Below are 130,994 nucleotides of genomic sequence, written 5' to 3' on the forward strand. Positions count from 1 at the left end.
AGCGTAAGTTACTGCGGCAACTCAGCCTGTGCTTTTGCCCAGACGATTTGGCGGTTGGTGCTGGGCGCAGCCTGGGTCCTCTGCTTCGCCCCCTGAGCTGCGTGTCTGTTTCCTCGCCGGTGCCACCCTGTCTTGGTGACTGTTCTTTACAATGAATCTCGAGGTCAGGTATTGCAAACCGTCCAGGTCGGTTCTTTTCCAGAAACATTTTGGCTGTTGTATGGATAGTTTGTCTGATTTGCAGTATAAATTTTAGGACTGGCTTATTGATTTGTATTAAGAAAAGATTCTGCTGCGTTTTTATTGGGACTGCACGGAGTTGGCAGGAAGCACACCTTTGCAGTAAGTATAGCAGCGGGCTCTCTCATCCGGAACAGGCCCCCCTGACGGTTTATTCAGGCTTTCTTCGATTTTTATCGTCACTGTGTGATCGTTTGCAGCACACAGGTACTGCACGGGTGCTTTAGAGTCATACCAAAGTGCCCCAGGGTTCCGGATGCTATCGCGAACAGTATTCTTTTTAAAATTTGGGTTTGCGGCCTTTGTTGCAATGATATAGAAATACAGTTGGTGTTTCTAGATTGGCCTTGCGTCTTAAACGCACTCATGCTTTTCAGTAGCTGTTTCCTGGTTGGGAGACCCGTGGGGATGTTTCTCGCGGACGACCGTGCTGTCGGTGAATACCGTCTCATCGCTCGCGTTCCAGTCTGCACGCCAGTTCCCCGTCCCCTTCGCAGGGCCAGAAGCCCCGTGCGACGCTGAGGGAGGCCCCTGTGAGCGCCCCTTCTTGCCCGTTTCTGGTCCCACACGACCGACCCCGGGGCTGCGGTGTCTTCCGGATGCCGTTTCTGGAGACGAGCGATACCTGTTCTCGTCCTAACTTGCCGAGGATTTTTGTCATACACGGATGTTGAACTTTGTCCAGTTCTCTTACTGTGCTAATGGTCATGATTGCATGCTTTTTCTTCATTGTCCTGCTGATATTGTGGCTTCTGGTGACTTTCAGACACGGAGTCCCCCTGTGTTCCTGTGCAGACCTCGTGCGGTGCTGTCTGACTCTCTACAGTGGTGCATTCGATTTTGCTGGTATTTTGTTCAGGGTTCTGTGGCTGGACTGTTTTCTTCCGTTCCCTTTTATGGGCTGTCTCTGTCTGGGTTTGGTGTCGGGGTAAAGCCAGCTTCATAAAACGCCACGTGGGGTGTCCTCTCCTGTTCTGCTTCCCGGAAGCGACCGTAAATTCCGTGCTCACCCTCCGTTCGGCGCTTTGAATTTTCTGACGAAACCCTCTGAGTCTGGAGATGTTTTTCCAGAAGCTTTTAAATTGCAAATTAAGTCTGATAGTGTGAGGACTATTTTATCTTGAGCCAGTTTTGGTACGTTGTGACTTTTGACGAATTGCTTCGTTTTTATCTGGCTTGCCAACTCTGCGGGAAGCACGTTCCTGCGGCCCGTTCGCCTTTTCATGGCCGCACGGTCTGCGATGCTGTCCCCGCGTTTCGTGTCTGTGCTCGGTGGCGGGTTCCTGTTGTCTCTTGTTTCTCGGTCCACCTGCCGTAAGGATTTTATCAGGGCTTCAGAGAACCAGCTTCCCGTTTTCGTTTATTGTTCTCTGTTATTTTACTGGTTCCGTTTTTATCGGTTTCTGCTCCACCGTTTCCTGTTGCGGCTTTGGGCTCTTTCTTCTCCCCTTCGGTGTCTTCACGTGGAGACTTAGAGCAACTTCTGAGATGTTTCCTCTTTCCCAGTAAAAGCGTCCGAGGCTACACACCTTCCTGCAGATGCCGTCTCAGCGCCAACCCGCGGCTTTCCGTTCACTCAGCTCACAGCTGCTTTCCCTGCGCCTTCGTCTGACCTGCACGCTCCTCGGATGTTCGCCGTCCGCTTTTGGGATCTTGGAGGGTTTTTCCCGACACCTTCCTGGTTTTGACTTCTAGTTTAGCTCCGTTGGGTCAGAGAAACGTACCTTGTGGGATTTTAATCCCACATTTACATTGTTATTTCTTTCTGCTCCAGAATAGGGTCTATCTTGCTAAATAAATCTGTGGTTTTGAAAAGAGCGTCGTGCTGCTGTAGGGTCTGGGAGCCCCGGAGACGTCGGCGAGGGCGCCTGGTGGGCGGGGCCGTCCAAAGTCTATGTTCCCGCTGGGTTCCCTTCTCTCTCTGTGTGTTCCTTCCCTACCGAGATCTGGGGGAGCGGTGGCCTCAAATGATAGGAAATACCCTGGAATCACGGATGTTTCTGTTTCTTCCTGTGGTTCTGTGACTTTCTGTCCCACGCATTTTGAAGTCCTGTTCTCGGCTGCACAGGCATTCAGAACTCATTATTTTGAATTCCAGGCAGATCGACTCTCTTATAAACATTTTTTCCATTGCATCGTCGGTTATTTGCCATTTCCCTCGCATCTTTATTGAGACGTAACTGACCCGTGACAGTGCGTCAGTTGTGGGCGTACGACATCATGACTCGACATGTGTGTGCGTGGCGATGTGGTTGCAGTGAGCCGGCTTCGTCACCCCCCCGGGGTCACGGAGCTTCTCCTTTCTTGCGATGAAGGACTTTTGGGAGCTACTCTAGGGTGACTCGACGTTGGGGGGTGGGCACGCAGCTCAGTGCACGGACAACACAGCGTAGAAATGCACGCTTGAAACCTGCGTGATCCTGCCCGCCGAGATCGCCCCGATGAGTTCAGTGGGAAACCCCGTTTCACACACGCGGCACTGTGGTATTAACTATCAACCCGGTGCCGCACGTGACGCCCCCCACGTCCACGTAGCCATTTCCGTTGTTCCGCGGCGTGGGTGCCTTCCCCTCCCCTTTTGTATTCCACCAGCCACGGTCTCCATGCTTCCAGGGTGTCTGTGGTGGACACTCACCAACGTTCTGTGTGTCCTAGTCGGCGTGGCGAGGGAAGTCACTTGTCACACGGTTTCGTACGTGGCTGGGCTAGAATACACCCTTTTCCCGGTTGTGTGCTGATTGTTCTCCTTGGCCATCACGCCTCCCCTTCTTGGTATGGTTTTCGGCTAATGGACTGTTGTTTATAATTGTGTTTTGTCTCCGCCGTTGGGCCATTATTTACACTGTGAAGGAGTCGCTGTGGTGGCCGCCCTGGGGCCCGCAGGAATTAATCACAATGTGATTTCCAACAATACCACCCTGTCAAGGCCCCCCCCCCCGCAAGAACCGCCCCGCAGCGCATTCCGACGCCTTAATAAAAATTCCTTTTTTTTATTAACGTCATTTATTTCACGTTTACACGTGCTACTAACCCACACTATATTGCTATTATTTTTGGCTTTACACAGTCAATTATGTTCCGTTTAGAGCCACGGAAAATAAGGAAGAAATGGACTTTACATCTGCCTGCATTTCAGCCACGGGCAGGCCTGGTTTCCTTGCCTGTGCCCAGGTTCCTGCCTGGGGACACATCCTTCCTGCCCTGGGGACCCTCCTTCCACACGTCTGGTCTCAGAGGTCTGGTGGCCGTGCCTCAGCAGACGGCCCTCCCTGTCCCCCAGTCTGAAGGGTCTCGGGGGAGATGGGGTTCCCAGCCGCCCATGTCTGTCCTGTCCTGTGGGAGCTGCTAATGAGAAAGACACACAGACGCCCGAGAGACCACCCCAGCTGTTGTGCGAGGGGATGGGAGCCCTGGCCTCTCTCCCTGTCCCCACTCGCCCTCCAGTGGCTTTCATCTGCCCAGCCCACCCTGACCCTCGCAGACCTGGGGGCCCGGGCAGGGCGCCTGCAGGGGCCGTGCACCCACAAAGCGGAACCGAGCAGGACCATCAAAAATGCCCCACTGGGTGGCACCCGCCCGTCTCTGGAGACGCCCAGGCCACCACGTCAGCAGAGCTGATTTTATGACCGACTGCGGTGGGCAGTGCCCCCACCGAGCTTCCAAGTTGCCGTCCAGAAAGGCCAGGCCAGGGGGTGGATGGAGAGCTCGGGGTGTGAGCCCAGCCGGTGCGGGGTGGGGGGCTTTCAAAGTGGGGACCACGTGGTGGGTGAGTGAGGGGCTTGGGGGGACTCCCGGTGCGCTTGCTTTCAAAGTGAGCGCCGCTCCTGGGCAAGCTGTCGGTGTTCCGGAAACCAGGCTCTGTGCCCCGCGCAGCAAGACCCCCCCCCTTTGCATGAATCCGTTTCCAGAAGTTTCTGGAAGCAAACAGTAGAGTTACGGATTGTTTCACGGCCCTATCTTCCCGGGCAGGGACTTCCCGGAGCAGATTTCGAAGCCGCTCTGATACTGACGGGCTCTGTTTTCTGTCCGGTGGACAAGGTTCTGTGGATGCCGGTGGTCTCCGTTCTCAGGGCAAAAGTGGCCAAAACTGGCCCAGCCTGCCCCTTCGAGGCAGGGGTCGAAGGCAAACCTGCTCAGATGTGCACGGGGCGGGGTTGGGGGGAGGCTCCTGGGAAGATGTTAGAACAGCGTGGCCCGAGTGCTCCCAGGAGAGACCGCCACCTCTGTGCGGGTGACTGGTGACCTCCCTGCAGAGGTCACCGCTCCGCAGGGAGGCTGCCAGACAGGACTTCAAGCCGCAGCTGCCTCTGCGCACGCACACGTGTGTTCTCGTACCTGCAGTTAAGCAGGCAGAGTCTGGCTGCTATTCCCAAGTCGCGGTGCCTGCTGTTTTGACCGAGTCTGTGTGCCGGGCAGGGACTCGGCTCAGGGTGCGCGGCTGCTAAAGGGGCGCCCCATGACGTCACCTGTCCTTGGCGTTTAGGGATGTTTCTCAGCTGAACCAATGGGGGTGCATGCCTCCCCTGCTCTGTCCACAGGGGCCTCGTGGGGTCAGCGTTGGTTGGTCGGCTGGACCCGGGGCTCTGACTCTGCTCCAGAGTGACACCGGTAGTTTCCTGTTGTCCCCTGCCCCCAAGGTCAGAGGAGGAGGTTTCTTTGTGAAGTGGCGCCTCCGTCTGGCGCCGGGCAGGGGACTCACCCTCACTGCAGGGGACGCAAGCCGGGTTTGCACCTTCCGCCTCCATCCCCAGCTGTCCCAGGGGCTTCTTGCTCCTCCCCCTGCATCAGTCCGTATAGGAGCTGGCTGAGCCCACCCCTGGTGCCAGACGTGGGTGCCGTCACCACGGCACCTCCACCTGAGGGCTCGAGCGTCAGGCCCTGGTCCACTTCCAGTAACAGCCAGGCAGACCCATGACGTGTGGTGAAAACCTTGCAAGAGATAATATCACATTTCATGGGGATTCCTAGCAGTGGGGACGATACCACTTGGAGCTGAGGGGACAATAACAAGGCCAGCACAGACACAGAGAGAAGGCGTGCAGGATGGATTATGTGAGGCTTGATCCAGCCATGCCTGAAGCTGTAGCTTTATTCCTGAGCCACTCAGTTCCACAAGCCAATAAAGTCTCTTCTTTCTCTTACGTGGATTTGACTTCAGTTTGTCTTGTTGGCTGTTGAAAAAGTCCTAAGACACTTGTGAAAGGCATAGTGACAGCCATGAGAAGTGACAGCCACCGCAGTCCCCAGCCGTTGTTGCCACTGGCCCTCAGACAGGCCTCCGCAACAGAGGGCTGATGCTGCGTTGGAAATAACAGCGTGTTCGCTCTTCCCTTGGGCTTGGCTAGCATCGCGAGAACACTGCGAGTCCTCGTTCTCGCTGGCGGGATTTAGCGACAAGGAGGCAGAGACCTGTCCTTGGAGTGTCCTTGGACTTGCTGACTGACTCCCTTCCCGGTCCTTCAGCAGCGAAGATTCACACAGACCCCAGGGGGCCCCGCGTCTGTCGATTTGCTCACAGTCTTCCTTGTTTGCCTTGTTTCTGGGGCTAAGAGGTGAGCAGTTGGGGACCAGGGACTGCGTGTCAGGTCACTTGAAAGGAGTCCCCCCGTTGGGCAGCACGCAGGAGCACATGGCCCCCGAATGCTCTCCGAGCTCTTGTACGTAATGAGTGAGGGGGTGGATGGCGTGCTTAATGCTGACTAAATTGGAAATCTCCAGGCTGGATTAACGACGAGGCGGCTGGCAGGTCCGGCGTGGCCCGTGGACACGCTGCGCCGGATCAATGGGCTGTGGCCGCTTTCTTAATTGCAGCGTCAACATTTTCAAATCAGGAGCAGGAACATGCACTTGGATTTCCGGTGTCGGCTGAGATGAGGACACTCTGGCCGGGCCCCTTTTCCTGTGGCCCCTCCTCTGTGGGGCTCCTTCTGGGGGTGAGCCCCACCCCCGACCCTGCCTGCCTCCTTGGGTTTGGCCTCTGTCCCGCCCCTGAGCTGTAGCCCAGGCCATCAGGCAGCAAGGTGGCCGTGCCTGTCCTCTGAGCTGTGCCCGCTGGACGCCCCCCCTTTAATGCTGGTCTTAACGTCAGCTGTCAAGGCCTTCCTTCATGAGCTTGGGACAGCGCTGGCTTCCTCATGGTTTGAGTCGCACTAAAAGGAAAGAGACAGGCCCTGGCTGGTGTGGCTTAGTGGATTGAATGCTGGCCTGTGAACCAAAGGGTCACTGGTTCGATTCCCACTCAGGGCACGTGCCTGGGTTGCAGGCCAGGTCCCCAGTGGGGGGAGGTATAAGAGGAAACCACACAATGAATAAAAATAAATAAATAAATGAAAGGGGGTGGATGAGCAGGGGTGAAAGCGGAAATGCCCAGAGCACCCACATTTTGGCACGAGCCTTACATGTGCATTTGATGCATTACAGCTTCACACGTGTGCACACACACGATGACCCTCTGCACCCTGACACCTGAGGGCATCATGATAAGGGGGTTCCCCCCAGAGTCCAGTGGTGCCTGCGCCCTGGTCTCCGACCTGCAGCCTCCAAACCCGGTGAGAAATAGTTACATTGTGTAGGAGCCACGCCTCCGATACTTTGTTACAGCAGCGGGGCCAGGGGAGACCGGGGCTGAAGGCTCTGGGGGGCCCGCCTGGGACCGCCGCTCTCTGGGGGTCCAGCGAGCGTGCTCAGTGGAGCTGGGAGAGCCTGGTGGCCAAGGCCGTGACAGGCCAGCCTTCCTGGGAAGGGTCTGCGGTCTCTGGGGACCACGCAGTCCCTGTCGCTGTAACTCCGCTTCGTCCTTCCAGGGGGAGAGCAGGCCGAGGAGCTCCAGACGGTGTGCCGACAGTCTCCCGGCCTCTGTGCCGGTGAACTTCATTCACTCACACCCTCGGTCGCTGGAACTTCCCGTGCTTTCCGCACGCTGTGGAGGGTCTTTTTTACTTCTCTGGGAGCCATTTAAAAACATGGAAGCCAGGGTCACTCTGTGGGCTACATGAAAACAGATGGCGGCCTGGCTTTGACCCCCGCTGGGGGCCGGTCAAGGGGAGAGGGGTGGAGCAGGTGAGGAGCGGACGGCAGAAACAGCTCGCGTGGGTGAGTCTGTGACAAGAGGGGGGGGGTTAGAAAACAGAGGAATCCAATTTACATTTAAAAAAAATTCACCGTCTTGACTCTCAGTTTGGCTGCATTGCTTTCCTCCTGCAAACTATGAAATTTGCCCCCAGAAAGAGCCCATATTTTCCCTTCCGGCAGAAATGAAAACCAAGCGTGCGTGGTGGCTGTTACTAGTTTCGGTTCCGGTGGATGCGAGTTTGTAGTTTATGTGCTTCTTCGTCCTCTTCGTTGGGGAGGTGACTTCAGACCTGCTCGGGCGGGGTCTGGAGGAGCAGGGTCTTCTCGGGCACAGAGGAGCCGGGCCCTCGAATCCCGCTGCTGAGACTTCCCGCCGCTTCTGACAGATCGGCCCAAATCCCCGCTGTTTGTTTCTGGAGCAGCGCAGGCAACGGCAGGCTGGGTCTGTGGTCATCGCCTTCGCTCCAGCCGCCCCTGGAGCGGCGGCCAATCCGTGGACGAGTGCCCGCGGCCATCTGGGCAGCCTCTCCCCTCTGGCGTGCGCGCCAGCCCCCTCTCCGTTCTGCGAGCCCCAGGCAGAGCAAGGCGTCTCCCCCAGGCCCCCGCTCCGCCTGATCTCAGGTGGGGAGACAAAGCTCTGAAGAGACACCTCGGCCTTTGCTGCCTACCTGGGATGCGGTGAATTAAAGCGCAATAACCGACTGAGCTATTCAGTCCACGGAGTGTCTCATCCCCGACAATTACGGCTCGGGGGTTTCTCGGCGTCGCCCCCCCACCCCCCCGCCGCCCCTTCTTGTCAGGATAGAGCTATCAGACACCAGACAGGAGACTCACTTAGGGTCTTTTAACGAGACAAGAATGCGGTTTCGGTTTTCACTGGAGAGCTGCCTGCTTAGCTCTTTGTGAGCACAGCAACGCTTGCCACAGTGGGGTTACGCTTTCTGATGTTTACAAAGAGGCCCCGTGTCTCTCTTTATCTGTATTGTGTGAAGTTCAAACTCTGTGATTTCCAAGTACATGTTCAGCTCCAGCTTATTCGAATCTCGCACCGAGTGTACCTTTTATTGGTGGGTTGGTCGGCATGGTAGAAACTGCTTTCCCCAGCCAGGCGTACACAGTCAACATCCTGTTCAGCATTTCATCCAGAAATTTCTGTCTGAGGTCACACCTCGCAGACGCACGGGTGTGCGAGGGGGACTCGCTGAGCGCTCACAGGCTTCGCTCCGAGAACTGAGGGCGTTCGGCTTTTGTCGGACACGCGGCATGCTTCCCAGTGCCCTTGTATGTGTCTTCTCCTCGGCGGGGTGGGGGTGGGGGGCAGGCAATTAGACCTTCCAGGCTTTCAGATGGGGAGGAGGGCAGGTTCTGAAGTTATTCTGCTGTCAGATAAAAAGTGCTTTTGGCCCTGGCTGGTGTGGCTCAGTGGATTGAGTGCTGCCTTGTGAAACAAAAAGTCCCCGGTTTGATTCCCAGTCAGGGCTCATGCCTGGGCTGCGGGGCAGGTCCCCAGTAGGGGGTGCACAAGAGGCAACCACATGTTGATGTTTCTCTGCCTCTCTTTCTCCCTCCTTTCTCCTCTCTCTAAAAAAAACTGTTTTTGAACAGCACATGCTGAGGAGGTCTCATAGCCACCAGGTACTGGGAGGCAGAGCTTCCCAGCAGAACGGGCAGAACGAGCTGGACGTCCAGAAGGTAGTGTGGTCACAGTCCTCGTCTGGGGGCCGGACCTGCTTCCTTCTCCCACTGCTGGTGCAGCTGGGTTAGGAGCCCCTGCGTGCCTGCTGTTCCCTGCAGAGAGACCCTCCAGGCCCAGAGGAGAGCCCGGCCCTCACCAGCTCTGCTCCGCCTCCCCCTCCAGCTCACAGAGGACCTAACCCTGTCGCTGTGACTGGCCGGGGACACCCCGAGGTCACTGAGCTGGAAGTGATCTGGTGTTGGTTCTGGATGGCTGTGGTTGGAGGGCGCCTGTCAGGAGGTGTCCAGGGGCCCCAAAGAAGGTGATAACGTCAGGGGCCCGTATCTCTGAGTCCAGCCTGGAAATAGAGGGAGGCGGATGCTGGGCACGTGGACCCGCATGCGTGTGGGCAGAGAGGCCCCTCCAGCTCCTGTTGGGGCTGCAAAGGCAGAGGCCACACCGGAACAGAAGGCCGGGGCTCAGAGACTGCTGAGTGCAGAGCGGCCGGAGAATGCACGCTGGGGAGAGCAGCTGGCCCCTCGGGCTTTGGACACACCAGCTGGGCTTCGCTTGAATCACCTGGGGCACAGCTGCTATCTGCTGCGGCAGTGCGGGGCTCAGGGGTGGCAGGGGGTGGGTCAGCCCAGGCACTTTGTCTCCCTGACACCCTGCATGGGTGGGGCTGTCCTAGAACTGGGCCGAGGAAGGAGCCTGCAGATCTTCTGGGAGATTCCGCCGGGGGCTGTCAGATGGCTTTCCACTGCGTGTAGAGGGTTCGCTGACAGGAATCCAAACAGGAACTATCGTCAGAGGCAAACGCAGAATTTTCGAAACCTCCAAATCCATTGTCTCGAGATAGAATGAAACGCACTGGGTTTAAGTGTGGAGTTAGTGATTTTTGGACAAGCGTGTACAGGCCACCATTTCCATCACCCCCAACACCACCCTCTGCCCGTTTGCCCCCCACATCACCGCCGTTTATCACTATCCCAAGTGTTGCCTTGAACACAGGTTTTTAGCCCCAGGTGTGCAGGATGGACCCGTGGCTTTGTGGGGAGACAGCCCGGCCCCCGAGCTGCGAGTCAGCGGGAAGCAGCCCGAGGCTCCTGCAGAGCTGCCTGTGGGCGTGGGCTCCACGCTTGTGTTGGTTACCAGTTCCGTGCAACACACAACCCCCGGCTGACGGTGACTCAGCACAACGTAGCCATCGCTTCCTGCCTTCCGTAGGACGGGGATTCAGAGAGGGCCCTGGGGGTGGGGCTTGTCTCTGCTCCCTGCTGTCTGGGGTCTCGGCTGGGAGACTTGAAGCCCGGCTGGTCTGGCCTTACGGTGGCTCAGTCCCAAGCTGGCAGGTCGGCTTTGGTTCCTGTCCCTCTGGGCCACTTATCGGGACTGTTGGCATCTGTGGTCAGGTGGTGCTGGTCTCGCCCAGGGAGAGGCACCTGGAGGGGCATCGAGGGGAGAGCAGTGTCCCTCTGTGGGACCTCCGTGGAGTCATCTCCCCCAGGTGCCGCTCCTCGGAAGCAAACAGCGGTCCCAGCCAGCACGGGGGGGGGTTGGCTGTTGGGTCCTTGGTCCCCACGCCAAGGGGATGAGTGATCTGGGAACTCGCAGACATGGTTCAGACCCACCGCAGCCCTGAACACTCGTTGCCAGAGGCCGGACTCTGTCGATGGACGCGTCCCCAGGGCACTGTGCCCAGGGAAGGACAGAAAACACTGTTACGCCGCCCCCGTCCACCACCTCCCGCAAACACAGTCAGCTGCCACCCCCCGCACGTCATGCTGGGGACGTAGGAGACCCTTTGTCTTCCGTGGGGAGGGCCAGCGGTTTCACGCCAGGCCTGGCCTTTCTGAATCCCCGTTTTCCATCGGCTCTCAGGACACCAGCGTCGCACCGCAGGTGCACCAGCCAGGCTCCCGCCATCCGCCTCAGAGAACTCTGCAGAACAGCGGCAACGAACCCTTCACGGTCCTGGGGGGACGTTACGAAGGGTGGAACAGGATCCTTCACTTTGCAAAAGAGCGGACGAGCAGGTCGCACCCTGGACTCCGAGCTGCACCGCGGAACGCCCCCTGCCCCGCACCTGCTCTCCGCACAGGCGGGCGGCGTGCTCGGCGAGTCCCGTGGGAGGAGTGCCGCTTTGCCCCTGGGTGCCCGCTGGCTTCTGTCCCCCTGTGCTGGTCCCCTCACGATGGTGCAAGTCCAGTCCCCTGCTGTGGGGCCCACAGTGTCCCTGCTGGCCTGGCCCCTTGGGAACCAGATCCTCGCAGACCCAGCTCCTGAGACAGGCTTAGTGGCCTGTCACTGGTACTCGAGGCCAAGCTGAGATGGACAGTGGCTTTCAAACCGGGGACACGGCCCGTGTTTGTCTGATGACCGGCTGGTTTCCCGGGCCAAGGCCAAGCTCCTCCCTGACTTTCGAGGCCTCGGTGCCCACTGTCCCCTGTCCCACCTCCCCCCAGTGCTGGGAAGTGGCTCTGGGTCGGCTCCCTCTCTTCCCATCAGGATGCGAGGCGTGTAGGGGTGCGCTCTGTTCTGTCTGCTTGGTGACTCAGCTGCTCTGACTTTACCTTGTTTCTTTCTTTCTTTTTTTAACTAAGCTCATCTTGCTGTGTCTGGAAGCATCCAGCCCTTGGCCCGGGCTGTGTCACCTTTCACGGGTGTTTGGGGTGGTCACAGGGGGACAGCCACACGCCACGCCTGGGCACGTGGCTTGGCAGGAGCTTTCGCAGCTCCATTCTCTGGTTCTCCTCGCGTCCCCACCTCATGGAATCCAGATAAACAATTCTCTGGCGTGAAAGGCCCCTATTAGGTTTATTTCTAAATTCTTATAAGGGTGTCAGCGGGTCGCCCCCAGGATGTGACAGGCAAGGCAGAGCTGGTCGGCCATGAATCCGCTGCGCCTGTTGGAAATGGACGTGCAGCGCGGAGGGGAAGGATGGAGCCCAGGCTCGGAGGGAGAGGCAGGGCCCCACGGGGACACCGAGCGGTGCAAGCGGGACATGGTGGGTGCGGCTGCTTCGGGCAGAGTCTGTTTGCTACGAAATCGCCAGATGCCGAGATCCCCTCGAGTCCCGGGCGAGGATGAATACATCACACTGGCTACTGAACTGGAAATACCCGCCTGATTTGGGGCTTGGCGTGTGGGGACGAAAGCACCTGGGTTGGTGGCTTCCCCAGCCTTTGAAAACCAGCCAGAGAACGTGCCTCTGGCAGAGTTGCAGCTGTGTCCAAGTATCATTGTCCAGAAGGTGATACATTCTATAAAGTGAAAAGCTTCCCAGAGTAACTGTGTTCTCTCCAGGTGAGAAACACGGTGTAACCAAGTAGTAACGGGGTTGTTCTGTTGTCGAGGGGACGGCGCTGGTGCAGCTGGACGTGGGTGACTATGAGACACTCGGAGACACACATTTTCCCGTGAAATGGCAGGCAGAACCGGCTGAGGCCATGCTCTGAGGCTTCCCTTCCCCGCGAGACGGGGGCACTTGCATCTCGCCTGGACAGATGCTGTTTGTGGCACATTGGTGTCCACGGGTCACCGTCTGTATGTACAGAGTCGGGCCCTCGTTGGTGCCAAGTCTGCCATAGCTTCCGGTCCCCAGAGGCTCCCGGGACATTTCGGGGACTTATTCAGTGTCTGAGCAGGACTTTGAAAGGGCAGGCGGTAATCTTTTTGGCTTGTTTCCAAATGGCGCATGATTTTTCTAAATAGGTTTGTTCTTTATGACTCTTGGAGGCAGCTGGGGGGTGGAACTGAGGAGTCAGCAGAATAGGGCATGGTGACCTGGGTGACCTGGGCCACGGGGCCACGGAAGGGCGGAAAGGGTGGCTGCCAGGGCACCTGCTTGCAGACCTTCTTCCGGTCTGTCTCGGTGGTTCAGGAGTCTGACTGTTGGAGCGTCATCCCGATACACCAAGGTGGTGGGTTTGATCCCCGGTCAGGGCACATGCAAGAAGCAACCAGCGAGTGCAGAGATGAGGGTTGTGGGGACCTAAGAACCCAGCCAGCCGTCTCTCGTCAGCCTGAATGGAGGCCCGTGCTGGTGACGTGGACTACAGGTTGAATTTCAGATTTGATGTTTATTACAGCGTGAACTAGTTGAACTTTCAACTGTCCAACTCAGCCTCCGGGCTCGGCCTTTGGGAAGCTCAGAGAATATTCACAAGGGTGGACCCTGGCTGACCGCAGAACCTTCTCTTGGAACTCTTTCCGTCATCAAAAATAATATCCAGCGAAAAGTCCATGAAACAAAAATGACACATTGATGAGTGACCGTAAAGCATGCCCCTGTGTCACCACCATTTGGGACAACAGACAAACCCTCATCCCTTCCCACCCTGCAGCACCGTCCTCACCCCGGCCCCTCTCCACCCCCAGAGCCACCGCCATACGCACCCCAGGACACCCCGCCGACCTCAGTGTGCGCCTGACTGCAGGCTCACGGTTACGGCCTCGGAAAGGAGTCGGTTGTGTGTTTCTACTGAGGGAAACAGACACACTCAGCAAGCAAAGGAGAACTGGCTGACTCCTCATCAGGACCCCCCACCCCACCCCTGGCCCTAAAATCACAGCTATTGCAGCCATTTCAGACTCTGCTCACACATTTGCACCAGGTTTCTGCGTCCGGCAGAGTCTGACTCCTGGTACAAAGCACCTTCAGTCACCGGGCAGGGACGGCTTCCCCTGGTGACCCTCTGGTAGGTCAGGTCAGCTCTCCGGGGCTCGGGGACCAAGGTCAGTTCCCCCAGCCACCTGTCTTTGTGTAGCTTGTGAGCAAAAAACAGTCTTTACATTTGTCAGTGGTTTAAAACATTTTAAAAAGTCCTGGCTGGTGAGGCTCAGTGAGTTGAGCACCAGCCTGCGAATGGAAAGGTAGGTTGCTGGTTCGATTCCCAGTCAGGGCACATGCTTGGGTTGTGGGCCAGGTCCCCAGTAGGGGGCGCGTGAGAGGCAACCACACATGGATGTCTCTCTCCCTTTCCTTCTCCTACCCTTCCCCTCTCTCTAAAAACAAACAAACAAACAAAAAAATAAATATTTCATGACATGTGACAATTATATGAGGTTCCGGTTTCAGTGTCCAAGTTGAGACTGTGTTGGACCACAGCCAGGCTCAACCAGCAGCGTCTTTGGCTGCTGTTTGCCCCTGCGTCAGGGTTGGGTGGTTCTGGCCTTGAGCCCTGGGCTCCCGAGGCCCCAGACATTCACTCACTGCGCAGAGACGGGCGCTGGCCCCTGACGCCGACTGCGAGGTGTGCCCCGGAGTTTGAGGTGTGCAGTGTGCGCCCCTCTGCCGAAGCCGCTCGGTGAACACCCACAGGTATTTCACAACCCAGAGCTGCTCTCCGGCTGTCATGGGCTTTATCACTGGTGACATTTCTGGTGCCACTAAACGTTTCACTGTTGCGAAGAACGCTGCGCCAGCCATCCCAGCGCTGGCTTGCGTGAGCCAGTCTCCACCGAGGGCGGTGCAAACGCTGGTGTGGGTACAAGGTAACCTGCAACACAGCGGCTGGTGGTAAACGGACAATGTTTCCACTTAGCGTCCACGAAGGCCTCAGAGAAGAAAGCCTGGTTGGGCAAAATAAAACAGTCTTCGATGAGCCAGGAGGTTTTAAATCTTAGGTGTGAAAAGCGAGTCATCCGATTTCCAAATCATTGGGAAGCCATTCAGCACGGAGACAATGGCGCTTTTCACGTGGTCCAGCGAGCTCTCCCTGCAGACTCGGTCATGACTCACTCCCAGAGGCCACCTCCTCTGCGGATGCCAGCGGGTGCCTGCGCCAGACTGGGGAGCGCGGCGGCGTTCGCCAGGCGGGCTGCGGTTTCCGAGCTGAGTCGGCGTGTGCCCTCGTATTGTGCCCCTGGAGCAAACTTTGACCTCTAGTTCCACTGGGTCCCAGCGCTATCTGGTGGTGGGGGTGGGGGTTCCATCGTGGAAGAATCATCTAGAGTGAGTCAGAGGGTCCGGCTGCTGTTTACTGAGCTGTTTTCTTTAGAGGACTCTAATTTAAAAAAGCGTTTATTTTGTTTCTTCATGTGGATTGTCCTCGATCTCTGGGGCACCACATTCGTAACTCCCGGTCTATGACTATGATGTGTTCTGAGGATACAGCCCTGTCCCTTGAAGACCCAGGACATCAGCAGAAGGTTTCCCTCCATGGAGTGACACCAGTTCCTGACCTGCCAGGTGGTTTGCTCAGTCTTGGAAAGCATTCTGGAAAACATCCTGGTTCCTCCAGAGAACAGGTTGTCAGGTGTCCTGTTTACACCTGGACCCCTACGCGGGCGCAGGAATCACGTCTTAACCGCAGCCCTGAGCTCCCTGCTCCAGCCCCGTGCGTGTTTGCCTCAGGTTTACAAGGGTCTCGGTGTCGCCTTTGGCTGACATTTCTGCCAACTCGTGGTTCCCGCCTGCACGGTGAGTTTTCCCACAGATGCCTGGGTGGAAAGGGCCTGACCCCTTTAAAAGGCACACGGACCGACGGGTTCGGAGCTGAGTGGTTATTTAGGGCGCCGTGGGGCGTGGCCTGCCCCGCCCGGGTGGAGAGAGCTCAGCGGGACCCCTCTGTCCTCTGTTGGTGAGTCACATCTGTCCCGTCCATGGCCCTGCCGAAATCAACGGGAGCCCCGAGGAGGCCCACCACCACCGCCGGACCTGACATTGAGAAACTCCAGATGGTAACTCAGGGACCGTAGTTGTCAAAGGTCAGATCTACTGATATGCGGGAGTGGCACACACTCTTCCCAAACAGAAGGCCATTTCGACAGGCACGAGCATCGCTCTCTGGCTGCGACGGACGCTCAACATCCCTATTAGATAAGGCAGGCGGCGGGGTTGGTGGGGCCCGGTGCACAGTCCGGGGGTTGGTTCGAATGGGCGTCCAGCGGCAAGGTAAAACGAACGCTCTGCTTTCTCAGCTGTTCGAGCTGGACATTCTCTGATTCAACTCCCGTATCTGCACAGAGGGCGCACTAAGGCTACAGCCCCAGCAGTGTTGCGAGTTTCAAGAGAGAGAGCGCGTGGGGCCTGGCAAGAAGGCGTCAGTTCCTTCCTGCTGTTGACCCGGAGGTGGACTCTGCTCCTTGGGGCTGATGCGCTGAAAGTCACAGCCCGCGTCCAGCAGCTGTTTCCAATGGAGGCCTCTCGCCCACTCTGCGGGGCCGGCAGAGCCCCGGACTGGGCTCCCGGTCACCTTTATAAAGGGAGCTCCTGGAATCGTAGTGCGACCAATAGGCTGATACCTGCCCTGTCCAATGGGAGCTGTGCAGCTCTACCCTCATTTGCATCCTTACGGACCAATCAGAGAGGCTCCATAGCAACCAGCCAGGATCTTGCAGTTTGGACCACTCAGACTATGCCAACTGGGATTCTTCATTTTCGTCAAACAGAACCAATCAGGGACCAGGACGACCACTTCCTCTAGAAAGCCCCGCCTCCCCCTTGTCTCGGGAGGCACCTGCTGAAATGTATTCCAGGGAGTAGATTCACTCTGGAGAGACGGAGTGGGGAGTGAAAACGCAGACGAAAGAACCCAAGGAAGGTTCCAGGGCTGAACGACCGAGTCCCTGAAAGGCAGGAGGTCACAAATAGGTGTGAGGGCAGAGTAGGATTAGTGAGCGGAGACAGAGTTCCGTGGAGGGTAGTTTGAGGAGCGAGGGGCAGGGCCAGGGGCGGGGGCCAGGGGAGGGAATTCTCCGAAACCGACGGAGAACTCAAAGGCGCAGACCCCGGCAGAGCGGCCTCTTCTAACCCCGGACGTGGGGTGGAAGTCCCACCTGAGACGTCAGCAGGAGGCCGCTAAAAGGAGGAAAAGGACATTGCACAGGAAGGCAGCGACAAGGACACCAGCAGGAGTAGAATCCGGAACACAGCGGAACCCCACGTTTAAAATGCAGAGGGGAATAGATCTGTCCAAACCAGAGTTCCCTGTATAGAAGATACATTATTCAAAACGAAGACCAAATAAGGATGTTCTCCGACGAACAGCAACAGGGTGNGGCTCCATAGCAACCAGCCAGGATCTTGCAGTTTGGACCACTCAGACTATGCCAACTGGGATTCTTCATTTTCGTCAAACAGAACCAATCAGGGACCAGGACGGCCACTTCCTCTAGAAAGCCCCGCCTCCCCCTTGTCTCGGGAGGCACCTGCTGAAATGTATTCCAGGGAGTAGATTCACTCTGGAGAGACGGAGTGGGGAGTGAAAACGCAGACGAAAGAACCCAAGGAAGGTTCCAGGGCTGAACGACCGAGTCCCTGAAAGGCAGGAGGTCACAAATAGGTGTGAGGGCAGAGTAGGATTAGTGAGCGGAGACAGAGTTCCGTGGAGGGTAGTTTGAGGAGCGAGGGGCAGGGCCAGGGGCGGGGGCCAGGGGAGGGAATTCTCCGAAACCGACGGAGAACTCAAAGGCGCAGACCCCGGCAGAGCGGCCTCTTCTAACCCCGGACGTGGGGTGGAAGTCCCACCTGAGACGTCAGCAGGAGGCCGCTAAAAGGAGGAAAAGGACATCGCACGGGAAGGCAGCGACAAGGACACCAGCAGGAGTAGAATCCGGAACACAGCGGAACCCCACGTTTAAAATGCAGAGGGGAATAGATCTGTCCAAACCAGAGTTCCCTGTATAGAAGATACATTATTCAAAACGAAGACCAAATAAGGATGTTCTCCGACGAACAGCAACAGGGTGGGTCACAGCAGGCCTTTGGCGAGAGGGAGACTCGAAGGCATTTTTCTAGAAGGAGGAAGAAAAGCTGGAGGGAAGAAGTGTGCGGACGGAAGAAGGCAGACATGGGGTCGGCATACTGGTGGGGGACCCAGGTGAGCGTCCGTCCCGCAAAGTGGCCACCAGACAAACTGGTTAGGACCGTTCGATGTGAATCTTTCTAGAATCTAGGACACGGTGATTTTGCTCTTGGGAGTCAGTTTAACTCGGGGTTCAGGTAACATAAACTTGCCGCGTCATTCCCGGTGGGGCAGCCGTCTGCCCCCGTGGGCCACGTCAGAGGCAGCCCGGGCATCTGCAATTTAGGTTCTGTCACAGGAGGGGCCGTCTGGTGGCTGTGGACACGACTCTTCTGGTCTCAAATGACACGTGCCCCGCCCCCCAGAGGGGCTGTGTGTGGTTCTGCCGTCCCTGATTTCTGACCCACGTGAGGGGCGTGCAGCCCTGGGCAGTGGTGACGCCGGGGGTGAGCTCCCTTTTTCTCTGGTCGTGGAAGCGGCTAGGCGAGGCCGGCTTTCCACCCTCCGTCAGCACCCGGATGCCCCTCCAGGGCAGCGGGGCCGTGAGGTGGCCGTCCCCGGACGTCAGCCCCAGACAGGCCACGTCAGATGCGTGTGTTGAAACCACGTACATTTCATTTCCACCTGTTTCTCCCCGTGGTGCTTTGCCCTAATGCAGCATTTGGCAGAAGTAAGGCCTGAGTGTGGGTGGTAGGGGAGTGATAGGGGCGGGACAATTTATAGTTTTATAGGGGCGGGACAATTTGAACAGCTCACCTAGAATGTCACGTGGTGTGCTGGAGTGTGATATTGTTAGGTTACAGAATCACATGCTTATGATTTTTGTCATAAAAGAGTCTGTAATAAAAAAAGAGGCATTATTTATGTCAGGCCCTATGGTTTTCTGCTCGTGTCGAATGTGGCACCCAAGGGCCATGGCTGACCTCACGGGCCATCTGCCCATGGCCGGGCCTGCTCCCTGTTTTGCGGGTGAGGCAAGGTGGCCCTTCCGTGGCTTCAGCAGCCACCGGGGTGGGGGTGTGGGTCGGGAGGTAGGAGCCTTCTCTGTGAGCACAGGTCAGCGGTGGGGGAGGTGTGAGCCGGTCCTGGAAAACAGCCTGGCCCTGCGCCCTGTCCTGTGAGCACGGTGACTCCTCCTTTTTCAAAGGGGTGACACTCCCTGTGGCCGCTCAGCACCCGCGTTGGTGTGCCAGTGCCTTCTAACTGGATGCCGTGGTCATACATCCTTGGGGATGGAGTGGATGGGTCTTGGGGCAGCTGCAGGCCAGCCACGGCTGTGCTGGGACCGTGAGTGTGACTTCACAGTGGCCTGAAATGGGCCCAAGCGCCGGGGGTCTGGCCTGGTCAGAGGGACCACGATGGCGCGCGCCCAGCTCAGAAGGGAGCTCGCGCACAGCCGGGGCGTCAGGTGGGATTCTGGGCTCCGTATGCAGTGGTACCCAGTGGCCCTGGCGGCGAGACTGCACTTGTCCCAGCAAAGCAGTCGAACTGGGAGGACACAGGGGGGCCCAGGTGTGGGAAGAGAGGGTCCTCTCTGTCCCCGTCTTGCACACAGGGGCTCAGGGGGGAGAACGACCTCACGCTTACCTGCATTGTTTAGATGACAGTCTCCACTCTCTCTATTTATCTATTTATCTCTATCTAGAGAGCCGGGGTCACGTCCTGATGGGCGCTGTCCCGCCACCCATCAGAAGGGTCAGTGGATTTTCCTAGTCTGATAAGAAGTGTTCTTAAAGGTCTTTATGTATTAATCATCGATTTTCTTAAAAAGGTATTTTTTATTTTTTTACAGCTCAAAAAAGTCTTCAGTGGGTTGGTTAGGGGCACGCTGGCGATCGGCCTTTGGAGACCCTCCTTTTTATTTCCTTTGTATTTATGGGGGCGATGTCGGTTAATAGGATCACAGTGGTTTCTCAGTCAAGTCTGCTGAACACACGCTCTTCGAACCGAACAGTCCCATGAAGGCGTGGGCGGCGGAGACGACCCACGTTAACGAGCTGCCCCGGCTTTCCAAACCGCGGCCATCTGCATTTTACCTCTGTAATGCTAACCACGTCTGGCACCAGCGAGATGATTACTTGCTTCATGTTCTTTTTGTGTGTGTGGAGAGATATCTTTTTAAATAAAAGTCACTTTATAACAAAATTCTACATTACAAATAGAAACGGGAAACCAGGAATGTAAAAAGCAGAAACAAATTACACAGTGAAAACAAAGAAATTATTATCACTCTCATAATCATTATTATTTAGCAATCATATATTATTTTAATTTTTATTAATAAGACTAGAGACCTCCTTACCCCATAGGACATTCCTGCGGTTATTGCTTCGGTACCTTTGGGGGGATTCTCATTTAAACGTAATTAATATCTTGGTATTGCTGTAGTCACCTACTAGCCTCTGTTGGGTTTCATTTTTTTCTCTGCTCTTTGCCTTTGCCTCTGAGAAACCTGACTTTATCGAAAGGAGCGAACAGGGGAAGTTGCAGAACGCACTTCTGCGAGGATTGCGGAGTGCGTTAACATTTCGGCGGGTTCGGAGTTTTTGGAGAGGAGGCGGGGGGACCAAGGCAGGACGAGGGAAGGCACACACTCCTGGCTGAAGTTCGGGGCTGGGAGGAGACTTGGTCCCGGAGCGGTGGGGGACTCGGCATTGATTAAAGTGGGATTTCACCGTCTCCAGGCTCCGAGTCAGTGAAAGAAAAGTCGTTCAATCTAATTAGACGGCCTGATGGGGGCTTTGAAACACCCTCCAGGGTGGTTCCTTTTTCTCTTCTCAATCTGCGACGTGGCCTCCAGGCTCCGAGAATCTTTGCTCCTTCCCACGGAGACTTGATACTCTGCAGGGCGAGCGGCATGTTGCCTAGTGTCCTGAAAACTCGTGGTGACCACATTCATGAGCCTTTTAAAAATTATAATCCTCTACTCTCGCAGGTCCGCACATGAGCGTGTGGGTGTGCGCAGCTGCAGAGAACATACGTATACTATGTGACAGGCAGTGTGTTACATTCCTACGAGTGTGTGTACGCCTGTGTGTTGGTATACTTACGTTTCCAGATCCGGGCCTCCGGGCTGGTGTGGTGCGGAAGGACCTGAGGCTCTCCGGCCCCGCGGCCTCCCACTGGTCAGAGCCACACATTCAGCTGGGGGTTCTTCTTCGATTCAGTGGTCACATCAGCAGTGACACCCTGAGCCTTTGGCCCACGTCCGCCCTTGGACCTGGGGGCTGCCTCAGCTGATTGTCACAGCATCCCCCCCCCAGCCGTGCCTGGTTCTGCGCAGATGGGAGGGACTGCGGCAGGGAGTGTCAGGAGCTCGCGGGTCCCTGATGGGGAGGGCTGGCCCGTGCTCCTCGGGCGTCCTCCCGGCCATGCTTTCTCTGAGGAGAGCTTGCTTCACAGGTTCACCCTGGAAGGTCGTGTCTTTATTCCATTTGTTGCAACTGAGGTCTGGACATAGATTTAAACAAAGGAATTCGCCACCAGGCTTCAGGAACTTGACTTCCTGTGTCTTTGTCCTCACACTGGGCCTGCATGGGATGCTGCCAACACGTGTGCACATGCATGTCCATCCGTGTAGTGTGGTGCCCATGGGAAGCGCAGGTGCCAGCAGGTGGAAGCTCCGCTCCGTGAGGGGCGAGTCCAGGATGAGAAGCCGTCCACCCCGGCACCTGCCCGGTTGGCTCTCACGTCCCGGGCACCGAAGGCTTTGGCCCCGGACAGAGCCCCACGCCCCAGGCTGGGTCTTTTGGGTCCCCTTTTGCACCATGCAGGGGACTTTCTGTGGTTTGGTCCAGAGTTTGTCTGTTTCTGATACTGCGCTGTGATAAAATGCCCATTTTCCATCTGTGTATTCCACCAGGTACCCCCACCCCACGTGTCCTTGGACCGGTGACTGGGACAGAACACGCCCTATGTGCGTGTCGGAGCCTCTTACCCTGAGGACCCCCGTGGCAGGTGTCGCGGGCACGTTTTCTCGCAGCCTGGCTGCCCCTCCAGGGCCCTGTCTGTACGAAGCCTGCGCTCATGGACTCCCTGTTGGGGGAGTGGGGTGAGGATGGGGGCGTGACCTGGCACCGGGGGAGGGGCAGCCTCGGGTCTGGACACCGTCCACCCCCTTCCATCCCAGAGGCTTCGGGAGGCCCGAGGGCGGTTCCCTGCCCCACCGCTCACCCTGGAGTGGCCTTCTTTACTCCTTTTTACCTGGGCTGAGAAGTGATTTAGGGACGACAGTATCGGCATCTCTGAGTTAACAGCAGCCCGCCCGTGGCTTTTCATCTTGATTTATGGCCACATCTTCAGGCCACGGATCCTCTGTAGCAATTTCTCTAATGGAGAAGCCAGCCCTGCTGAGGAGCACGCTGGCCACCCAAATTGTGTCACTCCCTAAAAATGCCAGTGGTTAATACCGGCGTTTGCTGGGACAGCTCTTTAATCCCAAGTCTGGGCAAGGGCTCTGTTTCCGTCCGAAGAGAGGAAGGCTTGGTGTTTCGGGTGCCCATGTGTGGGTGTTTGCAGGTGGCAGATGTGCTTACGTGGCCTATGTGCTTACGTGTTCCATGAAAAGCCAGGGAGACTCACCGCCCCCACACGGACAGGTGGTGGGGACACTTGGCCCGCGGTAGTGTTTCCGGTGAAAAATATTCGCAACAAATTGGAAACGCCCAGCGCTTTTTGTTAGGGAGGACAGCCACGCTCAGGCAGGTGTGGGCGAGGCCGGCATGGGAACGCGCATCTTCCCTCCTCTTCCTCAAAGGCACGGAAGCTTCTCGCTCGGAAGGCGTGCCTCCCGAGGAAGGCCCAGCAAAGGTGCTGTTTTTGCCACCTGACTCTGCCGCAGAAATCTGCCAAAGGCATTTTGTTTGCAAACCTAGCCATTCGAATACACTCGTTTGCACGGGTTCCAAAATCCTCACTAGAAACTCCCCCACCTCGTAAATAACCCTCGGTGTAGTGAGGGGGCGTCCAGTGTCTTTCTCATCACAGAGTCATATCCTTGAGAATAAATGGTCTTTGGGGAGATGTCAAATGAGAAAATTATCAGAAAATACTTGCTACAAATGTACATATTCCAGACAGACCAAGCAGCGTCTGTAACAACACAAATAATTACCAGATGCAGGCTGCGCATCTGTGCACCGTAAATCACACCCCCTTCCCCAGAGACCCGAGCTGCCGGTGACCACACGGGCCGCTGTAAGTGACAATCGACAGACGCCAGAGTCACATTTTCTATTTCCTAGCGAGCGTCTTGGAGACAAATTCCTTTCCCCTCTGGGTTACTAACAGCTTCTCCCTGCTTGTATCTGCTTTTTCTTCCCTGCTTTGCAAAATTTCCGATCAATTAGGAGATAGATTTGTGAATAGTTGCCTTAATTGTGTGTGCTAGCAGCTGCAGCTACAAAGCAATTATTTTTGCGGGCTGCCCACACATCTTCGAGTGGGTAGATGCGGGCGAGGCCGAGACTGCTGCGTTTCGTCACAGCGGGTGCACACGGCAGAGGCAGCGGGAGTCCTTTTAGGGCAGCAAGCCCTCTCTCTCTACGTGGTGGGTGTCCCAGCCCGGGGCCGGTTAACCCAAGGGCCCTCTGCCCCTGTCCAGTGGTTGGCTGAGGTGTGGACAGGGGATCCCTCCCGCCGCCCATACCAGGTCAGCGAGACTCAATGGCAGGACTGAAGGTCCAGCTTTAGAAGCTGGAAGGGAGGAAGGGAGCAGCCTGCAGAGGGCCCGGGTGGGGGCAAATGGGGGACTGAGTCTGGGAGTAGGGAGGGGTGGGGGAGGGGTGCCTACAGCATCTGAGCACAAGAACCCTTTGCCGCTGAGAATGTAAGTAGCAAGCGGCAGTGAACATCTCGACTTAACGTCCAATTAAGTTGACCGCTCTGTCACCCGTGGAGGAGCGTTTGGACTGGATACCAGAAGACTCAGGCGTGTTTGTCATCACTGCTGACCTTTATAAAGTGCCATGTCCTGTGTGCTGTCAAATGTCACATGTGTGTGTGCGGGTCCTCTTTCTCTGTGTCTCCGGGTCCCTCTGTCTTCTGGGACGTGACATTCCGGACTCTCTTTTTTTCACAAATCACAGATGCAGTACCCCCGGGGGAGGAGGGCAGGCTGGAGCCTGGGCTCCGCTGCGGGTGTGAGCGGCGTGGGGGGCGCAGGGCGGCCCTGACGGTGGCCATCACCACCCTCAGATCCTTTTACACTAAGTGTCTTGAGCCACCCATGCTCAGGTCAGGTGACAGGGTCTCTGCTCAGAGGTGTCACTCTCTCCCATGCTGTGCACGCAAGCTCCCCTGTCTCAGGCCCGTGGACTGGACGTGGCCTGGCCACTGGCAGGGGGAGTCAGGGGCAGCAGGCTGCCGGGCAGCTGTCCAGGAATGGCTGGGACACGAGCATGGCGTTGCAGGGACAGGGGTGCCCCGTGGTTGGATGAGCTGTGTGTTCAGTGGGCCTCAGCCCCATCCCCAAGCCCCCCGCCCTGCCAACCTCATAAAAACTCCTTCCTTCCTTCTGTCCACAGAGAGCAGTTCCCTTCCCAAAGGCCTATAGCCACCGTCCCGCCTCCCGGGACGAGAGGACACTGGGATGACACACTTATCCTTTGGGGGACCTGTTCCTGTGGCTGAGGTTTCCGAAGAGCCGCTGGACCCTCCAGGATCCCATGTGGGTTTTCTGCCCTGTGACCACTGTCCTTGTTTCTTCAGCGCCCTGTTCTCTCGTGGTGACTTGAAGTCACTGCTGAGCTAGCGGGTGACATTGGGGCACACTGGGGGCTGCAGGGGGCAGGAAGCTCAGTCAGCACCGCCCAGGCAGCCCTGGGCTGCTGAGTCCCCCTGCTTCTCGAGAGGCCCCCCAGAAGCCCCTCAAGTTCTCCCACAGTGACAGAATGACTCACGGCCTCACCCTGCCTCCAAGGACAAGAGCCTGGTGAGGAGCAGAGAATACGTTGTTCCTCTTTGATCAGGGCAGGATTTTTTTTTTCTAGAAGGTGTCTGGCAGGTTTCCCTTAAACTCTCGGAGGCCACGACGGAGTCGGCGGATGCCTGCTCTATAGCAGGTGGAGAGACCTCGCTTTCTCTGATGACAGTGTCCCTTCTGGGGCCCAAGGTGGGGTGGGCTCCTTCCCCGCCCTCCCTGTCGGCGAGGCCGGAGGCTGCAGGCCGGGCCAGCTTCTCCGCCATGTCTGCCGTAGATGATAAATCACATGTCCCGAGTTTCCGTGCGGCGCTGTGGCCGCAGAACGGGGTGGCGGCGGTGATGTCGGAGGGAAGAGAGGCCGCTGTGAGTGCCGGACGACTCTTTTGCGATGTATCAGCGTGGATTAAATTAGAATTGTTAACGGGAGTGATAACGATAATAATTCCCGAATTCGCACAAATAGGTTGGCCCGATGATCTCTAAAGGCACGCAGTACGCCATTAGGCGGCTTTGTATTAATTCTGTTTATCTGGAGAAGGTGAGACAGACAGCCCTGAATCTGTTACATGCCCAGAGAACGAGTTCTAGAAAATTCTCCTGCCCTCTGACATGGATTTCTGAGCCGCAGCCAAGAGCGGGAGACGGTTTCCCAGGACCTTTGCCAGGAACGCCTGCTCCGAGGCCCCCGCCTGGCCAGGATTTGGCTGCTGTGGACACTTTGCATATAATTTGCATACAGTCGTCTTCGCCGCAGTGAAAGAATGTGGTTATTAATGTGTCCGCTCTCGACTCGGGCTAGCATAAGCTCCCATTTACCGAGTCTGTCTGTAGGGCACACTTTATTTCACTTGGCATAAATTATCATACATTTATCCTTAGTTAGCAAGTTATTAACATTAATATAAACAAATATGTGGCCCATTTCTCCAGGAAGATTACATTTTTAATCACTTAGTGAGTGCAGCAGGCGGCGTACACATATTTTACTTCTTAATGGCCGTGCCCCCGCCACCTCCACACCCACACGCACAGCCTCCCGGCAGCGGCTCTGCGCCTCTGGCCCCCGAGGCGCCTGATCGAGGGGACGGGGTAGACGTTTGGGTTGTCTGCCAGGGTGGGGCCAGCACGGCCTCGGACGCCTTTCTCCGCGAGGGCCTTGCTGCACTTCGTTAGGGGTGGCTGAGGGCAGGAGTGTTTTAAAATTCAATTAAGAGAAATGTCAGAACAGGCAGCCAGGCGTGAGAGCTTTCCCGGGAAGGGCCGGGCTCAGAACTCGAGTTCTAGCAACGAACCACGAGGAGGGACCGGGGCGACCGTGACCTTGTTCCAGCACCTGCAAAGCTCAAAGGGGATCACGTCGTGTTTTGCGAGCCCCACTCTCTTCTGGTGTGAGAACAGGCGTTGGCCGCTGCTGGCTCCGCCGTTAGCGATCTCGGCTCAGAGCTCCGGGGACGAGGCCGGGAACTTGGGGCCAAGAAAAGCAAAGCCAAGCTCTGCTCTTTGTGAACGGGTTGCCTCCCGGCCAGTGACGTGATTTCTTCACACTTCAGGTTCTTCGCCCGGAGGCGGAGATGAGAGTGAGGGCTGCGGGAGGCGGAGCGTGCGGAGAACGGGCCGAGCCCAGATGGAGGGGAGGGCTCAGGTATTCACTCCCCTCGTTAACGTTTATTCCCAGGACGTAGAACGCCACCTTAGGAGCCACCCAGCGAGCGGGTCAGAGTCACCCAGGCCCTTTTCAGGTTTCCCAGGTCATCGCAGCCTCGTTCTGGGATGCCCTGGGGAGGGGGGCTCTGCAGGTTGGAGCCCAGGCCCTAGATGTCACTCTGGGCCTGTTCCCTTTGCCATCCTGAGTCACAGTTATGTGGGTCACTGCGGGCTGGGCCTGGCAGGCCCTCTGAGCCAACCCCTGAGCCAGGCGGTTTCGGGGACCTCGCACGCCTCCTCCGCTGCTGCCCCCCTCCCCTCCCGCTGCAGCTCGGAGTCTGTCCTCGCAGACACCTGCCCAGCCATCCTCTCCGCAGCCCACCCACTGCTGGCCTCTGGCCTCTGCGAGGTCGAGCGGGTTCCCCCTTGCCGTCCGCTCTCCAGCATGCCTCTCACGTCGCCCCTGTGAGGTACGTGTTCCCCGTCTCCCTGCTGCATTCGCTCCACGAGTGCAAGGGTCGCTCTTGCACACTTCGCTCCCAGCCTGGCAGACAGTTGGTCAAAAAGCAGTCCTTCAGCACACAGAACCTCTGGCCTTGAACTCCCACCCACAGCGCCTCTCGCTCCCTCTCCTGAAGGCTGGCAGATCTCACGGCTTCCAAGGCCTTGCAGTCGGTGCTGCAGGCTCTCGCACTTCACCAGTGTGCTCCATTCCACACACGTGTGCACACACACCCAGGACAGGCCGGCGCCTCTGCTCGCGGTGGGCTGGGGGCTTGAACTGGTTCTATCCAGCGCTCAGGAGCCCGGGAGTCCCGGCCCCCCTCTCCATTAGTGTGTAGCCATGCTACTATGTTTCTCAGCGTGTTTTATTTATCCGGTTCTTTTGTAACAACCGAGGAAATGCAACCACAGGCCAGCCCTCCCTCCCAGCTCTTGTCTCCATCCCCTCTATCACCGCACTCGTCACCCTCCAGGTGCAAAGTGCTGTGTTTGGATGGACAGGTGGGGTGGGGAACCAATAGCTTTCCTTGTCCCTAAGGAAGCTGCGACCCAAGGAAGCGTCCTCTCTAAAGGTTGGCCGAACGTATCGGTGTGCCATTGCTCAGTGACACGTTCTAGGTTCCCGGGGCGCGGCTCCGGGGTCGGTCAGCCACACACTGCACTGTCTGCCCACCAGCCCTTCCATTTGCCTGGGAAGCCCTTTCACCGGGTCCTTCCATGGCAGGGCCCGTTGGCCACGTCGGATGCCGACTGCCCCGAGCCCGGTGAGTCTGGTGGGTTGACGGGTCCCCCAAATGCGGCTCGGGGTGCGGCACAAACTCCTGCCCCTTAAATGCGGGTTCAGGGGCTGCGTGACCCAGACCACACTCTCTCCTGTGTTTAATGAGACCGGTGGCGTTCGCCCAGTTTGGGGCAGGCTGAGCTTTTCATGGCTGCTGTAGTTCACTGCTCACGCATTTTCTGTGGGGTCCGCAGTCCCTTTCGTCAGGGTGACAGAGCTTTCCTGTCCCCAGGGGGCTCTGCTCTGCGGAGTCAGAGTCAGAGGAGTCGCCGTCACCACCCGCCGGGAGCTCTGGGGTTCGTGCGCCTCTCCGGACCCGCTGCCTGGTCACGCGCCTGGTCCTGCAGCCCCGGTTTCCTCCTTCAAACTCGGTTCAACTCGTTCTGAGGGAGGGGCTGTTCTCGCTTTGAAAATGTAAACTCCAGTTTTTATTTTCTTAAAGTCTGTACGAGAAAGAAAAGTGGGTGTGCCCAGGTGTGGGGCGGGGGGGAGTGGGGTCCCGCCGTGGCGAAGTACCTCAGATGGGGCCGGGGCGTCAACCGCGGAGGCTTCCTGTCCCGCAGCCCTGGAGGCCGCAGGTTCGAGACCCCGGTGCCCGCTGGGCCAGGCCCTGGCGAGGACGCCCTTCCGTGGCTGCGGACGGCCGCCTCCTCGCTGGGCCCTCACATGGTGGGGACAGAGCTCGGGCGTCTCTTTCTCTTCTCACGAGGACACAAATCCCATCCTGGGGGCCCCAACCTCACGACCGCCTCGAACCCTAAGCACCTCCCGAAGGTCCCGTGTGGATTACCATCCTGCAGGGTGGTCTCAACACATGCATTTTCGGGAGGATGGAGTTCTCTCCAAGGCAGAATGGGAATAAAAAGACCCGTTTTCCCGATCGTCTTTATCGTCAACGTTCTCCCTGCACGTCTGGGCCCTTCGCTGAAAATGTGTGACCTTGGCACACAATTCCGGTTCAGCCCCACAGAGCCCTGGGACCCCGAGGGCGGCGGGGTGGGGGGGAGGTGATGCCTGGCAGCCCCCAGCACGTAATGAGTCCGTGGCGGTGCTCCCAGAACAGCGGAGTATTACCAGCAAAATGCTTTGCAGAACGAGCCCCTGTTTATGGCCGTGTCACTGGCCACTTACACATCTCAGCGTGGGACTTTGCAGAGCTTTCCTATCCCCGTGCACCGCCCGAGGCCAGCTCGAAGCTCCACAGCTGCCCCGTGGCTGTGGACTCTGCACTGAGCTACTCCAGGGCTCCGAGTGTCCTGTTTAGAGAAATTTAGAAACAGACCTACGAGTCTTCCCAGAGAGCTTGTGCGTGTCTTCAAATCCCAAAGCTTCGAGAGCCCTTGAAACCGGTTACTGTTCAGCTAAGTGGGCTGATGTTCAGTTTCCAAGTTCATGGTGACACTTACTGGCAAGGACTTCCCCTACCTGCCACCGGGATGGCAAAGGGCTCAGAAACAACAATAAGAAAAAAATAAAACAACCCAGCTCTGGAAATAGGATTTGGGGGTTTGCGCAAATGGGAATTGAGCTGTGCTGTGGGAATTTGGGGAGAAAAAATTCGTCAAAACTCCATCTCCCTGCCTCCCTTGCAGCTAGATGAAGCTGTGTGAGTAGTTTCTGGCCACTTAGATGTCACTTGGTGGACATTGATTTGTGAGGCGTAAGCGTGAGCTCCTTGCATCTCCCTTCTCCCCCACTGTCTGGGGTGCAGGCAGGTGCTTGGGACTCAATGAGCTTGGCCATCATTACGCCATTTAATTTTTACAGTGACTCATTGAGATCAGTTGTATCTGTGCCTGATTTTTGCCAATAAAAAGAGAAGGCACAGAGAGGCTGACTTACCCACCCAAGGCCACACAGCCAGAAAGGAAGACAAGCAGAATTCAGATGCAAAGTGTCCAAGTGCAGAGCCCGCGGTTTGAGTGCTACGCCACAGGCTTACATGTATGTAGTCTAACCCGGGCGCTCACATGACACCGCAGCCCCCTCACAGATGCCCCCGTCCTCCTCCCATAGTCACTAGCACGTCACGTCTGGCGGGAGGTGAACATCGTGTTCGGGACGGACATGAACGTTTGTGTTTTGAGTTCAGAAGAGCTGCCTTCTCCAGTGCGGACGTGACTGGAGGAGTCACGGCCTCCCCAGCTTCCCTTCTCACCCGCCTCCTTTCACGACGCAGCGCCCGTGTTCGGCTCTCGGAGACCCAGCTGAAGGCTACGTTTCCCGGCCTCCGTTGCAGCTCGGGGAGGCCGTGCGACCAAGCTCTTGCCATTGAGATGTGAGAAGTGATTTATGTAACGCTTGAGTCTTTTCTTTAAAAACGTGCTTCCTGGATCTTTGCTTCCCATCGGCTGGGATGTAGCTGAGAGTGTGGGAACCGCGGTAACCGCTTTGGACTCCGAGATGGAGCCACACGCAGAGAGTTTCGGGGCCTCCAGCTCAGGAATTCCTGCGTGAGAAGGAAGTGAACTTGTGTCTTGTATTAGCTAGCGTCCTTTGGGGTCCCTTTTAAATGGCATCCAGCTCATCCACTCAGGAGCAGGCCTTGATCTGTCCATCAGAATTTCCTCAGGCTGCTTCCTGTGAAGTCTGTCTCACATGTTACTTGGAACTGTCTCTATCATATACAAGTCATAAATATCGTGAGGTTTCCATGAATTAAGATAAATGGACTAGCTTAACATTTATATAGAGAAAGGGCAAAAAACCCCGCACAAAGCAAAATATGGTAATTTCTGTATTATCATACCTGTAGAAACCCTTGAAAGGCATAAAAAAACCAAAGCCTGATCTTAGGATGTTATCGAGTCAAACGTATTTTGCAACAAAGCTTTTGACAAAATAACCCTCCGTCGTTCACGTCACAACCCCAAGCTACGCCTCGGAGCCCACAAAGCCCAGGCTGCCTTCACCCGCCAGGAGAGGAAGGTCGGAGCGAGGCAGGTGGGGCTGTCGGTGACGAATGCAGAAACCCGTGCCCCGGGAACAGTTTCTGACAGTGTCTGTCCCAGCAGCACCACCGAGGTCCGTGTTAATCAGCTCGTTCCCCAGAAATGTCATGAGTGACATCCCTTTCCTGTGGATCAAATGGCCATCACAGCCGCTGTTTCCATTTTCTCTCCAATTTAATGATGATAAAAGCTCCCGGATTAATAGCCCTGAGGTCCTTGTCGGTTATTTTTCTGGGTAGCAGGTACTGGGGGCTCGTGGAAGCTCGAAACTCTGTTATTACTGTCTTTGCCTGGAGCCGCGCGCTCTGTCATTCCCCTCTCCCACGGGTGGTAAATTCGAATGGCCGCAGAGCCGGGCAGGTGGAGGGGACGCCGGGGAAGCAGGCCAGGTGGGAGCAGTGTCTCCATGGAGATGCATCCGGGCCAGAGGAGGCGGCTGCGGCTCGGTCCCCGTGGAACGTGGACCCGGGGTAAAGGACCTTCCTCTTTCTTTGAGGAAGGCAGACGTTCAGATCTTTAGGAGAAACCTCTGACTTTTAAAGGTTAATAACTAATGTTCTCAACCTTCTGAGCCAAAAAGAAAAAAATCTGTGAGTGGAATGAAAAATCAGCCTGCCCTTCTCAGAACCGGCCTGCCGGCCAGCACCCATGGGGTGCGTAGTAGGGCTGCCGGTCTTCCGAGGGCCTGGGGCCCAGAGGGACTGAGTTGGCACCTGTCAACTTGAACCTCGTCTCTCAGGGGAGAGTGGGCACAGGACGCCTAAATGCGGGGCAGCCTGGGCGCGCTGGCCGGGTGTGCGAGCCGCCTCCGAGCCGATTTGACAGTGAGGTGTGAGGACCAAGAGTTAGCAGGCAGGGCGGGGGTGGGGGGGTGGGGTGGCAGGTAGCAGGCGTGTGTGTGTCTCCGAGACACCAGGCTGCCCCTGACTGAGGAGCAGCCCGGCCACTCTTCCCACGGCTCGGCTTCTGGGTCCTCCTCGATCAGAGGGGGCTGAGAGACCCCCTCGGACGGTGGTCCTGAGGATCACATGTAAAAGCACGTGGCCCCTGACCTGCGGTAATCAATGAACAATAAACTCACATCAATGAGACTCGCCAGCACAGGGCTGTGCTTGAGAACAGGCGGGGCCCTCACCAGGCCTCCCCCAATACCTGTGTCCTCCTCCCTAAAAGACAGGACCCTGATTTAAAAGGAGCGTGTGGCCACCTGGAATAAGAAGCGCCTTCCCTTGTAGCACGGCCACTTGCCTCTGCAGGTGACGTCTGGAGCTGACCCAACCCCCCATGTTTCCTGAGAGTGTGGAGGGCGTCACTGGGAAGGATGGGAGGAGCCAGCCCCCCCTGGGGTGGAGGCGAGTTCCTGGCCCCGGAGGTTTAGCTCCCGTGTCTGTCCCAGGACAGAAGTAAACTGGTTTCGTTGAGGTCACTGTCTGTGTGTGTGTGTGCCTGATCCTGTAACCTTCGCCCTTGTCCTTGTCTTTGTTCCCATACACCCAAGTTCACTGTCACATGCAGCAGTCAGGGGTTGTCTGGGGACCATGGACAAGTCCAGGCGGGGTTGAGAGAGACATGTTAGAACCCCCCACCCCCGCCCCAAATAAAAAACCAAAAATGATGTACAAAAGCGTTAGCTCCTCAGTGTTGGCGATGGAGCAGGTTCCGCTACACCGCGTCTCGTCCCCAAACGCGCAAAAATAAAACCACCTCTGGGTGGGAGTTCGAGCTGCCCTTATTAACCATCTCCCCTTGCAAACCCGTGTTCCGTGTAAAACTCTCGGGCCGTCTTGAATCTCTCCGGGGCTCCGGCCACTCGCGAACAACGCTGGAAGGCCTTCTCGGAGCCCGGCGTTCCTGTTCCCCGGGGCGGGGTGGTGGGGTGACTGCGCCGTGTCCCCGGGAACCTGACAGCGCCCAGCGCAACTGTGCATCTCCGGGGAGTAACAGGCAGCTGGGAACAACTCCCGCAGACCCTCTGGGGACTTCCCCCCCCCAGCAGCGTTGGCCTCTGCGTCCCTTCCCGGTCGACGCAGATTCTCGAGGCTCCGACAGGCTCCAGCCCCGAAGGGGCCCCCGGGGTGTCAGAGTCTCAGGCGCTGGCAGTGGAATCGCGGAGGGAAGGCGGCCAATTAGGAAGACCTTCTGAAGGTTAAAGAGGGCACTTTCTGAAAGCAGGTGTTTTCTTTCTCTCTCTTTTTTTCACTGTGGGAAAGAAGAAATTTTGTTGTTGCTGCTGTTGTCCTTTTGATGGACTCCTTTTTGTCTCTGGTTGTTAAAAACGACACGCGCCTGGCAGATCGCTTTTAACCTGCCTGTCTTAACTCGGCTTTCTGGTGAATCCAGGCCGACGTTTCTTTGTCGGGGTGCGGGGAGAGTCTCCCCGGGTATTGGGACTGCCCCTGGCCTGCGGTTGACAACACCCGTGTGGCCGTGGGAAGTCAGCAGCTGGGAAGGAGAGAGCAGAGGCCCCCGGAGTTGCTCGGGGAAGTCCCCGCCGCCACACGACATTTGTAGTCTGTTGCTACCGGGCTGGTCTTTGGCGACCTGGACGATGGACCGTCCAAGGCTGGGGGGCTGCTCTGGTCCGGCCCGGACACTGCCCCTCAGAGGGCGCAGCGTGGGACCTGCTGAGTGACTCTCGCTCACAGGTATGCGCACTGGGTTTGTCCCCCCCAGAGGAGTTTTGTTTTTTAAAAATTTGCATTCATTGCCAGTTTGGGGGGATCAAGGCAATGCCACGCAGCAAAACAATGAAAAGACAGGCCTGGCTTCTCAGGAAGGGTCAGCTCCGAGTCCTGGCTTCCTCCCGGGGCCCGGCCTGCACCAGCCGGGTCCCAAAACCCGAGGAGGGCAGGCTTCCCGCTGCTGGCTGAACAAATGCCGGCGGCGATAACCGCGACAAACGCCCGCGAGCCGCTGCGCGGTCCTGCGTAGACCGGTGGGAACAGCTGTCAGCCGCTGTCCGGGGTGACCCCTGAAAGGACTGCACCGAGCACCTGTGGCAGGTGCTTGAAAGCACCTTTGTCGACAACAAAAGACGGCAGAGCCTGACTTTGCCTTGGGAACGCGGCTCCGCCGGGGGCAGATTTCTGTTCCGGCTCCCGACCCCAGACACCGATTAAAAGCGGCCGAGGAAGAGGAGGCCCTCACGAGGAGAGAGGATGTCTCTTTTTCTTCCTCCCGGGAAAGAGGAGGTGATTTTTAAAGCCCATTATCTCGAACCGTAGCTGCAGACGGGACAACTTGTTCTCGTTACGTTTCATCTAGTGAAGAGGCAAGAACTCGAGTACATGATGGAGGAGGAACGCGGTTTTCGCCTTCAGGTTCCGATGTAAACGCGCTTATCACCAAGCAGGCTGAGGCTGGGAGAAACAAATGAAGTGCTTTTCGCAAAACAGCTAACACAGTGCAAGCGTTTCCCTGTGACCAGGGAGGGACGGGGGTCCGCGGTCTGGTCCCTTAAGGAGGGGCTACGTGCCCGGGAGCACCCGGAAAGGGCAGGGCCCCTCACTGCCCCTCCAGCCCCGGAGAAAGGCCCAAGCGAGGCTTGGGGGAATTGGGGATCGGGGGACACCGGTATTTCTTGAATAGGGGCCAAGCTGTTCCATCTCAGCCTCTGAAAGGACCTCGCAGACAGCGTCCCGGAGTCTCTGGGGTGGAAGCCTGCGGCCCTCGCTGGTCCGACGTGCCCTGGGGGTGGCCCCTGCTCCCTGAGCCCCAGCTCGTGGGCTGATGGGCATCCTGAACCCCCTGCCCAGGAATGTGACCCCCCAGGCCTTTGCTGCTGTGGGACAGCTCACCCCCCACCCTCCCGGACCGGTCCCATTCCACCCCCCAGCTCCGCGTGGAATTCACTGCAGCTCTGCGAGATGGTGCAGCCGTCGCTGGGTCTGGGTTTCTCGCTGAGACCACGGGGAGTGCTTTCCTCCCAGTGGAGGCGACACGGTGTGAAAACTGTGTGTGTGTCCACAGACGCGCCCACGCCCACACGCAAACGTGCGCAGGGACGTGTGTGTGTGTCTATACTGTGTACACACGCATCTGGGTGTAGATATATTTTTACCCTTAACTGTGGCTGGTGGGGGTTTTCCCTGCCCCTGGGAGCTGGTCTGTGGCAGGAGGGCAGGGGGGGTGTCCCAGGGGATGGGCGAGGCTGGGCCACTTTCACTGGGTGCCACTGGCGTCGTCCCTGGCCGTCTCTCCCCCGTCCCTGTGTGTGCGTGCCTCCTGTCTCTGCTCTTCCCGTGTATGTCCCCACATCCCTCCCACAGGTGGGGGTTACTCGCTTCCCGTCCCTTTGTTAACCGGCCTCCTTTTCTGTCACAGAAATGAGCACAGTGGCAGAAATGTGACAGAGTCTCCACAGCCCCTTAGCCACGCGGATCAGCAGGCGGGGGCCACGGGCGCTCTTCTCTGGGAGCCTGAGTCGGCCGCTGTGTCCTGTGCCGGCGGCTGCCTGAGCCGGGTTCTTCGGGGAATTAGGACGGTCTGTGCGCAGGAGGTGCCCTCAGGTGCGTGGTTGCCACACGGCCCTGGGTGCCAGGGGGCGGGGCTCGGGCTAGGGACCGGTCCCTAGAAGGGGCAGCGAGCCTCGACAAACACGGGGCGGGAATCCGCTTAGAGCGGCAGCCCCAGCCGGCCAGCGGCTCACCAGTACGAGTCCTTCCTCTTTTTTAACTTTGGTGGAGTGAAGGCTAAGCATTTATCAAGATCGTTCTTTCCGCTTTTAAAATGAAGAAGAAAACCCGAGGAGAGAAAGGACTCTAGACTCCAACCCCCTGGCTCTGGCCAGAGGGCTGCCCTGCCCCGGGCTCAGCCCCCGGGTCACACATCCATCGGTTGGTCCTCACAGTCCCGGGAGGCAGGTGCTGGCACCATTCCATGTTTGCAGATGGGGAAACTGAGGCTCAGAGCGATCGCCTGGCTCGGGAAAGCTGCCTGGACGAGTTGAGTCCATGCAGGCCCAGCCAGTGACAAGCTCCGTGGGAAATCGGGGGTCTGCTGCTGCCTCTCCCCTCCAGCCTCCGCCCCCACTCGGTGGGCGGTGCAGTTCGGGACCCAGTGCACGTGCATGCGCCTCCTGCTTGGTTCACTGGCCGCTTGGTCGGAAACTCCGTCAGGTTTTTTAGTGTGGCGGCTGCACAGCCCCAGCGTCTGCCCAGGTCTCGGGTCCCACCAGCGACGCCCATGACGTGGCCGCAGATGCAGGGACGCCCGCCTGCTGCTCCGAGAGGGGCCTCGCCTTCGGAGAGCGCCTGGCCCGGGAGCCCCCGTGGAAGCCCCTTCCCACTGAGGGTGGAGTCGGGGCCGCAGCCCTCCAGAGTTTGGGGCCTGGGCAGGCCATCGAGAGTGGGGGCTCCAGGAGGAAGGAAGGCAGACACCTGTGCGCCCGGAGAAGCAGAGCCACAGGGGGCAGTGTCCCCCGGTGGCCACAGTGGACACACAGCCGCCTCCTCCCGGACTGGCCAGTGCTCGTCCAGTTGCTGTCCCCGTGTCCCCAGACCCTCAGCCACAGAGCTCACGGCAGTTACAGCTCCGCATCCCCTGCGTGATCCTTTCGTTAACGTTCTTGGGTGGCGTGTTCGCCGCAGCGTCCCCAGCCTCCCCTCGTCCCGTGAGCAGGCGCTTCTCAGGCGTGAGCCGTGTTCCCAGCCCGGGTACAACTTCCACAGGCTGCTCGCCGTCGTCCCCACTTCACTGTCGTGGAAGCGGAGGCGGGAGCACTTTGACCCCGACCCCGTGGCTCCTCAGGGGACGGACAGGGCTCCCGGCCCCCATGGGACTCCAGGGTCCCAGCTAACACAGAAACACTCTGGGTGTGCGGTCGGCCACCTGGGTGCTCCTGAGTGCATGGACATTCAGGCTGTGCCATCTTCGCGAGTCTCGGCAATCCCGCTGTGAGGCTGTGTGGGCACGGGCGGGGCGGGGGCAGGCTCCGTTCCCTCCCTGGGTTCTCGGGACAGGTCATGCTCAGCTCGAGCTCCGGGCCTTCGCTCTGGCTGTCGCTGTGCCTGGAACATTCTACGACCCCCCCGGCTTCACTCCCCTGGCTCTTTCTCGACAGCCACCCCCCACCAAAGCTTCCCTCCTTCAGTGAGGGTCTCCCTGGGCCCCCTGAAATCGTCCCCTCCCCCACCTGCTGCCCGTCACCATCTCGCCCCCTCTCCTGGTGCCAGTGTCTCGACAGTCACCTGCCAGCTGCTCCCAGGCTCGTTTCCTGTCCCAGCACAGCCCACCTGAGCCCTGGATACAATTTAAAAAATTATTTTATTCAGTTGCTGCATCGGAATGAGCCCCGCGGGAAGGGGGTTAATCCGTCGAGCGGGCGTCTGGGTTCGGCGCCCTGGCCCCGGGAGCGGCCGAGCACCCGCCAAGCCACAGAAAAGCAGCCTGTGTTCCCCGCGCCTGGCTCTGACAGACCCGAGTCTTCCCGGGCCTTCTGCCCCGCAGCGATGAAAAGGGGCCTCTGTCCCCGGCTTCCTTTGTCAGGGCACAGCCGCGGCTCTTGTGTTCTGTCAGCGCCCGCATCTTCTCTTCTCCTCTGGGCTGCTCGGGGACATGACCGACGCAGGGGCCGTCGCTCTGCGGCTGGGGCTGGCGTCCACGCCCTCAGGTCCCCGAGGCCTCCACCTGGGGCCCAGTGGGTCTTCGGGACGTGAGCCTTCTGTGTGCAGTGTGGCTCCTGCCGGGCTCTGCCGGCTCCTCCAGGCTCTCCCGGGGCTTCCTCTTCTGCTTTTAGAAACGTCCAGGTTCTGTGATCACGGGAAATGGGGAAAATGTGGGAGCAGGCAGCAACTTGGGGCCACCCGCCTGCCACTGCTCCGCGGAACAAGCCAGGCACAGAAGGACACATGCCGTGTGTTCCCCTATGTGAGGTCCCAGGAGCGGTCAGAGCCACCGAGGCAGAGAGTGGGCGGCGGTTGTAGGGCTGGGGGGCGGAGGCGGGAGTTAGTGTTTCGTGGGGGCGGTTGCCGTCTTGCACGAGGCAGAGAGTCCCGGACAGGATGGTGGGGACGGCTGCCCAAGCGTGTGAGCGCCCCGAACTCCGCGGACCGAGCTCCACACTTACAAGCGGTGGAGATGGGGCGCCTTGTGGGGTGGGTGTCGTGTGCTTCAGCTCCATGAAAAACGGAAACAACACACACACACACACACACACACACACACACACACACACACACACACGGCGTTCTCCCAAAAGGCTTTGCTGTTTCGCTGGGGAGAGGGGCCGGGTGCTGGTCGGTATGACTCATTTAGGAAGCTGTGGCAGAGCTCCCCTCGACTCAGGTCACCCCGGGTGCCCTCGAGATCTAGACAGGGCACTTTTTTCACTAAAGCAGGTCACATGCCCCCCTTAGACCAATCGCCGGCCAGGAAGGGCGGGCTCTGTGGTTGGATTAGACCGGGCTATGGGGGGCGCAGCTTGCCACCCAGGTCTGCTGTCCAAAGTGAGGTGCTGAGTCGGACACAGGTGGCTTCGCCCAGGCCAGCCCAAGGGGACGGGGGACCGAAGTCGCCCTTTTCCTCGTGTCTAAGTTCCGGGTGACATCTCTTCTCAGGGATGCTGTTGCCACAGGAAACGCTCCTGGTGACGGGCGTGGCAGCCTTTCCCATGTGTCTCTGCCCCACTCACGGAGACGCTGCTGGGGCCCCCAGTCTTCACACAGGCGCTGGCCAGGGCGGCCTCTGTCTGAGTCCAAGTCCCGGTCCAAACGAATGGCTCCCTGTCGAGGTCAGAGGCCCTGTCCCTGTCTTTTCTTCAGCAGCCCCCCTCCCCCCCCAAATGCCCCACCGTGGTGGACGGGATTTTCAGCTACTTAATCAAGTGTCAAAACCCCGCTGCCTAAACTCCATCTTCGAGAATTTCCTGGCCACCTGTTTTTTCCCCCTTGGGAGGCATCAAAGTCCCAGGTCAGGGGGAAGGGGTCTCCTTAGCCTTCAGCTAAGTGCTAGCCGACCTGGGTCCGGCTGTGCCCACCTTGGCCTTGGCCTCTCCTGCACGCTCTGCCTTCTTGTCTGCTCCCGGGGGTTCAGTCCAGACTTCGAGCTGAAACACAGCCTCCCCATCCTTCATCCAGACCCATGACGCTTGCAGAACATGGACTCTTGTCCTTCGGGCCACCAGACCCTCAGCGCCGGTGCCTCAGTTTCTCAGAATCCCTGATGTAACAGCCAGACACCTCAACTCTCTGGTTTTCTTGCCACGTGGGGCGGGGGAGGGGGCTCTGATGGGTTTTGACGCCTAAAATGCCATGTGGAACTTGAGGGCAGGGCTCCCTTCTGCTTCAGGGCCCCCCAGGACATGCAGAGTGGAGGGCTCCTGCCTCCCTCCCCACCCCCAAAACTACCCTCGGAGGCATTCTGAGCAGCAGGCCCTGCCAAGGGCTTCGTGGGTCTCCTCTCACGTCCCTTCCTCTTTGTCCAGCTGGAAACCGACACTGGGAGCTACGCATCGTGACCAGACTCCATGACACCTCTTGTTTGGGGCGAACCTTGGCTTTTCATACCCCAAAGCTGAAGGGCTGCTCCTATTCTTTGTGTTCCTGCTCTAACACACGGTGGCCTGGGCACCTGGGGGGTGTCAGGTGTGTTGGGGGGGGAGGGGCGCCAGGTGGAGAATCAGGTCCAAGGTTATGACACGGTTAAGAAAAAGACTTACAAGGGGACAACCAAGCCAGAGTTGAAACCACCTCCCCACCGTGGCTAGCACAGCACCTGGTACACGCGGAGACTCACAGTCACTCGGTGGGCCGCTCGGCCGCGTGGAATGGCAGACCTGCAGGCAAAGTGCTGCTTCTCTGTCCTTGTGCTGGAGCTGAGCGAGGGCTTTTAATTGCGTCGTTTCCAGGCCCTGCCCGATATCCTGAGGTTGGGTGTGAGTGCATAAGTCTTTTTTTCAATTAACTTGTCAGTCTACCTTTATTTTATTTTATTTCTTTTTCAGGAAACGAAAGCATTTTGAATTATTTGCAGTCGTTGAAATAAGTGTGCTTTCCGATCTGTGAAAGCCCAGGGTTTGCTCTGAAACATCTTTACTGGAATCTCTTTGTCATTTAGAGAACATTTGGAAGGGCTGCGAAAGAAAAAAAAAACATTCTTCCTTTAATTGATCGGACTACGTTGGGGGAAAAGATTCTGATTTCTTTCGGGTCTGAATAGTGCAAGATCTACTGGCTATAAAGGATGTTGTGCATTTGCCCATGGCCTTCTCTGGTTCTTGTGTTTTGTGACTCTTGGTTTTGCAGCCTCTTTGGTGGTTTTTGGACGAGAACAGTGGAAAAAGGTGCCTGTGGGATGTCGAGTCTGGGTGGGCCTGGAGCTCAGGAGAAAGGGCCTGAGCATGTCTCCTCCTTGGTCCCAGGATGGCTGTGCGGATGGAAATGCTTGGGTTCCATCTGGGCACAGGAGCAGGCTGCATCTAGACCTCCTCCAGCTTTCTGACTCCACAGCACTTGCCCTGAGCAGAGCCACACCCAGACGGACAGCGCTTGCTCTGGTTCTGAACGGGACAGATGGCCTCGGCCTGTCCTGCGTCCTGGCTCCTTCTCCCCACCAGCCTCCTCCCACCAGAGGGGCTTTGGGTGCCTCCCCCACCCCCAGCAAACGTGGTCTTGGCGGGGCATTGGCTAAGATGCTCACCTCTCCCGAGGAGCGGGTGGCACCGAAGCCAGCCCAGAGCCGCCTGTGTGAGAGTTTGTCACCACAGCCGGGCATCTTGGAGACGACCCCTCCTGGCTCCCGCCCCCGAACCCCCAGAGCTGCTCAGGCCCCCATGTTTTCTTTCACATTTGGTTTTGTTTCCCGGGACCAGTTCCAATGTGTGTGTGTGTGGGGGGGGGCGGTTCCTGCACCGCCAACGCTTCTCCGACCCCAGCTGGTGCCCCACCTTCCACCGCGGCTCTGATGCTGTCCGCCTGGAGACAGTTCAGGGTCCGAGGGCTCGGTCCCATGAGAGGGCCCCACTTCAGACGCCGGCCCCAAGCTCCAGCTGTCGCCTGGGCTTCAGGCCAACGGTCTGTAAGTCAGAGGTTCCCCCGCCCCCTCCTCGGGTTCGGTTTACAGCGGTGCCTCGGTGCTCCGTGTTCATTCGTTCCGGAACCCAGGATGTGTGCCGAAACCGCCCAGTGCCAAAGGAACTGTTCCCATAAGCAGTCTTCTCTGGCGGGGCGGCACTGTGACTCACACAAGTTCTAGTGTGGGGGAGGAGTCCCGATCAGGCGCCCGGTGCCGACACATTTGTTTCTCATCAGAACGTGGCAAGAGCAGGGTTGGCCAGGCCTGAGGCCAGTGAGGACCGAGGTGAGACTGGACTTGGGGGGTGGCCCCCGGGGACTCAGAGAAATGTCACACTTATCTTGATCGATTGCTGGTTTATTATAAAAGGGTACAACTCAGGAACAGCCAGAGGGAAGTGATGTGTAGGACAAGGTGTGTGGGGGGGCGTGGAGCTTTCATGTCCTCGCTGGGCCCCGCCGTCCCCTGCCGTCCCCCGCCGTCCCCTGCCGTCCCCCGCTGTCCCCGAATCTCCACGTGGGCACCGACCCGCACGCTCTCCAGGGCTGGTCCTCTCGGGTTTTGTGGAGGCTCCGCCACCTGGGCCTGAAGGCTTCACTCACTGGCCGCTGTTGACTGGCTCCACCTCCAGCCCCTCTGTCCACCCGGAGTTCAAAGGTCAGAGGTCGGGGATGAGCCAGGGCTGAAAGCCCCAACCCTCTGGTCACAGCGTGGGTTCTCCTGCCCAGCCCTGACCCTTGGGTGCTTCCCGAAAGTTACCACAACATTCACAGGACAAAGGACACCTTTACTGCTGTCCTCACAGGAAATTACGAGGCTGTGAGGAGCTCTGAGCCAGGACGGGAGGCGAAAGCCAGATGTCTGCTCCTCGCTGTAAACCCCAGCGTCGCAGAGACCAAGCCCCAGCCTCACATCTCCTGAAACTCACCCTCCCGAGTGCTGCCCAGCACCCCGGGCCCCCAGTGAGCAGCCAGAGCCCTTGAGGGAACAGTGGGGGGCTTCCGGACCCCAGGTCTCCCGGTGGCGCAGAAGGTCCATTGGACGGAGGGCCAGGGCACCAGGGGCTGGTGGCTGGCTCTCCCCAGGGTCCGCCTGTGGGGCAGTTTGGTTTGCTGGCTTCTCTCGATGGTGTCCCTGCTACGGGGGCTCTTAACAGTGAGCGCCCACTGACCTGCGTCCTGCATTCCTGGGGTCTCGCACACTTGGGTTTGAGTCATCTTCCAGTGAGGGTGCGCACACAGCGAGGGGGCGTGTCTGGGGGGCATACATTCTCACCAGAAACATTTAAAATTTAACATGCGACCCGCCTTTCCACATTCCTTCACTTACTAGACATTGAAGGCATCTGTGTTTTCTCACACACCCGAGAGAATGGGGCTATAACCCATTAAAACAAATCTTTGGTTCTGATGAGCGTGGCTCAGTTGGTTGGAGCGCTGTCCCGTAAACCGAAAGGTTGCGGGTTTGATTCCTGATCAGAGCACAGGCCTGGGTTGCGGGTTTGGTCCCTGGACCCGGTGGGCGCAAGAGGCGACCGAGCGATGTTTCTCTCCCTTTCTCTCCCCGTCCCTCCCCGCCTCTCTGAAATCAATAAGCATGTCCTGGGTGAGGACAAAGAGAAATCTCCGTGGTAACGTGGGGGGGGGGGAAGCGTAGCTGCCAATTAGTGCTTCTCTTCTCAGGCAGGAAGGTGCTGCCTGCACCCTCCTAGCGTCTTCTGGCTGGGCTGACACTCGCCCCACGGGAGGCAGAGGCGCAGGGGAGAAGGGGGAGGGAGGGGGTTCTGTGGTGGAGTACCTGAGCGAGCGAGCGGGCAGGGGGAGTGTGGGACGGCGGCTGTCCAGTTAGGGTCACAGCGGAGAGAGAGGCCTGAGGCTGGGGACAGGCGAGCACAGTCAGAGAGGTGTCAGCCGCCCGGTGGGCTCAGGCCCGGGGAGGCAGCTGGGGGCTGTTTGTGCGACTTTCGGAGGTGGGACCAGCCACACTGGGCGGTGAGACTAAACAAGGAGCCGGAGATGGAGAGGAGCCTGTGAGGGTCTCAGAACCAGGGAGGGTGCAGTTCCGTCCCCTGGAGCAAGGCTGCAGGAGAACCCCCAGGCGGGAAGGGTGGGGAGTGGGCTGCCGAGTTCCCTTGCATATAGCCCCCTTCCCCCCACTGTGGCTCATCGCCCCGGGAGGTCCTCGGTGAAGGGCTGAATGCGTGATGAAATCTCTCCGCTCCCAGAGCAGATGGCTTGTGTGTACATGTTTTTTTAAAAGTGTTTCTTTATTGAGAGAGAAAAAGAGAACATTCTTTGTTCAATACCACAAAGCATCACAGCCCACCACCCGCCCCCACGCCTCGCAGTCTCTCAAGGCCCGAGTTCTTCTTATTTCCAATCCGATGGCATCTTTCTGTCTTCAGTGCCGCAAGCCCCAGTCCGGGACTGTGCTGTCTTTCTTCCTCCTTAGTCCCCCTGGGGTGGGGGAGGGGGCGGCAGATCTGCTCCTGGCCCCTTTGGGGTCGTGCCCCTCACCCCAGCAGCAGCAGGGGGGAGCTTGAAAGCAAATGCAGCCCAGTCGCTCTGCAGGGCAACATCCTTTGGTCACTTTTTGTTGCAGGAAAGATGAGCCCCTGAGTCTCTCTCTACCTGCGAGGCCTGCAACCCACCTCCCTGCGCTCTGGCCGGATTCCACCATCTCCCCTCATCCCACCATTGCTGGGCTTTGAAGAACAGGTTTTTTCTGTTTCAGTCTGAGTCCCAGGCTGGAGGCGGGCACTGCGCAGGGTGCATTCGGGTAACGGTTTGTTTTCTGAGGGACAGTCTGCTCCCTGGGAAACGCAGTGTGTTGCTCGGATGTGTTCTTTTTTCTACGGTGGTGCAGGGAGCAACACCGTCATGGTTTAAGGGCCTAACAAGAAACGTGGTCTCTGCTTTTCCTTGGGAGTCATCTCGGTGACCTGCCGCAGCCTCGGTGAGGCGAGCGCACCAAAAAACCTCTCCGCATTCGCTCACTTGGGGCGATGGTGAATTGCACGTGTCAACCGGAGCGGCGGTGGCAGGGTGCCCGGAGAGCAGGTGCGGCAGGAGTCCTGGGTGAGGCGGGGGCAGATTAGCGTTTAGATTGGCGAGCAGAGCCCACAAGGTGCCCTGGCCTCTGAAGGCTGCACACCTTCTCCTTCCAGGGCCCGAAGAGAAGGAGAAGGTGGATTCCTCAGTCCACCCTTTAATCTGCACTCAGCCAGGGCAGGCGTGGGGTCTCACTGAAAGGAAGGCCTAGAATATTCTCTCCGGTCATCAGTGACTAGGTGTCGATACGTGGAATTGGAGTGATCCTCAGCAATAGAGGAGTAATTACCTGGAGTCATTAATTAAACGTCCGCAGCGGCTTGGATGGAAGAGGGCGTATGTCACCAGAGAACAGGGATATTTCCAGTGTAGAGAGTGACCAGCTCCAGTGGACACCTTCCGGCTCCGTCCGAGTCTCCGGGGCCTGGCAGCGGGGCTGGCATCCAGAGACTGGCCGTGGACGTTGGGTGGAGGAAGTGCTGGCATGTTTGGAGGGTAGAAAGCCCTGCGTGTCCGAAAGGCTTCAGCCGCGGAAGTCACCAAGTTCTCCTGTGGTACCGCAGGAGTTGAAGCCCCAGGAGGAAAGGGTTAACGATACTCCAGAAAGGCTGACGGTGGGGACTTTCTGACCTGGGACTGCTTTTCTGGTGGAGACAAACCCGGGGAGCCTGCTTGTCTCACTGAGTCTCCCAGCCCCCGCCCCCAGGTCTCTGACTTCTGGTCTTTCTTCCCAAGAAAGGGAAGGGAGTGGCCTTCATCCCGCCTCTTGAATGTTTCCACCTCTTGCTACAGTGTGTCAGGATTTCCTCTTCCGTTTCTTCATCTCTGGTGGCCCGTGTAAAAGGCTACATAGCAAATGAGCGATGTACATTGTTACACTCACACAGGCGCCTCTTCCCCCCTCCCTCCCCCCTCCCCTCCCCCTCCTCTCTTTCCCCTCTTTTCTCCTGAGGAAGAGTCCACTGCATCTAGGCCTTTGGTGGGAGGTGTCTGCTGGGAAGGCAGACAGCGGCGATCTTAATTCCCTTTACTCAGCCGAGGGGACTAAGGACTTGGTCACTTAGGTTTGGCGGCAGGAGCTCTGATCTCATTGACCTGCCCCGAGACTGGGCAGATCATAAGAGCTGAGACCTTTTAAGCAGCCTCTAAAACACGAACGGAGGAGTCATTTAATCTGCTTAGCTTGTTCAGTAATAGCCGATCGATACAGTGCGTTATTGTCACGGTGGAGGTCCTCTAGGCTGCCAGGGGACGAGACCACTTCCCTAAAATCTCGGCTCTAGTGGTCGCCCCTGTGACAGGGTCCTGTGCCTGCACAGCTGAGCCGTGAACAGAGCCTGGAGGTCATTTCCACCCGCCCGTCAGAGGAGGGACAGCTGTCCTGGGCCTCAGGGACACCGTGGTGCCCATTGTCCAAGTTGCTGATTTCCTTTTCTGCTCTTTGCACGGTATTTGCCAAATCCTTCGCTATTTGGTTCAGGGCGGAAACGTCGAGGTCCTCGGTATTGGGTGCGGGAGCAGCCAATCCAGACTCTACACGGACCAGCGACAGGAACTGCGGGTGAGACAGATGGTGTGAGGTCGGGGAGCAGAGTGGCAGTGCCCATAGTGACAGCTGCTGAGAGGCTGCAGGAGGGGGTGGGCCTTGGGGAGTATGGCCTGAGGGCACAGCAGGTGACTTTACTTCTAAGGCCCCTCATCTTCCAGTCATCGGATGTTGGGAAAACGTTAAAAGGCTCTTTGGCCCCATGTGGGGACCTGGCTGTCACACCAGAATGAGGTGCCCTGACTCCAGAGATGCCACCGAAGGTCCTACAACCCACGGGGCAGCCCCACCACCAGGAGCGTCCCCAACCCCACATGCCAGCTGTGTTGGGGTGAGGAACCAAATCTCAGGTTGACCTCACCAGGGGGCCACCACAGGCATGAACATTTCCGTACTTTGTGGGCCCCAGACCGATATGTGTTTAGGTCCTAACACATTGTTTCCACAGCCTCCTGAGGTATAGAGCCCTGTGCCCTGTGCTTCGTGCCACATGGGACAAAGGCCCTGGGGGCATGGTGCATGGTGAGGGGGACAGCGAAGGCTCTGGCCCTTTCTGTGAGCTGTTTGCAGACTGTCAAATAAGCCGTGATGCAGAATGTGGCGGAGACTCGGACAGGGGATGTTAACACGGTGTCATTAGAGAGTTCCCTGCCACTGTGTAATTAGGGGGTGGCCAGACAAGGGCTGTGAACCCGAGTCCTTCGCTCCGGAGGTCAGCATTTTGAACGTTCCACTTTCAACTTCTTCCAGCCTCACGTCTGGGTCATTTCTGTCGTCCACCGGAAGAGGGGCAGCTCAGGTTTATTCTCCCATCTAACGCCTTCGGACCCACAGAAATGGCGCCGGAGAGGTTTTACCCACGGTGATTGGGGTGGCCACCCTTTGTACGTCATTTCATTGTCTCTTGCCCTCGACACAACATCACCCCCGGGAAACAGGACATTAGTTTGCACTCGGAAACTCAAGTCCGTGGTGCCTTTCTCAGGTGTCTCCTTTCTGTGAGTCAAGAAGCCCAGCTCTTTTGGTTTAGTCCTGTTTTGCCGCCTGAAGGACACGGGGTGGGTGGCGAGGGAGCACCTCCCGGGAATTAAATTCTAAATGCAACACCCAAACCATGGCCACTTACAGAAGTGGGGTTTTTTCCTTTCCCATTGTCACAAGTGTCATGTTCGAGGATAGCAGATCTCAGCTGAGGTAAACTCGGCTCTGGTCGACGTTATGGGGTTGTGAGTTTGGTGACGCACTCAGCTGCTCATCACGGTTAGTGATCTGAATGGCAGCCCACGGTCACAGCACGTCACCGGCAGCTCAGTGGGCACCGCACGTGGACCCAACCAACCGGACTGCCGGGACAGTTCAGAGAAAAATGGGGTCCACGCCAGGGCAGCCAGAAAAAGTAGCTGTACGGAGCAGGTGGAATTGGGGTCTCCACAGCGGAGGAAGGCTTTGCTTAAAAGGGTGGAAGCTGCTTTCAAGCGGCTGGAAGGTCAGAGGCAACCAGTGAGGGGTCCTGTGCTTTTGTGAACCTGTGTTTCCTCCGTCCACGGCATCTTCCGTTTTGCTGGGTTCAAGTACAAGGGCAGCACGAATGCGACGAGCACGGAGGCTACAGGAGGGTAATTACTCAGGGTTTTTAGTTCTCCCAGCACGCCTGGCACCGGGCCCACCGGGCTGGCAGGTGGTCTCCTTCTGCAGTCACCAATGACTGATGTTCTTGGTGCCAAGCTGCTAAAAAGTGACCGTGTCTGACATTGGATTGCCATTTGTATCTAAGAACCAACCGGGAAAGTTCTCCACTTTCATCTCCCTACTCTCCCACTGTGCTTTGTGGTGGGAGAGAAAGCGAGGGGGGTGCAGGGTGGGCGGAGCCAGGTGGGGTGGGCGTGGCCAAGTGCTGAATGCCCGCACCCCATGTCTGACGCATACGGGTATGCGTGTGCTCTCACCTCTCCCTGTGAACTGTGTCCATACTGTGGCCGCTTCCCATCACCGGCACCTGCTACCACCCTGGCCTGAGCCATCGTCCTCTCTCACCGGGATTATGGCAATAACCCGGGTCTGGTCCTCCCCTCCCCTCATCTGGTACCCCCCCACCCCCTTTTCCTGCATATTGTAGCCCAGGGATTGTTTTAGACCTTTCAGCTTTGTGAATGATCCTACAGTCTAGAGATCAACAATTCAGTGCCTGTATGGGAGCATGGGATATAAATGGGGCATAAGGGCTGGGTGAGGACTGTGGCCAACGAGTGAGTTCTCGCCCTACCGAGAGGGCACAGCTCTGTTGCTTTTTACAATACGGCAACGGGTTTGCAGATTTGTTACATCTTGCAATGTGTGAACGGAAAACCTAGAGTCTAGTTTTTATGTGAAATCTGTTTTATAAATATTGGCATTAAGACCTAATTATGATTTTAAATAACACCACACGGAGTCAAATAAAACAGGCTATGGAGCCAGAACTGGCTCATGGGCCGTCAGTTGGCAACATCTGCTGTGGGCACCGGCGGGGGGCATTCTTAAAAAAGAAGTAACAGAAAAATCGGCGAGGGAGGGACATTCTGCCACCATCTGCCCGGGAGTCCTCAGTACCGAGTGTGGGGGATGGCGGTGGTGGCCCTTTCACACGCCCCTCTTCATAACCATAGGTGCCCCGTGCCCTGCAAAGGCCACCTGGGGACATAGCAAAGAGACCCTGGGCTCCCGCCCTGGGGCCCCGGCTTCCAGAGGTCTCCTCGGAGTAGCACTGGGGGCCAGGTAGGGTGGGAGCAGGGGTGGGGTGGGGGGCAGGATTCCCAGGCAGAGCCGAGTGGACCGCGCAGTCGTCGCAATCACCCCGATTGAAGAACAAAAATAAGCCGTGCCCCCTCAGGAACAGATTTTGTTGGCAAACGGAATCAGAAATGAGAAAACGTGTGACGAGATGTGACTCTGATGTTCTGCGACGACTTCAAAGAAAACGGCTTTATTTATTTCTGTCCTGGTTTTGGAGAACCTTCTGTGGTTGCGGATGCCTCCGCCCTGGTTCTTGCCGCTTCGCATTCTTTCTATTCTGAGTCTTTATCCTTCTTTGATGGTGGGATGGAGTGGGGGACCCCTCGGAGACCCCTCCCCGCCCTCACCCGATACTCTACATAGAGGGCTCCATCCTTCAGGTTTCTCGCTGCATCTTTTTACATTTTTTTGAACACGCTGAGTGGGGACAGAGCAGTGGGCCTGGCTGCGGACGCCGAAGCGCGGGACATGGCCGGGACCAGGGAAGAAGACCATTGCCTGGTGGTGCAGGGTGGGGGGGGGGGGTGTGCCGTGGGGAGGTGGGCGGCAGAGTCTGGCTCTGGCTGTGTTCTGGTAGCTCTTTCCTTCCTTCCCTCACTTCCGAGCTCTGTGGGGCCTTTAAGGCTTCGGTTTCCAACTTCCTCCCCGTGATGCCCAGGAGTCCACCCACACCCACATTCCACGTTCGCACGGTTGACTTGCGTTGTCAGTCACTTCAGAGGAAGCTGTCTCACGCAGAGCCACCGGGTCTCAGGAACTTGTAAGTGAGGGATGGGGAGGCGGCGGTGGGGGGGGCACGGCCTCCCAGCTCTCCACCCCTCCTCCCTCCTGACACCTGACGCCACCTGCATTTGGTTTGCTTTTCATCCTTGATCTCCAAGTTGCCAAAAGGGGCGGATTGGAAGATCACAGTGAGAGACCCGGAGAGAGGCCTGAGAGCATCTGGTCTGGGGCTACTGGTCCCAGAGACACGGTAGAATCTCCTGTGAATTTAGAAGAATCCTCTGTTTGGGCCACAGCCATACGAATTTACCTGCGGTGGGGGAGGGGGCAGTGCGGGTCTCAGTGTCTCTCCACAGCTGTGCAGGTGCGGCCCGATGCAGGTGCAGGCGTGATGCAGGTGTGGCCGGGATGCAGGTGCAGTCCCACTGTAGCTCAGTCCTGTCCGGGCAGTTGGGACGCTGGGACACCATCCTTTGCTGAACACACTAGCACAGAAGCCAGAGGTTGTCTCGCGGTGACATGGGTTCTTTCTGGGCACCGAGAGAAGAGAGAGTGTCAAGAGCCACCTGCCCACGACTGTTTCCCATCAAATTCGGGGCCGACGTGGTCTAGATGTGCCCCTCCTCGAATCTCCCGTGGGCAGTGTGGTCCTGGGTGGTGACGTGCTTTCAGAGGCCGGGGCCACCAGGACCACTGCTGAGTCACTTCCAGCTTCCTCGTCACTTAGGACAAGGTTGGCGTTAGCCTGGCCGCAGGGGAAGGCCCTGGCACGTGGCCGTGTTCCCACGGGAACTGTCTTCACACGGTGGTCCACGACGCGTGCACGCTGAGGGCAGCATCCAGGTGGAGTCCTGCTGGGACCCAACTGTGTCCTTGACCAGGGATCCTCTATGGCCCACTAGCTACTCACCCGGGGGTGTGGTAAACAGCTGAGACGGTTGGTTCTCGGTCTGACAGGCGAACCCCAGTCTCAGGAGCATGGATGAGGCACCAGCAAATGCCCATTTAAAAGAGACAGCCTGCATCTCCCCCCTTCACGGTGGAATCAACTTGTCATCCACAGACTCCCCATTGCATCAGAAGTCCAAGTGCGTGTGGTTATGGTTTGAGGCAAACACTTCGCCGATGAGCCCTTGGCTCCCAAAGAAGCCCCGTCTGGTGGGAGGAATCACACACCGGCTCCTTTTCAGAACCTCTTAGCTACAGTTGTCTGCAGAACCCAGGGCTTCCGACCGGCTTTCCTTCTGAGGCCCCCAGAGACCTGGCCGCAGTGAGTAGGCACGTCGGGCGCTAGAAATAAGCAGTCTTGGTTTTCTACCCAGGGGTCTCTCACCGGGAAGCAGACCGCTGCGCACGGCCCCCCTGGGAAACGAGCTCTGCTGTGCCATGCGAACACTGTGACGCCAGTTTTGGGACAGACACAAGCACCTTTTCATCTTAGAAAATGTACTATTGTTGTTATTATTATTATTATTGAGCTGACAGGATCTGATGACTTTTCACGTCTTCATTTTTTAAATCTGTTTTAGGCTGCATCTTGAATCTATAGGAAGCGCTTGGTGGGTTTTCGCTGGGACGGCCAGATTGCCATTTCTGGAAACAGTCACGCGAATAACAGGCTAGCCAAGGTGCACTGATCCACGCGTGAGGAACTCCCACACGGGGACGAGGCCCGGGCTGTCCTGCTCGGCGCCGTATGGGCGAAGGCGACAAGAGTCGGGTGGTGAAGTGACCCCCCCCCCCGCCCGGCGCTGTGCCGCTGGCAGGGCACAGGCAGCCACGGCCAGCCTGCTCGTGAACCCCGGCAGCCCGACCTGGAGCCCGCTTCTTGCCCACCCGCTGTGCTGCCTGATTTCCTTTCTCTGCGTTGTCCTGACAATGGCGGAAAGCGGTTCATTTTTGGCTCTGCGTTCCCTGTTTCAGTGAAAGGGCATGAATGAAGAGCTCCTGTGTGCCAGCGGCTCGAGAATCCTCTAACTCATACTTACCCTCAGGGGCGCGCAGAGAGGAAATTACTTCTCTCTGATTAGTAGTTTATGATAAGTCGGTGTCTGTCTCCCTGGGAAGCCGGCGTTCTGGGGGTAAAGGGCACAGGTTCCAGGGGGAGGCGTGGCCATGCTCTGTCCCCCTGGGGCCAAGTGCCTCAGTTCCCGCAGCCTTGACTTTCTTACCTGCTAAATGGGAATAGTAATGTGCTGGTCCTAGCTGAATAACAGAGCAAATACAAAGCGCCTGGCACTCAGAAATAAAAAACCCACAGTAAATACTACTTTTCTCTGTCCTTCTCTTCCTCGCTTCTCCTGGAAACCAGCTTTACACACACACAGATTTGCAAAGGAACCAAAATGGAGAAGTGGAAACCACATCAGAAAGAATGAACCTAAATTTTTTTTTTCCCGTTCTTTCTTCTTCCTTGGACTGGGCATAGAACTTCCACGGCAACGCAGTGCGTCAGAAGCCGTGTTCTTGTCAGTTCCGCAACCTCCTCGCAACCTCCTCCGGGGACTCCCGCCGGTCCCGGGTCGAGTGTGGGGCTGCACCCATCCCAGGGTCTGGGTGGAAATGTGGGCTGGGCCCACGAGCACATTCCATTCCCCTGGCCACAGAGATTGGCTGCGTCGTGAGCATGTGACTCGGGTTGGGCCAATGATCACTCAGCCTTAGTTTTTCAATTACCAAGGAAGAGAAACTCCAGTTTTCAGTGCGTTGGACCCTGGGGGAAGGTCGGCCAGGGCGACGCCACTGTGAGTGAGCCGTCTTGAAAGTAAATCCATTAATTTTGGAGGAAACAGAGGTAAAAGATGGACCCGCTGGCAGACCCGCATCTGATCTTTTGAGACCCCTGGCGTTTTTAGATGTGGGAGCAAAAGAAATGCCTTCCTTTGCTCGAATGGCTCAGGTTTGGATTTTCTGACAGATTTTACAAAAACAGACAAACAAGCAGCCCTTGCTTGCCAAAGGCTTGGGATTTTGGACGGACTGGTCTCACTGCTGTGCAACTTTAAAATCGCAACACAGAGCATCCGTGTGTCAGTGATAATGAGGTGAACCTACAAAGTAACCACCCACGGAGAAGCACAGACTGATAGGTTTCCCACTGCCAGGGACACGTGTGCCCCTCCTGTTCTCTGGGGCAGGGGGGCGACAGAGCTTCTTCATCTGGACAGAGAGGCGGGAAAGGCCTTCCTGGATGGTGGGGGCGTAGTCCCTCCTCCGGCTGCTCGCGCGCCAGGGGACTGGGGTTGGGGGCGGCTGGCCAGGCTGCGCTCCACTCAGCGCACGGGCCCAGCTGCCGTGGGCTGGGAGGAAGGATGCTTATTACTGCAGATTAACACCACGATGTCTCGTGTGTCCGCCGTGGCCCTGGTGGATCCACTCGGCAGTGTGCCGCTGCCTCCATCCCCACGCCCAGCTGCCGGACGCCCCTGGGGAATCAATGCTATGATTGAACAGATCGATGTCCCTATTAGTTCACAGCTGCCACTTGGATTCGTTTTTCTATTGCCCTGGTGACCCATTGCCCCCAACTCAGTGGCGTGAAATTACACAAGGTTAGATCTTGCAGGTCTGACTCGGGGCTCATTGAGCCTCGCTCAGCCGGCCCCCAGGGCTGCGTCCCTCTTCGGCCTCTTTAAAGGACGGCCTGGGTGCTCGCCTTCTCCGCTTCCGGGAGCCATCCGCGTTCCTCGGCTCCTGGCCCCCATCCCCCTTTGAGGCCAGCACCGATGAGCTGAGTCCTCTCACACTTCATCGCTCCTTCTCCCCCTCCTAAGGACCTTTGTGATTGCACAAGCCCACACAGTGTCCCAAGGTCCTCTGCCCAAACTGCAGCTCTCACACCTGCAGAGCTCGTTCCCCATGTCCGGCAACACCGTCGCAGGCGCTGAGGGGTCAGGCCGTGGGCAGCTCTGGGGGCACGGTGTCTCACCTGACGCAGCGCCGTGAGGCACCTCCGTCGATCGCCGTAGCGCTCATTTTGAGGTTTCTAATTTCTGGGTCCTGTGAGGTGTCCCTCGTAGCCGCGCCCTGGTTTCCAAACAGAGGCGCGCCGTCACCCCGCAGGCTGCTTGGAGAGTAGCCGGCACCCACCAGGCCTCCTGCTCGCCCGCTCGGCGTTGGAGCCCTTTCTCTGTCTGCTCAGCTCGGCCGCCAGAACCCCGTCTGTGTTCCAGGTGCCGGAGTCGGAGGGAGCATCTGGGCCTCGCTGGGCGTCCCCTCGGTGCTGGAGACGGGCCCTTCGTCCAGCTGCCTTGTTTGCGGCGTGTCCAGGTTTTATGGGTTTAAAATTGCTTGCAAATCACACTTCGGAGTACAGATCTGACGCTGTTCGGCGGGGCGGCGCTTCCTGGAAACTGTCTGCCCAGGTTTGCTCTCCAGGGTTCCCGTGCTGGGACCGGGGACTCTGCCCTCCGGGGCCTCATGAAGGGATCATCATTTTCTCTCTGGAAGAGGTGTTTCCAGGGTGGTTTAGGTTGCTCGTGCCTGGCTTCCCACGGTGCCCTGGCCTCCTCCTTTCTCAGACACTGCGTGTCTCCTGGGCTGGCCCCTCGCCGCCCAGGCCTGCAGTGTGCACCAGGCGTTTTGGGAACGAGCTGAGCGAGGAGTTCAGCGTCACACCGTCACAGGCATGGGACCAAAAAGATGCTGCCCAGGGCCCTTGCTTCTTGACAAGATCATTTCCACAGAGGAAAAACCACAGTTGCCCCAGAGATGCAGAGTGAAGATGCGTTAAAAATCTTAGTTAGCTCATTAATGAAATGAGAGCGGTGGTCAGCTGTTAGAGTCAACCCGAAGGGGAAGGAGGAGAAGAAGAACGCACGTCCGAGCCGTGCAAGGGCACTGAAATGCCCGTGTGCATACCGGCCTGAGGGTCCCCGGTGCCGGGCGGGCCGTCCCTTTCCCAGGGGACATTGACTCGCTCATCCACAGGCAAGCTGATGTGTGAGGGACTTCCGGTCATCGTCCACACTGTGAAACCGTGCCCGCAGAATCAGACTCTGAACGCCCAGCGGGTGTGTGTTCCGCCGACCCACAGACGCCCTCCTATCCAGAACCTCCCCTCTGAACTGCCTGAGGAGTTTGCCCTTGGACTTGGGTCTGACTCGAGACCTGCCCCTGGACTCCAGGGGACCTCAGGGACTGCAGGGACCTCAGGACCAGAAGATGGCAGGTGGTCATCCTTCCCGTTGCTGTTGTTTCTCTTGCCCCTGTCTCCTCCTCCTCCTTGCCTGACGTTCTGTCTCTCTTGTCCCCTTCAGGAGGTAGAATCCATGGATGAAATCCCTGAAAGTGGCTTTGCCACCAGAAAACAGGCAAGAAGGAAGACATTGTGGGGTTTAAAGAAAAGCTGTGTAGTCCCTGAAGTAATTAAACATTCATACAAACAATTTAAAAAGATGAGATGTGATGCTCGGCTGGGTTTCTTATAAAGCAACTTGATGAGGTTCGTCCACCGTGCACTGCGCGCGCGGTGGGGGGGGCGTGGGAAGGGCCGCTCCGGGAAGCTGGGAGATGAAAAATGACATCATGCTCTCTACCCGAGTGGCGTCTTCGCACGAGATTTTATCCCGTCGGGCTTTCAGGAAGAGTCCACAGTGACCACCGACTCAAGTGCGGGTCTGGGGCCATGAGCTGCTGGCCTGGAGATGGACAGACTGGATTCAGCTATTGGCTCAAAATTCTTTCATCTGTCCATGTGTTCCTTCTTTCACCCACGCATGCCCTTTCTGCCCTCTGTGCCCCGGGGTGGTTCTGGGCCCCGAACCTGTGGCCATGGATGGGGGCCCAGCAGAGGGGCCGAGGCCTTGGGCAGGCTCAATCAGGAAGACGGAGAAGGCGCAGATGCCTGGGCTGCCCCTCGCTGGTGTCCACCCTGCAGGTCTGACAGTGAGCAGACACGTCTTCGCCAGCACGGCGTCGCGCGGAGCCGCTTCCCTGTCCGGACGGGACTCGGTCCCCCGTCTCTCTGGTCACCCCTGTACTGGCCCCCGCTCCCCCACCCGACAGCCCTACCTGCTCACTGGCTCTGTGGTTTCACCTTCTCCAGGAAGCCGGAGAGCTGGACTCTCTCGGTGCGTGGTCTTCCCACACGGGCTCCTTCCAAAAGTATCAACATTAGCATCCGTTCTTCCCAGGGCAGAGTTGCTTGAGATGTGAGTGTGTCGCTTGCTTTCGCAGAAAACTGCGGCAGCAAATTCAAAAGATTTTCCTCAATGAGTCATTTCCCGAGACCTGCTGCCCACGGCGTTTTTCTTTCTTTCCTTTTTCTTCTTTTGACACCTGGTTCATCCTCAGGTGGGCCTGGCGGTGTCGGGCGCTAATGGTCGCCCGGTGGGAATTCGGGGATGACGACTTTCTGTGCTAGCCCATCCTGGGCATCGTGGGGCCGAAATGGTGTTATTTTTGTTGCTTCGCTTTAAAAAAAGAAGTGACCCCAGCTTTAGGTCGACGTGGAGTGTTTTTAAGCAATGGACCTGTAGGCCAGGGACCAGGCGAGAAGACAAATGGGCCGAGCCTGGAACAAAGGCCACTCGCGACTTCGCTCCCAAAAGGCTCGGGATGAGCCCGCGGCCTTCTCGCACGAATGCAGGGGCCCGGAAGCGGCTGCCCTCAGAGTTTGTAACTAGTGGTCCAGCTCAGGGGGGTGTCCTGCAGTCGTCGGGGCCGGGTGCCCAACAGGACAGTCTGCAGAGCTGTGGCGATGGCGTTTGTGCCTGCCAGTTACTTGGCAGTTTCTAGACCGAACGCCAAGCTGGGGTGACAGCCACTGCAGATAACTGTTCGCAGTTGAGCCAAGGTGTCGTCGTAAGAATGAGGGGACCCTGCCCCACGGATGGCGGTCTTTCAGGGGTCCCGCTGCAGAGCGCGGCGCCTGTCTCCTGTACTCCCAAATTGTGCCGACTGGGGGGCTCGTTGCAAGGAAAGGGTCCAGGGCTCTCGCTGCTGCATGGTGGCCGAGGAGAGGACAGTGCCGGGAGCCCTGACATGAAGGCACGACCTCGCTGATGCCGCCGTTCACGCATTGGTCAGATAGTCCCTGAGCACCTGATGTTTGCCAGGCGCTCTCCCCAGGACAGTGAATAAAACAGAGAACAGGCCGTGGGTCATCCCTGCTCAGGTGCACAGGAGCCACGGAAGCAGAGCCCACTGCGGTGGGCGGCGGCGAGGGATCCACCGAAGGGCGTGGCTGGGCCGAGGGGGTTGGGAACGGAGGGTCCCGGGAAGCACTGGGGAGAAGTGGCTTTCACGAGGCAGCCAGAGGGGTGACGGGGATGCAGCCTAGCAGACTGGGCGGCAGGGACCCAGGGAAGGGAACAAGGAGACGGCTTGTTCAGGACATTAGCAGAAACCTCACTGCCTGCTCTTTGCTGTCACTAAAGCTCACCTGGGGAAGACACGAGCTTGTAGAGGTGACTTCCAGAGGCTGTGGCAATGCAGTCCTCTTAAGGAACACAGCCTCTGGTGGCGCCTATGACACCCTGATCTTCGAAGAAGAAAGGCCCATGTCTTAGGTTGAACCACATTAAATCGCCGTGGGGGTCCGCCAAAACGGCTCCCAGACCGGCAGTTTCGAAGGGTTCGGCACAGTGCCAGCCTCACTTGCTTACATGGGGCTGGTCCTGCCCTCGTGTGGCTGTACCGTCGCTGGGACAGGTGTCCAGGACCTCAGGTTGAACGCCTGTGTCCAGCTGGCTTCCCGGCCAGAAGCCGAATGGGAAGCAGAGGGGTTGCCGGCCCTGTTAGACCGGCCTCTCACGCTCTGGTTGGCGCCCTCACTCCACGGCCACCCAGCAAACAGGACGTGGGCGTTGCTGCCAAGCCTGGGCCGGTGGCGGGCGGAGGGCCCTGTGTCTGAGCTCTGAGCTTTGTTTGTTCTCTGTTCACACGCCGTTGCCCGCAGGGCTGCAGGCTCAGATAGGCATTGTGCCTGCGGAATGTGCCCACGTGGGCCTTTGAAACAGGTGGGCACAATAGGTCTCAAGGCCTGGGGGGGGTGCTCTTTGTAAAGAACAGCCGGAGATAATTACATGGCTACTCTCGAGAAGCCGGCGCCTAATTCGGGAGGCGTGGCCTTGGACGCCAGTGTTCTCAGAGCTGGTCATTTCCATTTCTGAAACCGTTCCCTTGGTTTTTGAATCATGTAATTTCTGTGTCTGTGTTTTGCTAGCAGAGTGTAAGTAAAGCATCCTGCAAAAATAGCGTTTGGGGTGCTGTTCCCTCCCGTGGAAGGGCATGTTCAGTGGGGAACAAGGGAAGCTTGCTTTCGGCACAAACGTCGCAGTACCAAACGATGGGTGGGGTTGAGGGCTGTGACCTGTTTCCCTAGATGCCTGGGTTCTAGGCACCTGTGGTGTGTGCCTTGCACCCCTGGACCTGGCATGACAGGGTCTGGTCACCTCATCTATGTCTGGAGGGCTCCACTCAGCCCGTCCCCCTGGGTCTCGTCTCCACATCTCTCAGCCCAACCTCAAGGGGAGGGCCTGCCGTCCACTGGTTTGTGGCTGCCCATCTGCGTGGGTCTTCGCCCCTGTGTCCTTTGTGATTTCCTTCATGCCCCGTGTGTCCTCGGGTGTAGGTGTGTCGGGGTGGGACACGGGGCTAGCCCCAGACCCCACGCTGACACACTTACTGCTATTTCTGACCCCAGCCCGTCCAGCCGCGTCAGAGGAACACCCCTCTCTGCTTGCCACTCCATGTTCTGAGTGGGTCTCTAACCTTGACAATCTGTCCTTTTAACCCCAGGAGAGCGAGCCTTAGCCCTAACTCCACGACCCCCATAGGACACCGTGACTACATCCACCAACATGGGAAAACACTGTTCCTGTTGGGTTTTCCTTATTTGCATGCTCAGCTCCTGACATGGCCAGAGACACTGGCGTCAGCTTGCATCAGCTTACCTCAGTGGCATGAGGCTTTTTCTTTTCTTTTTTTGCATTAATTTTTTTAAAAAACACGGCTTAACTCCAGAGATACATTCTGAGAAAGGTGTCATCGGGGGCATTTCATAGTTGTGCAAACACTGTGGGGTGACTCACACTGACCTGCACGGTGGGCCCACGATGGCCGCTGTACGAGCTCGCCTGTCATGAGACGGGCTCCCCCATGGGCTCGTTCTCGCTGCAGTGTCACAGCCGCCGGGGGAGCTGCACCGTGAGCCCCGAGGCTGGCGGCTCCTCCTGTAGTGCGAGGGCGTGGCCCGAGCTTCCTCATCAAACACGGCGTCAGCTGCCTGGAATGAACACCTTGCAGCCACGGGGCCAGATAAAGCAGGGTCCCCGACCTCCAGGCCCAGTATGGGTCCACGGCCCGTCAGGAACCAGGCTACACAGCAGGAGGCGAGCTTGGATGCATTGTGCTGGAGTCATCCCCAAACCACCCCAGAACCTGGTCCATGGGAAAACTGTCTTCCGTGAAACCGGTCCCTGGTGCCAAAAAAGTTGGGGACCGCTGGGAGACAGAGCCAGGCTCCAGCCCGCGGAGGCCCTTCTGGTCTGCGTCTTCGTTCATTTCCATTGCCGAGCACTGGGGCTCCCCGTCCTCTCCTCCTGTGCTTCCGATTCCCTCTTCCGGTTCATACTGACCACTAGAGGGTGGGCCCCACGCCCTGGGCTCCCCCTTCCACCCCAGGAAAAGCCACGGAGGTCTGTGCAGTGTCCGCTGGGGAGGGTCTCGGGGTGGGGGGTGGGCGCCACCTGGGGAGCCCCCCGGGCAGGGCCAGCCGGTTGTGTCATGCACACAGGCAGAGCGTGCATGGGGCAGTGACATGTCACCCTGTGACATTACCCCACGATGACGTTTCACATCACAGCATCACAGTGTCACCACAGTGTGTTACAACGTTAGGACGCGACTGCTTTAGGGCTTCATGACGTGGTTGCGACTCACGGCCTCACGACCCGACTGCATCACGGAGCTCACACTGCAACACGACCACATCATGACACACAGCCTTACGCCGTGACTGCAGTTTGGAGAGTGACACCAGGACGGCACAGCATGACGACACGCTGTGGACATCCCGACAGTGTGACCTGACGCCCAACGGCCTGGCAGCACCACAGCACCACGAGGTCACGCCGTCCCCAGGCAACAGCGGCAGCTCAGCTGCTCGGCGACCTACTGGAAGTGTGGCTGCTGGTCGCTGTGTGTGGGGGCCGGACACGGTGCCGCGCGTGCGCACGGGGCTGTCCTGGGGACACGGGGACTGCCCTCGGCACTCACTAACGCCTGCCCTCCGTTCCCTGACAGTGACCGAAGGCCGCGGCCTCCTGGAGAGCGTCCAGCGGTTCTCCCTGCTGCCCACCTACCTGCCGGTGACCTACCGCGTGCACGGCGCTGACGCGTCCTTCTTCCTGAAGGAGGCGAACCAGGACGTGATGCGCAACGCCAGCCTGCAGTCCCGCGTGGAGTCCTTCCTCATCCACCGGGCCCGGCGGCCGCCCGTGCTCAGCGCCAGCTACGGCCCCTTCTCGGCACGACAGGCGGTGCCCCGGGACCTGCTGCTGCCGGCTGGTGCCGTGGGTGCCCCCGGCGCGCCCGTGCTCGGCTGGACACTGAAGGCCCACGTGCTGCACGACCACATCTACCCGTCCCGGCCGACCGTGCAGATCCTGTTCCAGGTTGTGGGACGAAACTGGACCGAGCGCAGCCCCGAGAAGGAGTTGCCTTGCCTGAGCGTGTTCGCCTTCCGGGAGACGCGGGCGGTGCGTGGTGGCTGCCGGCCGCATGGCCAGCTGGGGCTGTGCGTGGCCGAGCTGCGGCTGCCAGTCAGCTGGTTCAGCGCCCCCACGGTGGTGGCCGGCCGGAGGAAGCCGGGGCCTGCGGCCGAGGGCAGCACCGCGGAGCTGTACTATGCCGTGCACGCGGGGGACGAGCATGGGGACTGTGCCCAGGGGGCACCACAGGCTGGCGGCGGGGCACAGGCCAGCGACGCGGACGAGGTGGGGCCCCCGCTGCAGAGGATCGGGAGCGTGTTCCTGCACCAGGCGCAGAGCCAGCCGCCGCTGCGGGAGCTGCGTTTGGACAGCAACGTGGCCATCCACTACCTGCCACGGACAGCGCACCGGGGCGACGTGCTCACCTTCCCCGTGTCAGTCTCCAGGAACTGCTCGGTGGACCGTTTCACCTTGAGGTGAGTCCCTTCGGGCGTCCACGCCCACCTAGGCAGGCGCACAGGTCTGGTGGGCGTGGGGCATGCCCACCGGTCGATGGTGACTGCCCTGTGCCACCAGCCCTGATCCACTGCAACTGCCGAGCAGGGTGAACTGTCTGGGTTGGGTGTCGGGTGCCGAAGGCATCTGGTGGCTCGCCTGTGTAGGCTGTCACGCAACACTTGGGTGACATGGGTGTGATGCCTTTGGCGAGGCGTGGGGTGCCGGGGGCGTGTGGCAGGAAGACTAAGGTGCTAGTGGGCAGTAGACAGGCCGTGTCCAGTGGCTGATGGGTGACCGCAGAGCATCCGGGGTACAGAGGGTCTGCTCTGCCCTCAGCTTCCAGCCGGAACCTGTGTACCTGAGTCCGGGACGCCCGGCCCACCGTGTCAAGGGTCCTACCGAGAGCGTGTCTGAAATGAGTGCTGAGTGGCTCAGGAAACCTCCGGGGATTGTTCCCTCCGGAACTCAGGACGGGAGAGGGGCCGCGGCCTCGGCTCGGTGAGGCTTTCTGTAGCCAATTCCGTTCTCAGTCAGACAGGTTTGGTCGCAGCGGCCACTTGGCAAAAGTGTCTGGGTCACTGAGCCCGTCTGAATGTGGTGTCGCGGCGCCGCGGCAACGTGGTCTGAGGTGCCTGGTGACAGCGTTCGTGCCCTGGCCCCTGGAAGTAGGGATGTGGAACTTGGCACGTTTTCTTCAAGGGCTTCACAGCTTTTGGGGATGACAGTGTCCCCGTCCCCGTCTGTCTGAACGTAGGGCATCTTTTGTGTTTGGTGGGCTTGGGTGGGTTTCAGATAGCAGGCCGCCTTCTGCTCACACACCTTGCACGTCGAAGTTTGTCACTGTGACTGAGGGCTGGGGGTCGTCCTTTCACCCTCACAGGCTGGTTGGACGTGGCTCACCCCTGGCCATAAAGGGCCGTCGGCTTGGGTGAGGAGTGCAACCAGGGACCATGCACAGGCGTCGGGGTGGCCTCCCTCCCTCTGTCCCTGGGACATCGGGCCTCGCCTCAGCAGGTTTCGGGCCCTCTGTGGGGCCCGCGGGCTGCGGGCTTGGCGTTGCCAACTTCCATGGTCTTCCAGAATGTTCTCTGTGGGGGTCGAAGCTCACGGAGAGGAGTCTTTTGCTGATGGAAGGTGAAGGCTTTTCGGAAGCAGTGTGTGCGTGGCGCTGATGTCACGATACACTTTGCATCCGACAGCCACCTGCTGTACTCAGAGAGTGCCCCTCCGAGAGTCCCACGGGCGGCTCTGCCGTTCACAGGCCGCAGCAAAGCCCGGAGACTTGGGCTTGCTGGGCCCCGGGTCCTGAGGCCCAGTTTCTGCGAGCCCAGAGACCAGCGCTGCTGAGGCCTCTGGGTGCGGTCTGTGTCGCGAGATCGGTGCTCTGAGCGCACAGCGAGACTCCGTTTGCTCCGGGTCTGTTTAGAGGCCTGTGGGAAAGAAACACTCGTCTCCAGGTAAGGCCCTAGCTAACGCTCCCGAGGCGTGCTAAGCTCAGCGAGGCGGCGCACGCTGCCTCTTTACCGGTGTGCTTGCCTTAGTGACATGCCTGCTGCACACTCAAAGACCCGTCATTACGCAGGTGCCTGGTCTGTTTGTGGAAACAGCTGGAGGCAAGCCTGGCTCCAGCAATGTGATTAGCCTTTAGTCCGACTTCTCGTAATTAGAAAATGATAAAACTGGGTATCTTTCTTAATGAAGTCAGTCTGCCACTAATTGAGCACAGCTTCCCAGGGTCTGGCCAGAGCGAGCCTCGAGCCTGTCTGGCCACCTGCTGGGAATGACCCTGCGGGCCCACCCCGCCTCCGCCCCTCTGCCCCTCCGCCTCTGGGCGTTTTCCTCTGAGCCTGGGCTGTGTTTCTCCCGTGTGCTGTGTGGCAGCGGGGTACTGCTCGGAGGCAGCTCCTGTTCTGCAGGCGCCTGCTTGACCCCCAGGCAGGGTGGCTGGGACTGTGGCTGTGCCTTGGGTCTGTCCCCATTGTGACTGGCCACCTCCCACCTCCCTGGGAGCTTCTGGGCCTGTGACCGCAGGGTGACCCAAGGCCCACACAGGGGTCAAGTGTTGCAGTGGATGTGATCAGTGAGAACGGTTGAAAACCGGGCTCTGTGTGTGTGGGGGGGCGGCGTGTGTGTGGGTGTGTGCATCCGCGTGTTAGCCCAAGAGCAGGAGAAAACCCTGGCGGGGCTGTTGGCCGTCTCCTGAGCGCTCTCTGAGGGTCACGTCCTCCGAAGCAGGCCTCCAGGCAAGGAGGCAAACACCTCTCTCCTTGGACAGCGAAAGGTGCCTATCGGTCTCAGAAAACACCATTTTCCTCTGGCGGACCCACCGAAGCTTCCTTCCTGGTCCCCACCCCACACTCCTGTGTCCTGTCCCTTCCCCGCAGAGAGCCCACTTCAGGAGCACCCAGGCTCTGTCACCTGGAGCAGGTGGAGGGTTCCAGGTCTCGCACAACCTCCCCACCTATTTCGTCTCCCGTCCCTCCCCACCGTTTCAGAGGGGCTTAGCTCAGCTCACTAGGTGGGAACGAGGGGCAGTGCGGAGGGCTTGCATCCCTCCACCTGGTTGCCTGCTGCCCCAATGCCCAGGAAGGACAGGTGGGAAGGGGCAGACCAGAGACCTTGTGAGGAAGGCTGTTCCCTAAGCTGGGAGGTGAGTGGGTGAGTGGGTGGGTGGGTGGGTGAGTGGGTGAGTGGGTGACTGAGTGGGTGCGTGGGTGCGTGAGTGGGTGACTGAGTGGGTGAGTGGGTGCGTGGGTGCATGCGTGGGTGAGAGGGTGAGTGGGTGCGTGAGTGGGTGAGTGGGTGCGTGAGTGGGTGTGTGGGTACGTGGGTGCGTGAGTGGGTGATTGGGTGTGTGAGTGGGTGAGTGGGCGTGTGGGTGAGTGGGTGAGTGAGTGTGTGACTGAGTCGGTGAGTGAGTGGGCAAGTGGGTGAGTGGGAGGGTGAGTAGGTCAATGGGTGAGTGGGTCAGTGGGTTCATGAGTGGGTGAGTGGGTGCGTGAATGGGTAACTGAGTAGGTGAGTGGGTGCGTGGGTGCGTGGGTGAGTGAGTGGTTGACTGAGTGAGTGTTTGAGTGGGTGGGTGAGAGGGTGAGTGGGTGAGTGGGTGGGTCAGTGGTTGACTGAGTGGGTGAGTGGGTGGGTGAGTGGGTGCGTGGGTGAGTGAGTAGGTGAGTGGGTTTGTGAGTGGGTGATTGGGTCAATGAGTGGGTGAGTGGGTGCGTGGGTGAGTGGATGACTGAGTGAGTGACTGAGTGGGTTTCTGGGTGCGTGGGTGCGTGGGTGAGTGAGTGGGGGAAGGGGGGAGTGTGTGAGTGGGTGGGTGAGGGGTGACTGAGTGGTGAGAGGGTGCTTGGGTGAGTGAGTGGGTTCCTGAGTGGCTGAGTGGGAGAGTGGGTGAGTGGGTGAAAGAATGGGTGAGTGGGTGAGTCTCTGAATGGCTGAGGATTGGTTGAGTGGGTACATTGGTGCGTGGGGGAGTGAGTGGTTGACTGAGTGGGTGAGTGGGTGGTTGAGTGGGTGACTGAGTGGGTGAGTGGGTGCGTGGGTGCATGAGTGGGTGATAGGGTGAGTGGGTGGGTGAGTGGGTGATTGGGTGCGTGGGTGAGTGAGTGGGTGAGTGGGTTCGTGAGTGGGTGGGTGAGTGGGTGATTGAGTGCGTGGGTGAGTGAGTGTTTGAGTAGGTGTGTGAGTGGGTGATTGGTTGGTGAGTGGGTGAGTGGGTGCGTGGGTTAGTTGGTGAGTGGGTGACTGGGTGAGTGACTGAGTTGGTGAGTGGGTGCGTGGGTGCGTGGTTGAGTGGGTGCATGATTGGTTGACTGAGTGGGTGAGTGGGTGCTTGGGTGAGTCGGTGTGTGAGTTGGTGAGTGGGTAAGTGGGTGGGTGAGTTGTTGGGTGAGTGGGTGAGTGGGTGACTGAGTGGGTGATTGGGTGACTGAGGGAGTGAGTGAGTCGGTGAGTGGTTTCGTGAGTGGGTGTGTGGGTGAGTGAGTGGGTGGGTGTGTTGGAGNTCTCACGCCCTCCCTCCACACGCCAGTACCCGTGTTGGCCTCGTCTCCTGCGAAGTTGCCCCCAAGCGCCGGGGGTAGGGGTCTAGCAGGACTGGCTTCATGGGGTTGAACCCTCAGGAGGAGAGATTCTGGAGAGACTCAAAGGGGGTGGCCAAAAGCAAGGGTTTGGGGTGGGTGTCCCTGGGCAGACAGCAGAGGGTCCTGGGGGGTCGAGACGTTGTGCACATGAGTTGAGACCACGGGAGGAAAGGTCGGAACAGTGAGATGGCAGGTTGGGGGTCGACGCTGGTGCTCCCTTGAGACGGGATGTTCCGGAAACGAAGTGGGCTGCCTCTCCGGGGGCTCGGCCCCTGTGGCTGGGCACAGGCGGGGAGGGACAAGCCGCTCTTGGGAACACAGACAACTGCGCCCGCTAGGATGCTTTGAAGTGCGAGTGAGGAAGAACCAAGTTCAACTCAGCTTCATGTCGAGGGGCATAGACAGGCGCAGGTAACCATGTGGTGGAGGGTCCGAAAGGCTCTTCCACACAGATGAGCAGCCAGTGAGAGGAGCCCCGCTCCGCAGGGCCTGGCCGCCCCTCGGCAGCCGCCCCCCATCCTCAGAGGTGCCCCCGAGCAGTCCCAGAGCCGTGCGCCTCTCAGTCCACACTGGACAGGAAAACAACCAGTCTCTTCCAGCCAACGCAAAGGCCAGGGGGTCGCATCTCACGGGGCTATGTGGCCTGAGCTGGGACCAAGGGGCGGAGACAGTCACCCTGGCCCCAACCAGCCAAGGTGCACCTCTGTGGCTGCTGGAGGGTCCACGGGGAAAGAAAACTTTGGGATGGGACAGCAAGAGTTGTCCCTCTGGCAGGGACTGGGTGCACCCCGAAGTTCCACAACTGGAGGTTCCTGCAGGACATCTGCAGTGGACAGTGTGTCCGCATAAGAGGTGTTTAATAACTGGTCGTTGAGTGGGTGGGTGAGTGGGTGAGTGGGTGAATGATTGGGTGTGTGGGTGAGTGGGTGAGTCTGTTAGTGGGTGGGTGAGGGGTGACTGAGTGAGTGAGTGGGTGCTTGGGTGAGTGAGTGGGTGAGTGGGTGTATGAGTGGGTGAGTGGGTGAGTCTGTAAGTGGCTGAGGAGTGGTTGAGTGGGTGTGTCGGTGAGTGGGGGAGTGAGTGCGTGAGTGGGTTCGTGAGTGGTTGAGTGGGTGGGTGAGTGGTTGGGTGAGTAGGTGAGTGGGTGAGTGAGTGTGTGGGAGCATGGGGGCGTGAGTGGGTGAGTGAGTGGGTGAGTCGGTGCGTGAGTGGTTTCATGAGTGGGTGAGTTGGAGAGTGGGAGAGTGGGTGAATGTGTGGGTGAGTGGGTGCGTCTGTGAGTGGCTGTGGAGTGGGTGATTGGGTGCGTGGGTGAGTGAGTGGGTGAGTGGGTGGGGGAGTCGGTGGGTGAGTGGGTGAGTGGCTGCGTCATTGGGTCCTTGGGTGGGTAAGTGGGTGAGTTTGTGACTGAGTGGTTGATTGGGTATCTGAGTGAGTGAGTGACTGAGTGGGTGCATGGGTGCGTGTGTGGGTTCATGAGTGGGTGAGTGGGAGAGTGGGGGAGTGGGGGAGTGGGGGAGTGAGTGTGTGAGTGGGTCATTGCGTTCGTGAGTGTGTGAGTGGGAAGGTGAGTGGGTGATTGGGTGTGTGGGTGAGTGGGTGAGTGGGTGACTGAGTGAGTGACTGAGTGGGTGAGTGGGTGCCTGGGTGTGTGGTTGAGTGGGTGCATGAGTGGGTGACTGCGTGGGTGAGTGGGTGCTTGGGTGAGTGGGTGAGTGGGTTAGTCAGTGAGTGGGTGAGTGGGCAGGTGAGTGGGTGAGTGGGTGGAGACTGAATGGGTGCCTGGGTGAGTGAGTGGGTGAGTGGGTGAGTGTGTGAGTGGGTGAGTGTGTGAGTGGGTGGGTGAGTGAGTTTATGAGTGGGTGAGTGGGTGAGTCTTTGAGTGGCTGAGTAGTGGTTGAGTGGGTGCGTTGGTGCGTGGGCGTGTGAGTGATTGACTGAGTGGGTGAGTGGTGGGTGAGTCGGTGGGTGAGTGGGTGAGTGGGTGCGTGAGTGGGTGACTGAGTTAGTAGGAAATGGGTGAGTGAGTGAGTGGGTGAGTGAGTGAGTAGGTGACTGAGTGAGTGGGTGAGTGGGTTCATTGTGCCCACCGACACCTTTGACATCTGGGGTCTCAAAAAGCCCAATAAACTTGTAGGTAAAATTGTGAATAGTGTAATGTTTCACTTCACCTTGTAAGGCGGGGGCTGGGGGGGTGGAAAATGCAACTGGTTGTTGCTGGGGGAGGGGCTGGGGGCACAGATGGGAACTGCCACGCCCTCCCCCACCCACAGGTTTAGCGGGGCCGTGGACAGCCAGGAGCCGGCTGTGTCGCCGTTTCCTGAGAGAGGAGGCTGAGTCCAGGGTCGCTGTGGACTGGGGTGGCGGTGGGGGCGGCAGGTCCTGAGCTGGAGGGCGGTGCTCCTCCTGGAGCAGGGGTTCTAGGTCCTCCAGGCCCCAGGAGCTGTGAGGGCTCATGGCCCCGCAGCTCTGTCTGTCCTCGGTGGCCCGGTGGGCTGCCTGTGAGCAGTGTTTGGTGACTTGGCGGGCGGCAGTGCCGCCTGCCAGTCAGGAGGGCGTGTCCACCTGGGTGAACTGGTCGCAGCCTTCTCTCCATCACTAGGAGAGAAGACCCTGACTGGGCCCGTTACATTTTACTACGGAGAGTCCCTAGGTTCCATGCCACCTGGCAAACGGGTGATCTGGGACCCCAGCGTGGCCTGGAGCTGGACACGCAGCTGACCGTCTCTGACAATTATGCACACTCGGGAGCGCACGCCTTCAGACGTAAAAATGGAGCACAACGGGGCAAAAATCTGTGAAAGAAGTAAAATGGATATGCAAGCTAACAGCGGAAAAATCAATATAAAATTCAAGTCCAGTACAGAAAAGGTTGTCTCTGTGTTTTCTTAAGACGAGTAATGGAGAGTAGCAAGCCCGCCATGGTATTTAGATTCTGGTGAATACTTTTAGGAGAAGGATATAACAGTTTAATTTTGAAATGTCAATAGTTACAGTATGCTGAGAATTTCAACCTTTGCCGCTTCGGAGGGAAAGTTTTAAATGTCACCTTTAAAACGCGCCCGGGGGTGCACCAGCCTATACAAATTATTCCGGAGCATCGCTGGCCGGCAGCGCTTTCTGCGCTGACAGGTGCGCCCTACACCTGTCCTGTCTGACAGGGTGGCTCTGCTGGCTGGAGCTGTTGTGTCCTCGAAACGCGGCGGTGCCACCTGGGCTCTGCGTGTCTCGTCCCTGTCCGGTCTACAGAGGTTCTCGAGACCGGGCTCCCTTGCTGGCAGAACAGACGCAAGCAAGGCGACGAGGCTCGAGACCCCTCGGAAGTAAGGGGAAGTCCAAGCGAAGTTGGAAAATTACTTCTTTTCGCCACGTGGAAGGAGGGCTGCCGGATACAGCAGAGTCTGAGGTCTGTCCTGCCGCCCTCACCGCCGCTAGGACCGCCCTCCACTCTGGTAAAGCCGCCTGGCTGGTGAGCCCCCGCTCCACTGCTGTTCTCCGGTAGGGCGTTAGGGTCCGGGCTGAGGGGCCGGCTGGACCTCCCAGGCCAGTGCTGATCCAGGTGCTGAGTGGCCAGGTGTGGGCAGCAGTGGCGGCCGGACTGAGGCGGCACCTTTGGACACGTGGCAGGTGGGAGGACGGCCGCAGGTGTGTGCGTCAGAGGGTGACGTGCTGCCCTGGCCCTGCGTGGCCCTCAGGGCTGAACCCAGGCCACGCGGGTGTGGAGCTGGGGGGGTGGAGAGAGGAGGCGGGGCTCTGGGTGGTGCCCCCTGAACGCGGCCTGGGTGCAGAATTCATGTGAACTCCTGGCCGGAAACTGCTGCTGCGGCTTGTCTTTGAACTATTTGTTATTAAATGTAGTTGGCGTACAGCCCTGCACTGGTGTCCCCTGTGCAGCGTAGGGACTCGGCACTGGTGTGCCTTACGGTGCCGCCGCCACCCTCGTCCTGGCTGCCTGCGGAGGCGTCCTTCCCTCGTTGACCGTGCTCCCTTCGTCTTGCTCGCCCACCCCCAGCCCGCCCCTCCCACAACCATCCGCTCGTTCTCTGTGTCTGGGCGTCTGTTCTGAGGAAGTGGGTGTTGTGGGGGAGGAACCACCCAGCAGAATATGCACGTCGGCTGTGAGCAGATCACCTGGAATGGGAGCGTGCGCGCGGCTTCCTCACGCACCCATGACCATCTCTGTGGCCTCGGAGAGAAGCTCCTGCAACTGGCACCGGGGTGTCAGAGGTCTGTCCCCTGAAACCAGTGTCGCACGCCCGTGTGTCGCACGCCCACGCAATCCCGACGGGAGCCGCAGACAGGTCGTCGCCACCCTGTTCCAGCCAGACGCGGGGCGCGGCCTCTTTCACGCCCCAAAAGCGACGTTTCGGGGGCACCCTTTACGTTCCAAACTGAAAGGCTGTCTTTGACATCGTGCCACCAGAGAGAGAGGATGCTTGTTGAAATAGCCCCCGAGATGACCCCAAGGGGGAGAAGAAGAGGGGGCTAGAAAGGATCCCCGGCGGACAGCGGGGCGCTGGGGCTCTGGCTCGAGAGGAGGGAGACAGATCAGTAAAAGCAAACGGAAGGCAGAAACTAAGCCTACAAACCGGTGAATCCGGAGCGTATTAAAGATGGCATTTCAGGGCAGCACCCGGTCCTGGGCGAATTGTTTACCCACACGGGCAGAGCTGGAGCCGGGTCCCCCCTTCATGCAGTTCTCACACGGAAACAAATTCCAGGTGGATCCAGGGATTCCTTTCCTCACAAATCAACTTCCTAACAGGCCGTGAGAACCGGGCCGACAGAGCAGAGATGGGCAGAGGGCGCTCACAGGTGTTCTGCACAAAAGGGACTTCATATCTACGCGTGTGAAAAATAATCCAGTGCCCCTCGGGTGGAAGGAAATAGGGTTTTATTGATCAGAGCTCCTGCGATCAGAAAGGTGAGGAAGAGGCAGTGGAGACGCTCTGCGAGCCTGTGTCTCCATTGACACAGTCGGCGGCACCTCTCTGACTGGCCACTCAGCAAGTTCCGCCCAGACTGAGCAGGGCGCCGCCTCTCTGCCTGTGTGTGTGTGTGTGCGTGCGTGCGTGAGCGCAGAGCTGTGTGCGAAGTCTCGGAAGCAGGACTGCAGTAGCAAACGGGGACGGAAGCACCGGTTTGTCTGTCCCATGGGTGCCGGCGGGGCGGGCGTCCTTCAGCTGCACGCACCCTGCGGGGAGGTGTGTGGTTTGGGAATGAGAGCCCCAAATTCGGATGTGGAGACCCACCCACCAGACAGGCTGGCCCTCTGAGAGCGCTCCCACCAGGCTGCTGTTGGCACACGTCCTCCGATCAGCAGGGCAAGGATGCTGGTGGCCCAGACCCTGTGCCCTGAAGTGGGAGCATCTGGGGAGAGAAGCTCGGAGGAGAGACACCTCCCTTTTCCCCCTTTGTAGCCTTTACTTGTTTTCAGTGAAAATGACCATGAAACGTCCACAACTCCGCCCCCCACAAAGACCTCCCTGGACACGTGAGCTTGTTCACTCTGGCTCTCCTTCTCACTCAGAGCGTCTTCTTCAATTCGGGAGGTGTGTCTAAGGCGTTCCTGGAGACGGCACACAGAGGTGTGAGCGCCGAGTGGCAGGGAGCCAAGCTTTCCATGAAGGCCCCTCTCCCGGCTTCTCTCCCACGTGCCGCTGCTCCCGGTGCGGGTGTTTGGGAACCGGAGGTCGGAGCAGTCCCTCTACGTGGGACGGGGGGTGCAGGGCTGCTCGGCCCGGTCCTCTGCTGTCCGTCCCTTCCCACCGACCGTTCTGTGCGTGTTCGCTGCACACGAGCTGTTGCTCCAAGCGTGAAGTCGGCACTTACCTGCACTGAGGCTGAGGATGAAGTGTGTTCCCGGGTGGGGTTCCCACAGAAGAATGTCGGGCCCCTGAGTATTTTGACGACGGCCTGCCCAGGGTGGGCTCTTGGGGACGCTGCTCGTCTCCAACTGTGTGATGTGGGACCGTCCCCGAGTCCAGGGAGGAGACGCAGCACAAACATCCCAGTGACAGGCAGACAGGTGGGCCCTTTGACCTGGGGAGGGACCGGAGGGACGTGGTTCACGAAGCACAACTGGTGAAGTGGGGACACGTGCGCCAACCTCGCCATGGGCTGGGCCAGGGCGCGGCGCGGGGCGCGGCCGGTGCCGGTTTTCACAGTGAGTGCGCTGCGGGCCCTTCGCGGACGTGCTGGGAAGTGTCGCTGTGCGTCTTCCCCGCTCGGAGGGATTTCAGACGCAGGGGCGGTGGCCAGGCGTGGCCGTCGGCTCCTACTTCTGAGTGGACAGGACAGTGGGTTCTTCTCTGCAGCAGAGAAGGTGAGTGAGGGATGGAGAAATTCGGAAATGCTTCGCTTTGACCGCTGTGCTCGAAGCACACACACACGTGTGCGTGTGTGTTTATAGGGGTGTGTGTTTTGTGTGCATTTGTGTAAACGTGTGTGTATGTGTCACACACACGGGCACTGTAGGGCTTTCTTGTCACAGAAGCAGCAGACCCTGCCCTGGGCAGGCTGGTGCGCAGGGACCCACAGCACGTGTGCAGACAGGGGGCACATTGCAGCCCCCCGTCCCCCCCCCCGGTGGGCGCAGTACCAAGTCTAACCCAGAGCCAGGTGACCTCGGAGATCAGGGCTGTGCTCACGTCTGTGTGCTGAAGCGGTCTGGGACCCATGTTTACTGAGCCCCGTGTGGGTCACAAAGCTTCCAGGAACGAGTGTCGGCGACTCAGCCGTCCTCAGCACAGGACACGGTGAAGCCAGACGGCGCACGTTCTGGGAATCGCCTCGACGGCTCCAGAGGTGCTGCCCCCGCTGCGTGCAGTGTTTCAGGGTTGCTGACCCCACACCAGCAGGGTCAGGAGTCGCCGAAGGGACATCTCCGGGGACGAGCCCCTGTCTTGCGTCCCTTCCTAATCGATACACTCTCCTCAGGGGCAGCCCTTCCTCCAGAACTGCGTCCCGGTTCGGGACCCCTGACGTGCCCTAGAAATGTGTCTCCTCTCACGAGGCTGTCCGTGTCTCTGAAAGGCAGTGTCCCAGTACCAGGCGCTGAGCTTGCAAGGGGACCTCACACGGTAACTCGTAGCCTTAGGCAGTGGCGGCGAGGTCATTACCGACAAAGGCTGAGCACCCCCCACCACCCGGCTGGGTCAGCAGCTGTGTCCTTGACACAGAGCTTCAGAGTGACCCACCAGAGACAGGCACCTGCACACCAGACGACCTCCTCCAGGCTGGAGTGGGAAGCCTGGGAGCCCACTCCCTCAGGGCAGGTCCGGTGCTGTGCCCCGGGAGGAACGAACCGATGACAGAGTCCGGCTTGGCCACCTGCTTGCTGGGAGCCCGGCAGAGCCGCAGCCCCGTCATCGGCGCAGCTCCTGGAACCGACCTTCACGTGGGAGTGGCTGTGCCCAGTGGGTCAGACTGCGAGGGCGGCACTGTGGTTTATGCAGTGGTGCCCGATGCAGCTGGGCCACCAGAGCCGTTCCCCGAGCGTGCCAGTGCCTCACGCCCATGGCCTTGCCCTCTGTAGGAGCAACGGCCCAGGCCAGGGGAGGCCCACCTGCGGAAATGCTGGCTAAGGCGCCGAGGGCCCCTCAGGGAGCGAGGCCCTTCTCTCTGCAGACCTGCCTGTCAGGGCCCCCCCGCCACGCTGGCTTCAGAGCCTTGCCATGAAGGTGGATGGGACCCAGGGTGTATTCATGGGCTCAGCTAAGATTCACTTCAGCGGAAGGTCAGGGAGTGAACTCTGCAGAGAGGGGTGGGGGGGTGGGCGCTGTAAGTCTCCTCTGAGGGCTCCACGCAGGACACCCTCCGTCCCCCGCTGGGAAGCTCACCTGTGCCTGGGGGCCCTGGTGTTTACGAGGAGCCGGTCACCCTCTGCCTGGCACGCAACATCATTCCAGACCCCCGGGAAGAAAGCAAGCGTCCGGCGTCACCATGGCATTTATACAGACACACTGGGCCCAGTGTGTGCGTCCCCCTGGTCGGGAGTGGCGGGGCCCCCGGCGCCGTAGGGCCGGCCGGGCCAGCAGCCCCCAGGGCGGGCATCGGCCTCACAGGGTACTGTTCTTCTGGCCACCACACTTGCCGCCCTCGCCGTGCTCTTCACTTGAACTTTCCTAGAGAAAAACAAGGACAGAGGCCCGTTCTGCTGTGTCCCCGTGGCCCCCTCCAGCTCCCCAGCGGGGAGTGGCCTCACTGACCTTGGAGGAGGAGCCGCGGGCCCGTCACCTTCCCCCACACGGCGAAGGTTGGTAGATGGGCCCCTGGGTGAGGTCGGAGTGGCTGTGGGGTCCCTGGTCAGCCTGGAGTGGCAGAGAGTGGCAGTGACATCAAACCCAGTGGCTGTGTCTCCAGAGAGCTGGGCGTGACGTCAGGGGACGCCCCGAGCACAGTCCCCCTGCACGGCGGCCACCGTGTCCCATCCGAGTTGCCTGCTCGTGAGCTGCGATGTGAACAGGAGCGTGCTCCCGACCTCTCGGGGTCCAGTGGGATGAGACTGCTGTGCTGGAGGGGCGCCTGGTTGGTGCCCTGTCCCGTGACAGCTGGCTGGGAGGGTGACGATGGTGAACGTCATGGTGACGGTGATGACAGTGTGGTGAGGACAGAAGCTAGATGGGCCTGCCCCCCTCAGCACCCCTGTTTTCCCCGGCCGTCCCTCCTCCTGCCTCTGCCGGAGCTGTGGCTGCCTGTGACCGGGGAACCTTGCTTGGGGGCAGGGAGACAGTGCAGAGGACATGTCCATGAGGGCTGGGCAGAGGTGGCAGTCGGTGACAGTGTGTGGTTTCAGTTCACTCCCCTTTCCAGTTCTCCCAGTCGGGGCTGGTCCGCAGTTTACTCTGTAAAACAGAGACGCCTTCCGTGTTGCGCCATTTCTCCCTCTCTTCACAGCACCACCGCTCGCCGAGGTCAGTGTGCTGGCCGCCGTGCTGAGCCCCACTCCGGGCTGGCGGGGCGGGCGCGGCTGAGCACTTCCTGTCTCCCGCAGGGCGACCGTGAAGAAGGGTGTGCGTGTTGCCGGGGTCCGAGCCAGCAGCCCTTCCACCTGGGAGGTCCGGGAGAGCCCGGGCCGCGTTGCCGGCAAGTCCGCCCCCGCCGTGGTCGTCTGCCACAGGAAGTCTGCCGGCCCGGAGAACAGGTGAGTGCCCTTTGCGCGTTCCCATGTGGCCTTGGGCGTGTGTCCCGGCCTGCAACCACCCCCAGGTGAGCCCGACGGGCACGCCCTCTGGAAGGGGCCTCCTCTTCCCCCAGTGCGGGTCAGGCCGCATGTGGGGACGGGCCCACGGGGATGGCGTCCCCTGCGAGTGACATCACTGCGCCCTGTGGTCCGTGTTGGACCCACATGTGTGGGCACCGGAGTGCAGCATCTCTGGCCACACAGCCTGTTGGCAAGATCAGAGCAGCCGACGTGGGTGCTTCTGGGCATGAGGGCCCATGTGGTTCAGACGTGGCGTGTGGGACCGCCTTTGCGCACAAGCCTTGTCTGTGGGCGCGGGGAGTTGGGGTCACTGGGGAGGGAGGGGCCGGATCTGGCTCTGAGGCCCAGCCAGGGAGAGCCGGGCAGTGTGCGGGCGTGGTGGGGTAGAGGGAGCCCGGAAGCTCGGTGGTTCTGATTCAGTCCTGCTCCCTGAAACCTCGCCGCCAGAGGGTCACCTCCTGAGGCTGCTGTCTGTCCCCCACGTCACTGCAAGCTGGACGGCAGTGAGCAGGAAAGCCATGGCCACTGGTTTCTGGGGTTGGAGGTGTCGGCCCGCTGCTCTCATCCAGGAACGTGTTTGCACCCCGTCATTTACTCCGGTGTGGAGCCCGTGGGCCTCGGCTGCTTCTCTCTTCTGCGGTGTCTCTCCTGGGGGCCTCGAACACCAGCCTGGGGGGCTCTGACTGAGTCCCCCTGTGCCCCTAGCCCGCGGCCCCTGCCCCTCACGGATTCGGGTGCCCAGTCCTAATGCCCTGGAGGGTGAGCCTTCCTCTCGTGCCCAGTGTCTGCACACTTTTCTGGAAGGTTTGCTCGCAAATCCGGTGGGGGAATGGGAGGGGATCCATGACTGAGCTCTGCTGGCCGCTTCCGCAGCGGTCGTGTGCCAGCCACGCTGGCGGCTGCGTGGACCCCCGAAGGAAGGGCTCGCGTGATGCAGGACATGGACGGTACCGCGGTGAAAGGGCTGTCTGGTGGTGTGTGGTCAGCAGGACTCAGGCGGGAAGGGGGAAGGCGGGGGGCAGACAGAGGTAGACGTCTTACTGAACAGGACAAGGGGAGGAGGGTGGGGATGGAGGGGTCTGTGCCCTCTGCTCTGGGGGGGCCTCCGTGAAGGGGCCGTCCTGCCGCCTGAAACGCTGCGAGATGCGGAGGGGCCTGGCCTTCTCAGAAGCTGGTACGACGATGACGATTACCATTGTTTTGCTTTTGAATTTCTGGCTAAGAGCCCCGGGGGCCTGGAGGAGGAGGAGGGAGCCTGTCCCATCCGGGCGAAGCTGCCTTTGCAGCATCGAGTGCTGTGGGGCATCCGTGGGTTCTCTGCCCTCTCAGCGGGCGCAGACTCCACCTCTGCGGAGTGAGCGGGTGGAGACACGAACGTGGGGTGATGGCCGCTGCTCATTCCTCTGTGCCACCACCCTCTTCAAGGGCCCTGGGCCCTGAGTGGGGCACCCAGCTGTCCCCCAGAGGCCCCGCCGTCCCCACGCCGTTCCCCGGGGAGGTTGCTCCTCACCTCTTTGTGGGTCTGACGGCGGTTTTGTGTTTCCTGGCGTGGGTCCAGAGGGCGGGCAGAGCACCCTCTGGACAGAGCACATGCGTGCCTGTGTGTGCAAGACCTACATGCACACACTGCGTATCCGTGTATGTGTATAGTATGTGACATGCCTGTGTATGAAATACATGTGTAGTTACCGTGTGCATATAGAACCCACCGACATGGTGCAAGCGTTTGAACATGTGCATGCATGTACACATGCCTGTGAGTGTGGACACACACAGATGTGTGGATGTGTTGAGCAGAGGCCTGTTGCACTGTTGGAGTCAGCTCTCGCACTGCTGCTGGTTGGGGCAGCTCTGGGGTGTGGCCAGCCTGTCCCAGGGCCCGCCGGCCTGTTGAGTGGCGTCCCGGACTCGACTCTGCCTCTGCGGCCACGGGCGCTCGGCCGCACGCCTCTGAGGGCGCACACCGTGCACCGAGCGGCCCCCGTGCACCTGCTCCGACGGCGAGGGGTGGCGGCGTCTGGGCGGCAGCCCCGGTGGGGAACCGAGAGCAGGTACTCGGTGGACACAGGCACGGTTGGCTGGTTCCACGGGGGCCTGGCACGTGGGGGGACAGGAGGCTGAACCGAAGGGCTTTGACCCTGACCCACTGGGATGGTGGGTTTCCCTCCGTGTTACCGTGTGGTGACCCTGTTGTGAAGACAGACGTGTGGGTGCAACGTGTTCACTCGTATGGGGGGCGGTGGAAGTGGGGGTGCAGCTGTTCTGTGCGGAAAACAATACGGCAATGAATCAACAACAACAGATGGGAGTGAAAGACAGAAAGCTGTACTTGAACAACAATGAAAATAAATACATTTTAAACGATGAATCAGTAACGACAAGGAGTAAACGCTGTCCCTCGGACTCACAACTATAACCCTGCGTCTGCCGACCTCCCCGCGTTCAACTTCAACCTGCACTTTGGACGGAGCTCGCCTCTCACTCCGCCGTCATGGGGCTGATAAGGACAGGTGACACCCTGCTCGTGGGGACGGTCAGTGGGTGGGGGCGTTTTTCCTGGGGCCGACAGGGTGCAGCGTGGAGACCGTGGCCTGGAGGGAGGTTTGCGAGTCTGCAGGGCTCACTTCGGGAGCAGCTCCGCCTCAGAGCTGGTCCGTTCCTCCCCTCTCAGTGATTTTAGCTCCTACAGGTCAGAACGCGCTCCCTGCGTGGGAAGGGGGTCTCCGGCAGTCGAAGTCCCGGGTCTCGGGTCGTGCAGGTCTGGGAGACCCACGTGAGGTGGCGCACGAGAGAACAGGAGCGTGTCCGAACCGGCAAGGTGTCCTCTGTGCACAGGTGCCTGTCCCGGGCAGCGTAGGGGTCTCCAAACGGGCAGAGCACCCAGAGACGTAGGAAAACACCACCACGAGGAAGGGTCTGAACATCAGATAAGGGAAGAATTTCCCACCTGGATTGGAGACGGTTCTCAACACTGGCCGTGTGTTCAGGTTCAGGTTCAGTGTTGGCCTGCGAAGGGCAGATGGAGCCAGCGGGGAGAAGGGGCCACCTGAGGGCAGAGAGACAGGAGGTCGTCGGAGCCATGCAGCCCTCCCACGGGCCGCTGGCGAAGGTCGCGGCAGTGGCATGGCGAAACAGAGGAAGAGGCAGAGGGGAGAGTGGGACAGAAGTGAGACTAGGGCAGGGGACTTTCTCAAGCCCATTAGGGAAGAGCGTTTAGGGGGAGGGACGCACACCAGACTGGGTCGCGAGGCCCCAGGGCTGCCCTGCGGGGGGCACTACGGGTGTGTCCCTGGGAGTGGAAGGCAGACCCGCACAAAACTCTGCCCACAGACCCCCCGTGGCCACGTTGACCGATGGACATGGGCCACCCACCCATGCTGTTCAGGGGGACAGACACCTCGGCAGTGGGGCGGGGCTCGGAGACGCGGTGCTGTGCCGAGTGCGCAGACTGCACGCTGCGGTGTGGGCCCCGCTCCCACGGCTGTGCGAGCAGGCAGGCCCCCCCACACAGGGTGGGGACCAGGGCCGCGGGGGCTCAGGGAGCGGAGAGCGCAGGCTGACGGGGGTGGGGTCCCTCTGGGGGCAGCGGAACTCTTCTGAGTTAGATCGTGGTCACCGTTGCACGGTTCTGTGAGGAAACTATAAAACCGCGTTACAGGACAACTTTTATAGCATATGAATTATGGCCTAATAAATCTGCTGCAAAAATCAGCATGTCACAAAATAGCTTCCCCAGTAATGCCAACGTTGTCTGCAAGGAGGCACAGGGCCCGGAGGAGAGCAGGCGTCCGTCGGGTGGGGGTGGAGACGGCTCGGTGACTCCTGTCTGCCTTTGTCGCTCAGTGTGTGTTTCTGAAGGTCCCCAGCGTGTGCACGGTTGGGGAGGAGTCAGGGAAGGTGAGGCTCGGTGGGGACCAAGGGTCAGCTGTGGCCCCAGAACAGCCGATGGGACACACAGCTTTCGGCGTGGAAGACGGCACCGCCACCTGACTTCACCGGCCTTTGCGCATTTGGAGCTCAGCGGCTGTGTGCATGCGTGTGCACATGTGTACAACATCTTAGTGCCTTCTCTGCAGACATGGGAAGGCCAATGAAAGTTCCACAGGGGAAAAGGCGGTGTGTGCGCATCCGTGGGTCGACCCTGCAGCTCTGTCCCAGGCGCCGTATGTGTGCCTGCCTCTGTATCAGGGCGTCTTCCCGTTTACACAGTAATGAGCTTAGTATGTGCACATGGTGTGAACTCCAGAGGTCGTCTTTACTCGCCCTGTGTCACAGGCATTGTCGCCATGCATGTTTGGGCAGGTGTTCACTGTGAAAGAGGGGGCCCCCATTTCGGCACCCCCGAGCAGCCTTCGACGTTTCGGAGCTGCTCTTGGGGAAAGACAGTGGGTTCGCCCCCACCGCCCCCTCCCCCGGCTGTCCTGGCCCCTGGCTTTGCAGCTGGGCCTTCCTCCTGCGGGGCTCCCTAGCAGGTGTCCCACCAGCTGCCCGGAGTCTCCACGCCCCCCCCCGCCCCCTAGTGCACTTAGCGGTGGAGCGCTGCCTGTCGCCTGAAAGCCCTGGAGAGCAGTTTAGAAAGACTGTAGTATTTCATGGAACATTAGAAAAAGAAAGAAAAGAAGGACAATAGGATCCGCCCTGGAAGCCTTACAGACGGTCCAACTGTGAAACGCGCTGTGGCGCTCCCAGGTCCTGAACTTCGCCGGGGCGCGCACCACGCTGGATGGGGTTCTTACGTTATTTTTGAGTGTGCACACCGAGGGTTCTCCCCCCTCTCGAGACGCGCCTTTCTCCTGAGCTTCCCTGCAGTGTGCTGGTTAACTCACAGAGTTTCCTCCGTCCCTTCTTAGTCTCCTGACCCTGGTGGTTGCCCCGTCCCCAGCCGGCCTGGCGCGGCGTCCGGTCTCGCAGACAGGTGAGGCACAGGTGGAGGCGGCCGGCAGGAAGGCCTGGGACTCCGCCTTCCTACTTAGAGTTGCTTCCCTTTGTTTTAAGTTTCAGCTTTCGGGTTGTGAATTATAACCCCAGTGTGTACACCACCGAGAGCACGCCGCAACCCTGCTGGCTGGCTCAGCGGGCTGGACGTCTCCTGAAGACCAAGGGGTCGTGGGTTTGATTGCCGGTCGGGGCACATGCCTGGGTTTCGGCTGTGACCCTTGGGGTGCGTGCAAGATGCAATCTGTTGATGTTTCTCTCTCACGTCCTTGTCTCTCTCCCTCCCTTCCCCCTCTCTACAATCAATAAGAAAGGAATAAAAGAGAAGTGGGCAGTCAGCTGAGTGTTCGAGAACTCACCTTGTCCTTTGAGCTCAGCAGCGGTCTGGCGTCACAACGCTCCTGTCACCCCCAAGTCCCTTTTGCCTGTTTGTAGTGAATCCCCGCTTCTCCCCCGATTCCAGACCATCACCCGTCTCCTTTGAAATCCATAATTGTGCCTTTTCTGCAACTGCCCGAGGCAGACATGACCCAGGCTTCTGCCAGTTGGTAAGTGCATCAAAAACTGAGCCACGTCTAAGCAGCAGGCACACACAGCCACGGCAGAAGTCTACCTACCGAGGGTGAGAGCACACGGACAGGCCGCAGCCGGGACACACGGGACGACATGCTCGGTGATTCCGTTCACATACGGTTTTCAGATCTTCCTTTAAATTAATTGATTTTTGACTTCTCACTGGGATCTATGGAGTTATCAGACACCAGAATACTTCATTATGCAATTATTCTTTTGTTTTCTTTTTATTCCTATGAAACTTCTCTGGTCATGTGATTCCTACATGCTAATAACAGTCAGAAGGGGAAACCAAGAAATCAGTCTTATTTACAATTGCATCGCAGTGAATAAAACACCTAGGAATAAACCTAACCAAGGAGGTGAGAGACCTGGACTCGGAAAATTGTACGACACGGAGGAAGGAAATGGGAGAAGGGACACATAAGTGGAAGCACAGACACGCTCACGGACCCGAAGGGCTGATGTTGTTGAAAGGACAGCACCATGCAAAGCAGTTTACAGAGTCGGTACAGTTTCTGTCATGGCAGGAAGGTCGCTCTTCTCAGAACTGGGACAAACAGCCTTCCACCGTCTGCAGACCCAGAGAAGACCCTGAATGGCCTCAGCAGCCTCGAGAAAGAGGAACACAGTTAGAAGAATCATGCTACTGGAGATCAAACTATACGACAAGGCTATAGTAATCAAAACAGCACGGCACTGGCCTGAAAACAGACAGGTAGATCAGTGGAACAGAACAGAGCCCAGAAATAAGCCCTCACCTGTGTGGTCAGTTAACCTTTGACAAAGGAGGCAGGAACAGAAAATGGGGTGAAGACGGGTTGTCCAGTAAATGGTGCTGGGAAAGCTGGACAGATACAGGCAATGAAACACGGAACTGGACGACGCTTTAATAAGCGTTTACACCTTCTCAAAGGAGCCCTTAAGTTCAGTTTACATGCTCAGTGGTCAGAGCAGCGGAAACACGGCTCTGACCCGCCCTGCTCCTGACCGGGGGGTGTTAGAACGTCCCCATCTCGCTGGTGTGAAGAGGTTCATTTCTTTACACCAAAGGTTCCGACCGTGAGTGCNCACTGGCCTGAAAACAGACAGGTAGATCAGTGGAACAGAACAAAGAGCCCAGAAATAAGCCCTCACCTGTGTGGTCAGTTAGCCTTTGACAAAGGAGGCAGGAACAGAAAATGGGGTGAAGACGGGTTGTCCAGTAAATGGTGTTGGGAAAGCTGGACAGATACAGGCAATGGAACATGGAACTGGACGACGCTTTAATAAGCGTTTACACCTTCTCAAAGGAGCCCTTAAGTTCAGTTTACATGCTCAGTGGTCAGAGCAGCGGAAACACGGCTCTGACCCGCCCTGCTCCTGACCGGGGGGTGTTAGAACGTCCCCATCTCGCTGGTGTGAAGAGGTTCATTTCTTTACACCAAAGGTTCCGACCGTGAGTGCAGGGCTCTTGAGCCTTCCTCTTGCTCTTACAGGCAGACTCAGTTTTATACCATTGTGATAAGATACAAAGGGGGGGGGCTCTGCTCGCATTACAAGATGCTCACCTCTTTACTCTCACCTGAACTCTAAAATAGGGGGAAACAGGTGTTCCTGGGGGATCGGAAGGCCAGTACGGGATGTGGCCGTCTCGGGCCCCTTTTGACATGTGCAGAAATGAGCTGGGATCCTCCTCCTTGAAGAAGATATTCCCTCCATCCAGGTGGCCTCAGGCTCAGTTTTTGCTGTGCCTTGGCCTTGAACTCCGTGCCGCTGTCCATGTCACCCTTGATGCCTGGGGCACTTGCTGAGGTGGGGTGGTGCCTGCCCGGAGGCAGAGGCTGCTTGGGGGAGCCAGCTGTTCGGTTGGCAGGTTCTCATAATGGATCCTCGCAGAGAAAACCTGGGCGAAGGTCTGGAAAAGCAGGGAGACCACATGACATCCACTAATGAAGGAAAGAAGGAAGGACGGAAGGAAGGAAGGAAGGAAGAGAGAGAGGGGGGAGGGAGAAGGAGGGAGGGGAGAGGGAGTAGGGGAGGGGGAGAGGGAGGGGGAGAGGGAGGGGAGAGGGGAGAGGGAGAGAAAGCCTCCAATCTAATCCAGGAAGTTTGCCAACTTGATACTTCTTAGCCATTACCAAGTATTCATTAAGTAACACTTTTTAAACCAACAGACCCAGACGGATACTGTTGCAGACACCAGTGAAGCTCACCTCTAACTCACACACCTGCACGCAGCAGTTGCTAGTCGATGCCTGCCGGTCCCCCAGGAAAGGTGTCAGACCCCTGGCCCCTTCAAGTGTGGACTCTGCTGTCTCCAACACGTGGGCCCCAGGGTTCCGAGTTCCGGGCGCAGAGGGAAGGAGAGGCTCCTGAGCAGGGCGGATCACACGAGGCTTGTTGGGACAGCCCCGGGAGGTCCGGGTGCCGGCCCCGCACGTGCCCCTGGCCTCAGCCCTGTGCCCCACAGGATTGGTCTTTGGGGCGAGCAGCCCAGTGGCCAGGGTGCGCAAACCTCGTGCCTTGGCTGTGCCCTGCGAGGGCCCAGGCAGCACTGTGAGCACTGACGGAAAACACGGGGTTCCCTCCAGGGACCAACGCCTGCCCCGCCCCCCCCGCGTGTGTGCAGGGCTGTGTGGGGTCACCAGTGCCTCGTGGGGAGCTGCAGCTGCCGTGAGCTGGCCGGGTGCCTCCGGCAGAGGAAAACCCCGCCTGCAGGAGCTCGGTCGTCCCAGCCACGGCCCAGACTCTGGGACAAGAAAGCTGACGTCAGGCCGGTGCCAATAAAGGACCAAGAACTCCAGGGCACCAGATGCCCCAGTGGGGCAGGTAGGCACCGTGGTGAGCAAAGGGGCTGTGAGTGACAAAGGGACAGATGGGCGGCTGTGGCAATCTGAGCCCCAGGTGAACGGGCACGGTCCTGGTGCCGTCTCTCTGTGGGCTGTAGGTCTGGGGCGCGGGCAGCGGTCTTTCACAAGGAGAAAGAAATTCTGGTGTCCAGGCGAAGTTCTCAAACACCGACAGTTTCTCCGAGTCCAGACACAATGACGTCTGTGGGAGTCCCACCCTCTGCATCTGCCCCCGCTGCTCCAGCTGCAGAGCAGCCTGTGGGGGACTCGAGGCCCAGAGGCTCGGGGACACGGTTTCCCAGGTTGGAGTCCGGCTGCACGGGCTGGAGTGAGGAGCCCAGGGTCCATGGCACACAGCATCCGTGTCCCCACCCAGAAGTCTGAGTCCAGCTGGCGACCTGGGAAACGAGAGGTGTGCAGCACCCCCAGGGTGACCAGCACACCATCTTGACCCCCCAGGGCGCCGGGCACTCGGGGTCCTCAGACCAAAGCCCTCAGGTCCCCCCTTGGCCCCTGCTGCCCCTGGGAGCCTGTGACCTGGAGCGTCTGTCCTCCTGCTCCCTGAGGCCCTCTGTGCACCGCTGGCCTGCGCAGCCCGGGTCCGGCAGTGAGCGCAGCTACACAGTTCCTCCTCGGGGGGGGGGGTGGCCCCGGGGAGGAGGCAGTGCCCGTGTGGATGTGGGTGTGGCCCGCTGAGCAGCACATGTGAGGGTCCCGTGTGGCCCGTGTGGGCAGGGCCTGACCTCACAGCCTGGTGCCTTCCCGCAGAGCCGGCAGCTGACCTTGCGGCCTCTGAGTGCAAACCCGGAGGCTTCCTTCTGGGGCCCGGGGTCTGCTCAACACCTCGGCAGGACAGGCTGGCCACGGTGGGGAGTCGGTGCCATTGAGCCCTGCCCCCAGCCTGTCTCTTGGCCCTCAGGCAGGGGGTCGGTCAGGGCATGCTCTGTGCCTCTCCTGGGGTCCCCAGTGGGACTGAGCCCCACTCCTGTCCGAGAACTTCCACACGCCTCGGTGGTCACCTTCCACCTTAAGGCCTTATACTTGCATCCCTACCTTGTGGCTTCAGCACGCCCTGAAGGCGCCTGCTGTCTGGAAGGGGGTTGCCAGCTGGTCCCCTGGGGAGGAGAAGCAGGCACGGGCCACCTGGGGCTGGGGGCCAGAGCGGACTTGCCTGCCTCTCCCTGAGAGCCAGCCCCGGAACAGGGCTGGGGTGGCTGTTACCGTCACAGGGTTTCAGAACCCAGACCTTTGGGTCCTTCTCTGTCCTTTCCACTGTGTGCCCGTGGTTTCTGGCAAGTGGGAGTGAGCTGCGTGTAGGTGTGATGTGTCGTCTGCAAACTTCTTTGAAGTTTCTCTGGAGAACATTGGGTCAGTGAGCTGAACTGCCTCTAACTTTCCCAGAAGTAGGGGCCAGGTGCAGAGGGGGCCGGCCTGTGTTCCCCCCTTGTCAGGGTACTGTGGGCCGAGTGTCTGTCCCCCGGAATTCATCGACGTGGCCCCCACTGTGGCAGTGTGACAGGCGGGCTTCTGGGGAGTGATCGGGTCGCAAAGGCGGGGCCCGGGGTGGGGTGGGTGCAGCGACCTGACTCACGCTCCGCACCTCCTGGGGGCGAGAAGGGGGCCCTGCAGCCTGGAGCGGGCCCCCACCCGCAGGCACTGTGATCTTACACTTCCCGTCCAGGCCCCAGCAATAGATGCCTGTTGTTTACAAGCTGCCACGAAGGTCCCGTTGCTTTGTTACAGGCTACGATACAGAGTTGCAACAGGAAGTCTGACCACAGAGAAAGTCAGTATCCCGCCCGTCGAGTCCCCAGAGCGCTGGAGGCCGGTTCCTCAAACATGCTACAGTGTGGTGACCTTTCTCGCACCTGGCTTGGTATTTTACGGCAAACAAAATCGCAGGGCAAAAATGCTCACCGGGGAGGGTGGCGTTTGGTTGCCCCGGTGAGTGCCTCCCACTGCAGAGAGGACGCCCGCCCCTCGGAGGCGCCTTGTCTGGGTGGGGAGTTCCGGGCACTCACCTCCTGCCGTTTCGAAGAAGAAGGGAGCCCGGGCGGAGTCAGGGCCAGCTCGGGCGTCACAGAGAGCTCGGGCAGGTCACCGAGAGGACGGGCGTTCTGATCATGGGTTATCTGATGGGAGGGATTTTGCAAATGAGATGCTGTGACTTGGAAGAGGTGTCCCAGCAGAGCTGTGCAGTGAGGCCTAGTTACGTCCGTCAATGTCAGCGGTGCATGGCATTTGGGCATGGGGACACCCACCGGCCTTGGTGACAGCCCTGTGCTTTCATGCAGTGCCTCTGTGCATTCTGAACGATGCTCCCGGTTCGCTCAGTTTTAGATTAAATGGCGTTCTTTAACCCATTTTCAGATGCGTCAACTTCAGTACAGCACAGTTGATAGTACAGCTCTGTGAACTGTAATTTAATTTGTCGCCGATACAGAAAAGCCACAGTTCAAATATTTGAAGCGTTCGTTTGAGCGTCCTTCACGCAGGTTCACCAGAGAGCAGCGGTTCTCAACCTGGGGTGTCTGTTAGAACCCCGATGTCCGGGATCTGCCAGAACGAGATCGGAATCTCTGCGTGGGTCCCAGAGATTGTCCAGAGCCTTCTGGAAAGTTCTAACGGGAAGCCGAAGCTGAGAACCACACCACGAGACCAGAGCAGACACGTCAAGCACACGGGCAGGGACTTGCCTGGGCCCCGTCACGCGTGGGGAGGAAGCCGCAGTGACGGGGCCCCGACAGCAGGCTAATCCTGTCACTGCTCATGAGGACGGCGTTTCGAAAAGAAGTTTCTCTTGTTTAGAGCGTTCAGGTCATTTGAATTCCAGAGGAAAAGGGATTTTTAAAGGTTTTGTCGTTTGGCACGAAACACAGACGCCCACACGCGCACTCAGGCAGGCGCACACACAGACTCACGCTCTCCTGCACACCCACACTCACGTGCACGGAGGAGGCGAGTTCTCAGAGCAGGGCCACACGTGTCTTCTGGGGGGACTTGCCGGGCAGGAGCCAGGGGGCTGCCTCGAAGGGGTCTCGGAAATGCAGGCAGAGAAAGCTCCTGAAACTCACGGAGGGCTGACGGGACCTCGGTTTGGTGGAGGACGAAGCCGCTGTGAAACCCTTCCTGCGGGGCCCCCCGCTTTCTCCTCCAAGGCTGAGACTGACCGGCGGGTTTCCAGACGCTGGTCTTTCACAGAAACTTTTCAAGTGCAGTCAGTTTCATAACACCTGAGTTGCTAGTTCCAAGCGCACAACATATATGTGATTAGACGTGTCTGTACTTTACAGTGCGGTCACCCCTCTGCCGCTGGTGACCGTCTGTCATCGGGGAACTTGTCCCAGTGTTGCTGACCACAGCCCCGCCCCCTGTGCCCCGTCCACCCACCCCCTCCCCTTCTGGTGGCCATCCCTGTGGCCTTTGCTTCTGTGAGTCTGTTCCTGATTTGCTTTGTTTGTTCATTTATATTGTGTCTTTAGATTCCTCATGTGAGAGAGATCGCGTGGTGTTTGTCTTTCTCTGATTCATTGCACTGAGCACGGTGCCCTTGCGGTCGGCCCATGTGGACACAATTGGCAGGGTTTCATCGTTTTCTATGGCTGAGTAATAGTCCACTGTGTGCACGAGGCCTGTCTGGAAACAGCCCTGCACTGTTAATACAAGGAGAAGCGTCTGTGCGACGTGGATGTAACCTGGCAGCTGAGGAGAGTGGACTGGGACGTGCATGCGTGATCAGCGACGACTTCACTGCACCGGTCAGAGGGGGTGGTAGGCACCGCGGAGTGAGCCTGTGGGCTGTGTGGCCGCCACGTTCAAAACGACTGAGTGAGCAGAGCAACAAATCTGCACCAGATTTTGTGTGAAGCCTGAACCTTCCTCCATCCGCCAGGGCCAGGCCTGCGGTTAAGCCCCGGGTATGCGGGGGAGGGGTGCAGTACGGCGTGAATACTGGGAGAAATGGGTCATCGGGGGCCACCGGCAGGCAGCCTCCCACGGCCAAAGCTGAACAGACGCTGCCCTGTGAGCTCCCCAAGTGGTGTGGCAGGCACTGTCAGCGCCCACCACGTCGGGGAGAGGTCACGTCCTTGGACAGCGTCCAGTCAGGGCTCGTTTCCTGAATGGACAAGATGGCCGGTACACATTACTGCCTTCCAGTTCCTGCCTCCTTTCCGTCTGGACGGTCCAGTCCTTGCCCTGCGTGTGTTCCCCTCTGTCCTTGGGGAGTGTAGTTCCTCAGGGTCTTTCTGCACATTGGTCCCTTCGCGGAGTCCCAGGTGACTGTCTACAGGGCTTGCGTAGCCCAGCGTCACTGGTCCTGGTCGGATGTGTCTGCCTTCCCCCCTCGCTGTTGCCCCGGGCCCCTGGGCTCGCGCTCTGGCCAGCACCCCAGGACTGGCTCTGCCTGGTAGTCCCGAGGCCGTCTCTCTGCCAGGACCCCCAGAGTTCCCAGTGGGAGCTTCCCGGGCCCCAGGCCCAACCACACCCCTGGGTGTCCCTCCAGCCCCGAGCTCTGCTCTTCCTGTGTGTGATACACCCTGTTCTCACACTGCACAGACTTGACTCGGGTACGTTCTGCTCTCTTCTGTCATCCCCCCAGGTGGCGTGGCACCCCCACGAGGGTGAACACGCATGTTTCCTGGGTTGAGTTGACAGTCTCCCTCACGTATGGCCCACGCCTAGCTCAGCTGCTGCCGGCCATGGCAGCAGCTCTGAGAATATCTGGGAGGTGGGCAAGGCCAGTCTTGTCCTGGCAGGGTGCCCTGTTCCCAGAGGCCTCTGACTCTGGTGTCCACTGCGAAGACTTTCCAAGGGAAAGATCACTCTCCTCCTTCCCAAGACGGGGGCGCACAGACGGGGGCTGCAGAGCCCGCGCTGGAGTCGGAGTGGGCGCGGGGCGGTAGAGTGCGTTGGGAGCCTCGGTGTGCCCACAGTGGGCGGGGCCCCCCACCCTGCAGGTTCTGTGTGAACTGCAGCTCCCGGTATGTCGGCAGGCTCCTCCGTCGCCTGAAATAATTTGCTACACCCCCCCACCCCCCGCCAAGAAAGAAAAAAAAAGGTCTTGGAAAGTGCTCAGCCACTTCACGAAGACACCTGCTGTGAAGCCTCGCAGCACCACCCACGGGGACTGTGGCAGAGCTGCTGACACACACTCGCCCGTCTCACGCGGCCGCCCCGCAGAGGCAGGTCGCTCTCACCGTCAGCCCCGTGAACCGAGACCCCGGTCGACGCCCCCACTTTGTGACCCACGTGCAGGGCAGCCTCAGGACGCTCCCCCATCAGGGCCTTGGCCGCTCGGCGTGCCTCTCGGAAAGGGGGCGAGGGGCACGGGGCCTGGGAGAGAAGACTCAGTAGGTGAGAAGGCAGTTCAGCAGCGTCACCTGGGCCTCCGCCAGGGCCCCAGGGCCTCGGTTTTGAGCCCCCGCCCCCCTCCCATTGCCCCTGCTTTCCCTGCCTGCGCTCCGGACACGGTCCGGTCTCGGTCCTCGGCAGAGGCGGCACCTGACGAGCGGGGAGTCCTGCATGGAGGTGGGCAGTGGTGGGCCCGTTCAGCTCTCTGACGTCCCTGCCAGTCACAGGCGTGCCCCGCGGCAGCCCGTGTGCTTGGGTCTTGGTGACCGGAAGGCTCTGTGGTCCCTTTCCGAAGCAGGCCCGGGGCGTCCCTGTTGGCTCCGGAAGAGCAGGCCTGTGCTTTGGCCACAGCGATGACCGGCACTGTCCTCACCCTCTGCCGGCGGGAAGGTCGGTGCCAGGTGTCCTGACATGCCAGTGACCAGCGACGGCTTGAGGGGTCGGCTTGACGGCGGGGCCTTCTTGTCGGGCTGCGCTAACCTCCTCATTCTCAGTCACCCTGGGGCGGAGGCACTTGGCGGGGAGCACACACCAGACTCGCCCGGAGGGCTTGTTAACCTGCGGCAGAGCCCCCTCTCGAATCTCCGTCCAGTGGGCCCGGAGAAGGTGCACGTCTAAGAGGCTCCCAGGGGACGCTGGGAGCACGCCGTGAGAACTGCCGTTGCCCGCAGTTCATCCCTTAATTGCTTTTTAAAAACACGTTACTGATTTCAGAGAGACAGAGACGGAAGGGACCTGCCGCAGGCAGCCTGACCAGGGTCAGACCTGCCCCCTTGGGACCTGCCCGGAGCAGGAATTGGCAGCTTCTGGCGCTGCAGCTGGCCCAACCGCCCGGCCAGGGCGCCAGCGTGGAGTGTCTTCAGACTCCAGAGCACGCGTCTCCCAAAGGCCAGCCCCTCTGTCGCTGGTCTCCGGGCCGGAGGTGGGGTGCACGTCTGCGCCACTGGGGTACTGCGCAGTGGGCCCGGCACCAGCGGTGTCTCCGCCCCTTGGACCTGAGGGCCCTGTCTGTGGGCCATTGTCCTCCCTGAAGTCCGGGAGGAAGCGGCTGTTGACGCAGCACGCTGGGCGCCGGGCGGTGTGGAGCTCAGTGTCAGAGGGCGAGGCTGAGCGCTGCGGCCTGGTGCTGCCGTGGGCCCAGTTCCTGGAACGCCACCCGGAGACAGCCACCACCGAGAACACAGAACATCTGGGAACTGCAGGAACGGGGCATGTCAGTTGTGAATGAAAAATAAATTTTAAAAAATAAGTAAGGAAAAGAAAGCAAAACATCTGTCTCCATCGGGAAGAAGCCCGATTTTGAAGGCGCGGCATTAAAACTGATTTTTGTTTTAAGACAAAGCGGAGTTAAATGCAGAGAGCTCGCTGGGCTTGGAGGGATGGGAATCTGTGGCTGTCTGTGGGGGCGGGGGAGGCCCTTCCATGGCAACCTGCTGGTGTGGGGGCGCGAGGGGAGGGGCAGCTGGCCGGCTGGCCGGGCAGCAGAAGTGTCCGCGTGTGTGTGTGTGGGCCTGTCTGGGGTTCTGGCTCGTGTCCCGGGCTCTCGCTGTGGAATTGGGAAGGGGCAGACCACAAAAGCCCGACCTGAGGCTGTGGTTCCCAGGGCCTCCCCGAGGCGGGTGGGGGCCAGCTCTGCGGCTCACCTGCCCTCCTGCGGGTGCAGAAGTGACGTGCGGGGGACCATGCGCCAGCTCCCGTTGCGTGTCCTCCGCCATGGTGAACGCTCACGTGCGCGTCAGCGAAAGCAGAGGGGACACGGGTGTCTGGTCTTCCAAGGCCACTGGTCCCTCAGGTGGTGGCTGCTCCTTCCCTCTTCAAAGCACCCGCGGCTGATCCCTGCGTCTGCCCGTCGCTCGGCCTCCTCCTGTGCTCTGGGTAGATCTCCCTCTCACCAGGGTTCGGGAGGTGAGGGTTCTGTTCCCCTCCCCAGCCTCGGTCTGCAGCCCCTGGAGGCTGTGGCGACTTGTCCCCCACACGGCACCGCCGGGCCCTCAGGAACCCCACCAGTGCACGCCTGAGGGCTTACTAGGTACGTGTTTGAGTCGCGTGTCACCGCGGGAGAATGGAGCCTCTGAGCCCGTGAGGGCCTTCATTTGTCACGTCAGGTGGGAGACCAGAAAGCCATTAGTAGAGCTAGCAATTGTCATCACTATCAGTTAGTCATCTTGTTTGCATTTTCAAATGAGCGGGGGTGGGGGGGCTCTCCTGCAGCAGCTCGGCACTTAAAGAATCGTGGCCGCGTGATGGAAAACCTCCCCGCCTGTTCTCTGAGCTGGTCTCGCGAGGATGGCATCCGACGTTTCGTGTGTAAGGTTTCACAGGCCGCTGTGCTGTCAGAGTGGATGTCGGGGGCACGTTCCTGGGGAGACAGCGCCTGGCCTCCATCCCCTAGGCACTGCGGCGGGTCCCTGAAGATGGGCCACTGACCCTTCGTCCGTACACTGGGAACGTCCTCTCCAGCTCCCTCCCTGTGACCTGTCCGTGACCGACCTGGCTACAGGGAGCCTGGCGGGACAGCTGCCTCTTGGAGTATTCTCTCCTCAAAAGTAAAAAAAATGGAGTGGTGGAGGAAGACACACCAAGTTGCCTGATGGAGCGGAGGAGATGCTTTCAATGGAAGGCTCCACAGCACAGAGTCCAGGGGGACTTTGGTCCATTTGGAGAGGTGGCCTGCTCCGGGGACATGCCCTGACCCCCGCCCCGCACTCGGGCGGCCCCCAGGGACCCGTGGAGGTGTCCAGGTGCTGACCGTGTGTGGCGGTGGCTGTGCCCACTGTCCTCGCCAGCCCCACCCAAGCCAGGCTGGCGCTCTGCCCGAGTCACACCGCGGGTCTCATCAGAGACGCCGAGCAGCAGCGTCACGGCCCCTGCGTGGCCGGAGCCTGCAGAGGAGCTGGGACGTGTTCCCCGCCTGCAGCGCTGGCAGGGACCCTACTGTGTGCGGCACACAGGTCGGATTCTCTTTCAAGTGAAAAATTCCTGACAGGAGGAACTATTTACACATACAGTCCAGTCCACATGGTTTTGTTTGGGAAAACGTCCGGGTGTGGGACCAAAAGAATTGGCTTCATCCCCTTCTGGTTTTGCCCCAGACGCTCCAGCTCTGCCCTCCAGGGGGGGGACACATCCCACCATGGGGGACGGCCGCTCTGGGGCCAGGGTGGGGACATTTCTCGGTAGAGGGACCTCGGCCTTTTCCCTGTTGCCACGGGAGGGCCCGTGCGTGTCCGGACTCCCCATCCCGCCCACCTCAGTCCCCGCTCCGACTCCTCTCTGCTGAGGACAGTGGCGTCTTTTAACAGATCCCTGACAGTCGGGCGGCGGGAATCGTGGGCGGGGGGGGGGGTGGGCAGGATGAGGCAGGGCCACTCTCCTAGGTCGAGCTTGAGACGGTTGAGATTGGGTTATTTTGTCCTAAATAAGCAGAAGTTGTCACCGGAAGTGCAGTCTTTGGCCCAGAGAGGCCGAGACCAGGAGAGATGGGTGGGTGGGGTGACCTTTCAGGAATGGAAGCGAACTCTCTGTTTCGATCCATTCTGAAAACGTAACCTACGTATGATGGGGTTTTCTCCAGGGCTTAGCTGTGCGCCCCAGATCTGAAGCTTCTGAAAGCTCCGTGGCACCCATGACCCCGCCGCCCAGTGCAGGGATTCCCCAAACAGCAAGCCAGTGAGCGGAGGGTAGGGTAGGTGGGGAGAAGGGGCCCGGCCACCACAGGGACAAAGGCCACCACACTGGGTTCAGGCTGCTGTCTCCCCAGATGTCTTTTCCGGAGCAGCCCTGGTCGCTGGGAAGTGCGCGATGTCTGACTCCTGACGGAAGCGGGATTGCTGAGCCTGGGGTTAGAGACTGAGAAGGAGCCAGGAGAGGAGGCTGTGGGTGCAGAACGGGGCTCCGAGGCTCTGGGAGAGGAACACAGCTGGTTTCTGGTTCCAACCACAGCCACCGTTTTGCACTGAGCGTGGCTTCTTTCTGCCAGCAGCTGAGTCAGAGGGAGGCAGCAGGACCTCGAAGCCCCGGCTCAGGGGCCGCTGCGGTTGCTCCGGCTCCGTGGGAGCAACGGCGCAGCATGAGAGCTGGCCTCGGCTGCTGTTGTCTCATTTCTGCCCCCCTCTGTCCTCGTCTCCCCCACCACCACGGCCATGGTCACCACCCCTCAGTCTCCACGGCCCCCCAGTCATCCCCATTGGGAGGTGCAGCTCCTGGAAGCCCCCCTTCCCGTGGAGCCGCTCATGGAAAAACTCACAGGGGCCAGGCGGCAAAGACGGGTCAGCACCTTTGCTGCGTCCTTTGGCCGCGCGCGGGGCGTAGGCGGTCAGCGATCGGTCTGCGAGGGTGTGGAATCCAGACAGGCTGAGGCTGCTTCGGCCACGAGAGCTTGGAGAGTGCCTCTGCAGCTGCCTCCTGGCGGTTCTGCCTGTGGGTCTCCCCATCCACCTTGGGAAGCTGCCCTGCACCTGTGGCTGGGGCCCTGTCGGGTCCCGGAGAGACAGTTCAGAGCAGCTGGCCGTGGCCGGCGGCGAGGCGGCGAGGTGGCCAGACCGTCACGCCAGCACAGCGGCTGTGGTGTGCACCTGGCGACCAGCTCGGATTCCTTTCCACGGCCATCTGGATAGGGAAGGCCAGAGTGTCTGCGCCAGACACTGGGTCTGGGAAGGCCAGAGTGTGGGCTTGGTCTCGCAGGAACCCTGCCTTTGGAGACTGGCGCAGCAGAGTGTGGGTGTCTGGGAAGGGGACCCAGAACCCTGGCCCTTGGCTGGAGAGGGACACACCCACGCCCTCCCGTCGTCCTCCACCATCCAGGGAGCACGCAGCTCACAGACACAGGCATCGGGGAGCGTGAGCTCGGGGTCTCGGTGCAGGGGCTCCTCCCTTCAGGACAGCGTGTCCGCCAGCTTGTGGCAGGGGCGACGTGAGCATGCCTGAGCTGGCCCGTGTGGCCACCCCCAGGGAGTGCTCGCCGACCCTCAGAGTGGTGGTCCTCTGCCTCTGCAGGGCCGAGGAGGACGCCTCCGAGGAGGTCATGCGGATCGACGTGGAGGTCGAGGAGCCCGGCGACCCGCCGGCCACCCAGCTGGTCACGTGGCAGGTCGAGTACCCGGGCGACGTGACGTCCGACTTGGGCGTCTCCGAGATCTACGTCAGGCAGAAGGACTTGATCGGTGTCGTCCCTCTGGCCATGGTAAGAGTGTCCCTGCCTGGGGTTGGCCGCATGGGGCGCGGGACAGAGGAGGCTCCGACCGTGACCCGACGTGGTGGGATGACGTCAGCGAGAACCGGGGTGGGTGTGGCAGGACCGGGAGATCTCCCGCAAAGCGCTCATCCTGGGGATTACCGTGTCCCGAAATGGAGCGTTAGAACGCCGTTGAGAAAATGGTCCAACTCCCAGGAAGAGTGTGGATGATTTCACAAGGGTGTCTGTGTCACGCAGTGTGACCTCAGCATCCTGGCGTCTCAGACACAGCCCCTGCAGAGCCTGCGTAGGGGGGCCGATTCAGTGCCCGCTGCTTGTGCTGGAAGTGATTTTTCTAGAGACAGCACCACAGGGGAGTGAGGCGGCTATGTGCGATGCACAGGTCCCTGTTGGTGACCTGCGGTCTTCGGGGGCCAGCAGCCACCCTGTCCCCTCCAGGGCACACACAGCCCCGGAGACCCTCTGAAGGGCTGGCGATGTTTCCAGCCTGAGTGTCCCAGTTCAGGGACACAGGGGCATCCGTCTCCGGCTCAGTCCAAGCTTTCGGCTGCCCCGCTGGGCCTGTGCTGGGAGGAGGGGGGCGCCACCCCCAGTGGATTGCCTGGTGCCCCTCCCCCAGTGTCCGTGGTCGGGGAGTGTGGGCAGTATGACCAGCCAATGGCGAAGGGACTGCAGAGGCCCCTGCCTCAGTGGGAGGGAGGTGGACGGTTGCCTGGGACAGCAGTGCCTTGCCAGGTTGCCCGTCAGGTAAGGACGTGAAGTGTTTGGGTGTGTGGTGGGGAAGGGCTCCCGGGGACGGTTCCTCCCTTTGAAGGCGCGGTGCAGCCCAGCCCAGTGCCTCCCAGTGGCGGCAGCGCCCTGCCTGTGTCCGCCGTCAGTGGTCCTGCTCCCGGTGACCGGGGGACCGTCTGTCTCGAATCCTCCAGTGTTTGAACTTGCTGCTCTTCAGCACCTGTGCTTGGTGTGCTCTCAGCGGAAGTCTGACCCCGGCTCCATGCAGGCCCGCCTCCGAGTCCCTGGGCCGGGCCCCCACGGGAAGCCCTGCTCTCATGGAGCCCCGCTGTGCCCCACAGGTCGGGGGCCACGCTCACCTCACACCCCCTTCCCCGCTGCCATGTGGGCAGAGCCAGGGGCAGCTGCTGCAAGGGCTTGCCGACCCCGTGCCAGTGAGGAGCTGAATCTGGCGAGGGCACGAGGGCTCCGTGCCTCCCCACCCCGGCCCTCCCATCCCCCACTCCACTCGGCCAACTGAGACCCCAGGATGAACAGCTGCTGCTTTTGTGCAGAGGGACCCCAAGGTCGGGGGCCTAGGGCTGGTGTGGTGCCACTGGAGACCAGGCTGTGTCTTGTTTTCTGCTTCAGCGGCTGAGGACCTGGGTTCCATCCTCATGGTTACCTCATGGCCCAGGATGGCTGCTGGGGTGCCAGCCAGCATGTCCCAACATTCCGCAGACCAGAAAAAGTAAGGGAGGCAGAGGAAACAGGATCAGTCCCTTTCCCCTTTTGAGAAGCCTTCCCAAGAACCCAACATCCCAGTTGGGTTGGCAAGAAGAGGCTGTTAGAAGGCAACAAGGAGACAAGACGGCTCGGGATAGTCCGCAGTGTCCGCAGCAGCCCCCGCACCTCCCCCTGAGGGAGCCCAGGCTCCGAGGGCCCCTCGCTGTGATCTCAGAGCGAGTCCACTCACTTTCCTGAGCCGCCTGGGAAGCAGAGTAACTCCACCTGCCCCCATTGCCGCACTCAGTCCCCTCACCCGTTACGCGGCAGTGGCCATCCCAGAGGTTGCTGTAGGACTGCCTGGCGCACTGGCCGGCAGAGCGAGCGCGGATGTGCCTAAGCCGGCTGTGGAGCAGAGCGGCCACCCTGGGACGGCGTGAGCTCTGGCGAGGAGACAGGTGCCCCACCCCCGTGTCCCCATCGAGGCGGAGCTCGCACCGGACACCGTGCAGACTGGAGTCAGGCTGGGCTGAGCAGTCCCCACACGCCTCTCCCAAGAGCGTCCCTCTGGAACCGAGGGATGTCTGACCCTGGGTTCCGTCCGGGTCTCCTCCCCAGAGAAAGCGCTTTCCTGCACCGTTGCCTTCATTGGTAAAGAACTTTGGCCATTTTTAGGGGGAATTACCTTTAGTAAATAGACCTTTTGCTGTTCTATTTCACTTTTACTTTGTTTTTCTTCATTGTGTGTTGAGAGAAATTGGAAAGGAGTCCGACGTCCAGGCATTGGCTGGAGCAGTGGTTTGTGTCCCGAGCTCTGGGACCCTCAGAGAAGCAGAGGAAAGGGCAGGATGCTCTGGGCTGAGATCGGGGGACTCGGGGTTCGCGGGCCGGGCCAAGCTGGGGATCTTAAATGGTGGGGGGCCATGCAGACCCTCCGCAGGGGCCGGCGGGCTGGCCGGTGTTTTCAGAAGGCACCTTGGTGGCTGGCGGAGAGCGGATCTGGGAGGCCGAGGGGCCGTCAGGCGGTGGGGCCTGTGCGCCGCCCCCAGCCTGTGACTGAGGAGAATATTCGGATTCTCCAAACCCAGCAGACGACACTCAGCCCTGCGATCTGCCAACCATGCAGTATTCTTGAAGAGCTTTGATGGAACGCACTTTAAGTCAGCGCTCTGTTCGTGTGGGTGCACGTCTCGCCCTCGGCCATGCCCTGCCTTCGTCTCCAGAACCTCCGGGACTTCCTCTCCTGCCCACGCCCCCCCCCGCCCCCGCGTCACACACCCAGGGAACAGTCTGCTGCCCGTGGGACTTGGGGGGGTCTGAGGGACGGGGCAGCACCGCGTCACCTGCCCCTGTCAGTCCTGAAGCCAGCACAGTCCCAGGACGTCACATCTAGAGCAACGGCCCGGGCCCGGGAAGGAGGGCGCCCCTGCCTGCATTCGGATGCCTTTTCCCTCTCGGCGTGAAAGCTGCTGCTTCACTTGCTCCCCACGCTGCCGTCCCTGGGTCAGCCCGCCGACTGCGGGGCCAGATCCCCTCCGTCGTGGCACAGACTTCCCGAGGATGCGGTCGCGCTGCGGCGCACACCGTGGTTTCCGATCTGTGTGTGTCTCAACCGGGTGCCGCCCAGCAGCCCTTTGGAAGATGCTGCGCCTGGTGGCCCTGGACTGGGAGATGGTTCTCACAGCAACGACGCCGGCAGGTCCTGTGTGGTGGCAGCACGTGGGACCTCACTTCCTCTCCCCTGAGCCCTGGGGGCCGCTGCCCAGGCCACAAGGCCACGGGCGGCCACGGAGCAGCCCCAGTGGCGCAGCTGGGGAGCTGGGCNAACTTTGGCCATTTTTAGGGGGAATTGCCTTTAGTAAATAGACCTTTTGCTGTTCTATTTCACTTTTACTTTGTTTTTCTTCATTGTGTATTGAGAGAAATTGGAAAGGAGTCTGACGTCCAGGCATTGGCTGGCGCAGTGGTTTGTGTCCCGAGCTCTGGGACCCTCAGAGAAGCAGAGGAAAGGGTGAGGGCAGGATGCTCTGGGCTGAGATCCGGGGGACACGGGGTTCGCGGGCCGGGCCGAGCTGGGGATCTTAAATGGTGGGGGGCCATGCAGACCCTCCGCAGGGGCCGGCGGGCTGGCCGGTGTTTTCAGAAGGCACCCTGGTGGCTGGCGGAGAGCGGATCTGGGAGGCCGAGGGGCCGTCAGGCGGTGGGGCCTGTGCGCCGCCCCCAGCCTGTGACTGAGGAGAATATTCGGATTCTCCAAACCCAGCAGACGACACTCAGCCCTGCGATCTGCCAACCATGCAGTATTCTTGAAGAGCTTTGATGGAACCCACTTTAAATCAGCGCTCTGTTCGTGTGGGTGCACGTCTCGCCCTCGGCCATGCCCTGCCTTCATCTCCAGAACCTCCGGGACTTCCTCTCCTGCCCACGCCCCCCCCCGCCCCCGCGTCACACACCCAGGGAACAGTCTGCTGCCCGTGGGACTTGGGGGGGTCTGAGGGACGGGGCAGCACCGCGTCACCTGTCCCTGTCAGTCCTGAAGCCAGCACAGTCCCAGGACGTCACATCTAGAGCAACGGCCCCGGGCCCGGGAAGGAGGGCGCCCCTGCCTGCATTCGGATGCCTTTTCCCTCTCGGCGTGAAAGCTGCTGCTTCACTTGCTCCCCACGCTGCCGTCCCTGGGTCAGCCCGCCGACTGCGGGGCCAGATCCCCTCCGTCGTGGCACAGACTTCCCGAGGATGCGGTCGCGCTGCGGCGCACACCGTGGTTTCCGATCTGTGTGTGTCTCAACCGGGTGCCGCCCAGCAGCCCTTTGGAAGATGCTGCACCTGGTGGCCCTGGACTGGGAGATGGTTCTCACAGCAACGACGCCGGCAGGTCCTGTGTGGTGGCAGCACGTGGGACCTCACTTCCTCTCCCCTGAGCCCTGGGGGCCGCTGCCCAGGCCACAAGGCCACGGGCGGCCACGGAGCAGCCCCAGTGGCGCAGCTGGGGAGCTGGGCTGGGACCCGGGACGGAGGGGCCCTGGGGTCCCTGCGCGCAGCCAGTCACTCCGCCACGGAGACAGTGTGGGCTGTGGATCAGCTCGGTGTGCAGAAGGATCTCCAGCAAATGCAAATGCAAATGCAAGAAGGCACGGGCACAAAAACATGAAATCGAGAAGTCTTCGCCATAGGAAAAGTCGTCTGGAAATGAATTATTCATTGTGCACAAAGCCATCGCCTTTCCTTCCCTGCCCCCGGCCGCCTCTGGTGCGCTGAAACGAGCTGTCCTCCGGCGGTGATTCATGATGCGCGGCGGTGGCAGCCTTGCCTTCGTGCTTCCAAAGGGGCTTGGACAGAGCCGGTCGGGACAGGCCCAGCCACTGCACAGCCAGCCGCATCAGCAACAGCGTCTCATGCTGTGGCCACTTCGAGGTGCTGGAGAAGGGCAGCCTGGTCACGCACAGGCTCTGTCCTCTGTGCTCAGGGAGTGACCGAGCTCCCAGCGCACCGGCGGGCGGCAGCTGGAAGACAAGCAGGGCCTGGCTGAGCAGGAACGACCCAGCGTCCATCCCTGTGGCCCCGAAGGGCTCCGAGCCGAGCGCCGTGGAGGAGAGTGGCTGTGGAGGGGAGGCCTCTGAGCCCGGCNGAAACGAGCTGTCCTCCGGCGGTGATTCATGATGCGCGGCGGTGGCGGCCTCGCCGTCGTGCTTCCAAAGGGGCTTGTACAGAGCCGGTCGGGACAGGCCCAGCCACTGCACAGCCAGCCGCATCAGCAACAGCGTCTCATGCTGTGGCCACTTCGAGGTGCTGGAGACGGGCAGCCTGGTCACGCACAGGCTCTGTCCTCTGTGCTCAGGGAGTGACCGAGCTCCCAGCGCACCGGCGGGCGGCAGCTGGAAGACAAGCAGGGCCTGGCTGAGCAGGAACGACCCAGCGTCCATCCCTGTGGCCCCGAAGGGCTCCGAGCCGAGCGCCGTGGAGGAGAGTGGCTGTGGAGGGGAGGCCTCTGAGCCCGGCACCACCAGGCGGTGACAAGCACCCTCAGACGGAGCCCTCAGAGAGAAGGGTCCTGCGTGGGGCGTCCCAGAAGGGGCTGGCTTTTCAGGAGTAGGGGCACCTGATGCCAAGGCCGGCATGGGCTGCCCCGGCGAGTGTGAGAGTTGGGAATGCCTGGTGCCACTGGGCCTCGCGGGGGCGGTCGGGTGCCCGTCAGCCAGGGTGGGTGAGGCAGCTCGTCTCGCTTGTTTGGGGCCACCCGGCCCCCACCCCTCTGACAGCCGTGGGCTGTGTCTGTGTTGGTGGCTCAGTTTACATTTTGTTTATCCATTTTGGTTTCAGAGCCCGCACGCTAGTGAGATCGTACGGTGTCTGACTCTCTTCGTCTGACTGACTTCACGCGGCACAATGCGTCCGCCCGCACAGTCGGGCACGGCAAGACGCCACTCTTGCTGGTGGTAACGCTCCACCGGGTGCACGCCTGTCTCGCGTCATCTTTACGTGATTGTCCGTCGGCGGGCGCTGGACAATCCCCACCTCGGCGGCTGTGAATGATGCTGCAGGGGCCGTGGGGGCGCACGCCTTTCCAAGTCAGTGCTTCTGTCTTCTTCAGGCAGAGACCCCCCCAGTACAGTTGCTGGGTCGCAGAGCAGCGCTGCTTTTGGTTTTCTCAGGAAGCTCCGCGGCGTCCTGCAGCAGCCGCACCGGTCTGCTCTCCCACGGGCAGTGCCCGAGGGGTCTTCCCTCTGTGCCCTGGACAGCAGCTGCTGTTTTTGCCTCTGTCGAGGGCGGCCCCTGTGACAGGTGCAGGGAGGTTGGTGTGAGGGTGTTTCTGTGGGTCTGTGGGCCGTCTGCACGTCATCTGCTTTGGAGAGGTTGCTCAGAGTAGGGAACACGTGGGGTCCACCGATGAGACAGAAGGACCACTGGGCTGCTCTGGGGGTCCTGGTGGAAATGGACGAGACCTCCAACAGGGCGGGGAGGGGGGCGCNTCTCAGGAAGCTCCGCGGCGTCCCGCAGCGGCCGCACCGGTCTGCTCTCCCACGGGCAGTGCCCGAGGGGTCTTCCCTCCGTGCCCTGGACAGCAGCTGCTGTTTTTGCCTCTGTCGAGGGCGGCCCCTGCGACAGGTGCAGGGAGGTCGGTGTGAGGGTGTTTCTGTGGGTCTGTGGGCCGTCTGCACGTCATCTGCTTTGGAGAGGTTGCTCAGAGTAGGGAACACGTGGGGTCCACCGATGAGACAGAAGGACCACTGGGCTGCTCTGGGGGTCCTGGTGGAAATGGACGAGACCTCCAACGGGGCGGGGAGGGGGGCGCTGCCAGTGTTGAGGACAAATGGACGGGGTGGGGTGTTCTTTCCGAGTACTGCCCCCAGAGCCCGCGCCTTGTCCAGACCGGGTTCGTCGGAGTGGGAAGGCCCAGCCTGCGTCTCCATCACACAGCACGACTCAGGAGGACTTCCGTGGTGATGCCAGCGCTCTGTTCCGTGAGCCGCCAGTGCCATGGGCACCGCCACACGTGGCCCGTGGGCTCTGGCGTGGACTGGTGACCCTGAGGGGCTGCACACACCGCACATGACTTCACTGATGTACAGGCGGTGCGCCACACGTGGGGCAGTTGTGCGCTCCCGAGGAGGGGCCGGCAGTCCCCAGTCCTGGGCTCCTGCCCCGTCCCGTGGACTCTCACCTGTGTGCATCCGCTCCAGTGGGCGGCCTGGTCCTGGGCCCTGGGTGGGCCGTCCATGGAGGGCAGCGGCCGCCATCTGTGGGTGGCGAGGGGGCTGCCTCCCCGCGGGTCTGTCGCAATTTCCCAGGAGCCCAGCTCCCGGGCGCCGCCGGCCTCAGGAGCGGCGGCAACAGCAGCACCAGCAGCCTGTCTGCCCCTCCTGTGCATCCGCAGAAGCTTCCAGATGCACCGTGACGTCTTTCGGAGGGTTCCCGCCCCGGATCTGTGTGTCCACCTCATGTTATTTTATTACAAACCCCTTTTTTGTGTTCCTTCTTTGTAACCCAGTTCAGACATCGTGCTGAGTTTTAAAGCGTGAAAACCTTTTCAGCATGGTTCTCGTTTCGGGGTAACGAAGCCCGCACTACGTAATTCGCTACACGATTCTGTTCCACAAAAGGCACGTCCGCCTAAGTAGGGCCCAGAACGGCGGGCTCGGGCCCTTCCAGGAGCCTCAGGCAGGGCGTGCTCTCAGGTCGGCGGCCAGGCCGGCTCCGCCCACGGCTCCCGCGTCCCCGTGGCCCCGAGCAGCCGCCGTTGGCAGGCGCAGGGCTGCGGGGAGCTGCTCCCGGACGCCGAGGTTCCCATTTCGTGGCAGGGACACGCGTCACAACATATTACGCTGCTTTTGGCTCTTCTCCAGCCCCTGACGTAATCACCAAACTAACAATTAGATCGGAGCTTGGACGGTTTATTTCCTCTGCATTTGACAACAAAAACGTCACCACAACCATAAAAAGAATATTAGAAACCAGTGAATGTTCCAAAGGAGCCAAGAGAACGCATGGCAGGGAGCTCGGGAGAGCCCCGGATGCGAAGACCGCACTGATCCCACAGCGCGGTCACAGGGAGAGTGGGGAAGGCGGGTGGGGAGCAGGGCTGTTCCCAGCACCAGGGGACCGAGGCCCTCTGACGTCCCACTACCGGCAGCAGCTGACCTGTAGGTGCTCTGAGCAAAACCTCCAGTTAGTCCCTCCCTTCCAGCATCCACATCCATCTCCAAGTACCTGTGAGAATGTGATTTAGGTCAACACCTAGCACAGCAAAGTGACCGCTGCCCGCGGAGAGCGCGTTGCTCTCCCCTCCCAGGCAGGCAGAGGCTTCCAGGTCCGACATTCTCGTGCCCCCGAAGGTTCCCCTCCACACGGAGCAGAGAAGAACCAGCCGGGAAGGATGGCTGAATCAGGACAGCTCTTTCTTTCCCAGAGTCCGTCCGGTTCCCAGAGCCATGTGACATCCAGGAGGTGGGCACGTGGCAGGCGCCGGGGTGACGACCGATCCGGGGGAAGGGCTGAGCCGCAGGTGGACCGGCCTGTGGGCTTTGAGAGGAAGGAGGGGTGGTGGAGGGTCAGTCTGATCTCTCACCGACTGCATGGGCAGCTCTGTGCCCGGAGACGAGGAAGGGGCAGGGTCGGCTTTGAGACTCCTGGGAAATGCAGAGAGTTAAGGTCATGAACGTCCTACAGATCACATGTTATCATTGCCCCCCCGCCCCCCAAACCTCTAGGCTTCCATTATGCGCCACGTCGAAGCTCCAGCCAAGGTCTTCCCGCTGGACGTATCGGAATCATGCCAGTAACGAGAGTGAGGGGTGACTGAGCTGTTTGTTGAGTGCCAGGCCGACAGCGGGCGCCTCATAGTTGCTGCTGTTTCTACGAATTACACTCTTTCCGGGGAGTTTTCACGTCCTTGAATTCTGCTTGAAACTTCGGAAAATCTTTGTGCCCACATACATGGCCGAGCTCAAACTCAGCACTAATTTTAAAACGAGTTTAAATAGTCTCTCCAAGAATGTCCCTACGTTGCATTTGGAATTGCTAAATTTGCCCAGGGAGAAAAACGCGCCGGCCAGGCTCCGCTCTTGTCCGCAGTGGCTCCCTGGTGGCAGACCTTAAATGACTTGAGGAGGCAGCTCGCGCCAAAGGCCCGCTGCAGCCCGGGACCCGTGCGCTTCCGGGCACACCTGTTCTTCAGCTGGCCCCTCTCTGTGGCGCCTGGCCCAGCCGCATCCCGGCCCGCGGGGCGGTCCCTGCCTGCCTCGGCGCCCGGACAGAAACACCGCCATGACTGCCCTCTCGGCCTGACCTGACCCTGCGTTCCCCTGCGGTGTGACCGCCTGGGTCAGCGTTTCCCCAGAGGACGGCCCGCACTGGGCCCTGAGCACCGCTGATCTGTGCCTTAACACGCTCTGGCGAGAGCGGAGCGCCCTGTGCCCTCGCGCAGCCGGCCGCTCCGCAGCGGGGCCTCCCCGCACGAGGCCTCTCGGGCCCACATTCCTCCCCCCACACGTCAGCCCAGACTCTGTGTGTCCGCGGGGCCCAGGCCTCCCACCCCAACCGTCCCCCTGGCGACCCCCATGGACTGCGGTCTTGGATGTCTCACTCTGCCGGTTTATGTTCCTGATCCCTCTTTTGGAAAGGGATGAGCTGCAAGCCAACACATCGGAAGCGCAACGCCAGGTGGACGGCGGGCTCGGTCTGCTGCCTGGCTTTCAGGCCCCCTCCCAGCTCCGAACTCTGCCCTGCCGGGCAGCCCTGACGGAGCCGCTGATGAGGGTAATTTGGAGCAGATTTCACAGTTTAGTAAGGATGCCAGCAGGGTGTGACAAGGACAGTGACTGCGGGCTCCTGAGGCGTGACGGGTGAGAAAGAAGAGAAAGCTAGCCCGAGAGGCCAGAGGCAGGGCTGTGGGGAGCAGGCTGACCTTCTGGTGCGAGACCTTCTGCGAAAGGAACGGAGCCCTCAGGGGACCCTGCAAGGACTCGGCCAGGTGCCCCGGCCCATCAGACTCCCCGCCTTCCCACCATCAATGCTGGCACCGCCAAGATGGACTCTGGCCCCCACCCAGTCCCCAGTGGGGACAGTGTGGGAGACCCCCTGGGAGGAGTGAGTGGGAGAAGGCTGGCCAGGCAGCCAGGAGGCGGTGGGCCCTGGACCAGCCGTGGGCCTGTCCCCCTGTGGCTGCGGCTTTGCCCCGACTGTCCCCTCCCTCCTCGAGCACCTCCTGTCGGTGGCCCCTCAGGAGGGGGGTGCACCACCAGGAGCTCACAGGCGAGTGTGACCAGGGCAGGAGGGTGTGAGGGCGGAGCAATTCCGGCACCTGCAGGGGCATCTTTGGGTCTGAACACGACCCTTAGTGTTTCCCAGTCGGTGCCGTTCAGCGCTTGCCCATGTGGCAGAGCCCCGCAGTGGTCAGGCGGTCTGGCCGGGGCCTCGCAGCCGCCTCCAGCATCGCTGGGCCCGTCTGGAAAGGAGGGTGAGAACGGGCATTTTAGGGACAGCCCACCTCTGCTCCCAGGAGTGTCCAAGTCTGCTGCCTGGCAGCAAACAGCCGCTCGCCTGGCTCTCCCCAGGCACGCTCAGGGCCCTGTCGTCCGGCGCAGCGAGCCTGGCTTCAGTCTCCCACCTCGTGCGTGGGCGTCGTCTGCCCTTGGCTGCGGGGCAGGCTCAGCGTGGCGCTGAGGGTCCCCGGCACACCTGTGTGATGGCTGCGTCTGTGGTGCCAGACCTCAGAGGCCGGTGACTCCGTTACCACAGAGCGGGCGGGGACGTCGGCCATCCGCGACGCAGGCTCCCCGGGAAGTGAGCAGATGCCATGTCCTTCCGCAAACATGTCGGCAGACGGGGTCCCTTAGCGAGTTGTTCCTCGTCCCCAAATGGCAGGTCAGCGTGGTGCTGAGAACGACGAGACGCTTCAGTCTGACGCCGAAGACCAGCCCCGTCGTCACAGACAGACTTGCAGACATTCGAATAGGCGATACCAAGACAGAAGATGGTTACAGATTTGACCTGAGTTTCATGTCATAGGCACACGAACATTTGGTCAACAGACCTCGCTTATCTGCGAAGAAGTCGCTGCCAGCCGGGAGCTTCATCGCCTTAAAATGCCTGACTTCCTGCTCCTTTGCCTTCCCAGGAAAACCCGCCCTCCGGGCCAGCAGCCTGAGACAGGGTCAAGGCCGGCCTCTGGCCTCTGCCCAACCGGAGTCATTGTCTGTCCCAACACCAGTGTGGGAGGGACGCCCTGCCTGCCCCGAGGGAGCTCTCCTGGGCATTGGGGACCATGTCCGTCAGTCTGGGCGGTGTCCTGTCTGTCCTGCGTCCCAGACGGGTGGGCCGTACGGGCTGGTTTGCACTCAAGGGATGTGTCCTGTCTTTGGGAAGAAGAATGAGGAGCCCCAGAGAACGCTCGAGCCGAGAAAGCCCCAGCAATGCAGAGGTTCTGGTCACTGAGGTCCTGGAAAATGTCGCTTAGCTGTCGGATTCCCAGTAAGAGCTCTTTTAGTCCTGTTTCCAGAGGCTGACAGCGTCGGGTGGGTGCGGATTGTGAGCACCGGGAGGGGGAAGCTGGCCGCCGGGCCAGACGTCCCCGTGAATATCCTTGTTTAAGATGGCCTTCCCAGGCTTGCCCTCTGCAGACGGGGGGGCCTTCCATCCACATTCTGAGGCCAGACCTCCACGGCGAACCCCAAATCTGAGGAGCCAGTGAAATGCGACTGGAGAGTAGTTTGCACACTTCTGGAGCAGGCCTGCAGGTCGACCTCTGGACTCTGGCTGCCGAGATCTGCTGATGCACAGGTTTAGAGGAAATAAAGCAATCTGCTTAGGAGGCTTTCAAAATACCTTTTCGATGAAGGAGGAAGAGACCTTAATAAGAAAATCCATATTATCGCTCGTAGAGTTTTCATACATTTGACACCAGCTTACCGAGCAGGAGAGAGTGGTGGGGTGCGTAGTGATGTGTTCTGGCCGTGAAAGAGCCCCCGAGGCCAGTGAGGGAGCCGAGGTGACCGTCACTCTGCAGCAGTGGCTTTTGGCGCGTCCCTTTCCCCGCGGCCTCGGAGAGTGTGTCTCCGTAGAAACACCCTGGACCCTGTGTGCACAGCTCCCTCTGTGATCCTGTGGAGTTGTTGTCCCACGTCTTTCCGGTGGCTTCCGTGTCTCTTTCCCAGACGGGCTCCTGTGACCAGAACCCGGGCAGACTCCCCGGCCCGCCCTTCTTGCTCCTCCTCTGACGTAACTCCCAGTGCTTCCTGCCGCCGCGTCAGGTCAGGGTGGCTCTGCACAGGTACCAGGGGCGGGCCGAGGACAGAGCGGCAGGGTTGTGTCTCCCTGACGGGGTACCCGCCAGCATCCGGCGCAGGCGGGCAGGTCTCGTTGCCCAGTGAAAGCCACGTCCTGCATTCTTACATGAAACTTCTGATGCCTGAAGGCTGGCAAGTAATTCCATGACTTTGAGCCCCAGGCAGGCTAAACGACACGTCAGCGGGCCAGGCCTGCCCTCCAGGGTGCCAGGGTTCGAGCTTGGTTCTGTGTCCCGTCCCGTTAGTCTCCCGGCACCGCCACTGCCCCTCCGGCTTCTCAGATCGCAGCCACGCCCTGTCCTCCGCTGCCCCACCACCGCCCCCCCACCCCCCCCGGAAATACTGGGAAGAAGAAGGGTCGTTCGCCTGCTGACGTCTGCAGCCCACCGTGGGCAGGAACTCGCTCTGTTCAGAAAAGCGTCTGGTCTGCTTTTCAGAGTCAGTGGCACACAGAGCTGCTGACCTTTGAACTGCGCGGGCCCACGTTCACGAGGAGCTTTTCCAGTCAGTCCCTGCGTTTTTCGGCCCATGGATGAGAGTGTGCGGGTGCAGGGGGCGCACTGTGTGCTCTTTATTTGGGGGACTTTCTTTGGCATCCGCAGGGGCCCTGGCACCCGTCCTCGGTGGCACCAAAAGGCAGCTAAGTCTCCCGGGGTCCCAAGTTACACACAGACTTTCTCCTGTGCAGGGTCGGAGCCCCGGACCCCACGTCCCCGAGGCGGGCTGTGGCCTCATCATACTTGCCCCTCCTATCGGAAGCGACCGAGGTGCCCTTCAAGAGGCAGGTGAACTGCCATCCCTCCAGACAGGGGGACACCGCTCTGAGCTCGAGAGAGCTCCCGATTGGCCCCGAATTCTGATTTCCTGGCTTAATAAACCCATCTTCCTCCGCGCACCTTCTGCATTTTCCCCAGTTTCCAGTGGCCCGCAGGGCACTCAGCATCCGTGCAGATGTGAGAAGGGTCTCTCCTCTGCCAGGTGGTCAGCGGCTCGCTGTTCACAGGGGCCCCTGTCCTCGTGGGAGAGGCGGCTGTGAACAGAGGGCCTCCCGGCACCTGGTCGCTGGCTGGCTGTTCAGACTCCAGATGGAAACCTGGCCGGGCACCGGCTCTGTTTACTCAACAAAGCCAGGTCAGCCGACGAGAGGACGTTCCGGCAGGCGGTCCACACTCCAGCCTGCAGCGGTGGGAGACGTCACTAAGACATATTCGGTCGGTGTTGGATAAATTCGCACGGAAGTTAGCCAGGAAAAATCTATGTTATTGACATTTTACACGTCTCGTTCCTGCTAAATAAAATCCCATTAAAGAACCTCATTTACTTTGCATTAAACTCACCTCTACAAGGGTCGGAATCGAATCTCCCTGATGACAATAAGGGGGCCCAGAGTGACCAGGGGCACAGCCCTGCGTTAGCAGGGAAATGAGCCAGCGACCACACCCCTTCCGGCTGCTCCGGTCTCACTCACACAGCTCCTGGCTCAGCAGCTGCCTGTGATTGTGGGGGGCGCCCAGCCCCCCCAACCTCAGACAGTGGGCAGAGCCGCTGACCACAAGTGCAGGGGGCTCAGGCTCCACCCCCACTCCTCCTGGGCAGGGAGGGGCGGGGCCCCTCCGTGACTCTGAGGTGCACCCTCCCCGGTGTGGCCCTGGGGTGTCCTCACCTGCAGCGGGGCAGCGGACGCACCTGCTGCGAGGGGCCGCGGGGAGTGGGCAGAAGCGATTCCACGGTGGAGATGGGGAACTCCGCTGGCGTCCTTCGCATCCGGGAAGCAGGAGCGTTGTCGGGGCCGGAGTCTGTCTGTTCTGATAAGAGGATGCAGGTGTGTGCACGTGTGTCCCCGTGTGCCCGTGTGCCTGCTTGCTTGTTGGTGCACACTGCACTGCAGGGCCCCGCCCAGCCGTCAGCCTACAGCGGGAGCCCAGGTTGGATCGGCAGCCACCGCGGGACCTGTGAGCAAAGACTGAGAGCAGCCTCACCGTGCACTTTATGAGGCCGGATCCCTCCGGCACTGCAGCCACACGAAGGCACCGGAAGAAGAAAACTGTGCCCGGTGCCGCTCACGAGCAGTGGTGCAAAATCGCTTCCCAGACCTGGGTGAGCTGGACCCAGCAGTGAGGGCAAAGGAGGGCCGGTCCGGACCAGGGCTCTCAGTGTGGGGCCGGGAGGGAGGGGGCGCTTGTGCACAGGGTGCGGGGGTCTGCAGGGCTGGGGGGGGGCACGGTCATGTAAACCGTCAGACCTCCTCACACTGTACATTTAAAGTAGCTGGTTTACCCCATGTCAACTGTCCCTCAAAGAGCAGCTACGAAACGCATTGCACGGACAGGCCTGGTCTGTTGTGCAGAAAAAAAAAAATTAAAAAGAATCAGTACGAGCTCTGCTCTCAGAGAAGGAGTGAGAGTGGCCGGGAGTCTAAACTCTGATCTGACTGGAGTCTGACTGGCGGTCGGTCCATGGTGACATCGCTGTGTCCTCTGGACGGTGGTCTCGGGTGCGGCTCAGTGCACAGCGATGTACATCCATGGGGCTCTGTGCCAGCAAGGACTGTGCCCGTTGGATGAACTCCGGCCACCGGGGTCCGCGTCGCCCTCCCCAGGGAGTCACATCCTCCTCTGATGCTCCGACCACGATGGGCCCGCCCACATCGACCGGTTCAGGAGTTAAGATTGCTCCCTCCACTTCCGTTTCTATCAGTTATCACACCCCTCAGCCAGCCGCCGCCGCCGGGGCTGCCATTGGTCTCTGGGGTCCTGTCGTGCAGTCCTGACTCTGCCTCCTGCCCCTCCCAGGCACTGGGAGGAAGAGGGGACTTCGTGCCCTGCACTCTGTGTTGGGAGGGGGGCCACAGGGAAGATGTGTCACCGGGGCAGGCGAGGGCGGGACTGCAGGTCCCCGTAGAGCAGACGGTAGAGAAACATGGGTTTTTCAGGGCGCAGGCTCGGAAGCCAAAGCCGCACACGCAGATTTACCTTCCGGAGCAGAGGGAGGGGCGTCAGTGCCCCTTCCCCGGGAGCGGCCGGGACACAGGGGCTGTTTGACAGCGGCTGCTGGCCTGTGCGGTCAGAGCCCCGGGAGCTGGTCCTCAGGCCTCGTTTCCCAGAATACCGTTATTCGAAGGCAGGTCGCGTCTCCTCGTTAGAGCTTCCGGATTCCACATTTGCAAACCTCCGCCGATTTTGTGGAGGCCAGCAGCCCGCTCCTTGAGCCCGATTTTCATTCCCTCACTGTGATTTTCGGTCTTTGGCTGCTCACAGTGTCCCTCCGGCTGGGCAGGGAAGAGGCGGGGAGTGTGTTCCTTCTCCTTTTGTAAGAATGCTTCTCAACTATCCAGCTCTTAAGGAGTATTTTGCCCCTGGGTTCCCAGAACCTGCATTTCGATCCTGTGTGTGTGCACAGACCCGACGCCGGGCCAGGAAAGCGGCCTGGTTTGCGCAGCCCTCGAAGGCGGGGGAGGGGGGAGGGGTGGCTTCAGAGTCACTATACACTTCTACGTTCCGGGGGGGTTCTCTCTCTCTGAGTTTTTTGAACACCCATCGCAGAGATGGGCCAGGTTTCGATTCTTAAAATGTGTACGTGACTGTTTTTATTTGAATCCACTGACCCTTGGAAATACAGAGACTTAATCAGGTAAGCAAACTTCATCGGGGTCAGTTTCTGGCTTCAACCTCGTCCCCTGAGTCACGCTGACGTCCGTCACCAAGTGCGCCTCCGCGCTCCCTCCGCGTGCCGGGGCGGGTTTCACGAACCCACTCCTGCCCCTGCCAGAAGCCCGTGCTGGGGCGAGACAGCGGGCCCCAAAGGAGACACTGCCTGTGGGGAACCCCCACCCCTCCCCGGAAGCACGTGGGACCGCGGCACCGCATCCCTTTATCCGAGGTCCGCAGCCGTCGGTGCCGTTGTCCGTGGGAGCCTTCCGTCCGCAGCAGCTGATGGAGTCAACGAATAGTCGGTCTGTGGCCACGTCCTCAAGGGCGTCAGGACTGCTTGGTGAACTGGTTCGGCGCTTACCACATTTAAAAAGTGACAATGAATAATAAAATTAGAAAACAAACACGGCCTTAGGCCTCTCCTTGCAGCGATAACTTCCTTCTTGAGGGAATTACTGTATTGCTATCTAATCAGCTTAAGGAGCTAATTAAACAGCTGTCACTTAACTTCCTCCTTCTGCAAAGGGAAGCTAAACAGGATTGGAAATTAGTCGTGCAGAACCGCGGGCTTTGTGGCACCTGGAGATTTCTTCAGGTGGCCCCGCGCCCAGGCGGCGGGCTGCCGGGGTGGCCTGCAGAGAGGGGCTGGGGCCCTGGGGAGACGCTCACCTCGCTGGGGAGCACGGACAAGGAGGCAGGAGTTGAGAAGTCCCCCGTTTTCTCCCAGGGGGCCTCACAGCGGGAGGTGGCTTTCTGCCAGGACTGAGGTCACAGACTGGACTGGAGCCCGCAGGTCGGAGCAGCCTGCGCATGCGTCCCATGCAGGTGCCCCCGTGGTTTTCACGGAAGGTGACTGCACCGCAGGTACAGATCATGGGGTTGCACCCCCAGAATACCAATTCTCGGCCTCTCTTGAAAAACCAGGAGCCCTGCGACCCTGGCCCAGAGTCCTTGGAGCAGCGCTGGGCTGGGGCTCCCACTCCCCGCTTTGACCAGGCCATGCCATGGCCTCCCGGGACATGTGTCATGGCTGAGACGAGGTGCTGCTGTGGACAGGAGCAGCAGGGTGAGGGCTGCGCAGTCCCTTCCCCGGGGACCGGGGACAGGCGGGGCCAGAGCATGAAGCAGCAAGCTCGCCCTCCCTCCCAAACTGTCTGGAGTTGCTCTTAGCCGCCACCCTCGGTCCCCAGCAGGGAAACACGTGTGGCCTCTGCCCCCCAGACACAGCGGAAGTGGCACCTCGTTCTGACATCGCCTTTTCTCTTTCGCTGTGTTTGTACCCGAAATAGAACTGAATCAGCTTGGAAGCCCACAGAGGAGAAAAAAAATTAAAACCCCCGCCTGGGCCGAGGGGCTCTCTGAGGCCTGCGCACACTCGGACGGGAGGAGGCGTGCTCTTTGAAACTCGGCACTTTCCGGGCCGCACTCCGACACTCGGGGTGAACGCCGTGAGAACGAGCGCACTGCCACATCCACGGGCTATGCCCGCTGCGCCAGTCGTGGGCCCAGTCCCCTCGGGGAGAGTGAGGTCACGGGCAGAGATACACAGTCAACTCGAGGGGGACAGCATGGGGACGTGAGGGCCCGAACCCCCTCCCTGGAGCTGCGGTGCCCAGGCGGTGCCCAGGTGGTCAGCGGGAGGGCCTCGGGGCCGGCAGGGCAGACAGGGCACCCCCCCCAGCACCAGCCTCCGCCCACCATGTGGTGGAGGCTCCCTGGGGACCCGCCAGATGCGCTGAGACTCCTGGGAGAAACTCGCTGGGGACGCGTGGGCACGGGGTGAGCAGGATATACCCTGTGGATGCTGCAGGCTGGCAGGCCGAGTCTTGTCACGAGCGTGGGTCACATGGGGTCTCCGGTCCTGTGGTTGGAGGGAACGGCCCTGCAGGGACAGACAAGACCTAGGTCTGGGTTTGGGGGCTCAGTGCTCTAGTCTGAAAAATGGGCCCAGGGACCCCCCAGTCGGGCCTCTGCAACGGGAACTGAAGAGGGGGTGGGTGTGGGGCAGTGTGAGGCCAGAGTCCAAGGTCTGGGGGAGCAAGGTGAGGCTGAGAAGAATGGTCCTGTGTACAGCGTCCAGGGCTGGAGGGCCAGGGGACGGTGGGGGGGCTGCGATTGCTTCTCTGGTGGATCTGTATCCGTGCACCCACTCCTGTGGACCAGTGGGCATTGCTGGGCACCTCTGGGTCCTATGAGCAGAGGCAGACCCAGCTCCAGGGAGCCTGGACCCGAGAGCCATCTGGGAAGGGGCAGGAAGTGGAAGACAGCCGGGAGAGTGCAGACAGGGTGGGTCTTGGGCTGTGCACCCCTCACGCACCCCACAGGGGTCTCGCCTGAGCCCCTTGCACAGCCAGCCCTTGCTCCCCCACTGCCGGCGGCGGGCCACCGCGGTGGGATCACTCTGTGGGGGGCTCAGACCTGCTGGCCAGGCCGGCACTCAGACCCAGGGGCCATGTGGCTGGGTGCCCCCGCAGGAAGGGTGCTGTTTGCCATGCTTGTCGAGTGTGACGCTGGTGACGGGTTAGCTTGTATGTCTCCCCCTGGCCGCCGTGACCCCTGGGCGGGTGGGAGCGGTGGCTGGCTGAGCCTGCGCGAGGGGCTGGGCGGCATGTGGGGAGGGTGGAGAGGCGGGGAAGGCGGGGAAGGCGGCCATGCTCCGGAGGAACGTGATGGTGGCTGTGCTCCGTCTTGCAGGAGGCGGACATCCTGAACACGGCCGTCCTCACGGGCAGGACGGTGGCCGTCCCGGTGAAGGTGGTGTCCGTGGAGGAAGATGGCACCGTGGCGGCCCTGCCGCAGTCCGTGGAGTGCAGGTCGTCCGATGAAGACGTGATCAAGGCAAGTTGGCCCCTCCCCTGTCCCCACAGACCCGCCCACGTCTGCGTGCAGGCTTGGCCAGTGGCAGGGGTCTCTGAGCCCCCCAGCCCCCGGCACCTGCTGGTCCTGCAGCTACATCCATAGAAGAGGGTGCAAAACAGCCAGTAGAGGGGCCTGGCCCAGGGGCCCCCGGCCTAATGTGTTTGCTGGGACTGGTGGCGTCTTCCCAGCCACTGGTGGAGGACCCTGTGCTTCCACAGCAGGCCGGGAGAGAAGGGCGGGCTGCGGGAACCCTGGCTGACAGGTAGGACACCTACCTGTCACCGGTTGTGACTATGACAGGGGTCCAGCCCTGCTGCAGCCACATGGAAGTGATAGCTGGCCAGGTGCCGTCTCGGTTTTTGTAGCATCGTCTTCAGCAGGTCGATTCTCTCGCTCCTGACTGTTGCCTCATGGTTGCAAGGTGGCTGCCACGCCTCCAGCCACAGGTTTACAGTCCACGTGGGGAAAAGAAGGAAGCAGGAAGGGGCGCAGGATGAGATCTGGAAAGGAAAGCAAATCCCCAGAACCTGTCACTTGTGGCCTGTTGTCCAAAAGGCATCATGTAGCCATGTCTGTGCCTCACAGAGTTGAGGTCGAGACCACACATCACAACGGGGCTCTGTCGGGTCAGCGTGAGTTGGGGTGCACACTGTGGCTGGGTGCAGCTGGCCCTGCCTGAGAGGGATGTCCAAGGTGGGAGGGGCTTTCTCCCAGAAGAAGAGGGACAGTCAAAAAGATACAACTGTCAGAGGACGGTCCGGGTGTCTGCTTCAGTGCCCACACCCCGTGGTGACGCTGGAACCTGAACTCAGCACGCCTGTCCCAAATGGCAGGCTGCTGGCCGCCAGCAGCCTGTGCTCAGCTGCTGAGGTCTCCCTCCATCCCTGGGAAGCTGCCTTGTGAGGTCCGGCAGCACAGCCCGTGCACGGTGTGACCTGGTGGCGAGGGGCTCGGCTCCGGCGGTGGGCTGCCGAGACGGAGCGGGCCGCTGCTGGTGGCGGTGGACAGGGCATCCGCCTGGAGTGTCAGCTCCCTGCTGGAGGGACGACGATGGGAGTTATCTGTGGCTGCCTTCGGTCATGTACACAAGGTCCTTGGAGCAGGGCTGGCACAGAGCCAGGGCTCTGAATCATCCCAGCCCTGACTGGGCCCGGATGCGGCAAGCTGACGACACCGACACCAGATCGAGGAAGAATCACAAGGTGGGCGGAAGGAGAGCCGTGAATCACCCCGCCGCGGCACCTTGTCCTTGAGGGGAGTGAGCATCTCAAAGCTGGGTGGGGGAGTCCAGTGTCACATGGGGTGTATTGTCCATAATTCGGGTTTTCAGGACTCATGCCTTTGCAAGTGACAGGAAACCAGCTCCAACTTGTTTACACACGCGCCCATACAAATACTGCGTTGGTTCCTGTAACTTCAGTCCCATGAGCTTCAGGTACGGCTGTATCCAGGGGCTCAAGGAGTTCCCCATGGATCTGTCTCCATGTCTCGGCTCTTCTCCCCTGTGTGCCAGCTGCCATCTGGGGCAGGCTCTCCCGTGAGGGGCAGAGCCGGTCCCCAGCAGCTCCAGGTTCCCTCTCAGCAAGCTTCAGAGCCCCAGAGGAGAGGGCATGCTGGAGAGGGCATGCCCACGGCTCCCCAGCTGTCTTGGACATAGCTGTCACTGCCACTGGCACCATACGCCCACCCCGGAGTTCATTGGGTAGTGTGGGGGGAGGGGTCACACACGGAGGCCTGAGCCCCGTGCCCACATGGAGACAGAGGGGCCACCTCAGTCTGAGCAGAGCAGTGACACAGTACCGGATGCCATACCACCTGCCTGGTCAGGCCCTCCTGACGCCGACGCCAGGATGGCATTGTACAGTTAAGCGACTTATCGGGAGAAAAGCCCGTGGAGGGCGAACCTGGTGGTGGGGGGCAGGGAGAGGCGTGGCCAGACCCAGCCCCAGCCCAGGCCAGCGCACGCCCTCCGGGTGCCTGGGGCCAGTGCACAGGGCGGGCATCCCTCCTCCAGGGCTGAGGGTGTCCACTGTCTGGGTGCCGCACGGGTGCCCCAGGGGGTCACCGTTGACATGGGAGCATTCCGGTCACGAGCTGGGCGAGTTCTGGAGGTCCGCCCGGCGTGGTCCTGACCAGAGTCGCGCCTCGATGCAAAGACACCAGCTCTTATCCAGCGTTCCCCTGCGGTGGTGGCGAGACGCAGGGCTGACACCTGGGATGGGGGCCGCGTCTGAGGGTCATCAGCGTCCCCGCCCCGGGAAATTTAGGAATTTGAGACACATCTATGTAGGATGGATCACAATACTGTGTAATTATGATTATGTACTGTATGATTGTATTATGGTCATACATTGTACTATTCCACATGTATAATTTATAGCACATAATTATATATTTTGTGTATAATGTATTGCATAGGTACATATATACAAGCATATATGTACATACATTTTTCTGTTACTTCACGAACATTCCTGGTAAACATATTGAGAGGAAACTGTTTTTCTTTTTAGAACAATTGATTGCTCAGCTCTTCTTTCCTTTAAAAATGCTTTCATGCCACTCACAAAAAGCCACGGCCCGGTGGCGACCAGAGGTAGAGGTCCTTTGTCAGCAGAGGGCGGTGGCTTTGTGCGGGTCAATGTGGGTGGTCTGGGCTCAGCGGTGTGCGGCGACCACGTCTGAAACCGTTTGAGTGAGACCTGGCTGAGTTCAGTATTTGTCCTGTGGAAGCCTGGAAATGTTAAGGAAATATTTGCTTTTAATTTTGGTTCTTTCATTGAAAGTTTCCAAAAGCGGGGATTACGTGCCTTTAGCAGGAATTAATTAGGAGGGAATTAATTAATTAAAACATCGGTCGAGGGAGAGCAGATAAACCCCTTATCCACCATGAAGCACTTCTTGGCAGAAAGGACGGTGGGGGCCCACGGGGGGACACGCGGGCGGTGTCTTCTCTGCAGGGCGTGAGGCCAGACGACGGTGCTGACAGGCGGGGTGGTAAGGAGAGGGGGCCGGCGGCATTGGGGGTGGCAGCGTCAGGATGCCCTCCCCCCTGTCACATACCCACTGGGCTGCCGGGAAGATGCGCGTGCCCCCGAGCACGATGTGGGGCCTCCGCATCGCGGGGCGTGGGGCACCAGTGCGGGCTGGGAGGAGTCCTGGGGTGGGGGGCAGGACGGGGTGGGCCTGGGCAGGGAGAATTGCGCCTGCTGCTCCGAAGGTGGGGCCGTGAATGAAGGGCCGCGGAGTGGCCCCTGGGACTCTGCAGGGACCTGGGCTGGGGACGCGGGTCTCAGGGTGCACAGGCAGAGTCACGGGCAGAAGTCCTGAGTATTTGTGGAGACTGCGGAAAGAAAGCAGCCACAAATCACGAGTTAGAAAGAGCAGGGAAATGCCGGAAATGTCACAAAACATGAGAACAACAGAGTTCTGTGGAGCGACTCAGTGTGTTCTCCTGCGTCTTCTCAGCTGCGCCAGCTTTGCAGGGTCACCGCAGGGACCTCAGAAAACAGGGACGCCTGCTTCCACCCCGCCATCACCAGCACCGCCCTCGAGTCCTGGTGGGGGGCCTGGTGGGGGCAGTGCAGGAACTTGTGTCCTCCCTCCGCCCCCCAGCACTGGAGGCACAGTGGGCAGTGTCCCATCCCAGGCCTTCCCCGCCGCGCAGGACAGGCTCGTGGCACCATGGTGACCGGGAGGGCCGCCTGTTGCCGGCCCTCACTCTCGCCCCCTCGTGGTTGCGGCGGCCAGGCACCGGCCAGGCCCAGCTGGCCCACACGCTCTCCGACAGGAGGGCTCCCACGCAGCCTCGGGCCCCCGCAGACCTTCCTCCTCCACCTGGTCCTTTAAAACGTCTTTGGGCAGAAAAGCGAGCAGCTGGCACCAAGGTAGGTCAAGTCGTCTCCCCCAGTGGCACCCGGACACTGTGCTCGTCACCTAGAAAATGGCTCTCCACGAGGATGCTGGGGGGCAAGGCGCCGGGGGCTGACGCCACACTCAGTCCCCATGGGCCACAGCTCTCATCACAGCTGTCACCAACGTTACTTGCCATTTAGTCCAGGGTAAAACTAATTTTGAGAAGGCAGTACCTCATTTGAGAGATGGATGCAGACATTCCTTTAGGCCAGATTTAAACAGGAGGGTGGGTGGGTAGAATTTTAATACTCTTAGCTCCAGCGCTTAAAAAAACGGGGGGGGGGGAAGAAAAACGAGAGAAGAGACTACATCTCCCCACAAATGTTGGTGATACTTAAATAAGATCAATACAGAGCATTTAAGCAGAAAAAGAGAAATGGCGTTAAATCCACACCAGTGCCCGCTGTGCACATCGAGTCAGAGACAGCAGCTGCAGCCCCGTGACGAGGTGGGGGGGCCGGGGGCTGTGATGGGCCGCTCCTCCCAGCCCGCTGTGTGGCAGAGTGGGCTCCACAAATCCGCCGATGTGGACAGCTAGTCACATCTGACCAGGACGGACAGACCCTGCCCACCGGCTCCCCAGATCCTGCGTTGCTGCAGTTCACCTCAAATGTGCACGGTGACCAGGGGACAAAGGGATGGCAGTGTCGAGGCCTAGAGGGGACATTCTGTTGGCCAGTTCCTGTGGGACCTGTCTCGCTGTCTCGTGCTCAGGATGCACTGGGTGCCCAGCCACCCTCGGGGACTGGGGTGTCCTCCCAGTGAGGGACAGCCCAGCCTGGCCACCTGGCAGGGGCTTCCTGAGGAGGGGTCCAGGGTGCCTGGGGAGGTCTGTCCCTCCGGCAGCTCAGCAGTGATCCCTCCACAATACCCCCACACCCCCTCATTCATGACAATCCAACCTGATGCGGAATCGGAAGACATGGACGAGAAGCGCCCAGGGGTGTGGGCGGGTGGCCCTGAAGCGAGGACCGCCTGGCCAGGCCCTGGTGTGAGAGGCCACCTGGGCTGGCTCCGCCCCTGTGCTGTGGGCGGGGGTGGGGGTGGGGGGAGGGAAGCCCATCTGTTCCCCAGGCTTCAGCTACGAGCCCTCCGTGCCCTTGGCTGCCTTGCCTGCAGGTCATCGGCAAACCTGCCCTTAACAATGTCGACACAGCCTGGTGGCGCCTCATCAGCTCCCCGCCACAGCCCTGCCTTGCTCATACAGCCCAGCCCTGCTCTCTCGTCCCCGAGGGCCACACAATCGGCCACCCACTTGGCATCTCAGCCTCCGCTCTCTCAGTACCTGAGTTCAGATGGCAGATTCCCTGGCCCATCGTCCAGGGGTCGGCCGGGCTGCCCTCCCCTGCACTTTTCCTCCCTGACCCGTGAGTGGCCGGGCATGAGAAGAACGCCGGCCCATCTCTCTGCACAGGTGTCCGACCGTTGTGACTATGTCTTCGTCAACGGGAAAGAGATGAAGGGCAAGGTGGACGTGGTGGTGACCTTCAGCTACCAGCACCTCAGCGGGGCCCTGGAGATGACGGTGTGGGCGCCCCGGCTCCCACTGCACGTCGAGGTCTCGGACGCCGAGCTCAGTCAGATCAAGGGCTGGAGGGTGCCCGTCGTCCCCAGCGACAGGTGGGGGTGTCTGTCAGGCCCGGTCAGAAACCCGAGTCCTGTGGGCGGCTGACCATGGGGGTGGAGGGGCGGGCAACCTCCGGCGGGGTGGCGGCTGGGCCCCAGTGTCCCCCGCTCACGGCTCCAGACTTCCTTCCCATCTTCTCGGCAACTCCCCGGAAAGGACCTCGTCTTCTTCCCAGTAATCCCCGCGGAGTCCTGGCGTGATGCCTTGTCTTCCCTGAGTGCTTGTCTGCTTGTCCCTGGTCTCATCACTGGGGCCAAGGGGACAGACAGGGTGCACGACCCCTGGCTAGAGCCCGGGGGGCTGGCGGGAGCGACTGGCCTCACCTGCGTGGTGGCCCATGCCAGGAGAAGGGAGAACCAGTTGTAGGAAGGCGGCCTCGCTTGAACGGCCCACAAGCTCTGAGCTCGTGCCGCCTGGGGGGCACGGAGCCCAAGCCCGTCCCCCTGTGCCTAGGCATTGTTCTGACGGTGTGTGAGAGCGCTCGTCCTCGTCAGCCACGGCGGCCACCCAGTAGGTCTTCGGACAGCACAGTGAGGGCGGCGAGACTGCCACCCCAGGGGAGCCTTGTGTGGAGGGCCTTGTGTGGTCATTGGCGACCTCAGCCCTCCCAGGAGGTTGAAACTGGACCCCAGTTCCTCACTGGCCGTGGCCACGCTCAGGACCTGGTCACGCGGGTGTGTCCGTGGGGTCACTCCCAGCATGGCACCTGCCTCTTCGGAGCAAGCGAGAGACGAAGTGAGATCAGATCCCGAGTGAGAGGCAGCCCCGTCTGCTGACCCTCACCTGGCCGTGACATTCTCTCACTTCTGCTCTGACCTTGACTGGAGGAAAGCCGCTACGTCCGGTCCACAGTCAAGGAGGGGGGATTCCTGAGAGGGGTGGCCAGGCAGTGGGGTTCATGGGGGACACTACACACCTGTGCCTGCACCCCAGTCCCGTCAGGGCGCATGCCACGCCCACCGTCCAGTGATCTGGGCCCACAGCGGCCCCGCCCCTCACCCTCGGCCCAAGCAGCCGCCCCCCTAACCTGCACTGACCCTCTGCAGGCCGGCTCCAGACAGCGAGGAGGAGGAGGAGGACGCGGAGCGGCGCGGGCGGGGCTGCGCCCTCCAGTACCAGCACGCCATGGTGCGGGTCCTGACGCAGTTCGTGGCCGAGTCTGCCGAGCCTGGGGGTCAGCTGGCCCACCTGCTGGGCTCCGACTGGCAGGTGGACGTCACGGAGCTGGTGAAGGACTCCATGCAGGTGGAGGCGCCGCGGGTCGCCCAGCTGCAGAAGGGGCAAGTGCTGGTTGGCCGGGAGCTTGGGATGACCGCCATCCAGGTGAGGCGCCCCCAGAGGCAGGGGCGGGCTGCTCCCCGTGCTGAAGGGTGGCCGTGAGTGTCCCCTCGAGGATCCCTCGTGTCCCAGTGAACATGCCTGCCCTGGACGGGCTGGCGGCCTCCCCCCACCCCAGGCTGACTGACACGCAGAGGGCTTTGCTCCTGCCGCCAGTCCCGAGGCCTCAGCGTCTGCCCCACGCGGGACACCATAGTGCTCGGTGCTGTGGCGTTTGGAACAGCGCGTTCAGGTGAAGTTTCACACAGAGCCTCACGGCATGTGGCAGAGTGCGGCCCTGCTGGGGGCGAGTCACCCCATCAGCGCCAGAGCGAACCAGCCGGCCCCCACTGCTCCCCGCAATGAGGGCGGCCCCCGTCCCGCAGCCCGGTCCCACCCTGGACCCCATCTTGCTGTGACTTAACAAACACAGTATGTTTCCACAAAGGAGACCCCACTGTGGGAAAAAGACCCCGGGGGAGCCCCAACAGAGACGGGCCTGTCCTGGCTCTGTCCCCAAGCCTGGGCCTCGAGGACGCTCCGGGAGTGACTCTGGGGCCCAGATGGCTTTCCTCTTCCATGGTGTCCTGTTTCAGGTCCTGTCCCCACTGTCGGACGCCATCCTGGCCGAAAAGACCATCACCGTGCTGGACGAGAAGGTGACCATCACCGACCTCGGGGTGCAGCTGGTGACGGGGCTGACACTGTCCTTGCAGCTCAGCCCTGGGAGCAACAAGGCCATCTTCGCCACCGCCGTGGCCCAGGAGCTCCTGCAGAGGCCCCAGCAGGTACAGGGCTCGGCCAGCCGGGCGGTTCAGGGAGGCCGCAGCCCAGGAGGCGGGGCTCCCTGTGTCCCCCAGTTGGGGGTGGGGACAGCCTACAGGGAGTGTGCAGGGTCCCTCTCTGGCTGGTTTCAGTCGTCGTGTCCAAACCCAGACTGTGCCTGAGAGGGACAGGGACGTCCCGCTCCAGGCCTGGGGCCCTGTTCTGGGTGGGGGCGATGGACGGAGACCTGGCGTCACTGTGATGCTGTCTCTCACGCAAGCGGGTGACGTGGCAGGGGTCCTGCTGACAGTCCTGTCTGCGGATGGGGTGTCTGTCACTGCGCAGACTCGGCCCTGGGCCACCTTCTCTCAGCCCCTCGGCCCCCAGCCTCTCACGCCCCGGGTGCTGTCCCATCCCACGCACGCCCTGCCGTCTCCGGGATGCTCTCTCACTCGGTTCCACGTCCCCGTGACAGTTGATTTCCCTTTGGCCCCTTGGGGCCGCTCGCTCGCACACCTGCAGTTGAAAAGCCCTGGTCCTCCTGGTGCCCGACCCCCGAGACGAAGCGCCCCCAGCTCGGGGCCCGTCTGAGGGCTTCACTTTGCAGGAGGCGACCCTCAGCTGCTGGGTGCAGTTCAGCGACGGTGCGGTCACTCCCCTGGACATTTACGACGGGAGGGACTTCTCCTTGATGGCCACCTCCCTGGACGAGAAGGTGGTCTCCGTCCGCCAAGACCCCAGCTCCAGGTGGCCTGTCATCTCCGCGGAGTCCGAAGGGCAGGGTGCGCTGGTGAAGGTGGACATGCTTGTCAGCGAGTCCTGCCAGAAGTACCAGCGGAAGAGTGTGCTGGCCGTGGGGACCGCCCCCGTCAGGGTGAGGTTCAGCCAGAGCGACGCCAGCCCCAACGCCAGTGACAGCGGACACACCGGGGCGGAAGTGCGCCCCGGGAGCAACGGCAGTAACGGGAGGCCCCACCCGCCCTCGAGGGAGTGGGGCGGCCACGTGGGCCCATCACTCAGCAGCCCTTCCGTGGGCACCATGGGCAGAGGACGGGCCACCACAGAGAGGTCCAGCTTCCCGAGGAAGCCTGGGCAGGAGGGCCTCTCGGATGGCATCAGCAGCTGGCAGCCCATGCCCCCCAGCCGCACCCGTGTCCCCACCCAGGTGGGCCTCCCGGGAAGCAATGGGGACGGGGACCAGACTGGCCTCCTACAGGCCTCCCGGGGCCTGAGCGACCTGGAGATCGGCATGTACGCGCTGCTGGGCGTCTTCTGCCTGGCCATCCTGGTCTTCCTCTCCAACTGCGCGGCCTTTGCCTGGAAGTACAGGCGCAAGCCGGAGCCCTTCCCGGAGCAGGAGGGGCTGAGTCACCCCCACGACTGGGTGGGCCTGAGCGGCCGGGTGGAGCTGCTGGGGGGCCACGCCGACTTCCCGTCCTCCCCCGACGAGCGCATCGCCGCCGTGGACAGGGGCCCGGACTTCGAGGAGAGCAAGTTCCTGCTCGGCACCGGCTCCCAGAACAGCCTCGGCGGGCAGCTGTTCACACCCGCAGGGACCACGGGCGCAGACGAGGACAGTCCGAGGAGCGAGCCCCCCACGTCCCCCACCTCCAAGAGGAAAAGGGTGACGTTCACCACCTTCACCGCCACCCCCTCAGAGGACAGAGGCCCCACCGCCGTGCACACCACAGGGTCGGGCCTTGAGGACCAGGTGGACTGGGTCTGCCCGGCCTTGCCCCCTGGGGACGGCCCCCCAGCCAGGCTCCGGGACAGTGTGTAAGCCAGCAGGCACAGACCGTGGCTCTTGCACGCATTCCCGCCTTCTGTCTGTGGCGGGCGGCACGGTGCCCCCGGGGAGGACAGACAACAGGACAAGATGCGGCCACCAGTCCCAGAAGACGGTCTGGCTCGGTCGGGGAGCCCGGGTCCCCATGGACATGCCTCTGTCCAGTGGCAGCACCGAGGTGTCCATCCTGCGTGGCAAGATTGTCGTGACTTCGAAGGAGATGGGTGCGGAGTCTCTGAGCTGCTGGGAGCACCCAGGAAAGCCCAGCCCTGTCCCCACCATCAGAGCGACGGGGGCAGTGAAGTCCCCGTGGCCCCGCCTGTCAGGGCTACAGGCGAGGGCTGACCTCGGTCAGGTGGAATGGGGTCCACGGGGAAGCGCGCCGCTGGACGTGGGGCGGCCGTTGCTCTGAGAGTGGGAGTGTGAGCTGCCATCTCCCAGAGCCTGGGCCACAGCGGCGGCCTGGTGTCGGCAGACCAGGACATGGTCCGCCGGGCGGACAGGCACCAGGGCAGAGGACAGGTCTGTCTGAGCAGCTGGGCGCTCCCCTCCGTGGGACCTGGGGACGGGCCTGGAACCCAGTGCAATGGCCGAGTGTTTTTCCTAGCAGGCCTGCCCGTTCTGTGCGCACGCGCCTGCCACCTCTGCGAAGGCCGTGGTCCCCTGTGGCCGTGGGGACCACGTTGCTCCACTGCGTTTCACTGCGTCTCTCCATGGCTCTTGGTGTTGCTCCCAGCCACGGCCACTGAGAAGCCTCGCTGGGTAAACAGTGGTCGCAAGGAGACCAGCACTGACGGACCCTCGTCCCCACTTCTCTGGAGGGGATGACAATTCTGAGCCACCCGTGGGGCCTGTGCAGGACGAGGAGCATCAAGACTGTGGTGTCTAAGGAAGGCTGGCAGGAAGCCTGTCCCCACTGACAGGGGGCAGAGTGTAGGGGTCATGACCTCTGAGAGCAGGGGGGACCCTGATGGTAGCTTGCCCGTGAGCTCTGTGAGCACACGGTTCTGGTCAGGCCTGCGTCCCCCAAGTCAGAAGGGCTCTGGGACTCCTCCGACACCCCCCAGAGGTTAAACCTGCAAACACAGAGGCCCAGGGAGAGCTGAGTGGGCTCTGGGCCACTCACACCCAGGCACAGGCGGTGGAGCCCTTGCCCGGATGGGAGGGTCCTCAGGGACCGGAGGCCCTGCTGTGCTTCCCTCTCTCTCTCCCTGGGTCCCTCCTTCTGTCCCTCCCAAGGTGTCTCTCTGAGCCGGTCCCTCTGCTGCTGCCTGTCTCCCCCCCCCACCACCCACTGCGCTCAGCTCTGTCTGCACGTCACCAAACCCTCCTCGGAGGACGCATGTGGCCCCACCGCTGACACTGTGACTCTCAGCATACCCTCCCGCCGAGCTGCTCCCTGCTGTCCTGAGGCCACCGCCCCCAGAGGCCACCACTCCTGTGCCCAGGCTGATTCACCAGGTCTTCTGGGTGGTTAACTGTCACCTCTTTCAGTGACACTCGCAGCCTGCTTTTCCTCTCGTGCTGTTCTGTTTCCTGCTGCGGCCGCCCTGCCGTCCATCCGAGAGCAGACTGCATCGCAGGTCAGGGGCGTGATACACACTCATAAACCTCCCGGCCGGGCGCACAGGGTCCGCCTCTGGCACGTTTATGGCTGGTCTCTGTCCTCCTCACGCTGACCTCTCCCAGGGGCCGGCATCAATGACAGACGCTGTCCCCATGCCACGGCCTGGGTGAACAGAAGCCCAGGTTTGAGGCTGCGGCGCGGGCCCCCCCACACCGTGTGTGCTGCGCTCCACAGCAAGGCAGTGAGGACAGGCGCCGGGCTGTGAGTGTCCCCCCTCCGGGACCTGCACGGGTCTGCAGACGTCCACATGCAGCCTCGGCTGAAAGCTGCTGGGACCCATGGCAGGCAGCCTCCCAGGGACCTGCTGCAAGGGAACTTGCGCCGTCCTTCCTTTGGGTCGCCGGCACGCTCAGGTGTCAAGTCCCGTGGCGTGTCTTGGCCGTGGTGACTCCGGGCTGGGTTGGGAAGGTGGGTCTCCAGGTGCCTGTCCTCGGCACGGCCCGGGACGATTTCACAGAAGGAAGTGGTGGCATGAAATCCTTGGGTGGCTGTGAACAGTGTCAGGTCTGTTCGAGGGGCGACCACAGAGCACCTACTGTGTGCGGGAGGTGCTGCAGGCCCTGGAGGCCCAGCGAGAGCATGCCAGGCCCCGCTGCCTGCCCTCAGCAGGGGCGAGAGATGACAGAATCACCGCAGTCTTCATCAAGGACGACAGAGCAGGTTCCAGAACCAAGGCCGAGTCAACATCAGCATGTGGCCCATTTCACCTAAAACATTGGGAACCCCGTCTTCCCCGGAAAACTCCGCACTCCACGGGGACTCCTGTCTGGGGGTCTCCGACCGGACACGGTGGGCTTGCTGCTGCCACCCCAGCAGGACAGGTGTCACCGGTGCAGCCACGACTCCTCCGCTCCCAGACTGTCCCCCTGACCCAGAGTGCAAAGTAGCTTTGCTGGAACCAGAGACACAGTACCCCCCAGCGTGTCTCCCGGAGTCAGGAGGACAGACGCAGGGGGAGGGTGCTGTGTGTGCCCGCGGCGGGGGGAATGGGCAGTGCCCCCGGCAGAGAGCAGCCTGCGCATCTCGGGAAAATGCAGGAGGTCCTCGTGCCGGGGACGCAGCGGGAGGGGCCTCGGCCTGTCACCTGACCCGAGTGCCCAGACCCTCAGGGCAGAGGGACGAGGGAGCCTTCCCGAGCTGCTGTGTCAGCAGGGTCTTTGTGAATAAAGCCAGTGATCCTGTTTGTCTTCTCACACACCTGGCTGCTCTCCTCCTTGCTGCCACCCACAGGCCTTCGGGCCGTGAGCTGCCCACCTGGGACCTCAGCCCAGACCCCAGGAACCGGGAATCCAGCTCATCCCCGTCCTCTCCCAGCCGAGGCCGTGGCTTCTCTCGGCCTCTCAGGGCCCTGAGCCCCGAAGGCCCCGGACCCTGGGGTCTGGAAGTCCAGGCAGGGCTGTGTCCCTGACCTCTTCTCCCCAGCTACCTTCGGGGTCCTGGGCTCCTAGACCTTCACCCCGACTTCCGCCTTCACGGCGGGTCCCCCTCGCTGTGAGTGAACCTGCGTCCAGGTCCCCTCCTGCTTGGAGGCCAGGCCTGTGGGATCAGGGCCCCTGTCGGGTGCAACCTTGTCTTAATGGATTGCAGCTGCAAGGACCCCGCTTCCGAATGAGGTCACATCTGGTAAGGAGGGTGAGGACTCCACACAGGAGCTTGGGGGACACAGTGGAACCCATGACAGCAGCCGCTTGCCAGAAGGTCTGGGGCAGGTCAACTTGTACGCAGGCTGAGGGCAGCCAGCCATGACAGGGACCAGCAGAGCGCGGGGCCTCCTGGGACATGGCCTCCTTCGCCCCACGTGGCCAACGAGGCCCCCCACGCACCCCGGCTGTGCACGTGAGCCGCTTCTCCAGTTCCCGTCGGGGAAGCTCGCAGCTGAGCCCAGTGCCCCGCTTGTGGTCCTGCCCAGGTGCGGCCACTCCCCTTCGCCAGGGGCCCTGGTGGCAGCAACAGCCGTCCAGGCTCTGGCAGGAGCCCAGGTAAGCCAGGGACACCCCTCCCTGCCACAGCTGTGTCCCCCGCTCAGCGGGCACTGAGGCCCTACACAGCTCCGGGGTGGCTGGGGGGTGCAGTGGGCAGGAGGAGGGAAGAGGGTGCAGTGGCCAGAGCTGCAGACTCCAGCCTTACTCGGGCCAGAGGCAGCCCTGTGGCCCCAAAACCCCTCCTCTAGTGCTCTGCTTGGTGGGGGTCCGGGGCAGGCGGTGCAGGGGCGGGGGGCTCGGGGAAGATGCCAACCTGTGTAGTGCAAAGCTGCAGACAGGCGTGCATTCTGGGAGGTGTGCGCGTTCCCGAGCTCTGCCACCCGAGTGACCGCAGGCCAGCNGGTGCAGTGGGCAGGAGGAGGGAAGAGGGTGCGGTGGCCAGAACTGCAGACTCCAGCCTTACTCGGGCCAGAGGCAGCCCTGTGGCCCCAAAACCCCTCCTCTAGTGCTCCGCTTGGTGGGGGTCCGGGGCAGGCGGTGCAGGGGCGGGGGGCTCGGGGAAGATGCCAACCTGTGTAGTGCAAAGCTGCAGACAGGCGTGCATTCTGGGAGGTGTGCGCGTTCCCGAGCTCTGCCACCCGAGTGACCGCAGGCCAGCGGGCTCACAAGGCTGCACTGCTCTCCTCGGAGCCGGGGGCCCTGGGTTCTGGGGCCGACAGCAGAGCGCAGCCTCCTGGGGTGTGAGCAGCAAGGAGATCCCTTCCGCGCCTGTTCCCGGCTCTGGTGTCGCTGGCATCCCTGGCTGTCCCCTGGCTCGGAGAGACGTCCCTCCCACCTGTGTGTCAGAGTCTCACGGCCTTCCCGGGTGTCCACACTGCCCCTCCTGGATCAGGCCACCCTGGAAGGAGGCCCCACTGTGCCCAACTGCGACCCCATCTTAACTGGAGTCCATCTGTAGTGACCCTCTTTCCTCTTGGGTCACGTGCACGGGTTATGGGGTCCGGGCTCCCACACACCTTTTCGGGGGTCACGATTCTGCCCGCTCCGGGGAGACAGTCATCCCCTTGATGTTTGCTTCAGAGATAATAATGCGAATGGTGTTTCTTAGAAGTTCAGCCGGACTTCGGGAAAAACCGGGGAAGGGACAGAGTTGACAAGTCCCTAGCTCTGAACAAGCGGTGATGTCTGACATCTGGAACGGCTGGACCCGGGGTCCTCTCCTCCCCAGGACCCCCAGCTCTGAGTCTGCCTTGCTGACCTCTCGCCCAGGCGGGCTCGTTCCTGCGCCACCCCTGGGAGTCACGGGTCTCCCAGCTCAGCATCTCAGGGCAGGGCAGAAACGGTCCCAGAGGGTCCCAACACCTTCTGGGACTCAGTCCCTCACCGAGCCCTGCTGGCCACCTCGAGTCACCTGCAAGATGGGGAGACCCGGGCCTTGACCCCAGAGTCTCCATCTGCCCTGGAGCTGGAGCGGGGGCGGGGAGTCCCCACCTAAACCACGGGGACTCCAGTGAGAGGAACGGAGGTCAAAGGGAAGATGGGGAGACTTCCGTCCGCCACAAACACGGATGTGGGTCCGGCGGCCTAGTGGGTCCCCCTGCTCCTTCGTGGCTTTTCCCCGAGTCCCTGCCCCCACCCCATCCCAGGTTCTTTGTGTTCTGCGCCACGTATGAGGTCTGTCTAGAAAAGTCCACCGTTGTTAACATAATGAGAATAGGAGGAACCATGGAAAGACGTCCTCACGGGTTGCAATGGATCCTGAAGGCCTGCCGCTCACCCACGAAGTGGGGTGCATGGCACTGTGGCCTCGGCGGCCCCTGGCTTCTGTGCCGCCCAACACCACCGGAGAGAGATGGACCCACATGGAACAACTTGATGGAAACTCTTGGCTCCCACCCAGGCGTTAAATAGCTAGTTTCCACACAGAAGAGCCCGTCGCTTGTGCCAAGCCCCTGACAGAGCGTTTCTTCACATGTTTCTGGGAAACGTTACAGGGGGAGAAGATGAACCACAGAGATTCTCCCTGAGCCGCAGCCTCGGCTTTGAGCCGCTCGGCCGCGGAAACTCCGCCAGAGGCGGCAGCGAGGTCCAGAGTCCCGTTCCAGGGACGGACTCGTCACATGGTTCTCGGTCGCCCTGAGTTGTAAGTTGCTCACGGAGAAAGAGAGCCACTTTCTTTTCCCAAAGTGGCTCACCATCCCCTCCTTCCTCCCGGAAAAATAAAGAACCTCCCAGGAGGTTTTCAGACTCCATCGCTGGGTTATTAAATGGTGCCAGGAACAGTGAGCTCAGAGGGCTTGGGCATCCAGCCCCTGTGGCTGATTTGACGTTCCTGGGCTGGCCTTCCAGCCTTCGGCTCGCTCCGGTCCCCTTGGGAGGGAAGCCAGCATCCTAAACATCTGCTCTTGAGGCGCTGAGCTCACCTGCAAGTGTTGGGATCTCACATGGAGTGGCCTCTGCGTGGCTCACAGCTGGTGGACACAGTGGGCTGACCCCCGCCCAGGGAAAGAGGGGAGGCCCGCCTCACTGTTCCCCCCCCACCCCAGTTAGTTCCTCCCCGAAATGTGAGAGCACTCACATTAGGGTTTGGGCCCCCCGAGGGCTGGAGAAACCGTCACTGCAGGGGCTGGGGAGTCAGGGCTTAGTGATTATTTTCCCTGCTTGACTATCTCTAAAATATCATTGTTAACCTACAAAATATAACGCATGCTCACTTTGGAAAAACTTGAAAGCCATAGAAGAATGCACATGGAAACAAACACTTAAAAAAGAAAATAGCCCTGGCTCCTGTGGCTCAGTGGACTGAGCGCTGCTGGCCTGCGAACCAAAGGGTCGCCGGTTCGATTCCTAGTCAAGGCCCATGCCTACATTGCATGCCGGGTCCCCAGTAGGGGGCGCGTGAGGGGCAACCACACATTGATGTTTCTCTCCCTCTCTTTCTCCCTCCCTTCCCCTCTCTCTGAAAACAAAAAAATAAAATCTTTTAAAGAGAAACAGGAAATAAACACTACCCATAATGTCACCGTCCAAACTCACACGTGTGCCCTATTACGACTTCTGGTTTCTGCATACATACAAAAGCACAAACTTCAAAAACTGAGCTCACACTCCACCCGCCACGGTGCCCGTGTCCCTTCGTCAAGGGGCCTGTCACTTACGATACAGCTTCTAAAGGCTGGCGCGCTGCGGCCGCTCCGGAACTGAGTCCCCGGAACTGAGTCCCCGGAACTGACCAGGGCTTCCTGGATATCGGCGCTGCTCAAAATCTTCGGACGTCACCCCGGACCCCTGAGGGATGTGCCTTCTACGCAAACCTTGTTAATCATCCCTCCTTCTACCGTCGGGGTAAACTCCTCAAAGTTAAACGGCTAGGTCAAAGGTTACACTGTGTATTGTGTTTTATACATGATTACAGAGGAAAAAAATTTGGAACTACTACTAAATTTTTATTTATTTATTAATAAAATTAATAAATAAAATGTATTTGTGTTTATGCATTTGGTTATTATAAACACAATCATAGATATAATTTTAAATGATAGATTATTTTAATTATAACTAATTAAAAGTAATTAATTTTGTGTTTTAAAACGTTTTTTGCAACTCCTGTGCCCCCGCCCTTCCCCTCTGGCTCCCGTCAGCCCACCGCATCCACGGGCCGGTTTGTGTTTTGTTTTATTTATTCATTTGTTTGTGTTTTAATTTCCACATCTGAGCGAATTCATACAATACTTGTCTCTTTTATAGATCATTTTAATTTTAAGTATAAATTAATAAATACATATAAAATTTTAAATATTCATAAGTTACTTATTCTAAGAAATTATAATACACTCGTTAACTCTGGTTGGCGCACATTTATGTAAGGGTCCGGGTGTTAGTGTGTCCGGGACACGCTGTGCAGCGCTGCTGGCGTGAAGGGGCGGGCAGGGCGGGCCGGGGGCGGGTTGGCATCTGCCCTCCGGGCAGCACTGCGGAGGATCACCCCGGGTGCACAGCGCACGCCCCCGAGCCGTTCCTAAGCTCTTACAGCCCTCGGTGTCCCAACTGCATGCGCAGGAGGCCTGGTGCACTGCCCACTGCTGAGGACACCCAAATGCCCCTTGTGCAGAGGCCTGGCAGGCCTGGCAGGCGGTGCCGCGGGTGGGCCTGGGCTTCCCAGAGCCGGGACCCCTGGGACCTCAGAAGGAGTCCCCATGGTGACAGACAGCTTTGCAGATGGAGTTCAGCGCAGGGCTCAGGGCGCGACCCGCCGGGGTAAAGCGAGGCCTCAATCCCACGCAAGGGTCCTGCTAGGAGACAGAAAAGAAGACCTGGCCCTGGTCTGATCAGGGGCTGTGGCAGAAGCCACAGGTCGAGGCTCGAGCAGCTGGCAGCGTCTTCTCAGGGTTCTGGCGGTGATGTCCCAGGCCAAGGAGCCGCCAGGGCCGCTGTCTGGTGAGGCCTGTCTCCTGGGCTCACGCAGTTACTGTCTTGCAGTGACCTCCCCCGGCCTCTCCTCGGTGCACAAGTCGGGAGAGCTCTGCCATCCTAAGGGGGGAGGACCCCCGAGGGACCTTGCTGACCCCTCCTTACCTCCCCGAGGCCTCCTCCCCAAACGCAGTCACGGGAGGTGTTTGGGCAGCAACATGGAGATTTGGGGGTTGGGGGAGGCACAATTCAGTTTGCAACACACAGGGACCCAGAGCAGCCATGCAGGGATGGAGGCCAGGACCCGGAGGACGTGGCCACAGGCCAAGGGACACCTCCAGCCACCAGGGGCCAGACGAGCAAGACGGGAGGGTCCTCCTAGAGCCTCCTGCGGGAGTGAGCTCCTGCCGGCACCCCAACTCGGCACTCCCCACCCCTCACCGCCTCCCCCACCCACAAGCTTGCCTGGAACTGGCCAGATTCAGCCCCAACAAGGCAAATACTGATACAAATTCAGGACACCACACAGGGCACATCTTCCTCTCTGGCTCCAGCGTTACCGGGGACCAGGTGTGGCCCTGGGGCCACTACCGTCCCGAAGCTCCATGAGGAGGGGCTGTGTCGTGGCCGTGCCCAGGTCACCGGGAGTCTTGGGGTGGGGTGGGGGTGGGGCAGACATGCCTGCTCCACCTGCATCCCCGGTGGGGGGCCAACCCCTCCTCTGTTTTCGTCCCCACCCCACCACTCAGGCACACACGACACCCCGGTCCCCGGCCCAGGGCCTCTGGACCTTGAATTTGAGCCTTCAGATCTTCCCCTTGGACACCCCTGCTTGGCGACTCAGCAGCTTCGATGGTCTGGGCTTCTGTCGTTCTCTCACGAAAATCCAGCGCTCCTCAGAAACTCAGAGCCAGGGACCCTGCTCTTCCATAGCCTGAGCTTCTGCGGCCGAGCTGGGCCCCGCCCCCCAGCTCAGGAAACCCGGGTTGTCTGGTCTCCTCGAAGAATTGCCGGCACCCATCCGGGGGCTCGTGCGAAAGGTGCTCATCGGTCCACGTGGTGGCATATGCTCCCGCCACCAAATAACCAGGAAACGCTGCACAAAGGCAGCGCCACAGCACGGGGGGCCCACCTTGTTTCACCCAGCCGGGCGCTGCGTTTCTCCCCGGTGGCAGCACCAGGCTCCCTGCCCCCGCCCGGTTAAGAAGCAGTTACATGTATACAGTCCTAAATTACATTCCGCCCTTAGAAGGCAACCGAGAGGCTGATGTGGCCCCCGGTGAAAATGGGTTTGACACCCCTGGCCTATAGGGTCGACCCCAAGCACAGCCAGTCTGCTCTGGGCAACTACAAAATGTTCTAAACAGTGAAGTCTTACTGTCCTCGGGACCTAGCCATCAGAGTTCCAGCGCTGTGCTACGTACGTGTCCACAGATAACGATTCCCATTAGGTATGTAACTCATTCGGGACAAGTGTGATGTTAGAACCGAGGGACCTTCCGGCTCGGCCTCAGCTCGGCGCCCAGGGCCATGCGGCCAGACGAAGACAGTGACCGGGAGGAGAGGGAGGAAGCGAAGACCCCTGAAGTGGTCACCCCTGGAGACTCGCAGACTGTGGGATCGAGAAACGTGCAGTCATGGGGAGGGGACAAGACCAGGGGACGGTGGCCTGAGCTTCTCGGAGCTCCAAGCTGCAGGAGGGAGAGCCCGTGGGGACCCTGTCGGGGACGAGGGTGGGGAGTGGTGCCCGTCTGCAAGGCCACCTGGGTGCCAATCCTGGGACTTCTCCGTGGCTATAAAAGTCCCCGGAGATGGGATGGGTGGCGAGCTCGTCCCTCGGAGGTCAGCTCTGGGACGAGGAGGCGTCCAGGGGCTGCTTTCTGCGTCCGCTGATTCTTGATGGCCTGCAGCCGGAAGTAGTCCGCACGCCAGAGGGGCCAGTTTGGGGGTCATGTATTCAGACCCCGTTCCGCTCCCCTAACCTGGGTGAACACTCGTCCGTCTCAGCCACCTGCCAACTGCATTCCTTAGTGTGTCGCTGACAATGAGCACATGGGCTATGGGAACAGTTGTGCAGTGCTGGGGGAAAGACAGACGGACGGACGGAGACAGAGAGAAGGCCCTAACCAGCCCAGCTGTGACTCAGGCCTCGCCGGAGCCCTGGGCTGCTCGCCTGCAGGGGCCTCGGGGACCGTCAGGGAGCCTGGCCGAGAGAGCGCAGGAGTTGGAGACAGCTCCTTGGGAAGGGCCCTTGGAGATTCTCACCACAGGGGACGCCGGGCCGTGGGTCTGCAGGATCTCGCGTCACGGGCTGCAGCAGAGGGCGTTGTCCCGCGGGGAAGGCTGAGCGAGGCTGGGAGAGGCTGGCGGGAGGACGCCCGGCCCTGAGCCCAGAGTGTCCTCGAGGGCCGTGCCGGGCAGGCTGGGCCAGGACCAGACAAAGGGGAGCAGCGGACAGAGTGTGGGCGAACAAGCCCGGCGTCGTGGTTGACCTGTAGAAACGCAGGCCAGCTGATCACTGGCGAGACCGAGAGCGGATGTGTGGGGTCGCTGTCTGGCCTGGCACAGGTAGATGGGTGTGGTGTGAGCCGTGGGAGTCACCTGGGGACCGGGGTCCCTGGCTGTGTCCCGGGAGCTCAGCCTCGGGGCACGTTCACGCCGCCGGCAGAGCCCTGTGCCTGGCACCGCACTTGGATCTGTGTTGCTTTACCCACGGGTGGGAGCAACGTGACACAGCTGCTTGGCCACCTCCTGCGTTGTGGGGGGCCTGTCTGCCCACTGCGCCCCCAATGCACCCCGACACGAAGGGCAGTGTGGAGGTAAGTGCACTCGGAGACCGTGCCTCTGTGCGCTGTGTCGCGGTTCTGCAGCCGCTTCCCACGAGGAATTCGCACTGAGTGACGGGTCAGGAAGCTCACCCAGG

The 130,994-nt window shown here is 60.2% G+C and overlaps 1 protein-coding gene across 1 annotated transcript; it reads left to right on the plus strand.

Moving 5' to 3' along the window:
• Window positions 1–6,683: 6,683 nt before the first annotated feature.
• On the plus strand, window positions 6,684–121,552 carry TMEM132D (transmembrane protein 132D). Its single transcript, XM_037052596.1, has 11 exons — window positions 6,684–6,788; window positions 7,698–7,932; window positions 57,765–57,819; window positions 58,609–59,772; window positions 72,878–73,027; window positions 91,774–91,960; window positions 110,538–110,681; window positions 116,032–116,237; window positions 117,291–117,567; window positions 118,158–118,349; window positions 118,934–121,552. The coding sequence occupies exons 1-11, from the start codon at window positions 6,684–6,686 to the stop codon at window positions 120,104–120,106; spliced, it is 3,888 nt and encodes a 1,295-aa protein (XP_036908491.1). The 3' UTR covers window positions 120,107–121,552.
• The last annotated feature ends 9,442 nt before the right edge of the window (window positions 121,553–130,994 follow it).

The sequence above is a fragment of the Sturnira hondurensis genome, unplaced genomic scaffold, assembly GCF_014824575.4.
Source record: "Sturnira hondurensis isolate 20B ecotype Veracruz unplaced genomic scaffold, ASM1482457v3 Scaffold0007406, whole genome shotgun sequence".
Taxonomy (NCBI): domain Eukaryota; kingdom Metazoa; phylum Chordata; class Mammalia; order Chiroptera; family Phyllostomidae; genus Sturnira; species Sturnira hondurensis.

Excerpts from the sequence above, each read along its gene's own strand:
- TMEM132D (XM_037052596.1), top strand. The coding sequence starts at position 6,684 with ATGACCCTCTGCACCCTGACACCTGAGGGCATCATGATAAGGGGGTTC. Across the intron at positions 57,820-58,608 it reads CGAGGCTGGCGGCTCCTCCT|TTTGGAGAGTGACACCAGGA; the intron begins GTAGTGCGAGGG and ends CCGTGACTGCAG. Across the intron at positions 118,350-118,933 it reads TCCTGCAGAGGCCCCAGCAG|GAGGCGACCCTCAGCTGCTG; the intron begins GTACAGGGCTCG and ends TTCACTTTGCAG.